Source organism: Saccopteryx leptura, chromosome 7 (genome assembly GCF_036850995.1).
Source record: "Saccopteryx leptura isolate mSacLep1 chromosome 7, mSacLep1_pri_phased_curated, whole genome shotgun sequence".
Taxonomy (NCBI): Eukaryota; Metazoa; Chordata; class Mammalia; order Chiroptera; family Emballonuridae; genus Saccopteryx; species Saccopteryx leptura.
This window is the reverse complement of record NC_089509.1, coordinates 52,313,859-52,458,037: the sequence shown is the minus strand read 5'-3', so window position 1 is coordinate 52,458,037 and position 144,179 is coordinate 52,313,859. Positions and strand designations below refer to the sequence as shown.

Here is a 144,179-nt window from a genome sequence, read left to right as displayed (position 1 = left end):
GGTACCAAACTGAACCTTCAGTACTTGGAGCCTTTGGCACTTGAAGTGAAAGACAGACGTATGAGGGACAGAAAGAGAACAGACCATATAGGGCAGTGTTTCCCAACCTTTTTTGTGCCATGCCCCACCTTAACCTTTCTAAAATTTTTATGTCCCCCCCCTATGTAACATACATAATTTTTAACATTAAAAAATTGATTTGTTCACTTAAAAAACATAAATCATAGGTTCTAGGAAGAAATCACTATGAAATTGTTAACAAAACACAGTAAGCAAAATTTTAAAACATATAATGAAAAACAGAAATTTAAATTCCAAATAATTTTAATACAGATTTTTCTATATTAATTTATTATTTTAATTTAGTGTGATCCTTGCGCTTGATGCTTGCTGCACAGAGATTTTATATTAGGTTCCAATTTGGTTAGCTTTAGTCTCAAGTCTCCACGTTGTGTTATATCCAGCTGATTTCTTTTTTTTTTTTACCAGTAAATCATTTACAGCACTAAATCCACATTCAGCTAAAAATGAAGATGGAAACAGTAGCAATAGTGTTCTTGCACATTTGGTTGAATTTGGGTATTTGATTTCTGTTTCCTCACAAAGCCATGCCATCGCTACTTTGATATTAAATAAAGCTTTAACTGACTCATCATTTTGCAATTTTGCGAGTTCTTCTTGATACTGCATATTTGATATATCAGACAAATCCACTAACATTGGCTGCATCATCCATGTTGGGAAATCAATTTGTTTTAAATCAGAAAATCTTTCTTTTAAATCAGCCAATAGAATATTCAAATGATTGACAATAACAAGTAAAGTGGTATCAGTTACTTCACCTTTTTGGAGCCAATGAAACTGTTTAAAGTTTTTGTTGTTAATATGTTTCTGACATAACTCAATATTGGTAATGAAACCAAATATCTTTGCTTTTGCATCGACAAGAGTTTTATTTGTTCCTTGAAGTTGCTTAATTAATATATTTAGTTTTTCAAAGATATCGGCTAAATAACTCACAAATGCTTTACCATCTATTGTTAACAGATACTTCATTTCAGGTTTGTCGCTTAAAAAATCACTAAGAGTGTCAAACAGTTCCATAAATCTTTTCAAACAGTTTCCTTTAGATAGCCATCTTACTTCAGTATGAAGTAAAAGTCTCACATGGTCTTCATTTTGTTCTTCACAAAATAGCTTGAAAAGACGCTCACATTTGGCACTAGCTTTAATAGCATTAACACACTTTATTACTGTATGTAATACTTCATTCAGAACAGGCGAGATGTTTTAAGCTACCAAGTTTTCCCTATGAATAACACAATACACAAGAATCATTTCTGGATTCGCATCTTTCATCAATTTTAAGCAGCCATTTTTCTTGCCCATCATATTGGGAGCACCATCTGCAGCACAAGATGTTATGTTTTTCATTGGTATATCATTGACATCTAAGTAGTTTTTTAGCTTATTATATATATATATTAGATATATATATATATCTTTGGAGGTAGTGGTGCTTTCTAATCTTTTACAGAACAACATTTCTTCAGCAAAATGTCCTTTATCAATATATCTTACGTAAGTTATCAATACTGCCTCACTGTCTCTCAAAGTTGATTCATCCATTTGCAAGGAGAATTTTCTTGTTTTCAGCTTTTCAATAAGTTGTTTTTCAATATCCTCACTCATTTCGTCTATTCTTCTGCTAACAGTATTGTCACTGAGTGGCATAGCTTTTACATCTTTGTCATCTTTTTCAAGAACCGTTTTAAGAAATGCTGATATTGACGGTTTTATTAAATTCTCTCCTATAGTGTGATTTTCTCCAGTTTTAGCGATGAATAAAGAAATTTGATAACTAGCCTCAAGAACACAATTATTAGTTGAAGTACGAGCAGTAAATAGAGACTTTAATGTTGTTCTTTTTTCAAAATTTTTCTTTAAAGTTTCAAAGTAACTCAAACCTGAATTAATATGAGCACTATGTTTCGCCTTCAAATGCGCCTTAAGACGACCTCGTTTCATTGATTCATTGGTCAAGCATTGCTGGCATAAAAGACAAAAAGGAATCTGCTCATCGTGAACAGCGGGTATGAACCCAAATTTTAAATATTCCTCTGAATATTGGTGAGTTTTTTTCTTGCTTGCACCACTCATTTTACTATGGGCTATAAGAAATAAAAATAAGATCAATTAAAAACTAATATTAAAATATGTGTTAAAATATATTCAATGTGACATAGAGTAAACATATACTAAAAATTCATATTTATTTAAATGTATATAACACATTTACTACACTACCACCGCAAATCAAAAGGTATCTATATTTTTTCCACTTGACAAAATTTTCTGGAAAGTTATGCTTCTAAAATTAAAATTGTCGTGCATGCACTATTGTAGCCCCAATAATATTTATAAAATATTAGTGCTTTCTAGCCCCGATGCAAGAAGTACTTAATAAAGAGTTTAATATTGATAAAAATAAAATCAAATACCAATTATATCTATGCAATATATATATATGTATTTTTATTAAATCAACGAGCTTTTACAACAGTTTTGACTGACACTTATTTCAAATTAACACCAACTGAATGATGTGAAACACTACAGAAGTTGCGATGGGCCAATTAGGTGAGAATAACTGCGTTGTTTAGCGAGTTTTTAAAACGTCCGGGGTTCCCCGCGGCAGACAGCATGCTCCGCATTTAACCCAGGACGAAGTTTACTTGACGACGCCAATCACCCAGTTGATATTTTGGTCTCGTCAAACGAAATTATACTTAATAATTATTTACTGCAATTATTTAAGAATTGCATTTTTTGTTAAATTTGGCACCGATATCTAACATTGCATTTAAATGGCCCAGGGCGAAAGAGTTAAAGTCGTGTCGAGTCCATTTTCAAATTGCCCCCCTTAACTATCGAATTGCCCCCCTGTGGGGCGTGGGCCCCACGTTGGGAAACACCGATATAGGGCAATGTGAGTCTTAGTGATTTTGCTCTTTGTCTTTAAGAGAAATGAGTTGATACAATAAATTTTGTATTGTGAAAATATTTTTCTTCCAAGAATACTTAGAATAGAAAAGAATATTTGGTTAGACCAGTAGGAATTCGTAGCATTAGTACTGGTGAGAGTTGATAGCAGCTAAGAACAGGGTAGTGATATTGTAAGTGTAGATGAGTATATGATTTGAACTGTTTAAGAGTAAATCAACTGGTTCTGTTAATAATGATGGAATGAATGTGAGTATCAAGGAGAAGAAAGTGCCACGGATGTCTCCTAAGTTTCTGGCTTGAGTATCTAGCTGAATAGATAGCAGCTATATTCCCGGGAATACTGGAGAGGTCTAGAAATTGGTGTGAAACTAGTTTTTAACTCTTTGGTAAATTTGTCCTCAAAATGAAAGCTGAGTTTATCTAGGATTGAAATGATCACTCTAGAGATGAGCCAAGAATACTGATTAACTCTGAACATATGATATTAAAATTTACTATTTCAAGGCATACAAGTTAACCAGACTGGAGTTGTGGTTTGGGGAAAAAGGTTGTTTATCAAGATAGAAGACAAAATATTCTGTGCAATATTCCTTTTTTAAATTTTTTATTTGTTTGTTTCCATTGTATAGTGAAAGGCAGAAAACTCCTCTATAAAATTGCAAACTAAACAGTATTTTCAACCCAATCAGCAAGGAAACTCAAATTCTAAATAAGTAAGAGATTTTCTTGACTAAAAAGAGATGGTCACTATTAAACATGGTTGAAAGAATTTAAAACCACATGCAACCCTGCTAGCTGAAGTTGGAGACTTAGCTGCTACTATATAATTTGAAGATAGGAAGGACTATTTTCTACAAGAGACTGAAGAAACTTGTAGGAAATTCCATGAAAGAAGAGGAGAAAAGAAATTTGGGTTAAAAGAACAATAAAACCATTGAAAATACACACAAAATAATACTGCTAATTGTGTGAAGGGCTACAGAATCAGTCATTGGTAGACAATATTTAATCAGTGGATGCCCTCAGTTTTCTACCTTCTTGTCTCTTGTCTCTCTCAGAAAAAAAAAGTGAAATTAAATAAGTTAAACATTTAGATGATTGGAAAAATTCTTTAAATTGTAATTGTCCTTGCATGAGGAGAAATGAAAAACATGAATAGTTCTATACCTATTTAAAAATTGAATAAGGCATTAAAACCAATATCACATAAGCAAATAGCTTTACTTCAGGTTCTGATTTCTATAAAAGAAGAGAGAACAGATAGGTAGGGTGGATTACTGAGGCAGCCACACCTTTGTAACAATAATGTGTTTTTCTGCCCAGCCAAGCGGGGGACCCACGTTTGAAACCCGGAGGTTGCCAGCTTGAGCACAGACTCTCCAGCTTGAGTACGGGTCACTGGCTTGAGCGTAGGATCATAAACATGACCCCATGGTCGCTGGCTTGAGCTCAAAGGCCACTGGTTTGAAGCCCAAGATTGCTGGCTTGAGCAAGGGATCACTCACTCTTCTGTAGCCCCCCCCCCCAGTCAAGGTATATATGAGAAATATATGAGAAATGAATCAATGAACAACTAAGGTACCACAACGAAGAACAGAGGCTTCTTATCTCCCTTCCTGTCTGTCTGTCCTAGTCTATCCCTCTCTCTGTCTGTCTCTCTCACAAAATAAAAAATAGTTTTGCTGGATACGTTTATAACATTCATAGAAAAAGTGGCCTGACCTGTGGTGGTAGGCCTGACCTGTGGTGGCGCAGTGGGTAAAGCGTCGACCTGGAAATGCTGAGGTCGCCGGTTTGAAACCCTGGGCTTGCCTGGTCAAGGCACATATGGGAGTTGATACTTCCAGCTCCTCCCCCCCTTCTCTCTCTCTGTCTCTCCTCTCTCTCTCTCTCTCTCTCTCTCTCTCTCTGTCTCTCTCTCTCCTCTCTAAAATGAATAAATAAAAAAAGAAAAAAAAAGAAAAAGTAAGGAACTACTACCTTATCTCAAATAATTCAATCTAGGAGGATGCTGACAGGTAAATTCTTCTGGTTCGCTCTGGTTCTTCCTCTTCTTCCTAGTTCTTCCTGTTCCACATTGGTCCAAGTTTCTCCCCCATGGAATATCAGTTTGGCTTCATTTTTAGGTTTCTCACCTGATTGTTTCAGTTATCACCAGGAAGCCCGATTCCTCTGCCTGCTGTGTGGTACTTCCTTTGAGTCAGAAGGGATGGGAGGAACAAACATCACAAAATTTCACCTTAGTTTGTTCTGCAACTGTAGGGACAGGTTCTATGTAAAGTTAGTCGGTCAACAACAATTGGGACCAAAGAATTGGTCTAGGAAACAAAATGAGTTCGAGAAGATCTGTAGTGATAATAAGCGGTACCAGTTGCACTCAGATAGCATGAGTCTGCCTGTTAAATTCTTAAAATGTATCTCATACTTTTAGTGTTACCTTTTTTTATTATTATTATTAAATTTAATGCAGTGACATTGATAAATCAGGGTACATATGTTGAGAGAAAACATCTCCAGATTATTTTGACATTTGATTGTGCTATATACCCCTCACCCAAAGTCAAATTGTCTTCTGTCACCTTCTATCTGGTTTTCTTTGTGCCCCTCCCCTCCCCCACCCCCTCTCTCCTTCCTCGCCCCATCCCCCCTCCCCCCACCTCCCACCCCTATTGCCATCACATTCTTGTTCATGTCTCTGAGTCTCATTTTTATGTCCCATCTATATATGGATTCATATAGTTCTTAATTTTTTCTGATTTACTTATTTCACTCCGTATAATGTTATCAAGGTCCATCCATGTTATTGTAAATAATCTGATGTCAACATTTCTTATGGCTGAGTAGTATTCCATAGTATATATGTACCAAAGCTTTTTAATCCACTTGTCCTCTGACGGACACTTGGGCTGTTACCTTTTTAATGAATAAAACTATTTGCTGGTTTTCTTTCTTCCTTCTTTTTCTTTTTTTTTTTAGAGAGAGAGACAGAGAGACAGATACGGACAGTCAGGAAGGGAGACAGATAAGGAGCAACAACTTGTTGTTGTAGTGCCTTAGTTGCTCATTGATTGCTTTCTCATATGTGCCTTGACTGGGAGGCTCTAGCAGAGTAAGTGACCCCTTTCTCAAGCCAGCGACCTTGGGCTCACGTCAGCAACCATTGAGCTCAAGACAGCAACCATGGGGTCATGTCTATGACCCCACACTCAAGCAGACAACCTCGCGCTCAAGCTGGTGAGCCCACACTCAAGCCTGTGACCTCGGAGTTTCTAACCTTAGTCCCCAGAATCCCAGGCCAATGTTCTATCTACTGTGCTGCTGCCTGGTCAGGCTTTGTAGGTTTTCAATGTCATATTCAAGAACACTGTTAGACTGACAACCAAACTTGTTTGTAAGATCAGAATTATTGCATTTTTAAGATCTGGGACACATGTCACATATCTTAGCAGAGCATACGAGGTTTATATAGCAAGCAATTTATCATTCAAAAAATATAAATTATACATTACATTGAAATTCAGAATATATTAATAAGACCTGCGCTAATAGCAAGTTTTATTAAAACCATTAATTCTACCCAAATGTATTTTTGTTTGTTATTTTATAGCACTTCTTAGAGTAAACGCAGTAATTGTGATAACATTTCTTGAGTGTCTAATGCACTTCTCAGACATCATAAAACTTGGCATGATGACAAAAATTGGATCCCTTTTAGATGGTTATAACAATATTCACAGTAAAATAAATTTAGAAATACATTTAGAAAACAGTGAACTGTATGGTCAGAAGTAGGAATAAAAATGGGCAATGCTAATGGGTTTTGAAAGTTAACAGTTTTCTTTTATATCCAAGTTATGATGAAACTGAAAATTATGTTATTACTATAAGAGATAGCTGCTTCTATCCTTCCATTTCTTTTACCATTAAATGGTGTGTAGAATATGGGTTTAAATTTAACTTGTCAATTATGGCTCTTAGTAAAGTCCCAGTGGGCTTGTGAGGAGTATTATGTTCTTCCAACTCTTGGCATTATATTCTAAGATGTCAATGCTTAGCCAAAGCAGTTACATTAGGAAAAATGAATATTTGGAGGAAGCCAATAGTTTCTTCCTGAGAGAACAGAGCAGAACTAATAGGGAATTTGGCTGGTGCTGGCTGTGCAGTGATGCATGGAGGGATGACAGAAATGAAGAAGCTGGCTCCTTCAATTAACAGAAAGCAAACACTGGACGTTTACATGTGCAAAATGATGTCATTATTGTAACATGATCATGGCCAAACCAGTATAGCACAATATTTTAGTATGTGTGATATAGACTGCCATTAAAATGTAGATCCTTGAACCCCATTCTTTTTTTTTTTATGTGAGTTTTTGTTGTTGTTGTTGTTGTTTTGTATTTTTCCGAAGCTGGAAACGGGGAGAGACAGTCAGACAGACTCCCGCATGCGCCCGACCGGTATCCACCCGGCACGCCCACCAGGGGCGACGCTCCGCCCCTCCGGGGCATCGCTCTGCCGCGACAAGAGCCACTCTAGCGCCCGGGGCAGAGGCCAAGGAGCCATCCCCAGCGCCCGGGCCATCCCCGCCCCAATGGAGCCCTGGCTGCAGGAGGGGAAGAGAGAGACAGAGAGGAAGGAGGGGGGTGGAGAAGCAAATGGGCGCCTCTCCTATGTGCCCCGGCCGGGAATCGAACCCAGGTCCCCCGCACGCCAGGCCGATGCTCCACTGCTGAGCCAACCGGCCAGGGCAGAACCCCATTCTTTATCTACTAGATTTGCAAAAAGTTTTACTAGCTATTTTTATGCAAACTGAAAATTGGGAATTATGAGTTGACTTAAAGTCAAGATTAAGAGTTTATCCACTAGGGGTTAAGAACATAGACCTTAAAATAAATTTACCAGGGCTGACTATTTATGTTGAGATGATCATTTTACTTCCCTTATGAGCCTTTAGTTTGTCATACATACATGCTCAATGAATGCTGGCTAAAATAATCATTGTCAAGGCAAAACTTTATATTTTAAATGCCTTTGCTCCTGACATGTTGCATTTAATGAATTCATTTCAGCTTTAAGAATTCTCTAACTAAATTTGAAAACCCGCATAATTTGGGATGTTTTTAATTGAAAAAGATGACATTCTGCATTTTTCTGGAGTCAGGGATCTATTTATTATGGTCTAGATACTGCTCGACATATTGGAAACCCTAGATTTACTTAAGTAGTAGCACCAATGTTCAGTTGTGTTAAATGTCAGAGAAAAATCAGCGGAGTTGTCCCCAAATAACTGTCACCAAGGTGAGCAATTCAGGATTATTTGAAGTTTCAAAGCAAGTGAAGGATAATTAAATCTTAGATGGATAGGGAATGAAATAACTGGGTGAGGAGTGAGAAACTCTACTAAAAAGAGATCTAGGCTATTTTCAAGCAAACAAATTACTGGAGAGTACAATATACAACATTATTCACATACTCCGTTATGCCTCTGATATCAATAAATAATCCTCCATAAAATAAATACTTACCGTAAGTGTAAGTTTGAGTTGAAATATGGATTGTATATAATGTTATCAATAACATTTTAAACTACAAATAATATTTTTAAGAGAACTGATTTTAAGTAAAATGAAGCCATCATGTTTCAGATACAACTGTGAGTTCTGAGACAATCACAGTCTTCTTAGTCTCAAGGTCTCGAAGAAAATTGCATAAGCAGTAATATATATTTTACATTATCTTCACTCTCTAACTGCATTTTCAGTTTTCTTCCCTGCGCTTGGACTATTGAAAATCATTACCATTGCAGCAAGACTAATTATTGTGCTATTATGAATACTGACATTTATTCTTAATGACTACTAGGCTGGAAGCCAAAAAGCAATTGCAATTGATTATATTCAGAAGGATCTTTTAGTTACAATTACAGTATTTGTGTAAATTTTAAAATGTGCTGTCCCAGGTATCTAAGAAAACAAATTCTCAATTGTCATTAAAATGTGAAATGTAATTTTCTAAAACAATATCTGTAACTTGTAACTAATTCTGACTTTGAAAATGTTTGTCTTTTTTCCTAGCTCCCAATATAAATGGTCCCTTTTCTTTCAACTACCCTCCCCCCCCCCGCAATGTAGCAACATTTTCCTTGCATTCTGAGTTCTTGAAACAAATTCTCTTAATTAAATAAAGCTTGAGAACTGTTTTCAAACAAATTCTCTATGGTCTACCTAGAATTTCAAACGTGATTTATGGCTTCTAGAAATGTAAGCTTCTTGCTCTTATATACTTCATGACCAAATTTCTTGTAACTACAACCAAACTGACTGTTATAGTGGGTGTTGAAGTTGTTGCATTGTTCAAAGTTTAACCATCTGATGAAAAGTTATTTTAATCTCTGCCATCTAGATCAGAATGATTTTTCTCGATCTTCTACAGTACCTTCTATTTATTCTTTTAATGACTTATAAAATTATACTGTAAAACCTATTTGCTTATCTGTATCCTCTATTAAACTATATTTTTCATGAGGAAAGAAGAGGTAGGTCTCCTGGTGCCTAACACAAAGTCTGGCACATAGTATCCCACAAATATTTTTATGTAAAATTAACAGTGAAAACTCCACATCAGCTTGTATGAGTGGTGGATAGGACATCTAACACTCTATCATTGATACTCTGTTACCTTAAACGTTCCTTATGAAATACATCTTAAATTCTAAAATGAGTAAGTTGAACTAAATGCTCTCTAGAGATCATTTCAAGCTCTGAATATCTAATAATATCTAATTTCTGATGTTCTTCAGAGTTATTCTGTACAAGAGGGGCAAAAGGCACATTAAATGAACGTGCATCCTAAAGCAAATTGTGCATAAATGTATATACAAAATGAGTAAATAATGAGAGGGAGACAGTAAAAAAAGAACAAGGAAGTAAGGAGAGTGAGATAAAGAGAGAGCAAACAGACTCTGAAATTTAAATTTTAGAGAGGAATTAAATCAAATATACCAATTCAATCAGCTAAAAAATATCAGGTATAATTTCTAATTTCACCAAAGTCACAGCTGGAATAAAAATAGATCTATTGGAATCAAAATTTTGCACAATATCTTATCTCCAAAGAAAAAGCTCACTAAAATGATGAGGATGTGGAATAAGGCTTAATTAGAACACCAGGGGGCAGTAAAGTATTTTCTTATTCAAAATAAAATGCCATCAAAACAGTTTGTGAAATATAAGGTTTCTTCTCTTTTTCTTTTTTCTTTCTTTTTTTTTTTTTAAGGTGAGTGGAGGGGAGATAATGAGACAGATTCCTGCATGTGCCCCGACTGCAACCCACCTGCCAACCTTGTCTTGGGTTGATGCTGGAGTGCCAAGCTTTTTTTTAGCACTTGAGGCTGAGGAACTGGGACCAACCAAGCTAACCTCAGCGTCCAAAGCCAACGCTCAAACTAATCAATCCACTGGCTGTTGGAAGGCAAGAGGGAAAGATGGGTAAGAGGGAGGTGGGGAGAAGCAGGTGGTTGATTCCTTTGTTTCCTGACTAGGAATCAAACCCAAGGCGTCCATAAGCCAGGCTGATGCTCTGTCCACTGAGCCACAAGCCAGAGCCATAAGGGGTTTTTTTTATTAATGTATTGTGTTTACATAGATTTTAGTGCCCCCCCAATACATCCTCCCCTCCCCAGTGTTCCCCAGTACATCACTCCCTGACCCTCTCCCAGTAACGCCATCCCCCATTCTCTCCAGGATTTGCTTTTCTGCTTTCATCCCATCCTATCAGCCTATCATTCCCTTTCCATCTGTCTGCTTTCCTTCTGGATCCTTTGATCCCGCCTCTCTCTCTATTTCACTCTTCAGTTCATATTGTTTGTCGTATTTCTCAGATGATTGAGGTCATACGATATTTTTCTTTCTCTACCTGTTTTTTTTCCCTTAACATAATAGTTTTCAGGTCCATCCATGTTGTCACAAAAAATAATATTTCCTTCTTTTTCATGGCCCAATAGTATTCCATTATGTATATGTACCACTGCTTTTTAATCCACTCGTCCACCAAGGGGCACTTGAGCTCTTTCAAGATCTTGGCTATTGTGAACAGTGCTGCTATAAACATGGGGGTGCATTTCTCTTTTTGACTCATTGATGTGGGGTTCTTGGGATATATTCCCAAAAGTGGGGTGGCTGGGTCAAAAGGCAGTTTCATTTTTAATTATTTGAGGAATCTCCATACTGTTTTCCACAGTGGCTGCACCAGTCTGCATTCCCACCAGCAGTGCAGGAGGGTTCCTTTTTCTTCACATCCTCGCCAGCACTTACTCTGTGTTGTTTTGTTGATGAGCACCATTCTTTCTGATGTGAGGTGATATCTTATTGTGGTTTTAATTTGCATTTCTCTAATGATTAGTGATGTTGAGCATTTTTTTCATATGTCTATTGGCCATCTGTATGTCCTCTTTGGAGAAGTGTCTATTCATTTCTTTTGTCCATTTTTTGATTGGACTGTTTATCTCCCTGGTGTTGAGTTTTACAAGTTCTTTATAAATTTTGATGATTAACCCCTTATCAGATGTATTGTCCAATATGTTCTCCCATTGTGTGTTTTGCCTTTCTATTTTGTTCATATTGTCTTTAACTGTGAAAAAGCTTTTTATATAGTTTGATATAGTCCCATTTGTTTATCCTGTCCTTTATTTCGCTTGTATGTGGAGATACATCAGCAAATATATTGCTGCAAGTGATGTCAGAGAGCTTATTGTCTATGTTTTTCTCTAGGATGCTTATGGTTTCATGATTTACAGTTAAGTCTTTTATCCATTTTGAGTTTCTTTTTGTGAATGGTGTAAGCTGGTGGTCTAGTTTTATTTTTTTGTAGGTAGCTGTCCAATTTTTCCAACACCATTTGTTAAAGACACTGTCTTTACTCCATTGTATGCTATTTCCACCCTTGTCAAATATCAGTTGTCCATAAAAGTGTGGGTTTATTTCTGGGTTCTCTGTTCTGTTCCATTGATCTATATGCCTATTCTTATGTCAGTACCAGGCTGTTTTGAGTACAATGGCCCTGTAGTATAACTTGACATTCAGAAGTGTGATACCAACCACTTTATTCTTCTTTTTCAAGATTGCTGAGGCTATTCGTGTTCTTTTTTGGTTCCATATGAATTTTTGGAATACTTGTTCTATATCTTTGAAGTATGTCATTGGTATTTTAATAGGAATTGCATTGAATTTATAAATTGGTTTGGGTAATATGAACATTTTAATGATGTTTATACTTCCTAACCATGAGCACGGTGTATGCTTCCCCTTGTTTGTATCTTCCTTGTTTTCTTTTATCAATGTTTTATAATTTTATGAGTACAAGTCTTTAACTTCCTTTGTTAAATTTACTCCTAGGTATTTTGTTGTTGTTGTTGCAATAGAGAAGGGGATTATTTTCTTAATTTCTCTTTCAGACAGATCATTGTTGGTGTATAAAAATGCCTCTGATTTCTGAGTATTAATTTTATATCCTGACACCTGCTGAATTCCTTTATCAGGTCCAGTAGGTTTTTGACTACGACTTTAGAGTTTTCTATGTACAGTATCATATCATCAGCAAATAATGATAGTTTTACTTCTTCTTTTCCAATATGGATGCCTTTTTTATTTCTTCTTCTTGTCTGATTGCTGTGGCTAGGAGTTCCAGAACTATATTGAATAAGAGTGGTAAAAGGGGGCACCCTTGTCTTGTTCCTGATCTTAAGAGGATTGTTTTTAACTTTAGCCCATTGAGTATGATGTTGTCTGTGGGCCTATCACAGATGGCCTTTATCATGTTGAGGTATGTTCTCTGTATTCCCACTTTGCTGAGAGTTTTGATCATAAATGGATGCTGGATTTTATCAAATGCTTTTTCTGCATCTGTTGATATTATCATTTGTTTTTTTCCCTTTCTTTTGTTTATGTGATGAATCACATTGATTGATTTGCGAATATTGTACCAGGTTTGCCTCCCCAGAATAAATCCCACTTGATCATGCTGTATGATTTTTTTCATAAAATCCTGGATCTGGTTTGCTAATATTTTGTTGAGGATTTTAGCATCTGAATTCACCAGGGATATTGGCCTATAGTTTTCTTTCTTTGTGTTGTCTTTGCCTGGTTTTGGAATCAGAATTATGTTCGCCTCATAAAAGGAGTTTGGAAGTCTTCCTTCCTCTTGAATTTTTTGAAATAGCTTGAGAAGGATAGGAGTTAGTTCTTCTTCTCATTTGTTGTAGTCGGTCTGTTTAGGTTTTCTGATTCTTCCAGATTAATTTTTGAAAGATGATATTTTTCAAGGAATTTGTCCATTTCACCTAGGTGGTCTAAATTTTTTGCATACAAGTTTTCATAGTATTTTTTTTACAATCCTTTGTATTTCTGTTGTGGCAGTTGTTATTTCTCTACTCTCATTTCTAATTTTATTTATTTGAGTCCGTTCTCTTTTTTCTTGGTGAGTCTGCCTAATGGTTCATCGATCTTGTTTACTTTTTCAAAGAACCAGCTCTTGCTTTCATTGATCTTCTGTATTTTTTTTTTTTAGTCTCTATGTTATTTATTTTCACTCTGATCTTTCTTATTTCCTTCTTTCTACTTTCTCTAGGCTTTATTTGCTGTTCTTTTTCTAGATTTTTTAGTTGCAGAATTAAGTTGTTTATTTAAGCTTTTTCTAGCTTCTTAAGGTATGCCTGTAATGCTATGAACTTCCCTCTCAGGACTGCTTTTGCTGTGTCTCACAGATTTTGCGTTGTATGCTTATTTTCATTTGTTTCAAAGAAAATATTTATTTCTTCCTTAATCTTATTGTTTACCCATTTGTTGTTTAATAACATGCTGTTTAGTTTCCAAGTGTTTTTGAGTGTTTTTCAGTTTTTCTATTGTAGTTGATTTCTAGTTTCATGCCATTGTGGTCAGAGAAGATGTTTGATATGATTTTAATCTTTTTAAATTTGTTAAGACTTGTTTTATGCCCTAATATGTGTCTATCTTAGAGACTGTACCATGCACACTTGAGAAGAATGTATAGTCTGCTGCTTTAGGGTGAAAGGTTCTGAAGATATCTATTAAATCCAGTTGATCTAGTGTGTCCCTTAATTCTGCTGTTTCTTCGTTAGTTTTCTTTCTTGAGAATCTATCCATTGATGTTAGTGGAGTAATGAAATCCCTACTATTATAATATTGCTGTTGATCTCTCCCTTTATGTCCATCACAATCTGCTTTATATATTTAGGTGTTTCTATATTAGGTGCATAGATATAAAAATGGTTATCTCTTCCTGTTGCATTGCCCCCTTTATCATTATGTAGTGACCTTCTTTATCCCTTACTATAAAGTCTTTGTTTTAAAGTCTATTTTGTCAGATATAAGTATTGCTACCCCATTTTTTTTCATTTCCATTTGCATAAAAAATTTTTCCACCCTTTTACTTCCAGTCTATGTTTATCTTTTGTTTTGAGGTGGGTCTCCTGTAGACAGTATATGTTTGGGTCCTGTTTTCTTATTTATTCAGCTACCCTATGTCTTTTTATTGGAGCATTTAATCCATTTACATTTAAGGTTAGTATTGATATGTAGTTGTTTATTGCCATTTTCTTTCAATTCATATTCCTCTTTTAGTGTGTGTGTGTGTATGTGTGTGTGTGTGTGTGTGTGTGTGTGTGTGTGTGTGTGTATACTGCTCTGTCTACAGGAGGCCCCTTAACATTTCTTGTAGCACTGGTTTGGTTGTGATGAATTCCTTGAGTTGTTTTTTTTGTTTTTGTTTTGTTGTGGGTTTTTTTTTTTTTTTTTGGTCTGGAAAGTCTTTTATTTCTCCCTTAATTTTAAACAAGAGTTTTGCTGGATAAAGAAGTCTTGGTTGTAGGTTCTTGTTCTGCTTTACTTTGAATATTTCTTGCCAATCCTTTCTGGCCTCAAGTGTTTCTGTTGAGAAGTCGGATGTCATCCTTATGGGTGTTCCTTTGTAGGTGATTGACTGTTTTTCTCTTACAGCTTTTAATATTCTTTCTTTATCTCTTAGCTTTGGTATTTTGATTGTGATACGTATTGGTGTGCATCTCTTTGGGTCCTTTTTTAATGAGGTTCTCTCTGCTTCTTGAACTTGTGTGACTCTTGCTGCATCAATTTAGCAAAATTTTCATCTATAATTTCTTCAAAGAGATTCTCTAGTCCTTGTTCTTTGTCTTCTCCTTCGGGAACCCCTATTATGTGAATATTGTTTCTCTTCATGTTGTCACAGAGCTCTCTTAGGGTTTCCTTGGATTTTTTGATCCTTCTTTCTTTTTGCTTTTCTGCTTCCATGTTTTTACTTATCTTGTCCTCTAAGTTACTGATTCGATCCTCTGCTTCATCCAGCCTGCTTTTAATTCCTTCTAGTGTAGTCTTCATTTCTGATATTGTGTTTGTCATTTCTGTCTGGTTCTTCTTTATGATTTCCGTGACCTTTCTGATGCTTACAGTGTCTTTATTGAGGTGTTCATTAAGTCCATCCATTGTAGCTTTGAGATCCTTAAGCATCCTAACAATCATTATTTTATACTCTGCATCTGGTAATTTGATTACTTCCAATTCATCCAGGACTTTTTCTGAGGACTTATCTTATTAAAGCATATGACTTATGCTTCTCTGCCTACCCATTATTCTCTATATGACTTATAGGCTTCTTCCAGTTGTGATCTCCTTACCTAGTAGAGCTCCTTTAAAGTCTTGATTTGTTTGTTTTCTTATCAATTTTTTTAACTCAGTGGTAATCTTGTTTACTGATCTCAGCAGGGGGCTGATTTGAACTGTATCCGGGAATGCAATGGGAGTAACCTGAGACTCTGAAGGCTTGCTCTGCCAGCTTCTCTCAGGAGGCAGGGTGCTTTCTCTTCTTCAGTAGGAGGAGGTGTATCTCAGATCTCCATGGAGACCTGAGTTATTGCCCCTCCTCCCCACTTCCTGTTTTCAGCTGTGATTTGTAGTGCTGATTGGAGCTGGAGAGCTTTCTGGAGATGGGTCACCTGGAGCCACTTTAGGCTTGTGCTGAGTGGAGGGATCAACCCCTCCCTCAGCTATAGCCGCCTCTGCATTGGATGAGTCAGCTTCTCAGGTCATCCCATGCATTCCTCTGCCCATCACCATCTATCTCTCTCTCCCCACTTTCCTTCTGGAAGACAAGTCAGCCCTCTCAGCCCACCTCATTTTCAGGTCCCCAAGGCAAGTGGCTGTGAGCAATATTTTCTGCTTTTCTCTTTGTAATGAGAGCCCTTCCTGGTCTCAGCCTCACCACCCCTTCTCTTCCGGAAGCAGAAGAGCTCCCACCATGCCCTGCACTCTCTATCAGGCTCAGTGTGTCTTCTTTTTTGCTCCTTGGTTTTTGAGACCTGTTCTTGTGGTCCAAAGTTGGTTTTTCACACTGATTGTTCCTAAATTAATTTGTAATTCAGTTTGGTGGTGTGAGCTGGAAGTCTGTGTGTCTGCCTACTCCACTGCCATTTTGTGTCTGCCACTATAAGGTTTCTTATAGCACCTAAAACCAAACTAAAATAAAATATAATGTAGTGTTTTAAAGTAATGTTCTTTCAGCTTTATGAAGAGACACCAAGTCCAATTGAACTTTTAAAGAGTTTTATTTAAAGTTGGAGATTTATTAATATGCTGGCCACATATAACTATCATGGGGTATTGCTGACCCAAATCATGCTGTCCAGACTATAGCCCTGAGGCAGGTTATATACCTGTGATGGCAAACCATTTTATAAAAACCACCCACTTTTGCAGTGCTGGTCAACCTGGTCCCTCCCTCCCACTAGTGGGCATTCCAGCTTTCATGGTGGGCCAATTGCAGTGCCATTTGGTTGCTCTGCTACCACCCATCATGAAAGCTGGAACACCCACTAGTGGGTGGGAGGGAGCAGGTTGACCAGCACTGCAAAAGTGGATGGTTTTTATAAAAAGGTTCGCTATAAGGTTATATACCTTTGATCACACACAGGTTGACGGGAAAAGGAGAAGAAGGAGGGAAAGATGACACAATTCATTAGCAAGCTTATAACATTTGTCTATAGGATTTATAAAAAATATTTCTATATATTAAAACTTATAAGGTAACACAATAGCAAAAATGTTGTTTTACATATTAAAAGACATTCCCAAATCTTTCAGTGTTCATCTGATATCCCTTTGTCTAGAGGTATATACATTAACTATATGCCTTGAAGATGGGAGGGGGAGCCTACATGGCACCAGGGGATAAGCATCTGTGAATGGCTCATTGAAAGAAGGAAAGAAAGAAAGAAAGAAAGGAAGAAAGAAAGAAAGAAAAAGGAAAGACTTCACTTAAACTCTCTTCCCTTTCCCCCATATCTAGCTAGGTGTTTATTCTCTTCCTCACAAGTGCGGGGGAAGGGAGAGAATTCAAGTTTTCTTTCTACTTCCATTCAAATCCTAGCACAAAATCTTTCTATTTACAATATAATGCTGTCGTCTATCCTGAGTTGGTACAAATCACACACAAGTATAAAAATCATATTTACACAATCTCTCTGTATCCTCAGCCCAAATTATAAAATGCCCTTTAAGCTTCCTAGTAAAGGATGTTTTCTACACAGTATGTCTCTGCAAGCCAGAAAAACTCCCTCATTCCTCTCCCCTCACTTCCTACAGAAAGGAGAGAGCAAAAAACCTGACTCTTTCTCCTAAGATATTAATATTAATTTTTCAATTTTTTAGTACCTTACCATAGTAGCTAAATGAAAAACTCAATTTTAAACATTTTTCACTCAACCCTATTTATTCAATGCCCATTGTGTGTAGACTCTCAAAAAATACAAGGTAGGGTAAAAGTAGTTTTACGGTTATAAGTATGGGAAGCAGGTTTTTTCTTGTACTACTATTTATTCCTTATTGTATTGTATTCCATATGAATAACTATAAACCTACTTTTGTTCCACCAGGTTGAGGAAATTCCTGAAGAAATAATATGCACAGCTCATATTTAAAGTGGATTAATTTTTAAATCCATTATCCTTCCAATGTTATGTTAGTCAATGCTTCCTAATTTAATTTAAACCAAAGTAACTAATATATGTGCCCTTTATAAAAGCAGACTATAATCATTTCTTTAAATTGAGATATAATTGACATATAACATTATGTTAGTTGCAGGTGTGTAACATAAATATATATATAAATGATCATCACAGTATTAACATCCATTATTATACATAGTTACATTTTTTTTCTTGTCATAAGAACTTTTAAGATTTACTTTCTTAGAAACTAAGCTATAAATTCTTGAGTGGTTTTCTACTTTGTGCAAATACTCTCTGAATCAATGCCAAAAACTAGCTGAGTGCAAATTTCCTTTCCCATTATTCAAACTGCTTCAAATCATAAAAAGGATAATCTTTGGGGCTTGTGTTTTTAAGAAATCTTTTTTGGTTAACAATTTATTTTATTTTATTTTATTTTATTTTATTTAGACAATTAATTTTAACAGAGTGACATTGATTAATTAGGGTACATAGATTCAGAGGAAACATCTCCAGGTCATTTTGACATTCGATTATGTTGTATACCCATCACCCAAAGTCAAATTGTCTTCTGACACCTTCTATTTGGTTTCCTTTATGCCTCTCTCCTTCCCCCACCCCTCCCTTTCCTCCATTCCCCTCCCTAAGAAATTTTTTTTGTATGTGAAGGAACATAATAAAAATTTTAGAGCTAGAAAGTACAAAGAATAATTGAAAATAACTGTTCTGGCCCCTTTGTTTTTATAGTTGAAGCAATTCTCCAACATCACACTTATTTTTCTAGCACTATACTGTCCAGTATTATAATCACTACCACATGTCACTATTTGAATTTAAATCAATTATAACAAATGAAAGTTTTACAATGCAGTTTCTAATTTCACTAGTTATATTTCAAATGCTCAATAGCTGCATCTAGCTAATGACTGCTGTATTGGACAGGCAGACATGGAACATTTCCATCACAGCAGAGGGTTCTTTTCTATCACACTGGACTAGAGGGAAAACTGGAATGAAACTAGATCTCTTGAGATGATGTGCCAAAGAAATTGAATCAGAAAAGTGTGGTGTCACCAGATACATAAAAAAAAAGATTGTTTCAAGAAGAAAATAGTAATACATCAGAAGTGTCAGGCAGATGGAAACTGAAAAGGGTCTATTGATTCTGGCATTTAGGGAATCTTTTCCATAACTTTATACACTGCCTCCCTGCTTCCCAGTATCCTAACATAACATCATGATTTTCCAGGAGAGAAAATAATTGCAACAAATGAAATTACTGAATTATAAAATGTATCAATTAATCAGTAGTGAAACATATCCACTTTTAATTTTTGTAGTGTAAACTTTGTAAAATGTTTGTAAAAATATACACTGAAGGACAGATGAACTAGTATGGCATCTTTTGGAGACATCAACCACTACCTGTATGCCCTCTGGAAACTTCTTCATTCATAGAAGATGCTCCTATTGGTGCATTTCAGCAGGAGAGAAAGGGCCTAAAGCCAAGTTCCAGAGTAGAATATAAAAAACCAATGGGAAGAAAGCAAAACAACATCGAATATAAACTGTTCTTCTAAAAAGATGACAGAGAAAAGAGAGGGTGGTAACATATGAAAGATCAGGAGTTTGTTTCACTGTACTATCTGCTTTAAGAATAATAAATGAGCTTCAGACTAGTTCGTGAATCTTGTGAAACAAAGTACAAAACTTCCTAGGTTTGTGCATTTGTGTCTTTTTCTGTAGGTAGAGTGTGCAGCATATCTATTATAGGTTGTCAGATGGGTGAATCTGAAAATAAAGAAAACTGAACAAGGTCCCAGAAGAAGCAGGCAAGAAAAGGAATCAGACAGAGAAGTAAATCTTAGAAAAGAGTACAAAAGTCTCACTTTTGGTCATCATTGTGAAGAAAGGCTGGTTAACCAAATTGAGAAGCCCTTCAACGCTGTCCCAGGAACTTCAAATTTCTTTTTGATTTCACTCTGGTTTTCTCCAAATATTTTTTTCCAAATAGGACCTCTCTGTAGAAAATTTTTTCTGTTAAACAACACATTGTATCTTGTAGAAAATAAGTAAGAACACAGATTATAAACTAATGCATCAACACATACTAATTAAGCATTTACTATAAGCTGATTCTGCTTAGTACTGTGTTTTAAAATTTTTCCATATGTTTACTTTTACCAAGACCTGTACTATGCAAAGAAACATCTAGTGCCATATAATTTTAATATTTTTCATGTATTTTGTACATTTTGGAATCTTTTATTTCATATTTATCATACCTAATTTATTTTCTGCCTTTATTTCAGCATATCCAAAATCTTCATTGTACTGTACATTAAGTAGTCACAATACCTAGGTAGCCTATCTAATTATAATGTGTTATTATTTCCATTAACTTGTTTATATTTATTTTACACTAAGTTGATGTTTGAAATTATATTGTTCTATTATTGTTCTGATTGTTCCTTAATAACCTGTAGTAAAAAGCCCAACATCAATATAACATTTATTAAGTAATGACTATGTTAAGGAGCCTTAAATTAATTGCACTGCTTAATTAGCCCAATGATTTCAGACATAAGTATGCTATTACCTTGTTTTATAGGCAATATATGCAACAATTCTTAAATCTTCAGAGTTCATACTAAAGCATACTTGTAAGAACAATAAATTCTCTGACTCCTTGAATGTTACATTTTGGGAAGAAGATATAAATTAAACAAATAATGATACAATAACTTAATTACAATGTGTAATATGAAAGGCCAAATTGGTGTAGATAACTCTGGTAGGAGAAACAGCAAAAATTTCCCTAAGGATTTAAAAAATGAACAAAAACGTTTATTTGCAAAGCTACTCTATATGCATCCCTATGTTCATTGCAACATTATTCATGGTGGCCAAGACATGGAAACAACTAAAGTGTCCTCCAATAGGTAATTGGATAAATATGTGGGGCATATATACTATGGAATACAACTCATTCATAAGAAAAGATGAAATACTACCATTTGTGACAACAAGGATGAACTTTGAGAATATCATGCTGAGCAAGATAAGTCAGACAGAAAAAGTTAAGAACCACATGATTCCACTCATATGTGCGATATAAAACTGAAAGCAACAAACAGATAAACAAGAAAAACAAACCAACAAAAACATATACACTGGCAAGAGTATGGTGGTTATCAGAGGAAAGGGGGTGGAGGAATAGTACAAGGTAGAGGCTCAAATATATGATGATGTTAGAAGATAATTTGCCCTTGAGTGGTGGGTACACAATGCAATATACAGGTTATGTAGCATAGAAATGTACACTTGAAACCTATATAATCTTATTAACCAATGTTACCCCAAGAAATTTAATTTAAAAAAATAAATGAAAAATTAAGGATAAACGGCAGAAGAGAAAATAAAGCAAGAGGCTAAATGGCTTGAGATACTGTTGGAGAAGAAGCAGACTCACAATGAGCTGATAGCTAATTCTTTGTTTTGTGTAACATGGTAAAGGAAAACAATCTACTTCACGATTTATAAGCATTGCAGAGGCTGGATTTAGATGTAGCAATGTACTTTAGCTGATATTTTTTGTCCAAACTGAGACAGTATTGACAGGATATAAACCCTCCTGGAGCATTTCATTCTAAATTCATTCAAGATTTGTTCCTTTCATCAGCTGTAATGTAGGCTAGGAGGTAATGAAGGGGTGGGGTTCTGAAATACAATTACATTATTTCTGCAAGGGATATGATAACTTCTGGGAGGAAGATGCCAACAGAAAGGAGGTTACAAGTTGGAGTCTGCAGATAGGCCTCAGGGAATGAGGGAATGGCATTTGGAAAGATGTAGGGGTGAATTTTGCTGGCTGTGGCTGCAATATCCACTTCATAAAAGAAGAACTAGTTTAAGATTTGGTGGTTTTTTGGAAATTCCGCTTGTTTCTGCTGAGGTGAAAAGATGAGATACCATCTCTTTGTAGAGTCATCTCTTAAATAGTTGTTTCGTGAAATCTATCACTCCAAATCTTTTTTTTTTTTTCTTCTGGTGGAATATAAGAGCCATCAAGGGCAGAGGTGGGGCATTGTTTAAATTTTCATGCTTTTATAACTTTCTGAAAAATTGTATATTAACTTAATTTTCAATGCATTTTGTGTCTCATTAAGGGAGAATATAAACATTGTTTAAAAACATAAATAGTCCTAAAAGGCTTAGATATAAAAACTCTCTCATCTTCTTGACTTTTCTTCTGAGTAGGCAACTGTTTAAATCATATTACCTGTTTTATCTGCAATCTACCAAATTTACAAATAACATTTGGATACTGCTCTTTTTTGATTCGTCAATTTAGATATTATGTACATATTACAATTCTACTATGGAAAAGGAGCATTTTTTTCTCTCTCTCTCTTTTTTGTTTTTACCTCCTCTCCATGCAAAAAAAATCCTGCCAATGTGGTTATATGACACTGATTAAACCCACATTGGTTGCTTTCATAATATGACTCTGGTAAGAAAGAAGAATGCAATAATTATATTTCCTTAAATATATGTTTTTGTTTGTTTGTTTGGGTTTTTTTCTTTTTTTATTTTTCCGAAGCTGGAAACGGGGAGGCAGTCAGACAGACTCCTGCATGCGCCCGACAGGGATCCATCCGGCATGCCCACCAGGGGGCGATGCTTTGCCCCTCTGGGGCATCGCTCTGTTGTGTCCAGAGCCATTCTAGCGCCTGAGGCAGAGGCCACAGAGCCTTCCCCAGCACCCGGGCCATCTTTGCTCCAATGGAGCCTCGCTAAGGGAGGGGAAGAGAGAGACAGAGAGGAAGGAGAGGGGGAGGGGTGGAGAAGCAAATGGGCACTTCTCCTGTGTGCCCTGGCCGGGAATCGAACCTGGGACTCCTGCACGCCAGGCCGACGCTCTACCGCTGAGCCAACCGGCCAGGGCCTGTTTTTGTTTTTTATAGAGTTATTACATAAATAACATTTTAATTTTTTAAAATTTTCTTATTTGTTGACTAAGTTTCCTCACACTCTTCAAACTTTCTGTAAAATACTGCATGTACCTTCACCTCCAGTCTAGACTGGATGCTCTGGGGACCTGACATGCAGCTCTCATTCTGGCACTTTCATTTTATCATTATGAAACATCTCTTTGCCTTTTTCATGTGTTGAAATCCTGTTTATTGGATGCCAGAAACATTTTTGAATTGCTCTGTCCTTGGCTAAATCACATTTCCCAATCTTTTTTTTTTTCTTTTGTATTTTTCTGAAATGAGAAGCAAGGAGACAGAGAGACTGACTCTTGCATGCGTCCAACCGGGATATACCTGGCATGCTCACTAGGGGGCAATGCTCTGTCCATCTGGGGCATTGCTTCATTGCAACTGGAACCATTCCATTGTCTGAGGCAGAGGCCATGAAGCCATCTTCAGCGACCGGGCCAACTTTGCTCCAATGGAGCCTTGGCTGCGGGAGGGGAAGAGAGAGATAAGAGAGGAAGGAGAGGGGGAGGGGTGCAGAAGCAGATGGGCACTTCTCCTTTGTACCCTTGCTGGGAATCGAACTCAGGACTTCCACACGCCAGGCAGACGCTCTACCGCTGGGCCAACTGGCCAGGACTAACTTCTTTTTTTCTTTTCTTTTGTTTTAATTTTGTCATTGATGAAAGAGAGAGAGAGAAAGGAAGGAAGAGAGAGAAAGAATCATCAATTTGTTGTTCTCTCAGCTGTTCTATTTTGTTATGTACTCATTAATTGCTTCTCATGTTTGCGTTGTGTCCTGGTTTGAAATTAAACCCATGACTTCGAAGCTCTAGGATGATGCTCTATCCACTGAGAACCCAGGTAAGGTCCCCAGCAACTTTTTATGTAAAATTGACTTTGTGTGATGGGCATACCCCACAATCAACAGTTCAAATACTGTAGGAATGTTTACCTAAAACCTACCTGTACTTCCCCATGTATAAGATTCACCTTTTTTTGGAAAATTAGGGGTCTAAAAACTGGGTGCATCTTATACAGTGGTTGTAGATTTTTTTACTTGCATTTCCCACTTTTTCATGCTTGTTATCTTTGAGCTCATTGTTGATTACAATGATTCATCATCAGACACAGTTGAGGACAAACCAATGGATGGTAGTTTTGACAGTGATGAGGAGCTGTATGAATTTTATGATGAATAAAACTTGAGTTCAATAACTTTATGTAATATACTTTTTATTTCAAATTTCAGGCCCCAAAATTAAGGTGCAGCTTATATACATGGGAGTGTGTTATACATGGGAAAATATGGTATGTACTCTTATTGATCAGTGTAACCCCATTAAATTTAATTTCTAAATAAAATTTTCAAAATAATACATAGGAGTTGGAAAAGAGCATGGAAAATAAATTTTTGAGAATCTCCATGCCTAAAAATTATTTATATTTTTCTCTTTTATTGACTGATGGCTTGGCTGTGTAAAAAATACTAGATTGGAGATTATTTCTTTCTAGAAATTTGAGCATACCACTGCATTGCCTTCTGGATTCCAATGATGTTACTGCCAATTCTTATACCATTATAGCCCAGTCCCTTTTGTTGCAGTTTTTTATCTACAGACTTTATTATAATTTCACTAGTTTTTCCACCAATGTTATTTTGTTGGTTCAGGATCTAATATCATACAAAATTCCACATTTTATCCACTTGTCATGTCTCCTTAGTCTCCTATAATCTATGACAGTTCCTGAGTCTTTCTTTAGCTCTAATGACTAACACCTCTGAAGGGACATTATCTTATAGAATATTCCAGAATATCCCTCAATTTGGGTTGTCTTGTGAGTTCAATTGATTGTTAGTTTATGCATATTTGGTGAAATAACCACAGAAGTAATATTGGTATCTCCTCAGTATATTATATCAGAAGAATCATGATGTTTGCATGTCTTTATTATTAGTGATGTTAACTATGATTATTTTATTATATTGGCCTTTGCCTAGATACTCTACTGTAAAATTGCTATTTCTCCCTTTATAATTATTATATATTTTGTGACTGGATTCTTTGAGACTATAGAAATATTTTGTTTCTCATCATAATTTTAACCCAAACAAAAAAACTTTATTTTTTAGAGTAGTTTTAGATTTACTCAAAAAAAATTGAGACAATAATAGAATTACCATATCACCCATGTTCACCCACACACACAAACACATAGTTCCTCCTAGTCTATCATCTTATTTTAGTACGGTACATTTGTTATAATTAATGAGCCAGTATTCATACATAATTATTAACAAAATTACATAATTCATTCAGATTTTTTTTTGTTTTTTAACCTAACGACCTTTCTCCATTTCTAGTATCCCATCTAACTTACCAAATTTATCTTTAGTTATGTTACCCTTAGGATCATTCTGGATATAAGTTTCTTGGATTTCTTTTTGTTTTGATGTCCTTAACAGTTTTGTGGAGTACTGGTCAAGTATACTGTAGGTTCGTTCCCTATTGGAATTTTTCTGGTGTTTTTCTCTTATCCTGGGGATTTGGTTATTAGGAGGAAGTTCAGAGATGTAAGCACCATTTCCATCTAATCTCATCAAGATTACATACTGTCAACATGATTTATGGGTGTGGAAGTCAACCTTGATCAGCAGGCTAAGGTAATAATGTTTGTCAGATTTCCACACACGAAAATTTCTCTTTCCTCCCATTTCTATGTTGTACCCTTTGGAAGTAAGTCTCTATTTGCAGCCCACACTTAAGGAGAAATTATGCTCCCTTTTCTTTAGTGTGGAGTATCTACATCAATAATTTAGAAATCTGCATGAAAGATTTGTCTCTTCTTCCACAGTTATTAATTTATTCAATCATTTATTTATAGCAGTATGAACTCATGGATATTTTATAGTTTGGGTTATAATCCAACAATACTTTATTTATTTTGTAGCTCAAATTGTTCCAGCTTTGTTCATTAGTAGCTTTTTTCAGCTGGCTCTCATGTCCCTTTGCTTTGATATACTTCCATTAATGTGAGGTTGTTTTTGAGCTCTTCCTTACTTTCTGGAACTATAAGATGCTCCAGACTTACCTTATAAATTTCTTACACCAGTCCTAACAGCAGCCATTTCTAAAGGAATACTGGTTAATTTTAATTGAAGAATCATATTAGACCCCAAATTTGAGAAACAGGTATCCTCTCCTTCCCCTTTTTAAACTCTTTTTTTTTTCTGTATGGGAACTTTAAAATGTTATCTTCATCCAAAGAGTCTAATATTTCAAGATGATTTTATTCAGTTGGGGAGCTTTTTCATTTAATTTGATAGGCCCCCACCCTTTGGGCTCATTCACTTGGGAGACTTAGATCCTTCGATTCTGAGAAATTTTCTTGCATTATTTATTTGAGGATTTCCTCTCCCTGTTCTCTGTTCTTTGTTCTCTCTTTCTGGACTTCCTATAGGCTGAAGATTAAACCTTTGGAATTTATTCTATATTTTTATCTTTAATACCCTATTGTCCATCTCTTAATACATTCTAATTGATTTTCACAATTACTTATTTATTTATTTATTTTGTGATAGAGACAGAGAGAGGGAAAGACAGGGACAGACAGACAGGAAGGGAGAGAGATGAGAAGCATCAATTTTGTGTTGCATCACCTTAGTTGTTCATTGACTGCTTTTTCATATGTGCCTTGACAAGGAGGCTACAGCAGACTCGGTGACCTCTTGCTTAAGCCAGCGACCTTAGGGCTCAAGCTGGTGAGCCTTGCTTAAACCCGATAGCCCGTGCTCAAGCTGCCTACCTTGGGGTCTAGAACCTGGGTTCATGTGAACCTGAGTCCTCCGAGTCCCATTCCAACACTCTATCCACTGTACCACTGCCTTGTCAGGCCACAAATTTATTTTTTAAACTCTTCTTCCCCTTTGCTCCCCTCCCTCTTCCTCCTTCTCTCTTTCCTCCCCTTTTCCTTCTGCTCTCCTTCCCTTCCCCTTCCTATCTCCTTCTTTCCCACTTCTCCTCCTCCTCCTTCTTTTTCATCTTTTTCTTTCTTCTTATTCCTTTCTCCTCCTCTGCTGTCTTCTCCTTCCTCTTTCTCCTTCTCTTTCTTCCTCTACTTCTTCATGGATTAAGACTCGAAGGGCTATTTCACATTTTGTTCCTTTAAAATAAAGCATCTTACCTTTGTTTCATGGATGTATCCCTCCTATTTCTCATATTAATTACATTGCCTTTGAACTGTTTTTGCTTTGCTCAGCCTCTGACTCCGTGGAGTTACTTCTCTCAATTGATTTGTTTTAGTTTTTCTCTGCCACTCTGAAGGCATTCCTCAAATATCCAGTGATTCTTGTTTAGTGATCACTAACCAAGCGATTGAATAGACTATGCATTTGTGCATGTGTTTGAGAGTTGGGGAAATAAATTCTGTAGACTAGAAAGCTTCATTCAAGGATGATCTAGTAATCTGTTATTTTCTTATTGTTGAAGACATTAAAATCTCAGTTTTGAAGCTTATATCCTGTGAGATAGGTCAGGTTTTTCCTAGAAATATCCTAGAATCTCCCTCCTGATATATAAAATGTGACTACTACAATTCTGGGTGCTGATTAAAAAAAAAGAACCTGGAGTAAAAAAACAAACAAACAAAAAAAAACAACGGAAGAGAGTGTCACCATTTAGAATATAAACTTTTATTAATGTTTCTCTTTTCAGTATGGTTCTATTTTTAGCCCAGTACCTTTCTTTATCCTCTTTTGTGTTATTATTCCAGATTTCAAGCTCCTGTGATCCATATTGCCTAGAAGACACTTCCCGATATCAGGTAAAAAAGAAGGTAGTTAGCAAGGTGAGCTAGGTTTGGGCCTCTGGTGGCCTAAAATTTTTTCAAACAACTTTCTGTTTTTAGCATAGAAACTTGCTCACTTGCAAGGTAACCAGGTATCATCAGTTCCTGAGATTTTCCAGCTCTCTGCAGTGGATTGACTTTCACCAGTATCATTATTCTTGATAGGCAATTAGATTAGATTTTCCTTGCTTCACTTTACCAAATTATTTTGGTATATTCACTTCTTATGTTGTGTTTTAATGTTACAAATGCTTCATAGTTTTACTGAATGTAGTTAGCAATTTCTTTTCTATATACTACTTTCTACAAAATTTTGGAAGAAAAAAAAAGGAATGAGAAAAATTTTTGAGTTGGCATCTTATTATTAAACCAAAAACAAAGTGGTTGAAATAAGTGAAGTAATATAAATGTGAAACCTAATGCATTTGAGGAAATAAACTAGAATCTATTAATGTAACTGTTTGATTGATTATCTTCCAATATAAATTTTTTACCTGGTAATTGTAATTTAAGTGGGAAGAAATGTTTACTAATAAATTTTGTTATGCTTGTATAAGTTCTTAAATTTTTAGAAGTTACAACATTTTGTGTTTGTCAAGGTATCCCATCTAAATAGAATGCCAGTTATAGGTGCAGACATGACAGGCAGAAATTGCTAGTCAGTCTCCAGTATTTATTTTTACCATTTCTTCATTAGTAGAATGTTGCAGTAATGTAATGTTATAGTAATTAAATATATAGAAATATAGAAAATATGGAAGATATATAAAAATAATTAGGGTATAATATTAAAAGCAATTAAGGAAATTAAAAAAAGTTATGCCATCTGGATACGAATTAATATAGTGTGTACAGACAGGATAAACAGACTCTGTCTTTTGTGAAGGGCCCAGTAAGTGGGTGTGATATTATATACATAAGAAGTGGCTTGATGTCATAACTCTGTAGATTAACATAAAGAAGCTTCCCTAGGAACACCTTAAAAGTGTTTTGATGTAACATTTCAGTAGATTAACATAAAAAGGACTCCCTGCAAGGAACTCCCAAAAAGGTTGTTTGAGGTGATAATCCTTAGATTGACACCTGTGCCAGAAAAAGGTTCTAAAGCTAAGCGCCCCCCCTCCCCGCAGTAGTCGCCCAGACTCCAACGTTGAACATGGACTGTCTCCATGCTGCTTTGACCAAAGACAGCTGAGAGGAGCATGCTGACGGGGCCCCCTTGAGCTGTACCCAGGCACACCAAAAGGATTTGTGAGTAATAAACTGCCTGTGTGATTCTTGCAACTAACTTGTGTGTGGTCGTGTCTTTCCTCCGGTGGCAGTTGGTCTCAGCACTGATAAGTAGAATCCTCATAGCCGCCTCAAGAGTAGTAGTCTCAAAGAGGCTGCCAGACCCGCAGTTAAGCGGGAGTGTTCCACTTTGCAGAGAAGTCGAATTGAAGACGCCTGATCTATGAAGAGCTTGGGTTCTACTGGGACAATGAAACATCAGTTTTTGGCTCAGTAAATGGACACTAGAGTAAATATGATATTCTTCACCTTCCTGGAAACCAGTTGTGGCTATGGATTTAAGTTCTGGCCAACATGATATAAACTAAAGAATGTATAAAATAAAACTTTTTGATTATAACTTTTACTGAAATGGGCATGAATTCTATTTTGTCTATTTTCTTTTCCCCCTGGTTGGGATACAAATGTTTTGCTGAGCCACCTTTTATCATTCAAACAAAGAGATAGTACACTAGCAATGAAAAGTTAAAAAAATTGAAAGAACCTGGTTTCATGATATTTGGTAGCTCTAGGTTGCTTATACTTGGATTATTGGGTTTGAGAGAAAAAATGCCTGCATGTTAAAGACAAAATTATTTTAGGTTTTATTACAGCAGTTAAAGCTGACTTTTGCATATGGCATGAATATGTGCAACTGCTTCACATATATGCACACAGATAATGGGACGTTCAGATAAATGACAGCATTTAAAAATTTTGTGATTATCTTTGTTTTATTTTGTTTTTGTTTTACTTGATAATATGCTGGGTTTCTGCTAAGCCTAAGGGTTACTTTATAGATGATTATTGGATATAAAATTGCAAAATGGAATGTACTTTGTACAGAAATATTTTCAACAAACTATAGATGTGAATGTGATTTTTGTAATCTGTTTCTTAGAACTAAGAGGAACTATGAAATAAATAGTCATTAAATGGTCCACCTTATATGTACTATATGAGTGTGTGTTTTTTCCAAATAAAATGCTTGACATATTTTTATCTTTTGATCTCCAATATTTAATTTGGCTTTTTGCTGACGTTCTTTATGACTGTGACTATCTTTGGAAGATTTTTGGAAAGAATCAAACTGGAGTAATGTATATATATATAAATAGGTGTGTGTGTGTGTATGTGTGTGTGTGTGTATAGATGCATATACCCGAGGAGCTCTGAAAAATTAGAACCATTTTAGAAATGTATCAACTGATAATTAATGCTCTAGAAGGATTTTTATTCACTTTTCTGTAGAGGAGCTTAATTTGCTCTTTCCATTTATGGTCTGTTCTTTTCTGAGAATCCTTAAGAAGCAAGCCATTTGCTTTATTTTTTTGTGACTGCTAACTACCATATTTCCCCATGTATAAATAAGACTCTCCCATGTATGGGACACACCTTCATTTTGACTCTCAAAATTTGAAAAAAAATGTATTACATAAAATTATTGAACTCAAGTTTTATTCATCATAAAATTCATACAACTTCTCATCACTGTCAAAACCCCCATCCATTAGTTTGTCCTCTTCTGTGTCTGATGATGAATCACTGATTTCATATATTGCTTCGTCCTCACTTCCATCTATATCATTTGAAACTCCACAATCACTGTATAAGATGAACTCAGTTTTAGACCCCAAATTTTTCAAAAAAAGGTGTATCTTATACATAGGGAAATATGGTAACTCCACAGTTTTATTCCCTGATTATAGAAAAATTCTTACAGTTGTGGAAGTTGGGACACAGTTGAAGATTTTGTTGTGCACATAAAAACAATGATAAGAAAGTGATTCTGTCTTTGCAGCACTGTCTCTATGTAGGTATGTGAGGAGGTATAAACTTCACATCTTGAAACCTTATTTCCCAATGTGATAGTATTAAAGATGGGAGCCTTTCAAAAATGATTAGGATTAAATAAAGTCATAAAGTTAGAGCTTTCATAAATCAAATTACTGCCTTTATAAGGATCACCAAGAGAGCTTGCTTTCTCCCTCTGTTTTCTACCATGTGAGAATGCAATGAGAAGTCAGCAGTCTGCAACTCAAAGACAGCTTTCACCAGAGCCTGACTGTGCTGGACCCTGATCTCAGACTTACAACCTCCAGAATTATGAGAAATAAATTTCTGTTGTTTATAAGCCATCACATTTATGGTATTAAACTTGTTATAGCAACCCAAATTGACTAAGACAAAAAGGATTATAAGTATTAACCGGTGATATTTATTAACCAGTGATATTTTACATGAAGCTTAGAGAGTTAACTGGCATTTGCTAAAGAAAAAATGAAGTCTTAAGAACATAACATTTAAATAATTCAGAGAGACATGATTTTTTATAATATAACTTATATTGTACTTATACTAAAAAATATATTTAGGCCTGGATTTTGACAACAATACAAAATTATTTACTACCCTTATTCTAGAATAAGGGTAAGGGAAATGTCTTTTGTGATGCTGAGAGCTTTATTTCTTTGAGAGTCTTGGCATTCCCCATAAACAAAACTGTACTTTCTTAGTTTGCCATTTCATTGCAGAAAGACCTGTGCTTTGTGTCAAGATGTATGATGACATATATTAGCTAGACTTATTGTAGTAATTATTTTTTAATATGTACAAAATATTGAATTATTGTGTTACACACTTAAGACTAATACAACATTGTATTTTAATTATACTGCAATTTAAAAATAGAAATATAGTGACATGGGAATTTTGAATAGCCATACTTGGAATGGCAGTGGTCCTGCCCACTCACAGGCCACTAGCCACACCTGACTTCCAGGAAATAGGCAAATAAGAGCCCCTTTGTGGCACAGTATTGTATAACATGTCTTCTTAACCAGAATATGCCATCTTACTAAATATCCAGGAAAAAATAGAAGGGTTTGTTAAAAGATAGCTGGACTGTGTCATGCAAAATTTGTCTCTTTCTAAAGTCTTCCCAAAGACTCAGTTTCCTTAGGTGTAGAGAATTTTACGATGGAGAAGGCGAGTGTATAGAGGGAAACTGAGAGGAGAGAAAAAAAAAGAGAGCGATGATGAAAACTTACCAATATCGAAACAACAGCATTATGCTGGAATCCTTTCACAAATCAAACTTGCCGTTTAAATTGTACATTGAGTAAAAACCATCATATAACAGAAAAAAATGGGTGGTCCATTACTGCCTAGAAAATATAAGAATATAGTATATTTATTTGGAAGAGAAACCTGTAGATTTAACGATAGCCATTTGTCTCTTTACCTATGAAATCATCTTAAAATATCTCTTTCTGAAGTCAAAAAGAAAAAAATAGTATCTCCTCTCTTTTTTTAATAGAGACTATCATAAAAAGTTATACAAAATATTATCCCTAAGTAAACACTAGAAAATTAAATATCTAACTCTTGTCAGAGGCACATGAAATATTCTAAATAACCTCTGACTTTTAAGGAAGCTTTCTTTTTTTTCTTTATATTTATTTATTGGGGTGACAATGGTTAAAAGATTATATAGGTTTCAAGTGTGCAATTCTATAATACGTGGTCTTCATATAGCATTGTGTGCCCACCCCCCAAGGTCAAATCTTCTTCTACTATATATATTATATTTGACCCCTTTACTCTTTCCTATCTCCTCCCCCCTTCCCTCTGGGAACCGCCATGCCATTGTCTGTATCTATGAGTTTTTGGTTGTTTTTCTTGTTTGCTCATTGGTTGCTTTTAGGTTTAAGTCCATATATGAGTGAAATTATAACCAGGAACAAATATGTTATATTACTGATTTACTGGTATTAGTTTGATTAGTCATAAAATAGAGCTAAATCAGAATGTACTAACAAAGTAAGTTTATAAAAGGACTCCTGTGAAATGTTAAATCCAGGCTGTTGATCTTATAACGATGATTTACTATTACTGGTTTAGTAATTACAATTATATAGTCTGTAAGAAATCAAAGTATATAATCAATCCTGTGCTTTCACCTCTGGCCAAGGTCTCATTGCAGTTAAAAGACCTCAAGTGTGAACAGTGGAGCAAGAATAACTGCTTCCCATCACTCGCACCATGCTGAATCTTGCAATTCTGATTCTTCTTCAAGATCAAAAACACAACCTGACTGTGGGTATCTGTGGACACTTGGTACATGAAACAGGAATCATAATTTTTAAGTTCCCTGATAGCTTCAATTTCTGTAACAGCCAAGGGTGGGAACAGACTAACTTTCAGATATGCAGGCTCTGGAAGACATATGGCCTTCACTCTGTTATCTGGACACTCCGAGATAGTCTCCCCCTCCCTTCAGCAAAGAACTCTCAACCTCCATTTTTTATTCCTTTGTTCTATTTTTCTTCATTCCCCCTCCTTCTCCCTCCGTATAAAACCCCCTGTCTGCAGCAGAAGAGGAAGTTGGGTGTTTGAGGACAGGAGTCTCTCCATCCTCTCAGGTGGCCGGCACTTAAATAAACCTTTTTTCTTTGCACCAGCACCTGTGTCATATAATTGGTTTCATGGCAAGAAGTAGCTGGACCTGAGGGTCATTTTTCCAGTTTCAGTTTTGGTAAGCCAGCCAGAAGAAAGGAGAATACTCTCCCCACCAAGTCTCTGGACTTCGAAGGGAGTTCCCCAGGCTTACTGCTGCTGACCAACCCCTGGAAAGATCCTAGGAATCCTTAGCAGTGATTTTATTGTCTTTTACTCTCTCTTGGCACTGGTTGCCTGCTGTACCCAGCTGGTAAAAGGAAACAGGCCTTTGGGGGAGTCATACCAGTGTGCATGCCAGGGTCCTCTATTACTACCATTTGGACTTTTTAGTCATCTGACTCAGCTACAAATCATCTGCTGGTGATAAGACTCTACGACTTTGATCCCAGTACCTCTGTAGGAGGAGTTGGTTGCTTGTCCACCTGTTTGTATAGTAGTAGCTCCACAGAGGAGTTAAGTATTTGTCTGTCTGTCTGTCACTACTAACTCATGGGCTCTACTGGGTGGGTCCCTGGCATGCAGGACCAGAACCCTTCTGTCCCTCCATCTGGGTCCTTTCTGAACCACCTGGGATTCCACAGAAGTCCCTTAGTGCTGTCCAGCGGATAGCAAGTCTTTATGATGAAAAATTCCAGCTCCTTGAAAAGGGATCTGCAAGCAATCAATCTGGGGGTTGGTTTTGGTCAACTTCTGAATGTTGGTTTTAAAGTTGATGGTTTCTAAATTGCTCTGGCCCAAATGGTAAGTTCTGTTCTGTTTGTTGTTCTGTAAGTTCTGTTCTGTTTACTTTGTTAGTACATTCAATAAATATATTCTGTAAGGCATACTATTCTGATTGTATATACTCTGTAGACTAATTTCAATCCTATGTTTAGATACTTGGGTCATTGCTTTAAAATTTGAATGCTTGAATGCTTGAGGAACAGTCATTTAAATTTAAGTGGAATGGAATTTTGGATTATGAACTTGTTTCTTTATTTTTATACTCTGTATGGTCTTTCCATGCTAATTGTTGTACTCTGTGTTTATTCTCTTTAGAGTTGGGGGCCAAATAGCAACTCTGCTAATTGGCTTGATTAGGTTTTATTTATATGTCATGCTTATGTCTCTGTATTATATTTATCCTGTTTGTTGGCAGAAAACCAAAGCACTGAGTGACTTTCTGTTCCCATCCTGAGGAAGTGAAGGTCGAAGCCAAGCACTCATGACTGAAAGCAGGTATGTCCAGGGAAGTCCTATGGACTGAGTGTTTAGCCCAACCGGAGCTTTCTGCAGGTCAGGAATCAAACAGCAGATGGTGTTATGTCTCAGAAAGGGCAAGAGAAGTCTAATCAGTTTTGCAAAACTAAATAATAAAATTGTACACTGTATTCTGCTTGTTATTTTCTTATGCAAGATGACATACTTCTGCATAATAAATTGGATAACTGATCTCTCCAAAGCACCTCAATCCTGGAGGGGTTGGGGTCCTCCACTGGTAGAATTGTTGTTGCCTCATTCCTTTGTGGCTCTTCTTCATGAAACCCTTAATATTAATAACAGTATGTAAAACTGTGCTCAGGTTTGTGAAATAGAGGCGGTCAGTTTCAGTTTGAGAGCTCTTATCAGTCTATCTGTCTGTCTAAAATTCTTGCCATTCTATGCATATGGGGAATCCTCGGTCTCCTCCTCCTCCTTGGTCTTTGTGTCATCTGGACATTGTAAAGCTCATTTGCAGTACAGGTTGGTGTGGGATAAGAAACTAAGACTAGTGTCTCAGTCCATCCTTCCAGAGGATCTGGTTTATAAATAGTAGTTTGTTTTAACTTTGTCTTTGTTTTGGATTTTGTTTGTTTTAAAATCGGCAGCTCAGTCTCAGTTTCACCAGAGTTCATTAGTCTGCGTTCTAGCTGACAGGTCAGCTTACAGCTGTAAGTCAGTGGCTAATCAAAATTGTGTTATGCACCAGCTTTCTTGTTATTTCAAAATGAGGGTTCTACCCAGAACGGAAATAAATTGATGGTTCAAAGTGGTGAAAAGGATCTTGCTCTCATCCCAGACAGTAAAATGCAAGAAGAAGGGGGAAAAAAGGAAGGGAAAGGGAGTCTTTTAAACATCTTAAAGACTCTTTCTGGAGGTCCAGGAGTTGCCGTGGTCCCAGGAACAATAGGGGCATTAATATCACCCCGAACCTTGTGCAGGCTGTGAGGAGTAGGAGGGGTGAGAGCACAACCTCCAATTGAAGGGAAAGTATGTTGCTTTTAAAAACTCAAGCAGCTCCCTGTCGCCATTGCCCAGTTTCTCCCCTCCCTCTTCTCTAGCCTCTTTGAAAAGTTATCAAGGACAAATGAAAAATCTTGTGTTCTCTCCAACTAGTAACAATACTGTTTAACTGTATGATAAAAATATAAATTATTCCAAATGTTGTTTTAGAATCAAGTGTTCTGGGAAATTATTTGATGTTCCCACTGATTTAAGTTTAGTTAATGTCTTGTAAAGTCATTAACAGAAAATACGTGTTTTGTTTTGCCCGGGTTTACGAAAGGTTTCTGTTATCTCTGTTACGTCTTTTGAAATATGAGTGAAAAAACCTGTTTCTAAAAGCTATAAAATGTGTTCTTAAAAGTATCAATCTAAAGAATGCTGATTGCTCACTTTAATTGTCATGGAAGGTTAAGGCTTCTAAATGTTAAGAATTTTAGAAAGGAACTCTATAGTTCTAGTAATAAAATAATAAAAAGTATACAGATACACTTTTGAAGGGCAAGAATTAAAAATATGTTCTAAAATAGCTATTTCTGAATGAGTTAAAGAAAGTGTATGTAAGTTACCGAAGGTTTGTGTAAGTCACGGCAGTTTTGTGTAAGTTGCAGAAAGTCTTTGAGGGGGAAGAAGCAAAAAAAGTAAGAATTAAGAATATGGAAAAAAATATGGGAAAGGGGTATAAAGGAAGAGGACATACATATTACAGGAAGGAAAGACATTAGAAGAAGAACTGTCCTAAAAAGAAAATAAAAAGGAGAAAAAAGAAATGACAAAAAGGAAAGGCGCATAAACAAGTCATAAAACTGAATAGTGACTTTAACTACAACTGGAAAGTCCCAGGAACTCTCTTTGCTTCTTAAAACTGTTAATTTCCCACAGAAACTCCCCAGATTTAATTGACAGTGGAGAGCAAATTGATTAATTTCTTAGTCAATACTGAAGCCATTTATTCTGTTCTAGATACAAAATTGGTCAAAAGGAGTCAGGCAACCCTCTCAGTAATAGGAGTTGCCGAATAGATGCAACAAAAAGCCTTTATCCAATCTTCCCAGTGTTTCAATTTTGAGAGACAGAAGTGACTTTGGGTTACTCCAGAATGCCCTTGGAATACCTCACGGACTTGTTCTCTCTCTTAATAAGAGAAATATTTTGCCTATTTTGGCCTATTTGATATGCTTGAAATGATAAAATATGGAAAACTTTACAAAGTTATCATAATAATAAATAATAAAGATTTTATTTGTAGACATATATTACTATTGAAGTAGATGTTCTGAAGATTTTGTGAAAATCTCCAAGAGTCTACAAATTTCTGATATACTTTTGTTTGTAATTCTGATTGTTATCCTACTGTTGTTAAAATAAACAAATTCCTTTGTCAACTGCATTAGAATTAGGTCTAAAATCATGTCATTTTAAGTGTGTCTTTTGGTCATCTGGAGAAAGCTATTGTTTTGGTCTAATGCTTCTGCAGATATATTACATCTTCAGGAAGATCCATGGAAAGGACTCAGACTACTCTAACATATGGATTTCCAAGAATAAAAATTTAGATCATACTGTTGGACTGGGTGAAGATTTATAGTTATCTGAACAATAACTGAATTTATGGAAATACTGGTAATTAACCAGTATAAACAAGAATTAATTATGGAACTGAAAGAAGTAAAAATAGTTATTATTTTTCTGATTTTAAAACATTGTTGATTTTTAATTTTTTGTTTTTGAGATATAAGTAAACTTTTCTTTTTCTTTTGGCTTAAAGTAATTTGATGAATTATACCTTTATAAGCAATATTGGGGCATTTATATTTTTCTCCCTACACGATCCCTTCAGAATTTGGCAACTCTTAATAAGTATTATTTTATGGTAATATATTTGTTTGCATAAATCCAATAAGAATCTGTACTTTTTATAATAGGACACATAAAACCAGTTTTCAATTGTGGTTTTATTAACCAAGGCTTTGACTAGAATGTTACCTCTGAAAAGAAAATGCCTGGGCTCTGGAAAGCACCAGAAAGCCTTGAGGAATTGAGATTGACTTCTGAAGTGAATGAAAATAGCCTGGTCTCTTGCTTGTTCATGTGCTTCAAAGAGATCTTTCTAGGTAAGGGATGAAGGTTACTTTCCTGGAAGTTGGCAAAGAAGGAATCTAAGACATCTTTAGGGACCTCAAGGACTTGAGGACATATAGGGGCTTCAGGCAAAGCCTGATGACAATGGGAGGGAGCTTCTTCACCCAGAAAAGCTAATTAGGGTTCAAACTAAAGATTCCTTATGAAATTCCAGCAAAGAAGATTTGAAAAAGCCTATATGATTAAATGCCATTTTTGTTGTATTTATGCAAATAATCAGGCAAAATTGAAACTGGACTTAATGCAGTAGGTAGTCCTAATTTGACTATATTTGATATAAATGAGGGTAATTTTAAGGGGAAATTATGTTTCAGAAAAATCTATAGCACAGTTATGAATGTCAGATTCTTGACTGGATCCTGATTTTTCTGGTTCTCTTGTATATTTTGATTGCAAGTCTCTAAACTACTGTTTCATTTTTCTTTCATTCTTTGACATGAAATTATTGAAAATTAATATTCTTTTTTACTCCTGAGGTTTGCAATTGCAAACTGCAGCTAAAAAACATGACATAAACTTGAACAATCTCAGTGACTAATGTTATATAATCCATACAGAGGTTACCTAAGCACCTGATGACATCACCAAATCACCAAAGACATTCAAACTTTAAGTAAGAAGGATGCATCATATTGCCACTGCTTGCTTTTCTTCCAGTAAAAAAAACAAAAAAACAAAAAAAACAACAACAATAAGCCTCTCCATCCATTCCAACCAGAACATAAGATTCTATTAAGAGCAGGAGGACACAGGGAGTGGAGACTAGTTCACACATTTATTCTCATGAATACCACAGAGATCCTGGTCCATACCTGAAAAGATTTTTCACTGGGACTAACTCTCCTATTCTAATTTTTCTTGTTTTTATTTGCCTAAATCTTTTTACTTTTATAATCAGTACATATATATGTGTGTGTGTGTAAATATATATTATATTATATAATTGTATATATATCAATATTATATATAATTGTAATGTATATAATAATATATATGTAAATATATATTATATATTATATAACTAAATATATATTATATAATATATATTTACACACACACACACACACATATATGTAAATGCATTTCTGTCTCACAATGTGCCTTTGGAAAATAAGCCTACATTTAACTCACAAGATTATGCTGTACAACAGGCCTAATTTTTCCACTTCCCTAGAAGATTTGGTAAACACTATTAGCTCCATAGAAATGAAGCCAGAATTGTCAGTAGGAGTTGTAGTCAGGAATAAATATGTTATATTACTGATTTACCAATATTAGTCTGAGTAGTCATAAAATAGAGGTAAACAAAAATGAATTAAGTTTATAAAAGGATTCCTGTAAAATGCTAAATCCAGTTTGTTGCTCTTATAACCACAATTCAGTATTGCTGGTTTAATAATGAAAGTTAGGTATTCTGCAAGAAATTAAAGTATATAATCAGTCCTGTGCTTTCACCTCTGGCCAAGCTCTCATTACAGTGAAAAGGCATGTTTCCCTCTGACTAAAGCACATCAAAGGTGAACATTGGGACAAGAATAACTGCTTCTCCTCACTCTCACTAAGCTGAGGCTTGTAATTCTGATTCTCCCTTAACACCAAAAAGACAACCTGATTGTGGGAATCTGTGGACACTTGGCACATAAAACAGAAATCTTAATTTTTAAGTTACCTGATAGCTTCAATTTCTGTAACAGCCAAGGATGGGAACACATTCTAACTCTCAGATATGCAGGCTCTAGAAGACATGTGGCCTTCACTCTGTTATCTGGACACTCCGAGCTGGCTTGCACTAGTCTCCCCTTCCACCCTTCAGCAAAAAAATCTCAACCCCCCTTTTTTTATTTCTTTGTTTTATTTTTGTTCATTCCCCCTCCTTCTCCCTCCATATAAAACCCCCTGTCTGCAGCAGAAGAGGAAGTTGGATTTTTGAGGACAGGAGTCTCCCCATCTTTTCAGGTGGCCGGCACTTGAATAAACCTCTTTCCTTTGCATCAGCACCTGTGTGATGTAATTGGTTTTCATGGCAAGAGTGAGCTGGATCTGAGAGTCATTTTCCTGGTTTCAAAATCACATGGCTCTTAACTTGTTGTCTTACTTATTTCACTTAGCATGATAGTCTCAAGGTCTAACATGTTATAATTTTTGACAAAAAAGCTAAAAACATACAATGGAGAAAAAAAATCCTCTTCAATAAATGGTGCTGGGAAATTTGGAAAGCCACATGCAGATGGCAGTTCCCTCACCATTTGTGAAGATGAGTCACGTCTGAAAGCAACTGAATGCTTTGGCAATTGGAGGGCTTACTATCGTCATTACTACCTATTTATGCCTAAGCCTAAAAGTTCAAATATAAGTAAACTTACTCAAATTTAGTGGTTTTAAGTTTATCATTTTCTAGACAGAGCTTAGAAATTAATAAAGTAGATGAATAATAAACTTAGACTAATACAAGTATCCCCAGGATACTTTTCCATCACCCCTGCCTTACTTTCACACTTGCTGGAAATCAGGGCTTTATTTCCTCTTCATGTAAGGTTTCCTGCTGATTTTGAGGAAAATAAAGGCTCTAAGAGTAAAACAAAAGAGATTCCGAAAATTAGTACATACATTTTTATTTACTGAAAATAATTTATGTGTCAGCATGAGGTCAATAGACTTAATAGAAACTTTTGTGGTATAAATAATAATAAAATGTACTAATTATGAAAATTCCAGCAAACCCCAGAGCATACTGAATTATAAAAGGCTTGTTTCCAGATATTGTGACTATAGCTTTATCCTTTCTTTTATTACCTAAACAATTGAGATAACAGTAAAATAGAATACAAAAACTAAAAGTAAAAAAACAACCACATTCAAAGGAAATTTTCAACCTATTCACTACAGACACACACAAGTGTGTAAGTACCAGACATTAAGCAGAATGAAGGTAGATCAACAACTAATTCTCAGGTTCTTCATATTACCTGTGCTTAATGGTCTGTTCTTATAGTGAATCAGCATATCTTCTGGGAAGCACATAATGGATTGTGCACAGCTTGGTATTCATTCCTTTAACAAATTTACTGGGTACCTACTGTGTTACAATCTCTGGTCCAAACACTTCCCCATAAGTAGGGGGTAAAAAAGTTCCTGGTGCCATGTACCATATATTCAAATGGAAACAGCCAGAATATAAACAAATAAGCAACTGATATTTAGCATAAGCACTCACTTGCTAGCTATGACAAGAATCAAAGAGTAAGTGTGGAAGTTAATAGGTGAGGTTAAGTGAAGAAAAAGGTCATCCATTAGGGAGGAAAGCAAAACCTAGGTTCTGGGATGCTTCATCCAAATCGTTATTAGCATTCAAAAGGATGAGAAATTTTTTAATGGTCATAGTAAGAATTCAAATGAAAGAGAAGATTGTTAATCAGAAAATAAATCCTTAATAAAAATATCCATGAAATATTGCTCTAGTGAAAGAAGGAAAGGGTGATATAAATAGAGGTCATATCTTCGTCTTGAATTGTTTGTATTTTGGGATAATTGTTTATTTGTCATTTTTAACACAAGGTTTTATCAACAGTAAATATAGTGATGTGGAGTGGAAAAAAACACCAGGCCCACCCACACTCCTGACACTGAATCTTTAACATTAGAATGAACAGCCCTCACTTAAGCAGACTGCAAGAAAACTAATCCCCCCAAGAGCTTATTTAGTTCAATTCTAATGTGATAGAACAGGTTTCTTTTGACAAGGTAGAACATGTAGGTCTATCTTCCACCTTCTGAACACAGACTTAGAAAACAGCATAGAACAAGGGATTATAAAGGTTTTAAGGCAGAAGGGTGGAAAACAAATTGCATCTGACCCCTCCCACCACACACCACATCCCGCCCATCTCACCCACTACTGAGCAAATCAAAAGAATTTCATCAGCTCATTATTAGGAGCACAATAATTGCTAAAATTAATCAGATCCAACCTAGCAACATTACCAAACAGTGGTGGCAAAATAACTTGCGCTGGCACAAAAACAAAAATGATGTCCAACTCAGAAGATACATCCAGTATCATTGGTTTTACTTCTATTTGCCTCTTGTTTCTATTAATATTATTGCTCTGAAAAATGTCTTGAGATTAGTTGCCTGTTGTTGGGCAGATAAAATATATTATGCTCACTTTGTTAAAGATGGAGCTACCTACGTGGAAGCCCATTGCCCAGGTGATATTAATGTGTGTTGGGGGCAGGCTGTGGGCAGGCAGGAGGATCCTTGTAGCCTGGGGCTTGGTTTTAGGACTCAGCCTTTCCCACTCTTTTTGATGTGGGGTGACGCAATCCCATTATGCCTCAGATAAGTGACTTTGTATCAGAGACTTCCTTATTTGTATATTGGATTAAAGGTTTTTATTTCTACACTATAAAATGGGGGCAAACAGATAGCTTGCTCTCTGTCGGTTTCTGAGATTAGGGCTAGAGAGGAGAGCAGAGAAAGGCCACGTGGAAGAGGAGGGGAAAAGCAATCAAGATGGTGGAGTGCTGAGTGAGAAGCCAGTTTGTGCAGAGTTTGTGCAGGGAGAAGGAAGGAGATGGGGAACAGAGGTGAATAAGTCTGTTGAGCTAGAAACCTTTGATTCTAGGAATCTCGGAAAAGTCAGTAGCTTTGTGAACACTGAATGAATGGGTTTTGGAGCCCAGTGTGTGTTTTTACTTGCCCGCTGAGTGCAAGCTAGGATTAAAGATGATGGTTCACCAGTTCTTGGCTCCATTGTTTCATTACCGCCTGTCGGGAACCTAACGTGAACCTGCATGTGAATGGCCACGATGGTGTCTACTGGCTTTACACCTGTTCATTACACATTATACAGAGCTGTACAGTAATCTTCCCTTATCTATGGTTATACATTCCAAGACCCCCAGTAGATGACTTTAAACCACAGATATTATTGAACCCTGTATATACCATATTTTTCTTATACAAGCAAACATATGTAAATTTTTAATTTTTACATTAGGCATAGTAATAGATTAACAAAAATAAGTAATACAATTGAACAATTATAATAATATACTGTAATAAAGTTATGTGAATGTAGTCTCTCTACCCACTCAAGATATTTTATTGTAGTGTACTCACTTTTCTTGCAATGATGTGAGACGATAAAATACAAAAATTATTCCTGAATCTGTGTAACCATACATTACTTTCAGTAAATGGTTTGGTATCACTTGTTCCAGGGTATCCCTTGCTCAAGTCTTCAGATAAACTCAGTATTTTTGGCATTACACATTGCCCTCAATCAGAACAAGTTCCTATTCATGTCCTCCACTCATGAATTTAATGCCTTTCTCATTTTAACTAAGCACGTATTACACACTGTGACCACAATCTATGCAGTTTGAGGTTCAACAGCAAAGCTAGCACACATTTTTTTTTCTTCTTTACAATTTCATGGGTAGAAAATTTGTTCTTACTATAAATATTAGCGACCTCAGCATATGATATTTGTTCCCTATTAAGTAGAGAATTTTCACCTTTTCACTCACAAGTATATGGTTTGTCTTTGGAGTATACAAATTGCCAGCATAACTACTCTTGTGCTTTGGAGCCATTATTAAGTAAGATAGTGTTAGGGGAATGCAAGTCTTGCAATACCATGACAATTGTTCTGCTAAGCAAGATGGCTACTAAGCAATTAACAGTGGAGAAGCCTATACAGTATGGATACACTGGGCAAAGAGAGGATTCACATCTTGTGAGACAGAGAGGGACTCTCGAGATTTCCTCACACTACTCAGAATGGCATGCAATTTAAAACTAAAAAATTGTCTTTTTTCTGGAATTTTTCATGTAATATTTTCAGATTGTATTTGACCAAAAGTAAGTAAAACCACAGAATTAGAAACCACAGGTAAGGGGGTCTGCTCTGCTTCTCTTTATTGATGTCAGATATCTTTTTTCAGCTATCAAATATTTAATATTATTAAGTTAAGTTTATATTATGTTTAAATGTTAAAGATGCACAGAATTTGACTGAGTGAGAGGGATGTATAAGTCAGATTGCTCCAAGGAAAAGTTATATGGACTAGAAAATTCACTTGTATTGTCACCACAAATATGGGGAAGAGAAGCTGGTAATGCATATATTGTCTATTAAAAAGAAATCAAGTGCATATTTGATATTACAGAATAATTATTTTAGTTATGTAATGGTCTTGGGTTATATTTTTTAAAGGACTATCCAGAGACATATGCTGTTGCATTTTTGGATAAAAAATATGATGTCTGAACTCCTTTTAAGTTAACTTAAGGTGGAAAGGAGGGTATAAATAAAATAAGATTGTCTATATGTTCACAATAGTTGAGGCTGGGTACATAAGAGTTTATTATACTTTCTTTGCATTATTGTATATGTTTCAACATTTTTATAACAAATGTATAATTTAAACAAACAAAATATACTCAACAGACCCTTTCTCACAATTACAGATGGAACATGTTTTCCCTAAGCTGGTTTGCACATAACCAGTATTAGCTCACTTCCACTTTACTCTTCTGTTCTATAACTTGCAATATAAAGTTTAAATCTCATATGAATATACATGATTTCCCTCTTCCTCATTTTTATTATATTTTCTTGCTGTGTTGCAGAAATCTTTCTTTTTATTTTTTTAAAGGAAACTTTACCCATTTCAAACATATTGGAATTATAGAATTAAAGTTCTATAGCAATGTTTTTTAAATGCTGGTCCAAGGACCAGAATGCCAGAAATTTCATGCCGGTTTGCTAGAGTTAGGCACCTTGAAGTTGCATGAAGATTATGGACCTAATGGTTTAAGCAAATTCTGCCTTTAGTGGCCCCCAAAAGAATTCTCCAATTTTCACCAGTCCCCAATTGTAAAACGGTTGAAAACTACTGTTCTATGGTGTGGCAAAATTTTTCAAAACCCCTTTGGAAAAGAAGGTTCAACAGTTCTTCTCTTCAACGTCAAATTTTTGGTTGTCCATCAGTTTCCAAAAATTATCAAAATGCATAATTTTCCCTCTGACCCTTTTTTTTTTCAAATCCCGAAAGCCGGAAAAAAAAATCTAGAGTGAGGAGGTCGCAGCTCTAGCCCATTCTTTCCCACATACACCTACACGCACGTACACGCACTCACACCACCTTGTCTAGAGCTGAATGCTGCAGGCTCCAGTGGGGCAGCTAAGCGACGGGAGAGAGCAAGCAACTGGAGGTAACCTGTTTGCTGCCTTCCTCTCTTACTCTTCCCCTCCTCTTTCTCAACATCTTTCCCTTACCCTCCCACCCGTACCTTAACTGCGTCCCTGCTCTAATTCGCCTCTCCATTTCCTCACGCCCACGTCTTCTCCCCGCTCCACCTCCCACAGATCCTGCTCCTCTCGCCCCCTCCCGTTCCAAGACAGCTGGTGGACAAGACACAGCAGCTGCTGCGGTTCTTAAGGATGCAGATGCTGCCGCTGGTTTCGGTCAACATCACCCCGCCCACGCCTGGGGCTGGAGTCCCATACGGGCCAGGAGGTGAGGGAGTGGTGGGGGTGGGGAAGGAAGTGTGGTAAGGTTGAAAAAGGGGAGGGAGAAGTGGGAAGGGCACAAGAACAGCTTTCAGGCGGCGGCCCGCCTCCACTGCGCATCTGGCGAGAAGGGGTTCTCTGGGTCACTGGCTGGGCGGCCGCCCCAGTGACAGGTTTCTAGCTGGTAAATCAGTGGGGCTATTTATTACCGAGACGTCGTAGTCTGGGTGGCATCAGCTGGTGAGGGCAGATGCCAACCTGACAAAACCTTCTAAGCAATCAGAGCCCGGGAAACCAGAGAGATCAGAAAGAGAACCCCAGGAGGAGAAAAGGGCTCCAAGGAGGCCAGAAGCTAGTGGAGCCCGTTCGCACAGCAGCAAGTAAGTGTCTTTTTCTTGCTGTGGGTGCCCAGTCCCGGGACTGTGATAGCCGCCATCTGCTGCCAGTCTCTGCCACCCAACCCCCACCTGCCCCACCCCATACACACCCCTAGGTCCCCAGCAGGAGATTAAGATTCTGGATACAAATTAAGAAAGCTACTTTCAGGAGCAGCAGTGGCTGTGGTTCTTGGCTCTGCGCAGTGTGTGTCTCAGTTTTCTCATCCCACCAGGTAAGCTTCTGAAAGGAAGATGCCCTGTTAGTGTAACATTTCTAGAAACCCTTTATGTCAAAGATTTTTAGGTCACATGACACAATAATGGAAGAGAAGGAATAAAACCTTATGCAGGATGGAGTATACTTGTCTTAAAAAAAATCTCATCTCTTATTTTAAGTAATTTAGTGATTTCAAGATTGATACTCTTCATGTAAGAATTGACAGTGCAAAATGAGAAGCATAGCTGTAATGAGAAATGGTGTGCCCAGTTTAAACCACTAGGCATTTTGGTATTGTTTGAATCAACAGGTTTTGGGTCCCTTTTTTTTTTTTTTTCCTCTCTCTCATCGTTTAGCTGTGTAAAATGCATACGTTCTGATAATATTCATTGTGACTCCGGTTATATGTTGCCTCCAGTGTTTAGGATATCCATCAAAGCAGGACAAACAGTGAATACAAGTGGAATGACACAGTGAGGGGCTCCCTGTTTTAATGGAAATGATGGAGGCAAATTTGGATATTGGTTAGAAAAATTTCTTGAAATGGCAAATGGTTTGCCTTTTTTTTTCTGTGGTTTCTGTGGTTATACCTGGCTATTGTTCAGGAAAACAGCTTATAGCAAAATAGACGGAAGCTGGTCCCTATAATAAACAGAGTCCTGGATAGCGTACCTCCTATAAGAAGCCCTGATTAAAACTACAAGTCAAGAAATTAAGGCCTATAAGGAGTAATTAGCTAGTATACATAATTATATATTAGCTAATCAATGATGAGTTGAAGTTCAATGAAGAAGACTTTGAGATTGAGAATAGTAAAACTTGATTTTCATTTTTCTGAAAATAAAGCAAATATTTAACTTTTGATTACACTTTATTTTTCTTATTTGTAAAGCACACATCAAAAACATACATATCCTGGTAAAGACTAAATACAGAGATTACATGAAGGGTTTTGTGAAGGTAATGTCCTGTGTTACTGTTGCTTGCATAAAGAATTGTTCAATGTTTTTATCCATTTCATTATTCTAGCTCTCATTTTAGGTCAAGTTCAGTATATGAATAAAAGGGGCTTTGACAGTCCTCACTAGAATGCGCTAGAGGAAGTGAAATTTAAATGTAGGTCATTATCTCTTGCTACCTGTACAGTTTTAAGTATATCCTAACCTGTGAGCCTCCATCGTTGCAAAATTGTGTGCTTTATCTAACTAACATTTCATATTTAAATAACTTTGAATGCTCTCAAAGTATGCTTTACCTCTCTCTATTTGTAGTTTTAAATTTTGTTTTAGGTATGTGATATTTCCTTGGGATAAAATCATAAAATATTGGATATTGTTGAATATATTTTGGTCTATTAATTAATATAGGGAAAATCAAAGTTTAGGCATAAATACTTGACTTTTGACTGCTGGGATTCGTTAAAATCCTTCACACTGGAAATGAAAACAACAGTATTTTGCTCAATACTTTCCTAAGGAAGAAGTATCCTACTACACCTCAGCCCTAGATCTCATTATGACAGTATCTGTACCGTCAGTGACCCATAATCTTATCTCTGCCACCATAGACTCTTTATTGAAACTATGGTCGGGGCATATGAATAAAAAGGACATTCTTGATTTCTGGGAGCCTGGTCTCAATATTTTCACTATCCAATATCAACCTGAGTCAGTTGTGAGAGACGTGTAAACCCTCCCCTCCCCGACGAGCTATCAACAATGCACAGTCACCCACCCTCCTGTGTCACTAGCTTGTACAGATAGATCAAATTTTCCCCTAAATTGGTCCCCTTCTCTCCTATTAATTGGTGTGAGCTAAAAAAAAAAGAAAAACCCTGGTAAACAAGGTCTCATCTATAGAGCACTGAAAGAGTGAACCTTTAAGGCTAAAGATAAAGTCCCATCTGATGGCTTCTAGGGATGTTTTTCAGCTGGTCCATGTCTCTTGGCCTGGCTGGGGTTATGATTTCCAAGTATTTGTTCAAACATTGTTATTTATAAGCCAGGCTTATTCTGGTTTCCCTTCATGTATGCAGGGACTTCAGTTTGTCTGGCCAACTGATTTTTTTCGGATACATAGTATTTCTGACTGAATGGACTTGGCCTGTTGCTGGCTGAGGATAACCTGCTCTGTGGGGCCAGCCAACAGCCCAACTGACAGTATTAACATGAGACAAGAGCTTGATGGAGCTATGGCCTTGCCCAGGGAAATTCTGTTTCTAAATGCCTGAAATAGGTGAAAGCATTTGGTTTTAAACTAAAATATCAGAGGATGTTAAATTGGGGGCATAGTCCTTGTTTGAATATATGGTATTAAATGGAATATTTCTTCCTTTCTGCTTCAGATGCTAGAGTAAAGCTCCCACTCTACCAGCCTCTCACTCTCCTAGTTCTTCCAGAAGCTGCATGGTCTCAGTGCCTCATTACAGACTATAACTTTGGCTTTGGTTCATATCTAGTTTTTCCTTAATATGTTTTAAGGCTCCTCTGTAGTTTTTCTCAAATTTAAGAAGTGGATTCATTTCTATGTGTTTGGTTCCTCATTTGAGAAGCTAGAGTAGTTTCAGGAAGTGGGAGTAGATCCTGGAAAAGCAGACCAACTCTTTGAGAGTGTTCAGGAGTAAAGGGAACAACCAGCTTGAGGAGGCTTCAGGGTTCCAGTGAATATGCCTTTCTGGAATTAAAAAAAAACATTGTGATCCACAGATCCAGTGGCACCTAAAACCCTAAGTCAGAAGGTCTCAAGCTTGCTGATGAGTATAGAAGTAAGACGCATAACAGGCTCTTCTTTGTATTAATCTAGCAGGGGAAACAATGCATTCTTCCCTCTTGAGCTCTTATATGGTCTCTGGCCAGATTTTTTTTTGTCAAGGGTCTAACTAACTAGGGTCACAGAACAGTTAGTTCTGGAAAGATTCTGGCCTTTCCCCAACATGCTTGTTTTTGTGGGCTGGACAGACACAGCTTGGAAATTGTCATATTAATGGAAACAAGGGATCCTGCTAGTGAACCATGAGGTTGCCATAGAGAAGCTCAAGAGGACACACTTAAAACCAAGGCAGCTTTTCTTCATGTTCCTGGAACCTCTTCCTGTCTTCATTGCCTCACCAGTCATAATAGTTCACCTTGTGAGACTGCATTCCCCGCAGAGACTCACTTGTCCAGCACCCTCTCAAGACATTGCAACCTCCACTGAGCTTTCCTTGGGTTCATTCTTGTATGTGAATTTGAGACTGGGTGCTGAGACTCTGTCATATGACCCTGTGATCCCGATTTCTTCTCTACAGTATAAGCTCTACCATGTTCAATGTGTGTGATCTGTACTCCTCCTCCCTGGAAAGAAGACATTTGCAAAGACCTCAGTTCCTGATGATTTCAATAAACCATCTCTTGAATCTAAGTTTACCAGATTTTGAGGGGGGTTCAGTTCTCAAAAGAGATCTTTCTATTTGGGGAAAGATGGGACCTGTTCCTCTGAACTTTTGCTGATGCTCTTTTGTATACAAAACTGTTTTCTTAGTTTTTGAATCCAGGAGACTGCCTGAACTAATATTCTTAAGAAATATAAAGAAGACAAAGTGGCCACGCGTCTTTATGTTTTTGAGCAAGTTATTTATAATTATCTTCTGCAAGATGAGATATTCTAGAAATGTGTTGGCTGAAATTGTCAGGGTGAGGAAGCTGGGGCCAGAATTAAGTGGGTTAAGTGGGTATGTTGAAGCCAAAATGAACTGACTTGGGAGCAGAAACAGCTGCAGGCAGAATGCAGGTCCAGAGACAAAGGAGAAAAAGTCAATTAAGGCAGGCGAGATAAACTGTTACAGAAGGAATTAAAGATTGGGAGTCAGACAATGTAAATTAAACAGGAAGTAAGCAGTTCAAGTAGAAAAATAATCCCAAAGCAGAAAACCAAGTATGTTGAAATCAAGGGGAACAGACAGCTGCAAAATTCCAGGCAGATGGATGCCATTTTGGTCAAGCTGTCCTTTATTCCCAGGCCATCATGTGCATGCATTCCATTTCTGGATTTCAGTAATTCAGATGTAGTAAATTATATTCAAGTAGTACAGAAATATTAACCAGACATATCTTATTTTTCATGATTACTAAATAGTGTCTCATGATAACAACCTAATAATCTTTATGATATTATCTCCTAAGTGTGGACACTTTGATTGTTTCCAGTCTTTGAAATTAAAAGCCTAACTTCTCTGTAAACATGACTTCTCAAATTTCACCAAGAATATTCATAGGGTAGTTTAATTTGGGGGCCAAAGAGTAAATGAAACTATTACCAAACAGTCTATCAGATAAAAATGCCCTTATTGACACTCTCACCTGAAAACTGTGTGAAGATGCCCATTTTTTTCATATCCCAGGCAGTCAAAGGTCATATCCACTAAGAAGAGTCTCAGTTATATTTCTAAAGCTATACTGCTAAAGTTGTTGATTATTTTCATCTTATCCATATCTTTCAGAATGTTTCATTTACCTCTCATCATGTTTTTCTGCTTCTTAAAAAACAATGATAGTATTTTGTATTCTTCATAAGGAAAAAGGCAATGGATCTCATATCATTTGAGTTCTAAACCCTAGAGAGAAAAAAAGATGCTAACTCTAAGGGAGATGACTCTGCATCAGAGAATTTAGTTGTGAGTCATCACAGAATGTGGGAAAGATGAAATATAAGCCATAGTATTCCTAGGAAGTATAGTCAAGTAGCCCCCCAAACCAAAAATGTTGATCTCAATTGGTCTCTTCACTAAACCCGGTGTGATTTCTACATTCTCAATGATATAGATTCCATTTACTGATCACATTAGCTGTCTCCTTCACTTGTGTACGCAATACCTTTGAGTCTCAAGTTTACTTGTTTATCAGCATTGTCATTATGGCATTACCTTTTTGTAGTACAATTATCTGAACTTTCACTGGTACAGTAGGCTTGATGCATTGTCCTTGCTGGTAGAAAGCATAATTGTTTCAAAATAGTTTGTAAAGTGTGAGAAGTCATTTTACCTTTTCTTTCCTATTCCATGTTAGAGTGCAATTGGCATTTGGAATACCGTTCTTATCCTATGGATCCATTGTCCTGGTTTTTGTTACTTTGTTTGTTTGTTTTGGGGGGATGCTTAATTTTTCCTAATTTACATTATGTTGCACTATGGCTCACACCCTGTAAGCTACCCTAAATCTTTTGGTTAATTAATTGGGAGTTTACATGATTATATATCATCCGGTGTGAAATGAAACATTTTATAATTCTTTTTGACAAAGCTTATCTAGCATTTGTTTTTCATCCCTAGGGTCAAATCCAGCTTCGCAGAAAGCATAGAGTTTGATTATTTAGATGTTGTAGTTTCATTCCCTAAGATGAGAAAAATTAAAAGTGAGGAGGCTGTGACTTCCCTAAGTAGTCACTCCCTACATGTGGAGAATCTGTCTTCATAATCTGACTGCATTACTGGCAGGCTGGTCTCTGGGAATCAAACTGAGACAGGAAAAGAAATAGGGAGTGGGAGGAGAGCGGAAAAACACTGACTCCTGACATCCCCTTTCTTGGCTGTCCTTTATTGTCTCTCAGAAGATACAGCTGCAATTGTTGATATAGCATGCTATGAACCCTCCTCTTTCCTGGGAACTAAGCTACACAGAGGCCAAGCATTGGTGCACTGATTGGGTGGCCATGTTATTCATCCTCCAACTCAGGATGTTTTTGAAAAGGAAGGAGAATGCCATTAATCATTAGTTCTTAACAACAGCGTAAACTCAAACTATCTCCCGAACCCATGACTTCTAATCACACCAGTTAAATATGAGATTGAGTGTGTTAGAAACAGAGGAAAGAGTGGAAGGAAAAAGAGGATTGTTATCTCTGAGAGAACAACAGGAAAAGGTGGATGTCCCAGTAGCATTTCTTTGATTTCAAACTTTAGAGCTCTTCTGCACCAGGATCTCTGTAGCAGAATGGTAGTATCTGGTAAGGTCATTGTTAAGCAAGCCCCCAGAGAATGAGGAAATTCTCAAGCTACAGTAGAGAATGTACCAAAGAGGTGAAAAGAACGTGGATCTTCTGGAGCAGTGATGTTCTAAAGCAGGTATTTGCCTCAGCAATTCCAGCATGTGATTCATCTCTCATACTTAGGGTATCAGACGAGAAAAAACAATTAAAGAAAATATAACAGTGTCTCTACTTGCTTTTTAAAGGTGGTAGGATAAAGCTTGGCTATTATCCAAAGGAATATTTCTGTCTAACAGGCTGCATTACATTCATCTCAAGGGGCCTCAGCCCAACATATTCTAAAATTGTTTGGGTTGGGCTGCTTGCTTCTAGATTTTCAATATTAACACCAGGGGATTTCTAATAGGTAGTCAAGGGCTGGAATAATTCAAATCAGCTGCAATGAGAGGATTTTCTTTCCCTACAACTCAATGACAAGGTTTGGACCAGGGGCCATCAGTCTCTCACCTTTGTCCTTTGAAATGCCCCCAGGTTTGTGAAGTGCAGATTGGACACTATGACACTTTGTCAGCCTTCCAGAGTCTGATATATTGTTGAAGATTTTGTTTGTTTGTTTATTTATTTATTTATTTTTGTATTTTTCTGAAGTTGGAAACGGGGATAGACAGACAGACTCCCCCATGTGCCCAACCAGGATCCACCCGGCACGCCCACCAGGGGGTGATGCTCTGCCTCTGTCTCGACCAGAGCCACTCTAGCGCCTGGGGCAGAGGCCAAGGAGCCATCCTCAATGCCCGGGCCATCTTTGCTCCAATGGAGCCTTGGCTGCGGGAGGGGAAGAGAGAGACAGAGAGGAAGGAGAGGGGGAGGGGTGGAGAAACAGATGGGTGCTTCTCCTGTGTGCCCTGGCCGGGATTCGAACCCGGGACTTCTGCACGTCAGGCTGATGCTCTACCACTGAGCCAACCAGCCAGGGCCTATTGTTGAAGATTTTGTACATATCTCAAGCTAACCCAGAGCCAGACTAGGTGCTAGAAGATTATAGTTTGCCTTGTATGAAAACTGGTTCAGAACTCTTTCATTTGGTCACAGATTTAGTGCATGGTTTGTGAATCTGTGAGTTTATCTCCACTACTCAGAAGCTGGGCAACAGTGAAGGTTAAGAGAAATTCAAGAGTCTTGCTGCAGATTACGAATATGCTCAGGGAGGTCAGCTGGTTGTGAATGGTCTTCAAGACCTCAAGTTAAGTTCCAGTTATGGATTTTATTGAACAGAAATTGAGATCAAGTCTTGCATCTTCGAAGAGCCAGTTTTATCAAGGGCTTCAGGATTGAAGACAAGTTGTAGAATCTGGTAGAATGACAAAACTTCCATGCAATCCATTGGGAAGTGACAAATGTTACTTTTTTTTCACTTGTTGATCCCTGATGTGGCTTCTGGCCAGGAATTTTTGGTCAAGGATCTGATATACTGGGTTCACCAGAAATACAATTCTAGGAAGATCTTGGCTCCTCTACAGCTTGTTTGCTTTGTTGGAGTAACAAGGGGTAATTCAAAACCCTAGAGGCCAATTTTCCAAAGAGGAGGTCTGAGGAACATCTGGAGAAACGAGACATTGAGTGGTTTAGAATCTGGAGATAGATCACTTTCCCAGACTCACTGGTAAGGAACAAAACCCTTTATTGCCCTGGAAGATTCAAGTACAAATATTTAAGGCAGAATCAGCTTTACTTTTGTGTCCCTAGTAGCCTTTCTTTCTACCGTCTTTATCACTGTCAGGGTGGCATTTGTTAGTGAGTCAGGAGATCCTCTTTGGGATTTTATCCCCAGTGGTCTGTGTCCATTCCTGGTGTTTTAACTGCCACTAGGAGTTGCTTCTGTTCACAATATTTAACAAATTTGCATTCAGATGCAGAAAGGGAGACTTTGTTATCTGACACGGGGTAGGGGCTTCTAATCCTGCTGTGTATATAGACTGTGTCATTCTGAAGCTTAGTGTCCTAGATTGCTCCCTACTGCAAGAAGAGAGGCATTAAGTATTATCAGATTATTAGAAAATTTGACACACTCTGTAGAATCCATAGGTCCACCATTGTTGAAGATGATTTTAATTTCAGTCAATGTTGCTCTTAAAATAATTTTAGAGATGACCAAGATGACCTGGTTATTAGTTGTTTATAAGTCCTCCCATCGTCCCTAAATTCAGTGATTATATTTTGTTAATATTTTTAGGACTTCTGCCTGGTATAGTGCACAGCACTTAAGAAGTATATGTTTCATAAATGTCAAATAAATTAATGTCAAAAGCAAACACCATGGTTCAACATATTGCTCTACATGACATATCAAATGGCAAGAACAATCTTTTGAGGAGAACTAGAGCTCACTTTTTAAAATAAACCTGACATTAAAATGTTAAAATATAGAATTAAATTAAGTATTGATGATCATATATGTATGTATGTAAATACATATGTTTTCTGAGAGACTTATTTGTTCACAACTTCTTTCTGCAAGAAAGTATATTTCAATAATGTGTGCTAAGGTAACCGAGTGGAGTTAGGACAAGGGGACTAAGGAAGGGTAGAGTTGAGCAGTCAGGAAATCCAAAGGCACAAAGAAGCTCAGAACATCAATCAAGGGTGAGTCAGTCCTAGGTCAGGCACACATGTTAAGGAGCCTTAGCCAAAACTGGCTGAACTGCAGACAGAACATAATTGCAAAGAATATAAAAACAAGAGCTATAAACCAAAAGTCATTTTAGTCAGGAAAGAGCAAAGCAAACTCAGGGGCAAAAAGAAGAATTGAAATAAAAAAAGTGATAAATGTACTAGAGTAAGGAGATGCAAATATGGGGAGAATCTAAGCGTATACATTAATTATGTAATAAATAAAATGAAATCTGAGCCAGTTTTGGAGACTAGACATTGCATAATCACAGAAGTGCCTGGCTATTTGCTACTAGATGTTAGGTCACTCCAGCTGGTTGCCTGTCATTCAGTCTTTCCATCTAGAAATAATTCTGCCTTTGGGACTTTAAATCATCAGGTAATAGTTGCAATGTTTTGGATTATACTTATACTAAAAAGAAATATCATCAATTTATTCTTGATGTGACTGGAATCTTGGAAGCTAAATAAACATAAGCTCTGCCCTATTTATCAACTCTTTGGGCTATATCTCAGGACAAGAAAATAATGGGACTTGGAGTTAGGGAAAAGGGAGAAGATTTATTAAGATTTAAAACTTTTATAGTGTGTTTGATATTTTTTTTCCAACAGAAGCAAGCAACTCTAATAAAACACCTAAAAGTCTGGTGATAAAAGAGAGACAAATAAATACAGCAGGAGAAAAATGTAAAAACCAGAACTCTTTTAAAAATTATTTAGCGATGGCACAGTATTGTAGTTGGTTGTAATTGAGTTTTATTACTTTGATTTATTAGGAAGAAATTATATTAAGTGTATGTATTCTCTTTATAAATTCTGGAAAATAAAGCAGTAATTTTCATTTAAAAGATGGTTAAATATAAAAATACTGTGCTTTAAAATAGTAACAGTTAGTATTCAGTGAGCACATCTTACCTAACAGCCACCTTCTAGATGATGTATACTTAACTCATTCTGTGCTCACGGCTCACACTATGAGGTAAGTCCTCTCATCGTTCCCTATTTCACAGCTGAGGAATCTGAGCCATGGAGAGGTTAGGGGCCTTGCTTATGGTCATAGTTAAAAAGTCCTAATGTCCAGATTTGAATCCAGATAATTCAAGTCAAATATATTGGTTATGGCACTAGATTTTTTCAAATATGTATTATAAACTGTTTCAAACATATGCAGAAGCACACAAAACTGCACAGGAAACACCCAAACAACACTTAGACTCTTCAAGTGTCATTTTATAGTATTTACTTTATCACATTTATAGGTATGTATTTCTCAAACCATTCATTAATTCTTTTTATTTTTGATGTCTTTCAAAATAAGTCGTGAACATTAGTAGACCTCACCTATAAATACGTTGTGAATCAATAGTGAACTAGAATTCAATATTTGCTTATGGGCTTTTTGAAAGGTAAAACAAAGTAAAATGCATAAACCTTAAGGGTATCATTTTTTATAAACGTATAAGATTTTACAAATCTATACCCCTGTGTGCTCCAAACCTCTAGCAAACTGAACATTACCACTACCCCAGAGAATTCCATCACCCCTCCCAGTTAGTGCCCAGTGCACTCCTGGATGTTCTCTCTGTGTTCTAGCATTTCACAAAGAGCAAAGCATGTAGTCTGTGATCTTTGGGTTAAGGCTCCTTTCACTCAGCATAATGCTTTTGAGCTCAGTCATTTTTATGTGTATCAGTAGTTTGTTTATTGCTATTGCTGAATTGAATTTTGTTATATAAATAAATCACAGTTTTTATTTTTCTGTCTATTCTCTTGATGGTTACCTGGGCTGCTTCCAGTTTTTGGTAATTATGCTTTATATTTTCCCATATATTTCTTGTTTCTCTTTCACTTTATTTCTTCTTGAAGATCTAAATTTATATCTGAAAATATCATTATTCAGTCTTCATTCTTGAAAGATACTTTTGCTGTATGTGAAATTCTAGCTTCACATTTTTTTCTTTAAAGATATTATTACACCATCTTCTGGTATTTGTTTCATTGTGATGAGAAGCCAGTAACTATTCTTATCATTGTTTCTTAATATACAATATGCCATTTTTCTTTAAGTACTTTCAGTATTTTAACAGTAATATTTTTATTACTATTTGACTCATGTGGCTTAATACATTTATTAGCAATGATATATAAAACGACTTGCTTTCTAAACTTTTTTCATTATAAATATTAAATGATATGTAGATTTTTTTAGTGAGTGTCCTTAAAATCATCCTATAAAAAATTTCACACATTTTTCAAATATACATCTTTTGTGCTCCGTTGGTTTCACTTATTTATATATTCATTTAATTATATAATATACTATATGACATATACATACATATATACACAATACTTATATATGTGTATAGACAAATACAGTTTAATTATATTTACTAAGCTCCACATTCGTATGTCCAATTAATATATGAGGTTTTAGTTTTGAATATTATAGATGTATGTCAAACCCCCAAAATATGAAACATTATCTCTCCCTCTTCAAATCTCTAAACTGATACTTCTTTCATAGTCCATATTCTCTATATCAGGGGTCTCCAAACTTTTTACAGAGGGGGCCAGTTCACTGTCCCTCAGACCGTTGGAGGGCCGGACTATAAAAAAACTATGAACAAATCCCTATGCACACTGCACATATCTTATTTTAAAGTAAAAAAACAAAATGGGAACAAATACAGTATTTAAAATAAAGAACAAGTAAATTTAAATCAACAAACTGACCAGTATTTCAATGGGAACTATGCTCCCCTCACTGACCACCAATGAAAGAAGTGCCCCTTCTGGAAGTGCGACGGGGGCTGGATAAATGGCCTCAGGAGGCCGCATGTGGCCCGTGGGCCGTAGTTTGGGGACCCCTGCTCTATATGGTATGCAAGTACTATAATCGAGATCTCAGAGACCTCACTGTCAAAACCTGTGGTTAATGTACATAGTTAAGAACCAACTATTAGGTTATGTATTAATTTGTAAAGATGTTAAGAAGCACATCATTTTTAAAGTTAATACCTGATTCTATTCTTTAAATAATTCCATACACATATACTTTTAAAAATCCATAAGGTTACAGAAGCATAAAAATTAATATTATTCCCTTATAAGAATATACTTCATAATATATTTTTAGTAGTTGCCCCTGAGAAACATGGTCACTGTTTCTGTTCTTAGCCATTAAAATACAACTCTGGGAGGGAGGATAGTAAAGAGTAAAGGGAGTCCAATCTACGGTTATGGAAGAAGATTTGACTTTGGGTGTTGCACACACAATACAATATACAAGTGATGTACCAAAGGATTGTACACTTAAAACCTATGTAATTTTATTAATCAGTGTCACCCCAATAGATTAAATAAAAATACAATTCTGAATATTGTGCACATTAATTGCTTTGAGGTGTACTCATTGGAAAAGTTTGTATAGCTCAAATTGCTAGTGTAAGGTGTTGTGTTTTATTTTGGAGAACTAGTGCCAGATTTCCTTCTGAAAAAGATGGACCAATTCATATTGCCAGAAAAGTTTATATTAGACTACAGTGGTACCTTGACACATGAACACTTTAAATCACAAGCAATTTGAGAGACAAGCAGTCACTTGTGGGATTTTTTGCTTTAAGTCACAAGTGGATATTTGAACCACGAGCTTCTGCCACCCTCCACTAGAAAGCCTGATGAAATGAAGATTCTGAAAGGGAGGAAAAAAAACTTCCATGGAAAAGTTTTTGTTGAAATCGCCTCTAAGTGAAAGCAAGGAAAGTGTGGCAAAAAAGCCTAAAGTCAGTGAAGAAAATGATGATTGTTGGGCAAATGAATTTGTAAAATTTGTATTTTCTGAGTTTGCTCACTTTTATTGTTAAAAATGGCACTGGGCAGCTGTCTGTGAAATTGAGAATTACCTTTCTGCTTGGGAAGGGCTATTATTATGCTAATGTTGCTGGAGGAGGGGTTTTTATGACAAAAAGTTTTGAAAAGAGCAGAAAAGAACAAGGGGAAGGAGAAGGAGAAGGAAGCCATACAGTGATGATTAAGCAAAGTAAAAATATAGCCATTAAGTTTAGCAATAAAGGTTGATATCATACATAGTGTGTAAGTTAAATTTTGAAATTAAATGTAGTGTATAGAGTAAGTATGTTAAGCGATAGCGCACAAAATGATAACCTTCTCCTCCAGTCTCCTCCCCCTCCACCAGCATCTTCGCCTTACCTGGAAGGTAAATACACTTCATAAACCAGTTTATTTCTTTACATTTTCTCTTAATATGTGTGTGTGTGTGTGTATATATATATATATATGTATGTATTTGTTATTTATAAAGTACATTTTCAAAGTACATTTTCTTCCTTAAAAGCTTATAAAACAAAAAAATTTGTGTAGTTTTTGGGGGCCAGAATGGATTAATTGCATTCCTATTAATTTAAATGGGGAAATTTGATTTGACACAGGAGCAAATTGAGTCATGAGCTTGGCCATGGAACGAATTAAACTCATGTGTCAAGGTGCCACTGTACTCATTTCCTCACATGTAAGCCATCATTTTGCTTCATTCAACTAAGACTTCCATTTTAAATAATACGAAGTCATTTATTTAAGTTTTATGAATTTTATTTGAGTTTTTACATTTAAATTCTGTTTTGCATTTAAATCATTCAGTCATCAAAATTTTATTTGGTATTAGAAGTGCATGGAGTGGGCCATGGCTGGTTGGCTGCTCAGTGGTAGAGCATTGGTCCGCCATGTAGAAATCCCGGGTTCAATTCCTGTTCAAGGCACACAAGAGAGGCAGCCATCTGCTTCTCCACCCTTTCCCCTCCTCCTTCTCTCTTTCTCTCTCTTTCTCTCTCTCTCTCTCACCCCCTCCAGCTGGCTCATTTGAGCAAGTCGACACCAGGCACTGAGGATGGCACCATGGTCTTGGCTCAGGCACTAAAATACCTCGGTTGCTGAGCAATGGAGCAATGGCCCCAGACAGGCAGAGCATCTCCCTAAGGGAGCTTGCCAGGTGGATCCCGGTTGGCATACATTCAGGAGCCAGTCTCTCTGCCTCCTCGCTTCTCACTTAAAAATTAAAAAAAGTAAAACATGCATGAAGCTAAGAATAATGGGAACTGCCCAATTTTGAACCTCCCTACATATGCTTCACACACAATACAATACAAAAACAAACAAACAAAACAAAACTACACAAAACCCACATTATCAGCATAACTAGAAGTCTGAAAATGCCCAAACTTCAAGTTGCCTGTAAAGAAAAAGTAAAACCAAATCCATTTGTGCTCTCTCTTGTGCTCCAATGGCTTTATAGAAAATGAGGTCTACATTTAAGGTAAAATGACAGAATACTCACACTAATGGTGAAAATACTGAGGAGGGGGGAGGCATTTTCCACTTACTTCTTTGTATCAATTATTGTATAACCTCTATTTTGCCACTCTGATTTGAAATAAACTTAAGTTTTTTATGTAGATTCTATATCCTACCAATGCTTCAAATTATGCTTAATGACAGTAACAAATTAGCCTGGGAGAAATGAAACCATTGATAGATTTAAACTCAGCTCTCAATAATCCTAAACTTGGGCATCTATAGAAGACAATGAGGGGAGGAAGGACTAGGTCAAAGCCAAGATTACAACCAGTTTCATTTGACAGAAACAGTCCAATGAGCATAAATAATACTTCAGCTCAAACTGCCAAAAATATAGCACCAGATATTGTTGCTGAAGCTTCTGCCTTCCTTGTAAAAGTGGATTCTCCACTGCCCTTCTTATTTTTGTCATTAAATCTAAATTAGAAATCTTGAGCTGATACATTTGATTGGTTTGGGGAAGTTCATGCGGTCACTTCTTAGATCCCAGGAGACCCTTGAAAAGTCATTATCTGCATTACCCCAATGTTTCACTTCTGTTGCAGGTGGTCTCCCACCATAATTCATAGAATAGCAATTTCCCTGAATCTATGTAGAGGATCATCATGCTAGGCAGCACCTGTTCTACTCCAAATTAATGCTCACTATTCTTGCTTCTCTTCAATTTTACAAAATTGTACAACATATTTGACTTTGACAACATTTTACAGACAATCCTGCCTGATGAATTTGTCAGCCACGCAGAGATGCAAGTTGGTGGCTAAATTATCCCATTAAACCCATTAGTTTTTGGATGTCTCTAAAGTAGCCATACTGAGGTATCAATTATTTGCACTTGTCTAAAAATTTACAGCTTTTAAGCAATTTGTGGTATACTTTAAAGGTACCCAAATTTAGATTTAGACACACCTGGATTAGCATATATCTTCACCACTCAACTAGCTATACAATGATGGAAAAGACACGAAACTCATCAGTCTTTGTTTCCTCCATTTATAAATGGTAATCACAACAATGATATGTGAGAACACGAAGTAATAAAAACCTCTAGTCCAGTGCCTCACACATGGTATTTACTCAGTAAATGTGACCAAAATTATAATTATGTTAATTATTACAAATATTGGCTCATTCTCAAATGCTTGAAAATTGTTTTAAGAAGATTTTTTTTTATAATAATGCATCTCTTTTCCCTATACTGATGCTGGTGCTACTTTCAACTGATATACAAGATATATGGCTTGCACTTTCATCAACAATATAAAATATTAGTGCAACTATAACTTGTTAGAGTCCAAGCCTGAGTTGAATTTGATACAATTCTTGCCAAAACTTACTTTAGCTTTCGATTTTTCAGAAAGGCAGTCTAATGGATAGATTAACTATTAATCGTTCTATATTTTTCAGGCTTTAGTGTGCTGTATTGAGATCACTCACCGGAAAGCATAGTGACTAGATCTTATTTTACAAATTCCCCACAGAAATGCTTTTACCTAATTATGACATAATGATGAATAATTTACGATCTTTTTTTAGCCATCTGGAAGTCAGATGCAAGCCAGTACCATTTGATAAGTATTTGCATTTCTTTGTCATACTATAGAAGACAGTGCTCACTATCAATTCATTTACGTGGTCACCAACCTAGAGTAGTTTTATTCAACATTAAAATCATCACTTAGGAAATCTTCTGGGATAAATGAGTTGGGGGAGAGAATTAGCCCTGACAGAGTTAATACTGTCATGCAGCATTTCTGTATATGCTTTGTTTAACCTTTATGACCTTGTGCAACACATTGGGGATTCCAGTGTTTACATGTGAGGATATATAACTCAGGCTATGATATGATACTTGGGAAAAATTAATGTTTTACTTCTGTCTTTTCTACTTTAATATATACTTTATTTTTAAGTGGTCTATAGATGCTATGATTTATTGATATCTAATCAATATTCTGATTCTATTTGTAGACCTTCCAGTTTACTTACATGTCTTTTGGGTGTGGTCATGAATTACAGTAGAATAGAGAAGTGCTGCCTTCTCCATCTTCTGTCTATGCAGATAAAGGTTATATAGCTTTCTTGGCAGATACATATCAGTATTGATTTACATTGCAATTACTGTTAAGTAGAATCCCTTGGAAGTTTTCTCTGCTTCAAAAACATTTTTACTGTACTTGTGCTAATGGAAAGTTTGGGTCCAAATTTCCTAACCATACATATATTCCCAGTATATATTATTACATTAGGTTTGGCCCATCATTCAAAAATATAAAATTCTTATCACAAAAAAATCTTATCACAAATAAAAATTTATATTTACTTCCATTTATTAGGTGCCAGTCACTGTACTAGCATTTTCACCCATATTATTTTATTTTATCCTTACTTAACCTAAAGGAAAATACCAATTTTATGACTGAAGATTCAAGAATATTAAGTAACTTGACTAGGACTTTTGATTAATAAAAATTTAGCATTTATTTTTTTTTTATTTTTTTTTTAAATAAATTTTTATTAATGGTAATGGGATGACATCAATAAATCAGGGTACATATATTCAAAGAAAACATGTCTAGGTTATTTTGTCATTAAATTATGTTGCATACCCCTCGCCCAAAGTCAGATTGTCCTTCGCCACCCTCTATCTAGTTCTCTGTGCCCCTCCCCCTCCCCCTAACTCTCCCCCTGTTCTCCCTCCCCCCACCCCTGGTAACCACCACACTCTTGTCCATGTCTCTTAGTCTCAAAAAATTTAGCATTTAAATGCAGGTCTAATTCCAAAATTCATGATTTTGTTTATACTAGCCTATAATCATGAGCCATTAAGAAACTATTTAATATATATTCAAGGAACTCCATGTCAAAAGTTCAAATGTGAAAGCACATTTAATATTTTAAAGGAATATTTTACATGTAAGAACAAATCAGTGTTTTTAGCCTATGTTTATACACTGTATTTATGCAAAGAATTTTGACTCCTCTCAGTAAAGTTTGATAAATGAGGTGTTGCTATAGATATGCTTGTATGTACATTCGGTATATACAAATGATTCTTGACCAGCTTTTAATGTCTTAGTTGTGTGCATAATATTAAGCAAGATATTTGGAAAATAAGTAAATATTAAGAAGCACAATTGTTAGCTTTTGTATCATTAATATGGAAAGAGAGCTTCAGGTAGATATATGTCAATAGTCATACTCCATATTTCTCTCTTTAAAATTGCTTCACACCCTGTCCTTATAAAATTTCTTGAAGGAAGTAAGCATAAAAAGCTATTGCTATTGTGAAAATATTCCTCTCTCTGGTCACAAGTGACTGAACTTAAGGGGAAATAAATTTATAGGTTGAACTAGACCAATTAAGAGTATCGTTTTATTACCATCTTTTTAGATAGAGGTTGTAGGCATATGGTGGGAACTTAAACTGAAAAGTCTAACAAACTTGAAGCTGAGATGGCATTGTTTAATGTGCATTCTTAGCAGTGGTTACCAGGGGAAGGGGAAGGGAGGAGACAGTGGGGTGTGAGGGGAAGGGGAAAAGCATAAAGAGAAACAAATATAAGGTTTTGACTTTGGGTGATGGGTATAAAACATAATCAAATTTCCAAATGATGTGAAGATGTTTTCTCTAAATCTATGTACTCTAGTTGACCAATGTCACCCCGTTAAAATTGTCTAAATAAAAAAAAAAAAAAGAATAAGCAAAGGAAGCCATACTTTAGATAGAATTAAAAGAAAACAAGAGCCCATAACTCTTAACCCATGAAAAGTATTGAACTGTCTGCCACACTCCATTTATTTAAGCTAACAGTAAGAGTCTGATATTTACAATGGCTGGTACTCCATTATGATTAACTAAATATCTTTTCTTACTTTCTATTCATAGGTAAGTAATGGACTAAACTATGAAACTCAGTTTCACCAAGCAGTGTGGAATTCTAGTGCAGAATATATGTGTGTACAAATGTGTGATTTCTGCTTTAGGAAAGCCTTATGGAAAGAGTTCAGCAAAGGCCAGCCCTATAAGAGACAAAATATACATGTGTAAAATGCCCCCATATCAAGTACAAAATTTCTTATTCTTTTTTTTTTTTTCTATTGAAGCTGGAAACGGGGAGAGACAGTCAGACAGACTCCCTCATGTGCCCGACCCGACCGGGATCCACCCAGCACGCCCACCAGGGGCGATGCTCTGCCCACCAGGGGGCGATGCTCTGCCCCTCCAGGGCGTCGCTCTGCTGCGACCAGAGCCACTCTAGCGCCTGGGGCAGAGGCCAAGGAGCCATCCCCAGCGCCCGGGCCATCTTTGCTCCAATGGAGCCTCGGCTGCGGGAGGAGAAGAGAGAGACAGAGAGGAAGGGGGGGGGGTGGAGAAGCAAATGGGCGCCTCTCCTATGTGCCCTGGCCGGGAATCGAACCTGGGTCCCCCGCACGCCAGGCCGACGCTCTACCGCTGAGCCAACCGGCAGGGCCTAAATTTCTTATTCTTAATTGCAACAATAAAATTTAAAAAGGGGTTAAGGAGAATGAATAAAGAATAATCAGTCAGTTGCCACTAAATAAGCTCACTTGAGTAGACTTTGGGAAGAATTGGGCTGGAAAAATATCAGCAGAAGAACATATTTTTTTTGTGAATGGGTAACTGATGCAAAAAATATATACTTAATGAAGACAAATTAAGTGGCCTTAAGATGATTTGAAATAGATAGAGACTAGAATTCAAGGGAACCTGTAAAGACTTCTACTGCAACCCAGATACACATTTACAAAGATGACTTGTTTTGATGAAGATATATATAAGCAATTGATCATATTTAATACATAATAAAAATAATCGAAAGAACATTACTTTCTTCAGAAAAATAGATGACAAAGAAACATTCATGATTAATTTTCAAGATGATTAGTTGTATTTGTTTTTACAATGGATAGAGGGAATAGAATGATTCTAGTCATGGGGAAAAAACAAATTTTGTTTTTACTTAAGTTTCTGTCATTGGTGAAATTACTACATAGATAATGGAGGAAAGATGATGTTTTGAGAAATGTACTTCGTAAGTATCCTTGTACAATAATTAAAACCATGTGTTTGCCAATGCAGTTATACAGTCACCAGAAAGAAAGATATACCAGAAGGGAAAAGGTTAATTTTAAGGTATATCAGATTTAAAATTTGGAAGTGATAACTGAGCCAAGAGAAGTATTCAGAGCTATTAAAAAAAGAGTAAATAATACTACCAGGAACGTGAGGGTGCATACAAATAAATGTTTTCAATTTTTTCATGTAGATACAACCGAAACAATAGAAACTTATAAAGACAACAGCATGGTGATTACATAAAGGAAAGGAAAGTGGGGGAGGTAGAGATGGTAAAAGGGAAATCAATGGTGATGGAAGGTGATGTGACCTGGGGTTCTAAATTTTCAAAATGCAGTGTGCAGATGATGTGTTGTAGAGTTGTGTACCTGAAACCGATCTAATTTTCCTAACTATTGTCACCCCTATAAATTTAATTTTAAAAAAAGTGAAAGAAGAGTAGGATCAAGAGACAATGAAGACTGCCTTTAGGGAAGACAAGTCTAGTCAATGGTTAAATGCAGCTGCGAGTGAACCGATTGGATTTTCCTCAGTCCCCACTTTCCACAGCTAAATATCTAGCAACACTTGAGCTGTTTCATTACAAGGAAAAAGTAAAAAAAAGATTTCAGTAAAAGAAAAAAATTCAATAGATAAATAAATGGAATAGAATGAATTACTCATGAAAATACAAAATAAGTCTAATATTAAGTATCATATAACAAAATCTAATTTAACAACTCAGACTTCTACAAAACTCAGGAATTTTTTCTGGACCCATGTATTCAGTTTACTGTTATCTTTTATTTATAGCCTAAACATTTGTAATTTAAAATTTTTATTTATACAGTATTACCAAATTTTATATAGAACTAAAGCAAATACATTTCTTGCAGGTGCAAAATTGAAAATGACTTCCCCAGTACCTAAGGGCCTTGTTCCCTTCACCAGACAATCTCTTAAACTTATAGAACAGTATATTGCTAAAAAACACAAGGAGGAACATGAAGAAGACGAAGATTTAAAGCCAGACACTGACTTGGAAGTTGGAAAAGAGCTTCCATTTGTTTATGGAAATATTCCTCAAGGATTGGTGTCAGAGCCCTTGGAAGATATGGACCCGTACTACCAGGATCAAAATGTAAGGATTAATTGAATTTATTGTGACTACATTTTTATTATTTTATTTTTCAGATATACGAAAAATATAATTGAAATAGGATGATAAAAGGAAAATGAAGAATAAATTAACAAGTAAATTTAAGTTACATAAAACTATGTGAGAAATCTCATACATATTTGATATTTTTATCAAAATTTACTTTTTATCTGGCTGGTTAGTTTATTGGGGGTCACTTTACATTGTAATAGGTTATACTGTTATGTCTTAATATAGTGATTTGTTTTATGAGAATATGACGGTTGGCTACTAAAGATTCAATTTTAAAATAACTATAATATGAAATTTCTATATTATGTACACTTTTTCACATGTTTAGCTTGATGATCTAGCCCAGTAGTTAGGAAGCCAACCTATATTTTACTTATCCTTTTTATTCATTCATACAATCACATTCTACCTTATCTCCAGTATAAGTTTTGGAATCTGGTAACTATTTGAACAATCAAAGAACAAGCACAAAAATGGTAAAAATAAGAACAGTTATGTTTAGAAAAGGCTGAGAATCTGTGTGGACTAACAGCTGGAAGAATTTTTGTTAAAGAGATAGAATATGAGTTATAGTTTACAGGCCATTTCAAATTTTAACAGGTCAAAGGGAAAATCTACAAACAAGAAAGATCAGAGATTAATTCTGCAATAGGGAGGAAACAGGGAGGTGATAGAACTGGAACCATGGCAACTGTTCTGCAAATTCTGGGAAATAGATAAAATAAGGGTGATAGTAACATGAATTTAATGTGGCAGCCAAAAGCCAGATATGATAAATGCAATAGTTAAGTAAAGTTAATATGAAGATTTATAAATTACTATTGCATGGAAGAGATTGAGTCAGAAAAAATGAGAAAAATGAAATAAGAGAGAAAGAGTAATCCAGGCCTGATGTTCCATGGCCTGAATTGTAGGAGTGCGTCAGAGGAAAGGGAGAGGTAAAAACTGGAGAAATATCAGCAGGATTTAAAGACTGAATAATAAGGCCAAGGTTTTTGGTGTGAAAGAATGGCGGTGCTGAGAAAAATGCAACAACTATAAAAAACAGTCAAGTTTGGGGGAGATGAGGATTAACCCCATTGTGGACCAATGTAATTTGATATTCTTGTAGAGCATTCATAGATATTAACAACTGGGCAAAATAGAATTGAATCAAAACTCTGAATGGAAGGCAAAATGGTCATTTTGCATGATCACAACTCTTTTGAATCTTTGCCTGGTGAAAGAATGTTGATATTTTACAGTATAAGTATAGATAGTAACAAAAGACTCCGGTATTTGTGTTAACCTCCATGGACATTATACATTTTTTTTTTATTTGTGACAGAGAAATACAGAGACAGGGACAAATAGGGACAGAGAGACAGGAAGAAAGAAAGATGAGAAGCATCAATTTTTTCGTTGTGGCACCTTAGTTGTTCATTGATTACTTTCTCATATGCGCCTTGACTGGGGGGTGCTATAGCAGAGTGAGTGACCCCTTGTTCAAGCCAGCGACCTTGGACTCAAGCTGGTGAGCCTTGCTCAAACCAGATGAGCCTGCGCTCAAGCTGGCGACCTCAGGGTTTCAAACCTGAGTCCTCCATGTTCCAGTCTGATGCTCTATTTACTGCGCCACCACTTGGTCAGGCTATATAATCTTAATAATAAACACCTGTACAATCTTGAGACTATTTAGTGAAAATGTAAGCTCTCAATTATCTCTGCTTTGAGCTTTTGCTATACTTAAATATAAAAATTACCTTAGAGGTAACTCTAACATAGCAGAGATCTGAATACTTTGTAGCATATAGAGAAGTGGTAAACAAATCAAGTTTGTTACTTGAAGAAAAAACCAAGGATTTTGATAAATAAAACAAGTCAAAACTGCAACATAGTTTAGTATAAAAAATAGTTATTAATGACACAGTTATTAAAATTTTTATTTATGTTAACTTTATTCTATTAATGATGGTATTTAAGTTAATGATTCTAAAATTAAATAAGCAATTTGAGCACTTAAACATTAACTGGAAAATATAACTGGAATTGCTCATTGCTTCACAGTGACACATAAGCTGGGTGCACATCCATCTTCTGTGAAGTTTGAGATTGTTCTGGAAAATACATAGAAAGCACATTTTAAATAATCCGATTTAGTTTGGGGGGGCTTTTAAAATTTCCTTGTTGCATTTAAAATGGAAATAGTGAAAATATCTAGAATACAGGCCAAATGTCCACAGATTGTATGTTGGAAAAGGTTTCCATTCAGAAATGCTTTCATAAACAGTGACAAGTATATATTTATACAAATATAAATATCAATGTATAGTCACCATATGTACCTCTGTATAATTATATATTATAAAATATAAAATATAATACTATAATATATAGGGTTTGGCCAAAGTAAGTTTACAGTTGTATACAAAATGGTTTATTTGTATATTATTATTTCTTAACTATTGTTTTATTTTCCATACAAATAACTGTAAACCTACTTTTGCCCAACCCTGTAAGAGAGTATTATTATTAATTTTTAAAGATTTTATTTATTCATTTTAGAGAGGAGAGAGAGAGAGAGATGGGGTTGGGGCAGGGAGCAGGAAGCATCAACTCCCATATGTTCCTTGACCAGGCAAGCCCAGGGTTTTGAACCAACGACCTTAGCATTCCAGGTTGATGCTTTAGCCACTGTGCCACCACAAGTCAGGCAAGAGATTATTTTAATATATGTCATATTAGTATATTATAGTACATTGTATTATATACCATATGTTACCAACTATTATAATATATATAATATTCAGTATATATAATATATTTATACACACCACAATAAATGAATTTTCCAAATTGGTATGTATTATTGTAAAAGTGTATATACAGAAGTGTACACACTTGCACACTTTCACTGTTTATATGTATATATTGTAGATTCACACACATATATACATATATAAATGTATATATGTATATGACTCATAAAATTTTTTATCTTTAATTACTTTTGGTTTTAATACTTTTGTATATCAACATATTATTATTACATGACATAAATGTGTATTATGACAATGATAAACAAGTGGGGTTTTATGCCTTATATAATTTCTAATGATAATATTTCAGTGCATTTAGGTCATTTTTACCATTATAATTCCACATCTCATTTGCTTTGAAATAAAATTAGCTATTTTTTTTGTATTCATTGAATTTTGGTATGTTTAAATGCATCTCCATGAGCCATTAATATATACCTCTCTTCCTATTTTAGTTACAGGGGAAGACCCGAGGGTTGGTGTGTGGCAAATGGCTTTCTCAGGTAGAACACTAGCAAAAAAACAAAACAAACAAAATGCTAGTGATAGATAAGCCTAAATATCAATGAAAAGAGGTTTAGAAAAAATCTTACCATTGAGTTTGTCTGCAAACGAATATCACAAGATAAAAATATAACTGTTAGAGTTCATGACTGAAATTACCATTGTCAGTATATTGCATATCTAGTTAGATTAGAGTTCATAGTTCTAATTTCACTCGATGTTTTTTTCTTCCTTACAGACTTTTGTGGTATTAAATAAAAAGAGAACAATTTTCAGATTTCATGCCACCTGGTGTACACTGTCTCCTTTCAATGTATTTAGAAAAACAACTATTAAGGTTTTGGTACATCCATATCCTTTTCTAGTGGCTTTAGTATATACGAATATCAATGTAACTATTTTATTCAAGTAATATTGCTGCAGTCTTTTTCTCTTTTGAATTGATATCTTATTTTAAGTCATATTAAAGTCTGGATTATACCTGTACTAAGTGTTCCATATCTGAAAATATATTAAAATATATTTTTAAGTACACACAACAGTAATAAAGGTTAATAAATCTTAATCTTCATTGTCTTTTGATATGAATAATATATATATTTTGATAATTTAAGAAACTATTTTATCTTATATGCATATATACTATATAAACAATTTTAGAAACATGTATTTCCAGTATTAATTATTATTTATTATTCCTTGACTATAACCTACCCTTTTTCAACTATTAATTTTAATTACCGTCCTGACTGATTGTACATTTATGTGCCTGCATAATTTGCCAAAATGGTGGCCAGAATTACAGTAAGTTATATAATTTCAATATATATAATTTTATATAAGATTATATTTTATATTTAACATGAGGCAGTACAGTAAATTATAAACTAAATACTATATCATTGTACAATGTAATATTTATCTTATGTATAATATTCATTGTACATAATATAATACTTGTACAGATACTATGATTAATGAATTTTCCAAATAGAAACAAATATACATGTATGTCAATTAATCACTTTAATGTTTTTCTACGCTTTCTTTTTTCCTTAACCTATTAGGTTAAAATTATGTAAATGTTTGAGTATTTAGCTATATGTTTGTGCCTATGGTATCACACAAATGTCATTTTATTTTAAAGTTAATTACTAATGATTAATATAATATTTCAGTGCCTCAGATTTTCTTTACTATTGCAATCCCACACCTGATTTGCTTCAAACTCAAGTAACTTGATTTTTTTTTTCATTATTTAAGAAAATTTTTTTCTTACTATTCTATGTCTTTCCTCTTACTTGGAGGTGTGAGTAGTTTGATTTGTGTTAGCTCATAATGATGGAAAGGCCCATTAAATTTTCTAGAGATGAAGGCTTTCTTGATGTTACCTCTCAAGTTTAATTCTGTTTTAAAACTAGATCACTTTGGAAGGTAAATATAATACTGATTCATCATTAAAATATTTATATATACATATAATTCAGTTTGTTCTTTAAGCTCCTTTACAATTCATTTAAATATTGTGAAATAATTTTGATATTTGATATTTTCACTATTTATCTAAATATATATAAAGACTATAACCCTGGGCTAGGACTTGTTGAAAAACTGGTAGTCAAAATTTATGGTTAATGCCAGGAGACCTAGGTCTCCCTAGGATCCTTATCTAAAAGCTCTGTCCTTTGGTTCTAAACGCAAATACTTTTTTGATTGTTGTCTGGTTGATTGATTGGCTCTCTGGTTGATTGATTGCCAGATAGTTATCATAAACATTGTATTTCATAACTGACAATTATTTTCACTTTTAATATATATATTATATATTTTTTTTTCTGCAGGATCTCTTTGCTTGGAGTTTACACATTTGAACTATTTGTAAAACTGATTGCAAAAGGCATCTGGACAGGACCTTTTTATTTCTTTGGTGATCTGTGGAACTGTCTTGATTTCACTGTAACTTTGATTGAGTGAGTATTTAAGTTGTGAACATCATAATACCTTGCTAAACAAAGGCTTTTCATTAAAAAATTGAAGATGATAAACCTTTCTGCCTGAACAAATTTTGTGAATAAAGAACATTTCATAAATTATATTGATAGTTGTAGTTGAGTTCACTCAGAAAGCTCAAACTGAACTAGGTCTCAGAATATTCAGTTCAGATGAAAGGAATGGGATATTATCTATGTTTATAAAGTAAAGACAATAGAGGTTTGTATTTTGCTTTTAAAGGCTGTTTTTGTTTGTTTTGTGTTTTTATGAGCAGAAAGTTCTCTGGATACTTAGAAGAGGATCTTAGCATATTTGGTTCAGTCTCAAATCTATTTAGCTATATTTCTTAAGACAAGTAAATATATTAGATTTCTAAATAAGATATTTTAAAAAGACTCACACATACATTTTTTACATTTCTTAGTGTATTATACTGGATTATAATGATCTACATATGTATTTAGTTTTTCAGTGTATCTGTTTCAGTGTATCAGCTTTGTGGCTGAGTAAATGATCACTGATGTTAAACCCGTTAAAGAAATTTAAAATACTGGCTGACCAGGTGGTGGCACAGTGGATAGGCATCAGACTGGGATCCAGAGGATTCAGGTTGAAAACTCCAAGGTCTCCAGCTTGTGGGCAGGCTCATCCAGTTTGAGTATGGGCTCACCAGCTTGAACGCAGGGTTGCTGGCTTGATTGTGGATCATAGACATGACCCCATGGTAATTGGCTTGAAGCCCAAGGTTGCTGGCTTGATCCCAAGGTTGCCAGCTTGAGCAAGGAGTCACTGGCTCAGTTGTAGCCCCTGGTCAAGGCAAGATGAGAAAGCAATCACTGAACAACTCAGGTGACACAACAAAAAATTGATACTTCTCATCTCTCTGCCTTCTTGTCTGTCCGTCCCTCTCTCTGTCTCTCTGTCTCATAGTCTCTCTCTATCTCACTAAAAAAATTTTTTAAATACTATTCCATTTATAGATTTGGGGTAAAAAAAATTTTTTAATCTTTTTAAAGCTGGATAATTACTGTCTGCTATATTGTAAGCAGTCAAAAAATGGCAGCTAAAAACATTGCAATTATTATCACTACTACTTCTACTATTACTATCATTACTTTTGCTGTTGCTGTCAGCAAACACTTAGCTAACACAGCTAATACTTAGATATCCCTTAGCATGTGCTAGGTGCTGTTCTATGCACTTGACATATATTACCTCATTTAATCTGCACAGAAAAGCCTCAGAATAAGGAAGTATTATTATCTCCACTTTATTTCTTAGGAAAGTAAGGTAAGAAAGATTAAGTAATATTTCCATGTCACCCAGCCAGTACATAGTGGAGCCTGGGTTTCTACACAGACATTCTGGCTGCAAGTTCTGTGCCCTTCACCACTATGCACGATGCCTTCTTCTTCCATCACCATTACCATTGTCATCGTGAAAATCACCACTATCACATCGTCATTGTTACCATCATTAAAATCACCATAAATGTTTAAATCATTAAACTGAAACTCATTCCTTTAAAAAAAAATATGATTTTATTTTTTTAAACTATTCCTCATTTTTTATTTTTAGTTTTTTTGTTTGTTTTTGCAAGAGAGAGACAGGGGGATAGACAGGGATAGACAGACAGGAAGAGAGATGAGAAGCATCAATTCTTTGTTGGGGCACCTCAGTTGTTAATTGATTGCTTTCTCAAATGTGCCTTGACTGAGGAGCTCCAGCTGAGCCAGTGACCCTTTGCTCAAGCCAATGACCATGGGGTCATGCTTTTAATACCACGCTCAAGCCAGTGACCCCACTCTCAAGCTGGTTAGCCCCCACTCAAGCTGGATGAGCTTGTGTTCAAGCTGGTGATCTCAGGGTTTTAAACCTGTGACCTCAGCATCCCAGGCCGACACTCTATCCACTGTGTCACCACCCGGTCAAGCTGGTTTTTAGTTTTAATTATATTTTTATTTGTTTGGTAACAAGATATTTTTGAACATGATATATGTAATTAAGAGTATTCACAGTGTCAAAATTTTATAAAGTCTCATACTTTGTGGATTAATATTTACCTGACTACTTTGCATGTTGTGGCAATCTTTATCTTCTAATCAATAATAAAACTATTTTTCAAAATGGAGTAATGAGAGTAAGAAAAATGTTTGGATATTTGGTTTTAAAAATGTTTCAAAGACTCTAAAAAGCCAAAGATAAGTAGCATAATCTCAATATGACCTCTAAATAACTAACTTATTTCCACAGGTATCTAACACTGTATGTACCTCTAAACTACATTCCAATATTTAGAATTATAAGAAATTTGAGAATTTTGAAAATTATTCCTTTAAACCAAGGTAAGAAATGGCATTGAGTTCTTTTTCTATATTTTGTTTTATGTGTTCCCATATATTCATTTGAATTTCTCTGGTATTTTTTGGAAAAATATAAAATTGAATACTATTTCAGCTCTGAAATCAATGAATTATCTGATCTTTAAATTCATTTCAATCACTACAGAAAAGGCAAGAAAAAATATCAAATTTGACTTATTTATTTGAAATGTGTTCATTAATTAAAAAATTTAGGGATCAATCAAAAATATTTTTATTTTTGTATTATTTTTTGTTTTTATATCTTAAATATGAACTTATAAAATTGTCTTTAGACTTTTGAAAGAGTTAGAAGTCTAGACAGATATCTAATCTGCCTTCTTTTTCTTATTGCATCTAAAAATCAGATGAAATGAATAAAGTAATATGAAATAAGATAAATTCCCTTTTTCTGAGTACTTGGATAGGGTGCATTCCATATGCCACAAAGTTTAAGGAGGTTCTAATAAAAAGAATTATAATAGCATTGTTGGAAGATGCTGAGGACTAATTTATAACTCTCATTCCTGAAGATATTCTAAAGGAGACCACCAACAGTTTTTAATTTGTTATTTGGAATAAATTAAAGCAATCAGATAAGAACAACTCCACTCAAAGATTTTTTTGGCTGCTATGAGTTAGAATATTGTGAAATAGATCAGTAAGCCCAAGGACATGTGTAATAATACAAGAGTAAGATCTAGAGGCAACTTTTGTCCACTAAGACACTGTGAAGAATGCCAAACATATGCATAATATGCACTTGGAATCCAGGCTGGCAAAAGAGCAAAAAATTGTGTGGAGTATAGTGAAGAATGCGTAAGTGTCTGGATATACTAAGACATTAAATTGTACTCATTAAATGGGTGAATTGTGTGGTTTGTCAATTATATCTCAAAAAAGCTGTTTAATAAATATGGTTGTGGCATGGCAATTTTCCCCAAACCCAGTGAAAAAAACAGTGAGAGTTGCCCTAGTAAGAATTGTCACAGTCTTAGCTCCTCTATTGGTCTCTGCAAGTTACTAGAATACAAAATTGCATCAGCTGCATCTTCATCTTAGGATCAGAGGCAAGGATCATAGAGGAAACCAAGTGAATCCAAGTTATTACAAGAGGAATACACATAATTGAGTTGAGAATACACTGGCTGCTAGGATCTATTCTATTTCTCAAAGGAGAAAATAATTAAGGCATAAGCAGCAATATAAAATGTATAAAAATATTTTGCAACATAGAAAGAGAAACATACTATTTAAGATAATAAAAATAATTCTTTTTTTTCCTTTAAAAAAGCGTTCTAAGAAATAGGAGCAAGCATAAGAAATCATATGTTTTGTAATCCCAGTAGAAGAAAGCCTAGACTCTTTCCAGCAGAGGATGAAAATGGGATTATAAACTGACAAATAAAAATACTGTTAAAACTAAAAAATAATAAAATTATAATGACATTGGTAAATATTTGTTGGCAATAGAAGCAGCAAAATATAGTGTTATCTGTAATAGCATTATGGTAGAGTATAAAAAACCACTTTTGTAAAGAAAAACTAGAGAAGTTTTATGTTAATACAGGAAAAGCAAAACTTGAGTGGATTAATAAAGAAAAGAAACTAAGTTTCATTTTATGGAAAATTGGTAATCCTAAAAAAGAGAGCAGAATAAATAGAAAAGACACATAATTCAAAAGGAGACTAGAATTTTTTTAATTGCTTAAATTGAGAAAGACCTTAATCACAAATGGAAAAGATTCATCTATGCCAGGCAAAAAATTAAAAGCTAGACTTATAAAAGAATTATAAAACCCCTGCAAGCAAAAAGAAGCAAAGAAAAAGCCTGTGGAAGGGGTATCTTTAGACCTCTTATGAGGACAGTGGAGTTTCAGATCTAGAGCAGAATGTAAGCAAGGCCATTATGACAAGAATCCTGTCTGTCATTCATGTGTGAACTCAAAGGAAAGATATTAACCACACATGAGTTCTGAAATTTTACATGTGTGTCTTTCCTGAATATCTGCTGAAAAACAAAAGTATAAAAATAAAATAGTCAACACAATGACAATTTACCACCACAAGTAATCACAATAAACTCTGAAATCATTTCAATAGAGAATAAATGCCAAATTATTGTTGTTAGTAGGTTGCAAAACAGAATATGAAATATATAAATTAGAAATTGTGGCATGGATGTATGTGGATCACTTTTAAACTAGAAACATACTTTGTTTGTGGTTTGAAAAACTTTGAAATAGATACCAACCTTAGAAAAATCCGGTGATCTTAAAATTAAAATCTAAATTAATTTGGATAAATTGTCAGCATGAATCCAATCAAATTTCTTCATGGCAACTACCAGCTGTAGTTTAGGAGCAGCTGAAGCCTTACAATGCACATATTTATCCAAGTATCCTCTGCTCCCAATTTGCATTCATTTATGTTTTCTAATAAGCCCTTATAAGATTTTGAGTGTCATCTTTTCTATAAATTATGACAGATAATAAATATACAGTGGAAAATACATAAATTTAACAATTATAGTTGTCAAAGATTCTAAAATATATCATATTACCAAAAACTGAGAAGTGGAAATTGAGAAATGTAAGAAAGAAAATATGGTTATGTTCCTTTTTTTAATGAGAGAGAGAGAGAGAGAGAGAGAGAGAGACAAAGAGAGAAAGAGGGACAGACAGGGACAGACAAGAAGGGAGAGAGATGAGAGGCATCAGTTCTTCATTGTGGCACCTTAATTGTTCATTGATTGCTTTCTCATATGTTCCTTGACCTGGGTCTCCATACAAGCCAGTGATCCTTTGCTCAAGCCAACTACCTTGGACTTCAAGCTGACGACCTTTGGGCTCAAGCCAGCAACTGTGGGATCATGTCTATGATCCCATTCTCAACTAGTGACCCCGTACTTAAGATGGTGACTCAGCACTTAAGCTGGCAACCTTGGGGTTTTGAACCTGGCTCTTCTGCATCCAAGTCTGATGCTCTATCCACTGCGCCACTGCCTGATCAGGATAGTTGTGTTCTTACCTTACATGGTAAGGCTATTTTAGATACAGTTTTGTTTATGATATAGGCGCAGTAGTCCCCAACCTTTTTTGGGCCACGGACCGGTTTAATGTCAGAAAATATTTTCACGTTCCGGCCTTTAGGGTGGATGGATAAATGTATCATGTGACCAAGACAAGCGTCAAGAGTGAGTCTTAGACGGATGTAACAGAGGGAATCTGGTCATTTTAAAAAAATAAAACATCGTTCAGACTTAAATATAAATAAAATGGAAATAATGTAAGTTATTTATTCTTTCTCTGCGGACCAGCACCAAATGGCCCACAGACTGGTACCGGTCCGCAACACGGGGGTTGAGGACCACTGATATAGAGAGCATGTTTGTTCAAAATAAGAACTTAAGTGTGATACAGGTTCTCAAAATAGATATAGTTTATCTAAAATACTAGAAAAAAGATAGAACACAGCCTGACCAGGCGGTGGCGCAGTGGATAGAGCGTCGGACTGGGATGCGGAGGACCCAGGTTCGAGACCCTGAGATCGCCAGCTTGAGTGCGGGCTCATCTGGCTTGAGCAAAAAGCTCACCAGCTTGGACCTGAGGTCGCTGGCTCAAGCAAAGGGTTACTTGGTCTGCTGAAGGCCCGCTGTCAAGGCACATATGAGAAAGCAATCAATGAACAACTAAGGTGTCGCAATGAAAAACTGATGATTGATGCTTCTGATATCTCTCTGTTCCTGTCTGTCTGTCCCTATCTATCCCTCTTTCTCTCTCTCTGTCCCTGAAAAAAAAAAAAAGAACACATAGTAAATCCTAAAAGGATTATAAAAATAAAATACAAGATGGTAAAGGCCAATCCAAAATAAAGTGAATTTATGAAAATAAAAATAATTGGGTTGCATTTTTCTGGCAAGAATGTATAGACTCTAATATTAAATTATAAATACACTGGACTCTACCAGAGATACTTAAACTAAAACAAAATAAAAGTTTAAAAGTAAAATAAAGGGGACAGTTATATAAGGAGATCAAAATTGGCATATGATACAGAACTTTAACTGGCAGTTAATAATCAAAGATAGATAGATAACAATGAGAATTACAGTATTATAAATTTGATTCTATAAAAAATGGATGGTGATGTTTTACCTTCCAGCAAAAATGTTACCAATAAATTAAAGTTCACAAAAAAAATTTAGTTTTTATATAGGTATATACATGCACACATACATACATACATATATATGCACACACATATATTCTTACTTAAAACTATTCTTAAAAATAATTCCTAAAAAGTATATGAAAAAAGTTTCAATGGAATAACATACAGAAGACTCAGGGCAGTTACCAAAGAAAAATACGATGCAAATGTACATATTTTTAAAGTTTATTACAGTAATAACAGAAATTACACTAAAGTAAAATTATCCCATTTTTTTCTAACAAATTAGAAATAATTTTTAATGTTTCATTTTTAATGAAAGCTTGGCTATATACATATATAGCCCTTAGTTTAACATCTCTTAAAAGCAATTTGAACGTGTACATCAATACTTAAGTGAACTTATATATGTGTTGGAACAGAAATTCCATTTCTAACATTTAAAAAAGACTTGCATATAGCAAAAAATTCTAATAGTATAATTTCAAGTGGCAAATTAGGCTATACACATGTGTTTTAATACACCAGCAATTGAAATTGTATATTTAATCTAGATATCACATTTCTTTACCCACAGGATAACTTTATTTCATTTCAACCTTATTCTTTATTTTTTTATTAAGTGAGAGATGGGGAGGCAGAGAGACAGACTTCCACATGCACTCCAATCAGAATCCACCCAGCATGCCCATTAACAAGCAATGCTCTGCCCATCTGGAGCTGCTGCTCCATTGTTCAGCAACTGAGCTATTTTAGCACCTGAGGTAGGGCCATGGAGCCATCCTCAATATCTGGGGCTAACTTACTCAAAACATTTGAGCCATCGCTGGGGAAGAGGAAAAAAGAGAGAGAGGAATGTCAGGAGTGGAGAAGCAGATTGTCACTTCTCCTCTGTGTCCTGACCAGGAATCAAACCTGGGACTTCCACATGCTAGGCTGATGCTCTACCGCTGAGCCAACTAGCCAGGGCCAACTCTATTCTATTGCTAATCATCTGAGTAGGTAATTTAAAAAATAAAATTTTTAATTCTCATAATCATATATGAAATATTATTTTCATTTTAAAGATAAAATGTAGTCATAGAAATACTGATTAACTTGCTCAGCATCACAGAGCTACTAAATAATATATTCTTATCCATTCATGAACTGAATAGTTATTAGTAATCTAAATATAAACAGACCAACAAATAAGAGACCAAAAGAAAAAGAGAGGAAGGAAAATAGGAAAGAAGGAAAGAATGAATAAAAGAAGAAAGGAGGGAAGGAAGGAAGGGAGGGAGGGAGGAAGGGAGGGAGGGAGGGAGAGAGGAAGTGAGAGAAGGAGGGAATAAGGAAGGTTGTAATTTCACCTATGAAGTTCTATGTGTTATTTTTTTTCTTGTATTCTGTGTTTTCAGAATTAAGTGTGTATTACTTTATAACTAGAAAAAGAAATGTCAGCCCTGGCCAGGTGGATCAGTGATAGAGTATCAGCCTGGAATGGAAATGTCCCCGGTTCGATTCCTGGTCAGGGCACACACCACCTGCTTCTCCACTCCTCCCCCTTCCTTTCGCTCTCTCTCTCTCTCTCTCTCTCTCTCTCTCTCTCTCTGTTCACCCACATGACTTTACTGGTTTGAGTAAATTGACCTCAGGCTCTGAGGATGGCTGCATGGATACCTCCACCTCAGGCACTAAAAATAGCTCCTTTGGAAGCATGGGCCCAAGACAGGTTGCTGGGTGAATCCCATTTGGGGCACATGTGAGAGTGTGTTTAGCTCTTTTCCTCTCATGTGGAAAAGAAAAAGAAAGTAAAAGAAAAACAACTGTCCTTAAATAAAACCAACTTTAAGTTGAATTCTCAATTAGTAAATATTCTGATATAAATATAGCCTGCATATATCACAGTTGTGTGTTATTTTCATTCATAATCATTAAAATTTTTTACTTTTTATTTAATCAGCTCCAAAACTTGAATACTTAAAAATTAATGAAAGAATAGTATAGCATACTGCTATTTCAAACTATTTTTTGTTTCAGCATTTGCAACCCATTTTGATTAATAACTATAACTTTACTCATGCTTATAAACCATAGTGATTAGAATGAAAACCAGTAACAGAGAGAAAGCTTATTCTTTATGTAGTAAAGAGAAATAAACAAATGACTAATTTTAAAATATATTTATGTCTGCATTATTTTGTTAAGTGTAATAAATTAGTAATAATACAGAAACTTCAAGGATTTGGTTTTTATTTATTTTATTTATTAGACCTAGATAATAATAAATTAGATTGTGAAACACAAAGTTACCTATTTTGATGAAGTATATATATATTTGCCTTGGGAGAAGTTTGTTGGTGCTGCTTTACTAAGATACTGTATTTTATTGAAAACAAACCTGTCTTTTCAGGCCTGAAGTCCTATGTAAGGATTCTGCTCCATTGCCTGAAGAAACTTGTTGGTGCCATTATCTTTACTCTATTTTTTCTAAATGCATTTTCTCTAATTGGGATGGGGCTGTTCATGGGCAACCTGAAGCATAAATGTTTCCGAATGCCCCAAGGAAATGAAACAGAAATCCTGCACAACATAACCAAACACCCATGTGATATTCGAGGTGAGAATATTAAAAAAAAAAAACAACTTTCTTTAATAGAAGAAAAGTTTTCACAGAAATATTGAACCCTCAAGTTCAGAACAAATTCAACTTCAGAACAAACTTCATGCAAATGCTGTAACTATGCTCAAGTACTAATTCGGATCAGTTTCATGGGTAGTCATGTTCCAGTCTTCAGAAAGTTAAATCAGGGAAACCTAAGTTTGAAATTGCTAAATTAATTTTTTAAATAAATAAATATGACCAAAATCTTATTTGCAATTTCATCAGCTTAGAGTCCTCATAATATTACCTTTCTTCACTAGTTTACTTAAAATATAAATGTAAGTTTACTCAGAAACTTTGAGATGACCTTACGGATGAAGAAATGGTCTACAATATAGAAATTCTTACCTTTGTTGGAATACAATTACTGCTGCTTAGGTTAAATGCTTGGAGTTATACTTTAGTAAATAACGAGACTATTTAAGGCAAATATAAATAATGCCTCATAGGTGTTGCGTAATTCACATGCCTGGTCACAGATCTTCATCATAATGTTGCAGAGAAGACATGAACAAGAAAATGAAGTTCATAGAAATTCAGTGAGTGCTCAGACTACTGTGACTACTTGGTGATAAAACCAGGATTCTAACCAACACACCTGCCTTTAATACTATTTCCTTTTCACCAGGCTGTACTCTTATTGGATTTTTCCCTTATATTAAAATTATCTGGCACTTTCTGACAGTATTTGTGGGGTGGAGGGCTATTTTTCAACTAATAAAACCCAAATGTTGATAAATTTTATGTAGTCCTTCTACATTAATTTTATTTAATAAGTTCTAAAACAAATCTTAATAATATTCTTATAATGCAAGTAATACAAAACTATTAGTCTATAAATATGTGAAATGTTTCCTTATTATATGTACCTATTTCAAGGTCCTAAGTTTAGTTGTGAGGACAATGGGAGACAGATATTAATCTTTAGATTTCAACTAAAATACCCACTGGTTTCTTTGACATTGTAACTAAAATACTCAAATTATTTAAAAAATAAACGTTTTTTGCTACCTCACTGGTTATTGCTAAGAAAACAGGTTTTTTTCATCTTTGTGAAAGCATATTATAGAGAAATCACTTTGTAAAGATTAACACTTTAAAATTTGATAATCCATTTCTTCAAATAACATGTTAGGAATTGCTGAAAATATTACATTATTAACCTAATTGCCATGTCATAGTTCTTGTACTTAAAATAGTATTTGGAAATGCCTCATTCTACTAATGTCAAATTTCATTTGGTTTTTTACTGCCATTCAAAACGTTTGATCAATGATTTCTATTTATGATTTAAAATTCTTCTAAAATTATTTTAGGTAACAAAGTGATATTTGAGATTTGAGTAATTTAACTTTTTATATAGTATATATTAAATTTTCTGTACCTATATATGTTTCTATGCACACACACACACACACACACTCAGATTGCTCTCATGGGTTTGATCTTTATGATTTGAATTTAGAACCTAAAAACCAATGCTCAGAAACATGCATGTTCCCAACTCTGGTAACAACATTTATAAACATACAGTTTACATTCTAACTGACAGACAGGGATACCTGGATCAATTTAATGAGTTATGATTTAAATAAACTTGGGTTGTGGTCGAAATTCAGTGACATCAGGAAAGTAATTAACACTGGATACTCAATGTAGAAAAATAAGCTTCAAAGTGGGAAGAGAATGAAAATTCAACCCGAAGACAGAAACATCTGGTTTGCTCGGGAAAAGCTTCAGGAACAAATGTTGGAAATAAAGATCCTCAGCTTTCAAACATAGTCGTGGGAATTTCCTTCAGGAGCCCGTCATACCTGGTCGGTTATATTCATTTCACTGAACTCTGATTTTAAAAGGGATTCTCCTCTTTCTTTACTGAGTATTTTACTTTCCGGTCATGAAGTAGGTGGTTTGCCAGATGTTTTAGCCTTTGTGTTAGCTTCCTAGATGTAAAAAAAAAAGTCAACTGTATGTTCATTCCTTCTCACTATAAATATTTAAATGGATTTTAGATATGCCATTCACTCAAGATTAGATATAAAATGTAAATTCTTTCCTATTTTCAGATACAGAGAACTTTTATTACTTAGAAGGAAATAGAGATGCTCTCCTTTGTGGCAACAGAACAGATGCAAGGTAAGTGATGTTAATGTGTTTTTCTATCAAGTCAATATCACCAATCAATAGTACTTATTGAATTATTATTGCTTTTATTGATGGCTCCCATTTAATTAGATGATCTCATTTTATCATCAAAACATGCTATGAAGTGAACACTACGGAATACTATTAAACCAATTTTTAAAAATAAACAAACAAAAAAACTAGCTAAATGTTTTATTCAAAGTCAAGAAGTTATTAAACATCAGAGCTGGGACTTAAACAAGATCTGATTTGTTTGTTTTCAGTGTGTCTCAGAGCTAGGGGAAATTACCAAAAAAAGGCCATACAATCTTTTCTTTGGCTAGAAGCGTTTGAAGACAGAAATATTAAAGTTATGCTGTTATTGCACTTGTTTTATGGTTTATGTATCTTTTATGACTATAATTTGCATTAATACAAAACTTACTCTTCTTCAAAACAGTATTTATAAGTAATTCTTCATTGTGAGCACAATTTTCATGTCTCTTTGTCCTGTAACTTCAGAGGAAAGATAAGGAAGTAGAAATAGAGTGTTTCTCAGCAGTGCTATGACTTATATTGTTCTTTAGGTCAGCTTCCTCAGCGGGATGACTTGATACCTATCTGTAGACTAACTGGTTCTAAGGCTCTGGGGCCTAGATTGACAAAAGGCACATACTGGGGAAAGGAACCTTGGTTATGTATTTTAGTTATGTTCAGCTGATTTAGATATTTTCTTGTTTGCTCAACTGTTTTTGCCTAGCTACTTTTGGGCTTATACTCTATTCTCAAATCCAAATTTTAAACTCATCCCATTGTCTCTGTACTATACAATTTCAGCTAACCCTTCTTGTGAACATTCCAAATTCGTATTGAAAATATCTGGTCATGGATATTCAGAATCACAAGGATATATTTTAAGGCCAGAAGAGAAAGTCATGCAATGTTTTACCTGCAGTCATCATACTTTGCTGCAGGGTAAATGATCCCAAAAGTCAGTGCCTTAAGACAAAAACAAAAATTCAATTGCTCAGATTATGTAGATGAGCAATTTAGCAAGCCTCAATGCACAAATACTTTTTAAATCTCTGTTGGTATCACGTTTATTAACCTTTAACAAATGTCCAAAACAAATCACATGGTTAAAGCAAAATAATGTGGGAAGAAACTAGGCAAGCAGGTAGATGGAGGGAAGCATGATTTATTGGGCCTCTACTGTAGGAACTGACTACAGCACTCAAACCCCCAGTAGATAAAAGTATAAAGGCTCTATGGAAGGAAATGAGATAAATATTTTATTTTTCCACAGTGATGCAAGTACTGCTAACAGTTATTGATGTGATAAATGTTTTCTCAACTTTAAATAATGGGATCTAAGAATTTTAGATGAGATCATTTGAAAATTGAACCCCCAACTATTACAATTTTATGTTTACCTGTGGTGTATTTCATCAGCTCTACTTTCGCTTCGGTACTGGGTGGTAAAAATCCTTTAACAAAGGCTTGGCAGAAAACATTTGTCACACCTCCTTTTTTTTTTTTTTTTTTTTTTTTAGATTAATTAACACTGTTTGCTTATAACAACTTAAAATCTAACTCCTTTGGAGCTTTTTCACTGGAAATTGTCGGGGAGAAGAATGCTTCCTGTGGAAGCGGAAGCCCTTCATTACTTAGGGGCAAATGTCTTACATTTATTATTTGGCCATAATCTGAACCTAAAAGTAAGCAGTTTTTTCTTTGGTTTGTCGTTTTAGTCAGTGTCCTGAAGGCTATGTGTGTATAAAAGCTGGTGGAAATCCTGATAATGGCTACACAAATTTTGACAATTTCCTCTGGGCCTTCTTAGCCCTCTGCCGGTTAATGACACAGGATTACCCTGAAGCACTGTATCACCAGGTAAGAATGGAGACTATCCGCTGCATTCATGAGAATGGTACCATGCTCCATGCTTCTTTCTTTGAAAATAATGGTCGAATGTAACATGGTTTATTACATTTTTATGTGGAGAAGAATTTAAAGACAGAAGGAAAGAGAATCAAGATTATTTAATATCAAACTATATCTTAACACTGTGCCAAAGTTTGTGTTCTTATGCATGATATCTTATTTGATCTTTAAAACAATCCTACATGGTCAGTATATGTATATGTGTATCTGCTTTTTATATGAAGACACTAAGATCAGAGTGGTTGAGGAACCTCCCAAAAGTTACAACACATGGATGTGCCAGGAATCACTGTCCTGCTCTGTGATGTTAACTAAGTTAATAATATTTCTAGGTACCAAATGCTTTAGTCACAGATTTGAACCTGTATGAGTACAGAGTATTATGTAATTATTTATTAAAAACCTACAATGTGCTATTTCTTTTCAACTTTTCTATTTATTTTTATTACTCTTCACTATTCAATCATGCTTTAGTTGTAATAGAAGGCTTGCTCTTACGAGACTTGAGATCTAAATTCTGAAAATCTTTCTTCAATAACCAATGATTTATGTGCCATAGTTCCTCAGAATGATACAATGCTCATTAAAACAAAGAAAACAAAGATTTAATTTTTATTTTAAGAGTTTTACCACCCTACAATATGCAATGCTATTTTAGCAGCATACTTAATATCAAAGAATATTAAATAAAATAAATAAATTACTTAAAATTTCAAAAGATTTCAAAGGTATTTACAGTTGAAGGAGAACATATTTTTTAAGCATACACATACCCACGCACCATATTTTCATGACTGAATAGATAATTTATGGTGTGTGTGTGTGTACAGACCATTAATAAAGATAGAATAGTGTAATATATTTTTGGAACAGTGGTTCATGCTATATTATTAAGTAAAAATCAAGTAAACTAAACATAGTTGTAGTATAATTATATTCCTAAAGAAGCACATAAAAATATTGCAAGTGACATTATTTTCTTTATGCAAACTATACTTTCTAATTTTATAAGATTAGTATTTATATTGTTATTTCCCATACTTTTTGACAAATATCATTGTCTCCTCCACAACACTAGGTATTTCTTATTTCTAAAATAATATTATCATGTTATCCTTCTGCTAAAAATCATTCAATGGTTCCTGGATTCTTATGGGATGAAGTTCAAAGTCTATCTGCATGCTACGTAGTACCCTTTACTAGCAGGCATCCCCAAACTACGGCCCGCGGGCCGCATGCAGCCCCCTGAGGCCATTTATCCGGCCCCCCACTGCACTTATGGAAGGGCCACCTCTTTCATTGGTGGTCAGTGAGAGGAGCACTGTATGTGGCGGCCCTCCATTGGTCTGAGGGACAGTGAACTGGCCCTCTGTGTAAAAAGTTTGGGGACCCCTGCTAGTAAGGTCTAGTCTCTGCATACTGCTGCAGATCTATTTCTTAACAATATTCCAATATATACTTTTGTTTTATCTGAGTATAAAATAGACTTTGCTATTACAAGACCTTTTCCATAATTTCTTTTTTAAATCTATGTTTTAGTTTGCAAAAAGTTCAAGTTTCTGTCTTCAGTTTCATGCCCTTAATTTATGACTTGAGGCCAAATTTTTTCTTTGAGCTTTTCTGTAAGCTCATGTCATATCCTATACTGGAAGTTCATGGTACTTGATAATTGCCTCTAATAGTGTTCATTTTAATTGTTTGTTCAGTTTTTCCTTTCACTAGGAGATATACTACCAAGAAAAAGTATTTCTTATATTAATTTTTGTGTTCTCAACCACTAACACATAGAAATGCTTAATGAAATTTTAATAAACAAAAAATAAGCATTTTGGATTGTGTCACTTTATGTAATAATAAATGTCATCTTTTTTTTAAAGCCCTTAAAATGTGTTAGCTAATTTTCTTATTAGCATTGATTTAAAGAAAATTCTTTCCCACTACCATTGAAATGATAAATCAGTCTGGGAATGCCCTAATGTTGGAATCTATGCAGTATCCGATCACTATTACATGCTAAGTTTTATTGACTAATGTAGACATAGTTTTCTTTGATTTGGACTGGATTGGCATTCTATCATTGCCCTAACTAAACTGACTATGACTAGGGAAATGGAGCAATTATTCCCAAAGATGACAGCTTATGTTTTGGAGAATATTATTCTCTATTCATTTAACAAATGTTTATTTTATTCACAAACTTTTGATACACTACAGGTACAGAAATGAACAAAATAAATTGTCAATGCTCATAGAAAAGATTCTTGTTTATCAATAGTTAATAATTATTGTGTACCTGCCAGTGGCTAAGATCTTTGCATTCATAGTTTTATTTGATTTTCATAATAGAACTATAAGATGAGTCTAAAATTAGTGCCAGTCTCATGCTAACATATAATAGAACTAGAATTTGTACAGTTTTTCAACCTAATTATAATATAATCTTTTATCCTTCACCAATTTTGTATAATGAAAAGAGGAAAAATATCAGATTCAAGCATCTCTCACAATTGTGAGATCTTTGGCAATTTATTTTGCCTATCTAATTTACATCTCTCTTCTGCATTTTGGAAATAATAATAAATATAATATAAATGGGTTGCACAGAATTAATGAGATAATAAACATGGCCTGCAGTATACTCTATAAAATCTATTACTAACTCCTGAATATAGTACAATAAATGACAGCTAGTTTAGTCGGAAAAATATGTTAATCAAATCCTAAATAGCTGATTCACTAAGATATGGGGTTTATTAAAATACTTTTAAAGACAACATATTGTAGATTAATAAATTATTTCTGATTGAATGTTAGAAATTTCTTTTAACCTGTAAACATTCTTAACTTTATATCAACACAATATTTTGTGGAAATAATGCTTATTTATTAATTCAAGTGAATACTTAAAATTTAACTATTTAATTTTTTTGAAATTTGTTCATACACTTTTAATTAAGGAGAATGATAAATTAGTGGGCTATATTTTGGATTTGTAATATCTACTTATAATCTAAACTTTAACACTTTTTAATTTATCTTAGGTAATTATTATAAAATAAAAGCTAGTAAATGCTCAGTTTGGAAATAAAAAAATTTGTATTTTTTTTATCTATGAATGAACTCATATAAGTGAATTATATGACTTTCTCTTCTGATTCACGCAAAGGTTCTTTACCATACAGATTCTAACAAATACAGAAATATTTTTCTTTCCTACTTCTTTGAATATCTTATTTTGTATCTTGCTATGATAGTTCCATAAAGTAAATATTAAAAAAATAATCTCTGAACATTAATTCTCTAACTTTATTAAATTTCATATATTTAAAGATTCTATTGCAAAGAAAATAATTTTCGTATTTAGATATTCCACTTTTTTTACTGGAAAGTAATTATTTTTCTTTTAATCTGTTTTCTTTATTAATGAAGACATAAAAGTCAAGTGAAATTACTAGTTTTTTTTTTGTTTTGTATCATATGTCCTATACCTTAGATATTTGTAGAGTGAAGAGCTTTTTTTATTATTTCTTTACATAGAACTAATACTTACACTGTCTTGTGATGATACTCTACTAATTACTAAATTGTTTTCATAAACAATTTTATTTTTTATTTTAAAACAAAATTACAGGAAGATAAATAACAACTTCCTCTTTCGTCTTGTTTTCCACCTCTTTTTAGATCCTTTATGCTTCTGGAAAGGTCTACACAGTATTTTTTATTGTAATAAGTTTCTGGTTTGCCTTTTATATGGCAAGTTTGTTCTTGGGCATACTTGCTCTGTCTTATGAAGAAGAAAAGCTGACAGTTGCTGAAAAAGCTAAGAAAAGGGAATCAAAATCTCAGCACACTTTAAATGAACCTCAAGAAGGAAATGAAGCAGCCGAGGTATAATTCTTAAAAATGTTTCTTAGAATCACAGAGTTTGAGTTATTGTCTCAAGGTATTAGAGTATATGGCTAGATGCTCAGTATGTGTGTGATACATGGTGAGAGTGTCAAAAGTTATTTTATAAGAGCACTTGCTTTTGCTGTTAATATTCCTTTCTGAGTGCATTATAGTAAGAAGAGCCAACACCTTTAGAGATTTTATTAATAAAACATTTTTTATTCCCAAATTTGTTCTACTGCTGATAAACTATGGATATATTCTATATTTTTGAACTTGACTTCTCATAATACAGGTATAGTATTAGATTTTTTTTTTAATTTTTACATTTTTATTTATTTACATATTTATTGAATTTATTGAGTGACACTGGCTAATAAAATTATACAGGTTTCAGGTGCACAATTCTACAATACATCATCTGTATTAGACAAGCCCATCAGAATTAACTATGAAAAATTTTGATGTTCAACTCAAAGGGTTAATGCCTTTCATAATTTGGAAATCACAAAAATTCATTAAAAGCATGGATGAAAGTACAGTACTGAAGTTGTAAAAAGATAAAAAAAATTACTTTATTGGTTATCTAGCTCTTTTAAGAGAAAATGGAGTTTGCATCATGATATAGGGAATTGTGTTATTCATGGAATCATTAAACCCATGATTAATAAAACTTAACAAGTGTTTACTGTAATTTTCAATTATGTTAGTATTTTTAATACATTTTCAGATTTTTATCTTTCTAGCAAATGATTTAACTTATGAGTCTAAGAGAATTGACAAGCAACGTTAAAGAAATTGTAGGAAATTCTTTTAAAATATAAATGGTGCTGTAAAGTGTGCTACGTGGACAAACAGGACCCAGGAAAACAACCAGAAGTGGCTTGCTTATATTCCACAAGACCTGACAGTCTCACACCTCTTCCTTGGTTTGGAGAGGGGTAGTTTTAGCGCAGTCTCCTAACCCCCTATCTGGAGTGGAGCTGTGCAGTGAGCAGAAGCCGAGCAGCCTGTGATGGTACACAGCCCATGCCTCTTCCAGCGTGTTGCTCCTTTTTCTCTGGGATCTTGTTTGAGGCATACTGCGTCCAAAGTGGCGACAGCCAAGTGCTCTTGTCCAACTGGCCTGGTTACAGGTCCTCAGCTGTGGAAAGGGAGTCATGTCTTGACTCCTTTGGGTCCCTCTGGATTTGTTACTAATTTGCACCCTTTATAACTGCTAATAAAGATTGTTTATATACGGGAGGGGGAAGCTCCACCTACATTTTTTGATAGATGGAAAAAGGACATATTGAGGGAGCTGACAAATGATAGAAAGGAGCTGTACCAGGGACTGTCTCATATAGAAGAGTTAAGGGAAAGTAAAGTTCCAAGATACACTCTAGCATTAATTGGGATGTATAGTAAGGCTGGCTGAGAAGTTCCTGAATACTGAAGGTTTCTTCTGAATCACAAAAGAGAAAATGTTTTAACTTGCTTTCATGTATAACTCTATTTATTAAGCCATTGTTAATAAGGAAGCTCTAGGAAATTTATTCTTCCAAAAACTGGAGCCTGAATGACATGATGTGGGATCATACCAAATGACAATTTATTGATAGATAACTTGTGTGTGTGGTTCACAATACCCATACCTTCGAAACAAGAAGCAATTATAGACCATATGAAGAAAACATGTATAAAAAGAGGCTATTGAGTATAGCCATTATATCACCCATGAGAAAGTCACAGAAAAACAAATTACAAAAGCTTTCTGTTTCTAGAAATGAGTCTGGGGTCCTTAAGATTGAATGATTACAGTCTGAATGATATGTTGAATGTGTAATTTGTTTTGAAGTGACATTTCAAATGTCAAGGGCTACACACAAATATATCCAAGAACACAATGCTGCTTTTATCCCAGGATAAGATGCCCTATTAACTCTGCTTAAGAACTTGAATTATTTCCTAATTTCCCATTATCCTTTTTCATTTGGTTGCTCTGGATCACACAAGGCCTTTCTGATTTTAATTAGAATATTTCAGTTGTAAAGAATTTCATTTCTTGGAATAGTACTAGAACATTTTGTCATGCAAAGGTTTTCCAGGAAATGAGAGTAAAAAACATCTTCACAGGATTTCTTTTTTTATTATTTATTTATACATAAGAAAACACTGGAGAGAGAAGAAGTTAAAATGGAACATTCTGAGAACACTTTAGGTGACTAGTCTAAATAAAAACTAGTCAGATTCTAATTCCAATATTGGTATGCTCGAGAGAGTGTTTAAATGTTTCATATTCATACATTATAGGAAAGCAGTAGATAATATCAGCTAAAACCAGTTTTGCAGGCAGATAAATATACATTTTAGTACATTTTAGTCAATTAATGAATGTATAATATTTGTGAATTCTGTAAATTTTTCTAAACTTCATCTTCTTCATATGTAATGTGGAAATAGGTATAGTATCTGTATCATAGGTTGTTGTAAGATTCAAATTAAATAATTTCATGTTAAGCACTTCACACTTCTTACAATATGCTAAGTAACTGATAAATGTTAATGGCTACTTATAGGGAACACAGGAAAACAAGCCCAAAAAAGCATATCTATCCATATGGAGAATATTTCATTAACTTAAAATGTGTGTGTGTGTGTGTGTGTGTGTGCACGCGCGCACGCGTTTGTGTGTGTGACAGAGACAGAGAGAGGGACAGATAGGGATGACAGATAGGAAGGGAGAGAGATGAGAAGTATCAATTCTTCACAGCAACTCCTTAGTTGTTCATTGATTGCTTTCTCATATTTAGCCCCCAGGGGGCTACAGCAGAGCAAGGGACCCCTTGCTCAAGCCAGCAACCTTGGGCTCAAGCCAGCGACCTTGGGCTGCAAGCTAGCAACCTTTGGGCTCAAGCCAGCCACCATGGGGTCATGTCTATGATACCACCCTCAAGCTAGATGAGCCTGCACTCAAGTCAGCGACATCGGTGTTTCAAACCTGGGTCCTCTGTGTCCCAGTCCAACACTCTATCCACTTTACCACTGCCTGGTCAAGCTCAACCTAATATTCTTTAGTCTTTTACTATATTCTGTTTTAGGGAAATTTAAAATAATAATAATAAGAAGAAGAACATGCTTATTGAGTGTCACATATGTATGTACCAGACACATGAGGATCTTCATGAATTCTCAAATTTAATCCTCATTTGAGGACTTCCAGTCACAAAGTTGATTTTATTTACTGGTATTTGATTTCTCAACCAGAAGAAGAGAACCTAGTGTTCACCACTTTACTGCATTGTTTCAACGCTGAAACAATATTATACCATCAGTTACACAATTTGCAAGTGAAACTTTTCTATAAATTGTCAGTTATGGCAAAACTTCAGGAAGAGAGTTATATATAACTACAGGATAATAAGTATTTTCAAAATATTTACCCATCTAAACACATTTTTAGGCTCTGGCTGGTTGGCTCAGTGGATAGAACATCTACCTAGAGTGGAGATGACCCAGTTTGATCCCATGTCAGAAAACAAGAAAAGCAAACATCTACTTCTCTTCCCCTCCCTGTCCTGCTGCTTTCTCTCCTCCCCTCTCACAGCCAGTGGCTTGACTGGTTCAAGGGTTGACACCAGGTGCTGAGAATCACTCAATTGATTTGAACATTGGCCCCAGACAGGGGTTGCTGGGTGGATTCCGGCTGGGGCACATGCGGGAGTCTGTCTCTCTAGCTTACTTACTCTCACTTTAAAAAAAAAAAAAAGATAAATTAACATTTCTAGAACTCAGCTAGCCAGTTTAATAAAACATTATTGTCAGTCTGCTCTATGCTCTGTACTAAGTACAAGCTTTGTACTAAACACTGAAGATTAATAAAAAATACTTTAATAAATACAAATATAGTATCTAGCTTCATGAAGCTACTGACTTAGAAAAGAAATAAGCAATAAAATTATTAATTGTATCTTTAGGAATACCAGATATTATGTGTTTCCCACTGTTATGAAATAGGTACATAAAACACCACATACAATATATTCTTTTCCAAAATCTGAGCTAAGTCTAAGCCTCTAGATCAGGGGTAGTCAACCTTTTTATCCCTACCGCCCACTTTTGTATCTCTGTTAGTAGTAAAATTTTCTAACCACCTACCAGTTCCACAGTAATGGTGATTTATAAAGTAGGAAAGTAACTTTACTTTATAAAATTTATAAAGCAGAGTTACAGCATGTTAAAGCATATAATAATAATTACTTACCAAGTACTATATGTTGGATTTTCACTGTTTAGCAGAATAAATCTTTATAAAACAACTTACTATAGTTAAATCTATCTTTTTATTTATACTTTGGTTGCTCCGCTACCGCCCACCATGAAAGCTGGAACGCCCACTAGTGGGTGGTAGGAACCAGGTTGACTACTACTGCTCTAGATCAATCTTTTTCCAGAGACCATAAGAGAGAGAAGAACACATTAAATTACACCTAATAGACATATTCTGTCAAAGAGTGTGAAAAATTCTACAGTATAATTAACTCAGAATCTTCAACAAATAAATCACTTGGGGGAAAAAATTTAAATCACAAGATAATCAATTGAGCCATCAACTAAGCACATTATGTAGATCTTATTTGTATTTTTATTGGAAGAAATCAGTTAACAAGAGAATGTTTCTGAGCAATGAAAGAAAATTGAGCATATTCTGGGTATTGGATAATATTAAGGAATTACTGAGTTTGTTGATTGTGATAATATTGTGATTATATTTCTTAAGCTTATTCTGTCAGAGTCAGAAAGACAGATACTACAGGATTTCACTTATATGTGAAATCTAAAGAACAAAAGAGATGAACAAACAAAACAGAAACAGACTCAGCTATAGCTAGCAAACTGATGGTTGCCAAATGGGAGGGGTAGGGGGACTGAGTGAAAAGGTAAAGGGATTAAGTACAGATGAGTTACAAAATAGTCATGGGGATATAAAGTATAGTATAAGGAGTATAGTCAATCATGCTGTAATAACTATGTAAGATGTTAGGTGAGTACTAGATTTAAGGGAGTATCACTCTGTAAATTATGTCTAACCACTATGCTATACACCTGAAACTAATATAAAATAATACTGCATGTAAACAGTAATTGAAAAATAAGAAAAAAAGCTTATTCTAATAATTATATGATGTCTAAAATTTGATTTAAAATCTTTTTGTTTTTTTCTCTTTTGTAAGTGATAGGTGGGGAGATAGACAGATTCCTGCATGCACCCTGACCGGGATCCACCCGGCAACACCCATCTGGGGCAGATGCTCTGCCCATCTTGGGCTATGCTCAAAAACAAGTTATTTTTAGTGCCTGAGATGAAGCCATCTGTAGCTCCTGGACCTATGTGCTTGAACCAACTGAGCCATGGCAGGGGGAGAAGAGAGAGCGAGAAGGGGAGGGGGAGGAGTCCAGAAGCAGAGGGTCACTTCTCTTCTATGCCCTGACCAGGAATCAAGACGAGACATCTACACACCAGATCTATGCTCTACAACTGAGCCAAACAGCCAGGGCCAACTGAAAATCTTTCAGAGAGGAAGATAAATGAGTAATACATGAAAAATGAAGAATATAATGTTATTATTTATTGCAGCTGAATATTGGGTTCCTGGTGGTTCACTGTATTACTCTCTACCAAAACAAAACAATACAAGAAAACTGTAGCAAGTGCTATAAATGAGAGATATATGGTGCATCAAGAGACGATAAAGGATTTTTCTGAGTCAGAAAGGTTTTTCTGAGGAACTGACACTAGAGATGAAATCTGAGAACTGAGTTTACACTCAGGAATTTAAACCTGTTAGGAGGAAAAGCCTAGTCCCCTTTCCCGGTCTAATTTTAATATTCAATTGTCTGAAACACAGGCATATGCCCTTGTTAGCACTTAAACTACCGAAAAAGTAGTTACTGAGTTACGATTCTCTTAATTTGCATTATAAATAGTTGTATCCTCAAGATTTGGCCCACTTGTGGGCATTCATTTACTATTTCTGAGAAGCTCAATTGAGATGTGAAATTTGTTCATTTTGTATTCTAAAACATAGCCACAGTTTTACCAAAATTAGTAGAAAATTTTCATTGACTATTATAAAAATAATATTATTTTTCTCCCCCCGCCTCCCTCTACTCCCTGAACAGAAGACTGTCTTTACTGAATTCCTCTTTGGTGTGATTCCATCAAACACTGTCACTATCAGAAACAGCTCTATGGGAAATAATTTCTCTCTATTAAGAATATAGTGGAGGACATTATTCCCATGTCCCTGAGTATCACCTTTATGAAGATATTGATACATCTGGGAAATTCTTGTCAAATCTTAATAACAGAAAAATTATACTTATGTTTTATATCTCATGGAAATTTGAAATTGTATAATGTATAACATATTTTATATGAATTGATGTCAGCTAAAATAGTCTCTTTTTTGTGGCAGAGACAGAGAGTCAGGACCGATAGGGACAGACAGACAGGAAGGGAGAGAGATGAGAAACATCAATTCTTTGTTGAGGTTCCTTAGTTGTCCATTGGTTGATTTCTCATATGTGCCTTGACTGAGGAGGCTACTGCAGACCGAGTAACCCCTTGCTTGCGCCAGCGACCTTGGGTCCAAGCTGGTGAGCCTTGCTCAAATCTGAGGAGCCCACGCTCAAGCTGGCGACCTCGGGATCTCAAACCCGGGTCCTCTGCATCCCAGTCCGACACTCTACCCACTGAGCCACTTCCTGGTCAGGCTAAAATAGTGACTTAAATAAGCCTGGTTTAAATAAATTAAATTTATATCTGCAGCTTACTTTTTGAATTAAAGGGGGGGGGGACAGGATCAGTAGACCTACAAAATCTGCTAATGGAATTCAGTCTGTAATGCAATTGGTTTTTACCTCTCTAGCTACACTATTTGTAAAATCAAAGGGGATTTGGCTGCAACTGAGTGAGATTCCGGTAGACCCCAGTAAAACTTGCCAACCTGGGTGTAATGTATATATATGGGTTACTGTGAGCTTCAACTACTAAGTCCCTCAGTGTTGAGGTGGCAGCATCCACTAAGCCAGTTACCTCTAACCAAGAGTAGCTTCATCTATTTACCCCTATTTAACAAAGATATACATATTATTATTTTGTGTGTGTGTGTGTCAAATGTAAAAACTCTTGGAAACTATAGTGTAGTATCATCTACCCATTGTCAATGTCTTACAGTTTATATCCAATCACAAATTTGATGCATGGTCACTAGAAACATCTCAGGCTATATCTGTAATACTTATGAATGTAACCTTCACATCAAAGCCTACAAGTTTTGAGTGCCTTTTCGATGCAAGGATTCTTTGTGACTGCATCAGCAAACTAGAGGGCATCTTAAACCCATTACTCGAGACATCAGAGAAAGAAAGAAGTGATTCTTTTATGTAATTATCATATATGTTCTAATCCAAAGCATTTTTTTATAATCCATTCTCTTACCTGATATTCTTCAAGAATTACTTCATTACAAAGGCAAATCATTTTGATTTTATCAAAGTATTTGTCAAGTTATAATGTTAACGTATTTTGAAGGAAAAAACATAAGGTGGTAGAGGATTGTTGTTATTCATTAGCATGTTTGCCAACTGCATAGTTCACAATAATTCTATACTATACATTGAATTCTTTGTCAAATATAGGTAATACCACTATTATTCTCTGATATATTCCTTTTATAGTTGACCTCATAATATAAAATTATTTTGTTGAGTTGCAAGTTATGCACATTTTTTAAAACAAAAATGCTTCTGGAGGTAAAAATCAGCATTTTAAGGTTATAAAAGTTCTTATAGTTATAGTCTTGGATCTACAAAGGGAAAAAGCCAAGATTAGACTCATCATATTTCTTTTTTAGACCCAGACCACACAAATAGAAATGAGGACAAGATCACCAACTTCTATGATTACTTCTTTGAATATGTCGGATGAGGCGACAACCAGACATGAAGAAGGTAAAGTAAAAAATATTTAGACACTATGAAAGATACTTTTCATAGCAGCCAATTTTAATGAAATTCTATAATTTCTTTAGAATTTTATATGATAACTAAAACTTAAGAAATAACTAGAATATTAGGATTAAAAATTTGTAAAAATTTTATAAACAAAGTGTTCTAAACATTGGAAAGGGTTACCAAAGAATGCCAAACACTTTTTGTTTTAGCATTGAAAGTAAGATAGAAGTAGCAACTTGTAACTAAAAATAAAGCTTGTCATACATATATTATTTATAATCAGCATATATATAATACATAAAATAATATATTAAGGTCCTTTCTATATTCACTTTGCTTTTTTAACATATAACTGGTAACTTATTATCATGGCCAATGTTGAAAGACATCATTTTGTAAAGCATATAAATCTAGAAACTATAAATTATAATACTCTCAACTATATTTCATATTTCTTTTTTTGACATATAGTCCCATGTTTTGCTTCCAATACATAGTTTGTCTCTTTTTCATTTGTCTAAATTCAGCTAGAATGAAAAAAATAGAGGAAATTTACTTTGCTCTGCTTATTAGTATAAAATATTTTTCTTTGCTAATTCTACATCAGAAGTATAGTTTCAAACCTCTTTTGACATGCAGAAGTCAAAATTTTCTATTAAACAATTTGCTAATGTTTAACTTTTCTATTCCTCTATTGCAGAAGATAAAACATGTCAGAAGAGATGTCTGTTGTGTTGGCGTAAATTTGCTAAAATGTTCTTGATCTGGAATTGTTCTCCTTGTTGGTTAAAATTGAGAGAGTTTGTCCATGTGATTATGATGCACCCATTTACTGATCTTTTTCTCACTATCTGCATAATTCTAAACATATATTTTTTGGCCATGACATCTTATCCAATGAGTGATGAAACCATCAATGTTCTCACCATTGCAAACCAGGTAAGGCTCTTATTCTTCCTAATTTTTACTTGCAATTTGGATTGTTTTTAAAGTCTTTTTGTTTGTTTGTTTGTTTTTTAGTATCTATTTTCATTAGCCTATCTATATATCTGAAATATAAAAGGCTTTCATATTTATAATTATATTATATAATTGGACTTTATAAAGCAGAGGTAGTTTTTTTAGACCACTGTACAAGTGCTTAAATGGCTGGGCTCTAATCTGCCTCTGGCAACAGTCAGCCACCTATCTTGGACAAATCAATTCACTTTATTTATTTATTTATTTATTTTATTTACTTGATTGTGTTTACATAGATTCTAGGGTGCCCCGAATACATTCCTTCTCCCCCGTATTTCTCTCAACATCTCCTTTTTCCCCCTCCCTAGGGTACCCTCCCCCCTTCCCTTCAGGTTTATCTCATCCTATCATCCCCTTCCCCTCTGTCCTCTTTTCCTCAGGTCCCTTTGATCCCTCCTCTGTCTCAATTCTGTTCCTCAGTTCTCATTGTTCCTTGGATTTCTCAAAGGAGTGAGGTCATATGATACTTTTTTTTTCTCTGCCTGGCTTATATCACTTAACATAATAGTTTCCAGGTCCATTCATGTTGTTACAAAAGGTAATATTTCCTTCTTTTTCATGGCCCCATAGTATTCCATTGTATATGTACCACTGCTTTTTAATCCACTTGTCTACTGATGGACTCTTGGCTGTTTCCAGATCTTTGCTATTGTGAAAAATGCTGCCATAAACATGGAATGCTTTTCTTTTTTTCAGTTGGGGTTATGATGTTCTTGAGATATATTTCCAAAAGTGGGATGGCTGGGTCAAAAGGCAGATCCATTTTTAATTTTTTGAGGAATCTCCATACTGTTTTTCACAGTGGCTGCACCAGTCTGCATTTCCACCAGCAGGAGGGTTCCCTTTTCTCCACATCCTCGCCAGCACTTATTCTGTGTTGTTTTGTTGATGAGCGCCATTCTGACTGATGTGAGGTGGTATATCATTGTGGTTTTAATTTGCATTTCTCTAATGATTAGTCATGTTGAACATGTTTTCATCTGACTATTGGCCATCTGTATGTCCTCTTTGGAGAATTGTCTATTCATTTCTTTTTCCCATTTTTTTATTGGATTGTTTGTTTTCCTGGTGTTGAGTTTTACAAGTTCTTGATGAATTTTGGTATTAACCCCTTATCAGACGTATTGTCGAATACATTCTCCCACTGTGTGCTTTGTCTTTTTATTCTGTTCATATTGTCTTAGCTGTACAAAAGCTTTTAGTTTGATACAGTCCCATTTGTTTATCCTGTCTTTTATTTCACTTGCCCATGGAGATAAATCAGCAAATATATTGCTGTGAGAGATGTAGGTGAGCTTACTGCCTATGTCTTCTTCTAAGATACTTATGGTTTCAAGGCTTACATTTAAGTCTTATCCATTTTGAGTTTATTTTTGTGAGTGGTGTAAGTTGGTGGTCTAGTTTCATTTTTTTGCAGGTAGCTGTCCAATTTTCCCAATATCATTTGTTAAAGATGCTGTCTTTACTCCATTGTATGCTCTTACTTCCTTTGTCAAGTATCAATTATCTACATAGGTGTGGGTTTATTTCTGGGTTCTCTGTTCTGTTCAATTGATCTATATGCCTGTTCTTATGCCAGAACCAAGCTGTTTTGAGTACGATGGCCTTGTAGTATAATTTGATATCAAGAAGTGTGATACCTCCCACTTTATTCTTCTTATTCAACATTGCTAAGGCTATTTGTGCTCTTTTTTGGTTCCTTCTAAATTTTTGGAATATGTGTTCTATGTCTTTGAAATATGTCATTGTCATTTTAATAGATATTGCATTGAATTTATAAATTGCTTTGGGTAATATAGACATTTTAATGATGTTTATTCTTCCTAACCATAAACATGGTATATGCTTCCACTTGATTGTATCTTCCTTCATTTCTTTTATTAATGTTTTATAATTTTCCAAGTGCAAGTCTTTAACATTCTTGGTTAAATTTACTCCTGGGTACTTTATGTTTTTGTTGCAATAGTGAAGGGAATTGTTTCTTTAATTTCTCTTTCTGACAGTTCATTGTTGGTGTATAAAAGTGCCTCTGATTTCTGTGTATTTATTTTATACCCTGCCACTTTGCTGCCATTTATCAGGTCAAGTAGTTTTAGACTGAGACTTTAGGGTTTTCTACATACAGTATTACATCTTCTGCAAATAATGATAATTTTACTTCTTCTTTTCCAATTTGGATGCCTTTTATTTCATCTTCTTGTCTTATTGCTGTAGCTAGGACTTCCAGTACTATGTTGAATAAGAGTAGTGAAAGGAGGCACCCCTCTCTTGTTCCTGCTCTTAAGGAGATTGCTTTTAATTTTTGCCCATTGAGTATTATGTTGGCTGTGGGTTTCTCATAGATGGCCTTTATCATGTTGAGGTATGTTCCCTGTATTTTCACTTTGCTGAGAGTTTTGATCATGAATGGATGCTGGATTTTATTCAGATGCTTTTTCTGCATCTATTGAAATTATCATGTGGTTTTTCTCCTTCCTTTTGTTTATGTGATGAACCACATTGATTGATTTATGAATATTGAACCATCTTTGCCTCCCCAGAATGAATCACACTTGATCATGATGTATGATTTTTTTTTCATATATTGTTGGATCTGGATTGCTGAAATTTTTGTTGAGGATTTTAGCATCTAAGTTCATCAGGGATACTGGCCTATAATTTTCTTTCTTTGTGTTGCCTTTGCCTGGTTTTGGAATCAGAATTATGCTCGCCTCATAAAAGGAGTTTGGAAGTCTTCATTCCTCTTGAATGTTTTGAAATAGCTTGAGAAGGATAGGAGTTAGTTCTTCTTTGAATATTTGGTAGAATTCACTTGTGAAGCCATCTGGCCCAGGGCTTTTGTTTGTTGGGAGTTTTTTTTATAACTGTTTCAATTTCATTTGTTGTAATCAGTCTGTTTAGGTTTTCTGATTCTTCCAGATTGATTTTGAAAGATTATATGTTTCAAGGAATTTGTCCATTTCACTTAGGTTGTCTAATTTTTGGCATACAGTTCTTATGTATTTTCTTACAATATCTTGTATTTCTGTTGTGTCAGTTGTTATTTCTCCACTCTGATTTCTAATTTTATTTATTTGAGTCCTCTCTCTTTTTCTCTTGGTGAGTCTGGTTAAGGGTTCATTGATCTTGTTTAACCATTCAAAGAACCAGCTCTTGGTTTCATTGATCTTCTGTATTGGTTCTTTGGCCTCTTTGTCATTTATTTCCACTCTAATCTTTATTATTTCCTTCCTTCTACTACCTCTGGGCTTTACTTGCTATTCTTTTTCTAGTTCTTTTAGATGAAGAGTTAAGTTGTTTATGTAGTGACCTTCTTTATCTCTTACTATAGCCGTTGTTTTAAAGTCCATTTTGTCTGATATAAGTATTGCTATCCAGCTTTTGTTTCATTTTCATTTTCATGAAATATTTTTTTCCATCCTTTTACTTTCAGTCTGTGTATCTTTTGTTTTGAGATGTGTCTCTTGTAGACAACATATGAATGGGTCCTGTTTTCTTATCCATGCAGCTACCCTATGTCTTTTGATTGGATCACTTAATCCATTTACCTTTAAGGTTATTATTGATATGTAGTTGTTTATTGCCATTTTATTCTTTAAAGCTTTATTCCTCTTTTACTATATTTTTCCCCTTTTGTTCTGTTTACAACAGGCCCCCTTAACATTTCTTGCATCATTGGTTTGGTTGTAATGAATTCCTTGAGTTTTTCTTTGTTTGTTTGTTTGTTTGTCTGGGAAGATTTTTATTTCTCCTTTAATTTTAAATGATAGCTTTGCTGGATAAAGAAGTCTTGGTTATAGGCTCTTGTTCTGCATTTATTTGAATATTTCTTGCCATTCCATTCTGGCCTCAAGTGTTTCTATTGAGAAGTTGGATGTCATCCTTATGAGGGCTCCTTTGTAGGTGAGAACCTTTTTTTCTTTAGCAGCTTTTACTATTTTCTCTTTATCTCTTAGCTTTGGTATTTTAATTATGATGTGTCTTGGTGTAGATTTCTTTGGGTTTCTCTTTAATGGAGTTCTCTGTGCTTCTTGAACTTGTTTGACTTTTTCCTGCATCAATTTAAGGAAGTTTTCAGCTATGATTTCATTGAAGAAGGTCTCTCTCCCGTGTTCTTTCTCTTCTTCTTCAGGAACCCCTATGATGTGAATGTTGTTTCTCTTTAGGTTGTCACAGAGCTCTCTTAGAGTTTCTTCAGATTTTTTCAGCCTCTTTTCATTTTGCTGCTCCACTTCTGTGTTTTCGTTTATCTTGACTTCTAAATCGCTGATTCGATCCTCTGCTTCATCCAGTGTGCTATAATTGTTTCTAGTGTAGTCTTCATTTCTGAAATTGTATTTGTCATTTCTGACTGGTTCTTCTTTATTATTTCAATGTCCTTTTTGATGCTTGTAATCTCTTTATTTGTGTGCTCATTGTGTCCATCTATTATTGTTCTAAGATCTTTTAGCATTCTAATAATTCTAATTTTAAACTCTGCATTTAGTAGTTTGGTTATTTCTATATCACTCAGTTCATTTTCTGGAGGTTTCTTTTGTTGATTCATTTGGATTGCACTTCTCTGTCTTCCCATTATGTCTATGTGTTTGGGTGTATTGTTTGTAGAGCTGGTTGAGTCTAGGGTTGTTGTTTTCTGTCTCAAATTTTCAATTGTGTTATTTCTAGGTCTTCTTGGATTGACATCAGCTGTTGTTTGTAACCCACTGTAAGATTTGGCTTTTCTAATAGAGCCGCTTTGAAGTCTTGATTTCTTTGTTTTCTTTTCAGTTTTCTTAACTCGGTGGTAGTCTTGCTTACTGATCTCAGCAGGGGGCTTATTTGAAACTGTATCCAAGAAATAGAATATGGTGGTGTAACCTGAAACTCTGAAGGCCTGATCTGCCAGCTATTCTCTTTGTGTGGGGTGCTTTCTCTACTTCAGTAGGGGGAGGTGTATCTCAGATCTCCATGGATACCTGAGTTACTGCCCCTCCTCCCCACATCCTGTTTTCAGCTGTGTTTTGTGCAGATTGGAGCCAAATAGATTTCTGTTTTTTAAAGTCTTGAGTAACATGTTACTTTATTTGATAACCCCAATATGTTTTTAATGCATTATATAAGCACTTGATGAACTTTTTTTTTGGTTTTATCTATCTTCTCCACTTCACGGTGCCAAGACCTACTTTGTAAATGTTCTTATCACTGAAGAAGTTTATAACTAGAGTTTAAAATTCTACCATTTTAAATTTGGGATTCCTCGCTAGTTGCTTGACAGGTTGCTGGAAATTATTTCTTTCCTCTCTCTTCCCTCTGTTGGTACCATAGCCCCATAAATCAGAATAGGGCAAGAGTCAAATAACAGACACAGTTTTTCATTGACACCTGATTCAAATTCTGACTACAACTGTGCCTGACCCTGTCTGCTCTTTACCACCTTAAGATTGGAGCATATTCTGTGCAATGTTTTCTTGGGATTCACCTATCCTTTTCATTCCATACAATGCAAAAGGCAAAACTAATTTCTATGAATTTAAAAACAAGTCACATTCAAGCAAACATATATAGTGTTTCAACTTTTTTGTTTTTATTACTGTTTATTATTTTGCTTAGTTGCTTAGTACTCATATAAACAGCCAAACTGCTACCACTATTGAAGTACACATTATTTGATACCAAAAAAGTAATTTAGTTATTTCTGCCAGTATAGTTTTTAAAACGCAGTTTCCATAAGTTTATTCTGTTGGGTTTTTTGTTGTTGTTGTTGTTGTTATTCTGGACCATATATGTACTTCTTTTATTTTTTACAAATTGAAAATAAATATCTTTTTTTAAAACAGTTTTTTATTGATTGCTTTTCTTTTCACAGAGACAGAGAGTTGGAGAGAGGAACAGATAGGGACAGACAGGAAGGGAGAGAGATGAGAAGGATCAATTCTTTGTTTAGGCACCTTATTTATTCACTGACTGCTTTCTCATATGTGCCTTGACTGGGGGTGGGGGGTGAGGGGCTACAGCCGATTGAATGACCCCTGGCTCAAACCAGTGACCTTGGGTACAAGCCAGCAACCTTGAGCTTCAACCCAGTGACCTTTGGGCTCAAAATAGAGACCATGGGGTCAGCTCTAAGATCCTACACTCAAGGCAGCGACCTCATGCTTAAGCTGGCGAGCCCACACTCAAGCTAATGATCTTGGGGTTTCAGACTTGGGTCCTTCACATCCCAGTCTAATGCTCGATCCACAGTGCCACTGCCTTGTCAGGCTATTGATTGATTTTTAAAGAAAAGAGAAAGAGAGAGTAAGAAAGAGAGAGAGAGGCCCTGGCCGGTTGGCTCAGCGGTAGAGCGTCGGCCTGGCATGCAGGGGACCCAGGTTCGATTCCTGGCCAGGGCACTTAGGAGAAGTGCTCATTTGCTTCTCCACCCCCCCTCCTTCCTCTCTGTCTCTCTCTTCTCCTCCCGCAGCCAAGGCTCCATTGGAGCAAAAGATGGCCCGGACGCTGGGGATGGCTCCTTGGCCTCTGCCCCAGGCACTAGAGTGGCTCTGGTCATGGCAGAGTGATGCCCCAGAAGGGCAGAGCATCACCCCCTGGTGGGCAGAGAGTTGCCCCTGGTGGGCGTGCCGGGTGGATCTCGGTCGGTCGCATGCGGGAGTCTGTCTGACTGTCTCTCCCCATTTCCAGCTTCAGAAAAAAAAATTTTTTTTCTATAAAAAAAAAAATTATAAGAAAGAGAGAGAGAGAGAAAAGGGGCTGGAGGGAACATACAACTCATATTAGTTGTATGTGCCTTGATCAGGCAACCCCAGGGTTTTGAACTGGTGACCTCAACATTCCAGCTCAAATGCTTTACCCCTTGTGTCATTATAGGTTAGGTGAAAAATTAAGCATCTTATCAAATACTCCATATACCAAAAGAGACTATTCAAAATTAAAAGGGCCCTTGCTTGTTGGCTCAGTAGATAGAACATCAACCCTGCCTTCAGAGGTCCCAGTTCAATCCCCAGTCAGGGAATACATGAGAAGTGACTATTTGCTTCTCTATCCCTCCCTGTCTCTCTTCTCTCTTTCTTCCCCTCTCCCAGCCAGTGACTCAATTGGTTCAGTCATCAGTCCCTGGTGCTGAGAATAGCTCAGTTGATTAAAGCATCAGCCCCAGATGAGAGTTTCTAGGTACATCCCTGTCGGGGTGCATGCAGGAGTTTGCCTATCTCTCCTTCTCTCACTTAAAAAGATTAAAAGATGTTTTTACTCTCAAATATTCTTTTATTTTCTCCCAGACTGACTTCCTAAAATGATTAAAGATTTTGTATAAATTGTTTGACTTTAGATTATTAAATAAAATGTATAAGTCTATTATAATACACACTCCAAAACTAATCAGATATTGACAGAGGGACTGTGGGGAATGTGATACTGAAAACTTAGACTTTCTGTGCATGAGGGTTCTGATAGAGCTATTGCAAACACATCCTCATTCCTGTGTTTTGTTTTTATTTAGGTTTTCATTGGAATTTTTACAACAGAAATGATTTTTAAAATAATTGCCATGCATCCATATGGGTATTTCCAAGTTGGTTGGAACATTTTTGATAGCTTAATTGTGTTCCATGGTTTAGCAGAAATTTATCTAGCAAATGTCCATGGACTGGGCTTTCTTCAACCATTCAGGGTGGTAAGTAGAATCCAAAACTAGTATCTTATTTTATAAAAATTTATCTCAGTTTTCTCAAACATAAAATGGGAAGAATAGTAATATCTATACCATTGGGATATTGGAAATATTAAGTGAGTTCATTCTGCCCCAGAAAAGAGGAAGTGGTCTCCAATACCATTATTTAACCAATGCCTTAACGGAAATAAGTCATATATATAACAAATTTGAGATGTAGTTCTAGGAAGCCAGGCCAGAGGTACTAGACCAGTTTTGAGAAACAAAGTAATGAAGAGCCCCAGGAGATGAATGTCAATGTGTAACTAAGAAACTGGAATCAGATATTTCTAAATTTAAGATAGAAAACTTTATATATAATACCAGTCAGGCCAGGAGACAGTTATTATAAAAACTAAGCCAGAATCAGTATATATCTGCAATGAAGCGTGGTGGTAAGACTCATAAAACTAAGCGAGGAAATAATATTTAAGAAAATGTTAAGTATTTGATAAGTAATATATTGTCCCATGCTGGTAAACAATTGAAAAAATGTAGCAGGAATCAAGAACAATCTGTCTTAAATCCTCAAACATTAACTTTTCTAATGAGTGAGAAAAATATATACAAGATGTAGTTTTGAAATTTATGAATGAGACAAGTCCAGGAAATACAGAAAATGGGATCAAAGATAAGATCAAAATATCTGAAAGACTAGTAACAGACTGAATATTAGATGTTTTACATGGATTAATGTAAAGTCATACTCTTCAGTAGAGAAAGCCAAATGTATACTAGAAAAAGTTAAGGAATGTATACCACATATGTAAATGATGTGTGGGTTTTGGATGACTAAGTTCATTGTGATATGGTGGCTAAAACAGTAACGTAATTTGTAGTATATCAATAGAAATAAAAAAAAAGTGAAAAGAAAGAGAGTATACTAAACCTAGATTGTAGAATGTTGCGTTTGGTCTTCAAAGTGTTCTTTTAAAAAGGAAATACACAATGGAAACTTCAATGGAATTCAGTGGAAACTGACAGTTATTTTTTAATATTATCTATTTGTCAAAATGTGAGAAAATATCCAATGTGTTGTGAAAAGCAAACTAGAATGGATAGCTGCCCTACCAGATATGAAAACTTATAGCTTGTGTAATTGTAGTAGTATAATATTAAATGGGCATTGACAGATCAATAGAAGAGGATACATATGGATTTTGTGTAAAAGGTTATAGAATTTGTATAATGCATTAAGAATTGTACACAAAATGAATTTTCAGTGGTTAGTTAACAATGCTCAAAACAGAATATTACATTATGGACTATATATGTGAGTGTGTATAATGCTGATAAAAAATTTTTGAATACCATAGTAAGTAGTAACCAAGTCTTTTTTAATCTTTCTTTTCTATTCTTGCTTTCTTTTTACGTTACTCTATTAGTTGCGAATTTTCAAGTTGGGGAAATACTGGCCAACGTTTAAGATTCTGATGCTTACTCTTAATAACTCATTAGCGACCCTGAAAGACTTGATCCTGCTGTTTTTCATATTCGTATTTTTTTCTGCTGTGGTTGGCATGAAGCTATTAGATTGGCATAACCAAGTAAATGTCTGCCAGTTATACTATCAAGACCCACACTGGCACATGGCTGACTTCTTCCATTCCTTTCTGAATGTGTTCCGGATTCTCTGTGGAGAGTGGATAGAGACTTTATGGGATTGCTTTAACACAGCAGGAAAATTCAGTTGTATTCCGTTTTACATGATGGTCATTTTAATTGGAAACTTATTGGTAAGTCATATATGCTTCTAAATTTTCCTTGAGAATCTGATGTAATATAGTCTAATATTTTCATGGTGTGGCTTATGGGGTCTAGCGATCTATAACTGTACTGTTCAACATGGTGGTACCCAGCCTGTTGTGGCTATTGATCAGCTGACATTTAAATGGTGTAATTTAAAATGTGTAAAACCATCCACTGGATCTAAAGTTTTAATCAAAAAATTAATTTAAATTATTTCATTAATGATTTTTATATTGAATTACCTTTTTAAGTGATAATCCTTTTACATATTTAGTTAAATAAAATGTTAGCAAATTAATTTCACCTGTTTGCTTATGCTTTGAATGTGGGTACTAAAAAATTGCATATGTGAAATATGCACATCATATTTCTGTTCGATAACACTGGTTTATAATCTTGCTACTCAAAGTAGCACCAGCATCATGTAGAATATAATTATCAGTGAAGACTCTCAGACCTTATCCCAGACCTATGGAAGCAGAATCAAGATTTTAACAACATCCTCAAGTGATTTGTATGCACATTAAATTTTGAGAAGCATTTAAACATAACACTAATTGTCAAACTTGAACACACATTGGAATTACCTGGGGAATTCATAAAAATATACTAATGTCTTGCATCCATTCCCCAAAATTCTGATTTTATTGGTATATGGACATAACCTGGTCATCAGAATTTTTAGGAATTCTTATTTGATTAAATTGTGCTGCAGAATTTGAAAACCACTGGTCTATAATGCTGTTATTCATTAAGTAAGAGAGAAAGCTTTCATTTTTAAATTTCCAACAATTAATTTGGTGCTACATGAATTTAGTCCATAACTTTTATTTCTAAGAAAGAAGCTGGCTTAGAAAAGAAAACTGTTCTTACAGAATAAAAAGAAAAACAGGACTCAGTATTTGCTTTTTACTCATAAATTATAGAGATTAAATACATTTCCAGGAAACTAGATTACATTGTGTTGGGAGTCTTCCTGGTTACTTCTCTGTTGCCCTGGTCATAACCCCTGTCACATTATTTGGTTTTAGGTTTCATTGTTGATGTACTTGTTTACTTTTCTTATTAAACTGCTCCTTAAAGGAAGGGATCATTACTCTTTTTTGCATCATCAAGGCCCAGAACAGTGCCTAATATGTAAAAATACTTAAATATCTTCTGCCTTTGTAGCTATTAGAACATTTTCAACCGCAAGTGGCATAAAACACTATTGTAACTGGCTAAAAAAATATTTACATATATATTAATGTATATAAAAATAATGTATATAACATATATTATATATTACTCAAAATAACAGATATTTCACTTTAGTTGACACATATATACAAACAAGATCTTAAGAGACAGTTTTTTGAGAATCTCCTATCTGTCTTTTCTATGCCCCTTACTCTCTGGTGGCCTCTGTTTTAGCAAGATGGCTGCTTCAGTCTAAGCTTCAAGTCTAATAGAAGAGAAAATTTCTGTCTTTCCCAGAAGTCACAGCAAATTTCTCCTATTAGCTCATTAGCTCTGAATCACAGGTTCATTTCTAAAGGGATCTCTCTTGCTCAAGGTGTGGAGTACATTTATTATTTATTTCCCAGGATGTGGAATATATTAATATATATTACTACGTTAAGCCACTCAGAATCTCCTTGAAGCTGAAAATGACGTCAATACAGACTCAAATCATATGATTAATAACAGGATAAAATTGGTTGACCAAATGAAATGTAGGTTTTTATTCCCAAAGTAAGGGCTATGGTTGATGGCTGTTGAGATAAAAAACAACTCACACACATATATACACTCCACTTTATTTCTAAGGTGTCTTTTAATAGTGTTGAGTTATAGAAAAATAAAGAATTCAGATCCAAGCAAACACAGGTTCAAATTTCAGTCTATAATACTAACAGTTAAGCTATTTTGTGCATATTATACAGTCTTTTATACCCTGACAATATCTACCAGGAGAATAAACATAATAATTTAATACATGTCTTATAGGGATATTGTAATTTAAATAAAATCAGTTAGCACTCTATAAATATTCAGAAATATTTTACTTTTTTTTTTTTTACAGAGAGAGAGAGTCAGAGAGAGGGATAAATAGGGACAGACAGACAGGAATGGAGAGAGATGAGAAATATCAATCATCAGTTTTTCATTGTGACACCTTAGTTGTTCATTGATTGCTTTCTCATATGTGCCTTGACCGTGGGCCTTCAGCAGACTGAGTGACCTCTTGCTTGAGCCAGCAACCTTGGGTCCAAGCTGGTGAGCTTTGCTCAAACCAGATGAGCCCACACTCAAGCTGGTGACCTCAAGGTCTCAAACCTGGGTCCTCCGCATCTCACTCCAATGCTCTATCCACTATGCCACTGCCTGGTCAGGCTTACTTTCTTTAAAATTTAAAATGTTATATCTCCCACATCTACAGAATTTTATTAATTTCTTAACATTTTTTAGAAGTTTCAGTTAAGCACTTTACAGATGTTTTGCCTGCAATTTAAGTAGTTGCCACCAGTTGAATTGTGACAAGGTCACATAAACTAAAGAAGGATAAAAAATGAAAGAAATAAAAAGCTGAATATAAAATCCAGTTGCTTTTTATTTTTTAATAAATGTACGGGGTGACATTGGTTAACAAAATTATATAGGTTTCAAGTGTAAAATTTTATATCATATGTGCACTGCATTGTGTGTTTTCCACCCAAAGTCAATTTAGTTGCATTTTAAAAATTAAAAAAAAATTGATCATAAATATGTTATTCCATATATACTTATATATTCCCAAATTAAATATGTTGATATAATTATAACAATATGAAAATAGAAGAGCCATTAAGTTCTTTGATTACTAATCAGAAAAATAATTTCTTAAGTCAATCTTGAATTTCCTTACTCTTCCACACTATTTTATTTTGTCATGAATTGCTCAGTTCTCACACAATAGATAGATAGCTTTCAAAGAGCAAATTTCAGGGAAAACTTTAGGATGTTTTGTTTTATATATATTATTTTACCTTTTATCTCAACACAGAAGCAATATGTGTGTTGAATTTCTATGAAACTGTGACTGAAAGTTATATAATATAATTTGTGTTTCCCCTCTGTCTTTATTAATCCTCAAATTAGAAGAGGTAATCAAACCTCTATAGATTTGGTCATTTACACATCTTTTTTTCCATTTTAAACCTTTAAGAGATCAGGCCATTTTTAACTCAAACCACACTTGAACAAAGCAGAAGCACTTCTTCATTTGTACCATACTTCCAGAATATTGTGAACTTTATTTCCAGCCCTTTAACATCCTTATTACATATATAGGTATGCTTGTATATGAGTGTGTGAGTATGAGTTGGGTGTATGTGTGTGTGTGTGTGTGTGTGTGTGTGTGTGTGTGTGTAGCTAGGTCTTAAAAATACAATATTTGTAGCATAATTTTTCCTTGTCCAAATTATGACACACAATCTATTCTTTCATTTATTTTACAATTAATTTATTTTCCGCCTGACCAGGCGGTGGCGCAGTGGATAGAGTGTTCGAAACCCCAAGGTCATCAGCTTGAGCATGGGCTCATCTAGTTTGAGCAAAACTCAACAGCTTGGACCCAAGGTCACTGGCTTGAGCAAGGGGATACTTGGTCTGCTGTAGCCCCATGGTCAAGGCACATATAAGAAAGCAATCAATGAACAACTAAAGTGCCACAATGAAAAACTGATGATTAATGTTTCTCATTTCTCTTCGTTCCTGTCTGTCTGTCCCTATCTATCCCTCTCTCTAACTCTCTTTCTCTGTCACTGTAAAAAATAAAATAAAATAAATAGTTTTCCAACAAATATTTACCACTAACATGCCTAGCACTGTGCTAGTTGTCTACTTAAGAGAAAATGTGGTCCTACTCATTAGGAACCACATTTTCATGTTTATAGTCATGAAATTCTTACCTAACATCCTTCTCTTATTTGTCACCATGCCTAATACTTAAAACAAAGGTGGGAAAAGAAACAACCAACACCTTAAATTATATTTGGTCTTGCCCTTTTACATCCTGAACTCATTGTCTTTTGTAAATGATAGAGATGCTAATAGTGTATGTAGTTCCTACAAAAGTCATGGAGTCCCTGCCCAGATTATTTGTAAGTAAGCCTTTTTGTCAAAAAGAGACACTCATGTGAGACCAATCATACAACTCTCTGAGGGTATTGGCGTTTGATCATTGTATTTTCAGGTTTTTGTTTTTTTGTTTTTTTAGTTTGCCTTCTGAGACTTTGTCATTGTAGGTTATAGAAAATATGTCAGTGTTCAGATTATCTCACCAGTAAGAAATTCCCAATTTCGAGCCATCTTGTACTCTACATTTTATTGCTACACCAAAATATGGTTGAAATTAAGATTACTGGATGCCAGTAATATCTGTGCAATAATATTTTGATTTTCCCATAAGAATCTTATTTGCAATTTATCTATTCATATATATTAAAATATAGGTAGAGAGAATTAAAAGCAGCTCATTGTGATTGACACTAAATAATGGGCAGTTCATATTTTCTCAGGTGTGTGTGTGTACATGAGAAGAGACAGTAATTTTCAGAGTATCTGAGACCATCTCATCACATAAATCCAGAATTCTTAAAGAAGTGTTAAAAAAAATGGGTGTTTGGAGATCTTTATATACTTTTTATGTACATGTTAATTGTCAATATACTTATTTCAACAGTATATCTTAATGGGTGAAGAAATTAGAAATGGAGGAAGGAAAAAGATATATAACTTGTATATACAGCAGTTCCTCCAATAACATCATTTTACTTAGTGTCATTTTTGTCACCCACCTGTGACCTTGAAGTAGAATAAATGGGTTGAAAAATAATTGTGATTCTTTTTCTATTATATTTCTTAAATGTATGTATAGCTGACATTATTTCTTTGTTTAAAATGTTTTGAATCTTTATTTATAAGTTTAGTGATGTTTTGTGACCAGAAATATGCTGTTAGAACTTAGTTCTTATTTATATCAAGCCTATGGTAAACTTGGCTTTTTTATATGTTGTTTCAGTAGAGGTCACAGTTTCCAAGAACCTATGGACAATGCTAAATGAAGACTTACTGTATATTTATTTTTAAACATAATGTGTGCCATTTAACTTTGCCCTCTAAAAATAATATGCAAAGCATAAAATTAACTAAACCTTAAGCTGAAATATCTAAAGAGAGGAGAGGAAATAGCTATGATAAGCAAAATGCTCAAATTATTACTTTAAATCTAAGAGAATAATCAATATTAATCTTCAACACTAAATTCAAAAATACCATTTACGTCCTACTATTAGAAACAAGATAAGAATCTGATTCTCTAGAAACAAACATGCCTTGATCATATTTCTCAGTGATGGTAAAGGTCAAAATATACACTATTGCTGAGTTTGTATATCTTGCAGTATTAGTAATAGTTCTTCTATCACTTGTCTCTTTCTTGTTAAACCAAATTCACTGCCACAAATAATGATAACCTGCCCAATCTTTGTGCTTGCATGTCTTAAGAAAATTTAGATGTGGGCCTCAGAACCAGGAATAGCTCTCTCCTGGTGAAATTCTTTAAGGGTTTTCAGAACCCATAAAGTGAAATCAGCCACCTGGAGTAGCAATTTATTCTCTCATCTTGAGAGAGGCAGTTTGACTTAGTGACAGAAAACAAGCTTTGGAATAAGACTTGAGTTCAATCTGTGTGACTTTTGAAATTTAACGTCTATAAACCTTTTTCCTCTATAAAAGAGAAACAAATACTTCTTAGAATATTGTGACTTTAAATTGAGTTCTGACTATAACTGTATAAACCTCTGACATGGTGTGTGACCCACTGTAGATGAGTAAAACCTGAATAGAATTGCAGTTCATATATTGTTTTCAAATCTCAGTTCAGACTTTTTTTTAAAGAATTTTTGGTTTGTTTGTTTTAAAAGAAAACAAAAAAGGAGATGCACTTAACCTCATTTACTTCTTCATTTAGATACTTTACCTGTTTCTGGCCTTGGTGAGCTCCTTTAGTTCATACAATGCTGCAACAACTGAAGAGAATGATGAAGCAAAAAATCTCCAGCGTGCAATGGCGAGGATTAAGAAAGGAATAAACTATGCGCTTTCTAAAATATTACGTAAAAAGCAAAATGTTCCCAAGGACACAGTGGACAATGTAAATGATACATATGTTAAAGAAAATATTTCTGACCATACCCTCTCTGTACTGAGCACCACCCAAGACTTCCTCAAGGACAATAACAGCAGTGGCACAGAGAAAAACATGACTGAAAATGAGAGCCAATCGCTTATCCTCAGTCCTAGTGTCTCTGAAACTGTACCAATCGCTTCAGGAGAATCTGATACAGAAAATCTGGATAATAAGGAGATTCAGAGCAAGTCGGGTTATGGAAGCAGCAAAGAGGTAAGATGTTTCAATATCCTGATTTCTTATTATTGATTTATGGCATTCTTGATAAGAAGTTGAATCAACACTGAATTTCCAGAGTGAGATCACCTGTTCAATCCTAGCAATTACACTCCTTGCTCCTTATTTTATGTTCTGAATCAAGTTACTCAAACTTTCTATACTTAAATGAGGATAAAATTATGTCTATTTCTGAGGAAAGCTAGAAGGATTAAAAATAATAATTCTGTAGTGCATATAACTATGCCCAGTATATTGTAAGCACTTAATAAACATTAGATAATACAATTTAAAAATCATATAAATTAATAATCAGACAGTGTGGGGTGATGAAAAGCATGCTGGAAAAAAAATTTTTTTAAATCAATTTGTATATCTGAAGAAATCATTAAATTCTCCTGAGCATCTTTAAAATGTGAGATTGGACTACAATAGTACAAAATACTTATTTTCTTGCTGGCTAAGTCTAAAATGCTTTTTTATAGTGCAACATATATTATAACATATATAATTGAGTTGAACTAAAAGAATGGAAAGAAATCAAAAATTTGACTTGCAAATATTTTGTAGCTTTATAAACTCCTGGACAAAATAAAAGGGGTGATACATTCAAAGAAGGGTAGATATTGCAGTTAACTTGCTATTCACATGTATACAGGTATACTCCACTGGAGACAGTTTTGTTATCCTCATTTGCAAGCAGCATATTGTCTTAGTAAGAGATGTACTGTAATAGAAAGCTACATCTGGCTTTCCCTGTCAAGGCACATATGACAAGCAGTCAATGAACAACTAAGTGAAAGCTACCTCTACAAAGATCACAAAGGCACTATGGGCTTCTTGCATTGGATCTCACTAAGGACTGATCTCAGATCACTAATAGATACTGGAGTGGAAGGGGCAAAGAACAGTTCTTTCCAAGTCCTCAAAGTCCTTGGCACAATCTTTTATTTTCTAGGTGAGCGGAGGGGAAATGTGAGGAAGACTCCCACATGTGCCCTGACCGGGATCTATACGGCAACCCCATCTGGGGTTGATGCTCAAGTATCTAGCTATTTTTAGTGCCTGAGGCTGATGCGCTACAATGGAGCTATCCTTAGTGCCCAATGCCATGCTGGGACCAGTCAAGCCACTGGCTGTGGGAGGGGAAGAGGAAAAAAAGTGGGAGAGAGGAGAGAAGCAGATAGTCAGTTCTTCTGTGTGTCCTTACCGGGGATTCAACCCTGGACATCCATACACCAGACCTATGCTCTACCCACTGAGCCAATGGCCAGGAGCCAAAGCTCTGGCACAGTCTTCATCTCCAGACCTCTTTAGGCGTGGCAGCTTCTCTGAAACTGACCGTATCGTAAGAGTTGAGTCTCGATTATTCCAAGTATTTCCAGCTCTTAGTGAAGGAATTTTTATTTTAGAGAAACTTTTACTCCTTAGCATACCCAGTATTCTGAGGTTCACTTTCCTTTAATTAATATCTTTATGACAAAACAAAGAAAATGCCTCTCCAGCATAATTGTGTGCTTTACTTAAAACTTTGACTACCATCCATCTCTGGGTAAAATTGCTATTTATCACAGCACATCATGTCGAGATATTCTGGGAACCTTTTCTCAAAATACCACTAAAAAGTGTGGGATATGAAATTATAAAGAAAAAAAAAGAATTAAATATAATCATTAATGTTGAGGTTGCAGAAGTTGTAATTCATGCTGCCTAATTATTGGTCCTATTGATTGGTTATTCATAAATTTGTACATTTATTTGTATGTTTAGTATATATTTAATTTAATTAAACACTTTCCAGATAATGTAGCCCATGAGTACTGGATGTTGATCTACCAAAAGCCAAGAATAAAATATGAAAGTCATATGTGATTTGATAATTCAGAAATATATATTCTTATTTCTTTGATATCTAAACTTTCATCCTTTTTAATTACAAATATGTAACTATATAAATTTTATAAAAATACCATTGTGCCCTGGCCGGTTGGCTCAGCGATAGAGCGTTGGCCTGGTGTGCGGGGGACCTGGGTTCGATTCCCGGCCAGGGCACATAGGAGAAGCGCCCATTTGCTTCTCCACCCCCTCCCCCTCCTTCCTCTCTGTCTCTCTCTTCCCCTCCCGCAGCCGAGGCTCCATTGGAGCAAAGATGGCCCGGGCGCTGGGGATGGCTCCTTGGCCTCTGCCCCAGGCTCTAGAGTGGCTCTGGTCGCGGCAGAGCGACACCCCAGAGGGGCAGAGCATCGCCCCCTGGTGGGCAGAGTGTCGCCCCATGGTGGGTGTGCCGGGTGGATCCTGGTTGGGCGCATGCGGGAGTCTGTCTGACTGTCTCTCCCTGTTTCCAGCTTCAGAAAGAAAAAAAAAAAAACATTGAACTTTACATTGGGTTTTATAACTTTTCACAATGTAGTAATATATCATGGTCATTTTCTCATGACATTAACTATATACTTTTATATTAAAATAAGTTATTTATAATTTTGAATCTTAATTGATTTACTTGTAATTGTAAAATTATACCATACATACTAAAAGTATTTTGGGAAAAAAGTCACATCAAAGAATTTAATTGCAATGGTTTTAAGAACTCAAAAAAAAAAAAAAAAACCAAACATATAAGCTTCAAATTTTTCAATTATTGAATGCCCAAACATTATATAATATTTGTTTATTTACTATTTTAAATCAGTGCATTGTTGTATTTTTTAGTTTGTCAGAAATAAAAAAATCAAAAAGAAATAAAGTAATAAAAATGATTTATTTATATGACTAATATTTTGCTCTCTATTTTTTAATTGAGCACCATAACATCTTACTGACAATTACCATTAAGTTATAAGTAAACAAAGCTTCTTAATTACATTGACACTTACTGTGCATGATACCAAGGAGTAGGACAAATATTTCTTTTTTATATATATACTCTACCTAAAGCTTTCTTTTATTTTTAAGGACTAAGACTGTTTTTCTTCAAATATTTTAAACACTTATCTTAATTTTAAAATTAAAAAAATAATTATGTATGCTACTAACTTTAGGATCTTGGTCATTTTAAAAGATAATATATTGTATATTCACTTTTAAATAAGGTAAAATAAAGCATTGTGAGAAAATCATTTCAATTAGAGGCTAAGCACGTCACTCGCATTATAACCACATGTACAAAGTCATGACTGCCTTATCCTAGCCAGTCTTAAACTTTGGTCAAGAAATGAGTGGGGAAAATGTCACTCTCTGCAACTAACCTCTTTCCATAGGGCTGGTATCACTTTGTACATTTCTATATTTTACTTCAAGATAACTTCACATAAATCTTGGCCTATGACAACATACATAAAAATATCTGGACTGGAATTTACAATAAACACTAAGTACACTCTTGTCTACCCATTTTTAGCATCAAGGGGTGATTTATTCTGATGCTACTCATGTAATTGAAACAGCATACTGTGAACCTTGTGAATAACTTCAGGAAAACTTTGAAACTCAAATCCTTTTGGAGATTGGAGATAGACTATACAACATTTTGGAGAATGGTGTTATTAATTAAATGTTAATTTTAATCTAAAAAATACATTATCTTAAACTAATTAAAAAATTTTTTTAATCTGTCAACTCACAGAGATATATATGCATTTTAATATCAATCATGAACTTGGCCTAAAGTCTTTTAAACTTGATAATGGTCTTTGTGTGCATAATTTTTCTTATTTCTAAAAATGAAGTAAATTTTAACTATAGTGAGTAAATAAAACTTTATTCACATTTATTTGTGGAACTTTTCAGAAGGTAAAGCCATCTAGCTCATCTGAATGCAGTACAGTTGATATTGCTGTCTCTGAAGAAGAAATAATCTATGAACATGAAAAACCAAAGCATCTTAAAAACGGTAAGGAAAAGTTTCTTTGATTATTGTATTAAAATTTGACAAATTTCTTTTACCCTAAATAATACCATTGGATATGCTTTTAATTTTAGATAATTTATGAATTTGACTAAAGAATGAACACACATGCATACATGCTCCCATGAAGCCTGATAGAAAATTAAAATAGGCCCTGGCCCGTTGGCTCAGTGGTAGAGCGTCGGCCTGGTGTGCAGGAGTCCCAGGTTTGATTCCTGGCCAGGGCACACAGGAGAAACACCCATCTGCTTCTCCACCCCTCCCCCTCTCCTTCCTCTCTGTCTCTCTCTTCCCCTCCCGCAGCCAAGACTCCATTGGAGCAAAGTTGGCCCGGGTGCTGAGGATGGCTCTATGCCCTCTGCCTCAGGTGCTAGAATGGCTCTGGATGCAACAGAGCAATGCCCCAGATGGGCAGAGCATAGCCCCCTGGTGGACATGCCGGGTGGATCCTGGTCAGGCGCATGCAGGAGTCTGTCTGACTGCCTCCCTGTTTCCAACTTCAGAAAAATACCAATAAAATAAAATAAAATAAATAAATAAATAAAATTAAATGTCAAGAAACAAGTCAACATTGGAAAAAAGAAGAGGTCTATTTTGTAGGGAGTCTAGTGCAGTAGACTGTGGGCTCTGGAATCAGCCTAGTTCAAATCCCAGTCCTCTACTTTTACTCACTGTCTCTTTGACTCACTTCCTAATATGAAAAATGAAGATAATAATAAATTTTACTTTACAAGATTGCTGAAAAGATTAAATTAAGATTATATGTGTATTTTTAGATCTGAACAATGGAGTAAACATTTAAATACTCAGGAAAACATCCTATGACTTTCATAGAAAAAAAATCGTAATACTGATATAATTTTATATTTGTCGTTAATATTAAGATATGTATAAGGCTTTAGTTGGTTGACTCACTAGATATGTAACAAACATCTCTTGATAACTTATAATTAATATTATTAAGAAGATTAACAAAAGACTACAGGTTCTAGACACTTTAAGTCACTGGAAATCATTAAAATGGAACTACTAAATGCTCAAATTCCTATATTCAGAATAAGAATATGCTCTCAGTAGCTTCAGTTCTAGAATTTGTATCATCCAAAACAAGGGAAGAAAAATTTCATATATATATATAATGTTTTTTAACCAAAGATTTATAAATTGACATTAGGTAAAATTCTAAAATAAAAAGTGCTGACATTAAACTCTACACACTTCTATTTTCTCATCAGTTTACAGGTTAATCACTTCCTTCTCCTTAGACTTTCTTATGCTAACTCTCTTAAGCAGAAAGTAGAGTTAAAAACCCATGAACATGAACCCTACTCACAAAGTACTCCATAATCCAGGTTAGCTCCTAGATAGACTCAAATAAAATTCCCATTCTCACACCATCTAAGAACTGAAATCAGTTTAACTGACTTAACTGATATTAAATCTCTTAATATTTCATAAATATTTGTGAATTTAAATGGGAATGCTTGTTATGCTATGTGAATCTTCAGCTAATGAATTTTCAGGCATTATACCAAACTGTGACATTTAGAAGATGTTGTATATGTGTGTATATTTTTGTTTTGTAGTAATAGTAAGGAATAAATTTAATTCTCAGATTCTGTCCCAATATATAAAGAATGTGCTGAGTCATCTCTGCTTTTCACAATTTCTTATAATTACCAAACTCACAAATTAATTTTTTTTTCTCTGTGAGTGCAGTATTCAGTAGAGCAAGGGTAAAAATCAAATGTATATGAGAAACCACCTATATTGGCTTCTGTAAATAAATAATTGAAAGCATATAGTCGAAACTTTGAGATGTTTATTTTTTTCATGAATTTTCAAGATTCTTTTATGACTAGTTTTATTCATGACAGATTATGAAGGAGGATCTTCACCAGGTCAAATCAATAGAGAACCCAAAAGAAGAAAAATTTTGCCAAACATAAGGAAAACCTGCTGCAAGATAGTAGAAAACAGTTTTTTTGTATGTTTCATTGGCCTTGTCACTTTGCTCAGCACAGGTGCCCTGGTAAGTGAAAGTATGTGATATTTTTATGGAAAAAGTATATTAGAAGATTGTTCATTTGTAAAATCACCATACCAAATTAGTTCCCTTCAGAATACTTACCATACCACCAAAGTTCATAGTCTGTGATTTTAGTTTGAAAAGACATACATCATAGTTTCTTTAAAATCTGTATAGTCCTCCCCTGAAATTAAATAAACAACACAATTTCAAAATATATGAATGACAGTGGGGAAAAAAGGAACATTAAAAAGTACTTAATTTTTCTTATTTTAATAAAGTTTCATAAAAGAAACAAAGTTTAGGCTTCTGGTCAAGTTGGCAGCTTAGGTAAACATGATGTGCCCACGTTTACACGATCACATCAAAAGTATAACTAAACTATAAACAACCATCATTCAAAACCATCTGAAATCTAGCTAAACAGAAGTCCTACAACTTAAGGATATAAAGAAGCCACATCAAGACTTGTAGGAGGGGCAGAGACACTGAACATGCTTGCCCCACACCCACCTGTGGCAGATAAAACTTGGGAGGGATCTCTGCTGTGGAGTTCCTCCCAGAGGAGCCAGGGATCCCAGCCCCACACCGGTCCCCCCGCCTAAGACTTCAGTGTCATAACTTCTGGCTGTAAAACCCAGTGGGGATCATAATTATGTGAGACAAGCTGTTGGAGTCCCAGATGTTCCTCTTAAAAGGCACATGCCGCTCTTACTCAGACTTACTCTTTCTGAACTCCAGCAGCAGGGCAGCAGCTCAAAAGGCACCAACAGCTTACAGGGAGGAACTGAATTGTCTGGCACCAAAGTGTGGCTGGAGTGGCAGCTTTCTTTCAGACAGAAATACTATCAGAAACCATCCATCCTTTTCAGAGCCCTCCACAACAGAGCCAACAGTTGTCAGTCAGGCATATCTGAGCTTCTATCAACCTGGCTATCACTTTTTCCCTGCCCTAGAGATTCCCTGAAACCCTGCCTCATCCAACTCTTGGACCCACCCAAACTGCTTCTAGTGGCTTTTCTGTATGAATGGCCTGTCTTGGTTCATGCTTCAGACTGTCCTAAAATCACTCAAACAAGCAGCCTTTGGTGTCTGTGTGCCCTATACCCCTTTTTAAGTGGCTCCAGGTCCAGGACTAGGAACAGCCAGTCTTGGTTCTCAGCTTGGTCTTTCCTGGGCATCTCCAAGCTCAGCATAAGTAGCAGCCATCTGCAGATTGCTTTGTAGCTCATGCTGGGTGGCCCCAGGCAGAACACAGGTGGCGGCTGACTTAACCTACACCTCCTGGGCGGTCCCAGAGCCAGTTCACTGTTGGACAGCTTCCAAAGACACTGAAACACTGTCAACCACCTCTATATGTGACACACACAAGAGGAGATCCAATGGGCACCAAAGCCCTGTTGAAATAAGTCCTGTTCCCAGGGGTCAGCTTCTACACAGCTAGTCCTCCATGGTAATCCCAGCCATCCTTGCAGTTAATTGGTCTGGGGTAGAGCCATCCCATTGATGTGCCAACAGCAGTCAATGCTTCACTCTAACAGGAAGGTGTACCCAGCCCACTCGGGGTGGAAGCACACCTGGACTGCCCAGTTTGGGTGAACAGAGACGCTGCGCCACTGGACCTTGTAGATCACCTACTATATAAGCCTGGGAGATGTAGCAGCTCTGCTTAATGTACTTAATACATAGAAACAAACACAGGAAAGCTGCCAAAATGAGGAGACAAAGAAACATGTCTCAAATGAAATAATAAAACAAAACTCCTTGATAACATTATACTGAGCAAAATAAGTAAATCAGAAAAAACTAAGAACTATATATTCCATACATAGGTGGGACATAAAAATGAGACTCAGAGACATGGACAAGAGTGTGGGGGTTACGGGGTGGGGGGGAGGAGAGGGAGGGGGAGGGAGGAGGGGAGGGGCACAAAGAAAACCAGTTAGAAGGTGACAGAAGACAGTTGGACTCTGGTGATGGAAATGCAGCATAATCAAATGTCAAAATAACCTAGAGATGTTTTCTCTGAACATATGTACCCTGATTTATCAGTGTCACCCAATTAAAATTAATAAAAAAAATATAGAAAAAAAATAACTCCAGAAAAAAAATAAACAAAATGGAAACAAGCAATCTACTAGATGCAGAGTTCAAAACGCTGGTTATAAGTGTGCCCAGTGAACTTAGGGGAAGAGTAGATGAAATTAGTGAAAACTTCAACATAAAGACAGTACTAGAAAATAAAAACAACAGTGAGAAAGAAGAATACATTAACTAAAAAAGACTACATTAATCAACAATGATAAAACATAGGATCAAATCAGAGATTTAGAAGATAAGGAGGCAGGAAACATCCAGGCCGAACAGCAAAAGGAAAAAACAATTAAAAAAAATGAAGATAGTGTAAGGAGACTGTGGGACACTTTAGTCATATCAACATCCATATAATGGGGTTTCCTGAAAGAGGAAAGAGAGAACAAAGGTTTGAAAATTTATTTGAAAAAAATAATGATGGAAAACTTCCATAACCTGGTGAAGGAAATAGACATACAAGTCCAGGAAATGCAGAGTCCCAAACAAGACGGGCCCAAAGAGGCCCACCCCAAGACACATCATAATTAAAATGCCAAAGCTTAAAGACAGAGAGAATCTTAAAAGCAGCAAAAGACAATCAGTTACCTAAAAATAGCTCTATAAGACTGTCAGCTGATTTCTCAGTAGAAACTTTCTAGGCTAAAGGGATTGGCAAGAAATATTCAAAGTGATGAAAAGCAAAGACCTACAACTAAAATAACTATCCAACGAAGCTATCATTTAGAATCAAAGGATATACTAAGAGATTCCCAGATAAGAAAAAGCTAAAGGAATTTATCACACTAAACCAGTATAACATAAAGTGTTAAAGGGTCTTCTTTAAAAAGAAGAAAAAGATGAAAAAGATGAATAATAAAATAACAGTAAATACACATCTATCAACAACTAAATCTAAAAACAAACAAAATAAACCAACAAGAAGAACAGAAAGACTTATAGATAAAGAGAACATTTTGATGGTTGCCAGATGGCAAAGGGTTGGGAGCATGAGTGAAAACCGTGAAGGGATTAAGAAGTATACATATTGGTGATTACAGAATGGTCATGGGAATGTAAAGTATAGCATAAGAAATGTAGTCAATAATATTTTAATAACTATGTATAGGCCAGATAATCATGAGATGTATTGGGATTGTCAGTAAGTTATATAACGTCTAATCACTGGGTTATGAACCTGAAACCAATATAATATTGTATGTCAACTGTATCTGAAAAATAATTTTAAAAAATAAAAATGTCAAATTCAAGAATAAGAAACAAATTTTTAATAATGTCCACATACAAAACTATTGTGCTACCATTTTGGTATCCATTCAGTAAGAAAGAGAAGTGTTGTATACATTTAAGGACCTTGGAATTATGAATATATTTACCCATTGACACAACAATTTTAATTCTGAGAAATTATCCTAGAAATATCTGAACATGTATTAATCACTTACAAGACTATTCTCTGGAGAATTTTTTATAATAACAAAAGATTAAAAATTAAAAACAGTTCATAATAGGTGTTTATGAGACAATCATCTTGTGGGATACTGTGCAGCTATTTAAGAAAATGCAGGAGTTATATGCATACTGATATTATAAGATTTGGTAGACAGTGAAAAAAATAATCTAAAATAAAATGTATGGCATGTTACATTTTCTATAGAAAAAGAAGGTAAAGGGTAAAGAGAATATGTATTATGTGATTGTGTTTGATTTAAAGATCAGGGAAGGATACACAAGAAATAGTTAACTGTGAAATGCACAGAACAGAGAAGGTGACATCATGGTTGCGAACCAGACTTTGTAGTTTAGTACATATATTTTTTAAGTAGACTTTATGTTGATATTTATTACACATTCTGAAAAACATACAAATTATAAGTGTAAGGTATAAAAGATTTTCACAAAGTGAATGTACCTGTGTAACTGTCACTCGGCTTGGGAAATAGAACTTTACTAAGAACTCAGAAGCATATTCTAACCCTTCAGTAATTTCCCCACTCTGTGGGTAGCCAGTATGTGCGATTCAACTGCCATAAATTAGCTATACCTATTTTTAATTATTTTTAATTGAAGTGTATATCTTTTCATATTATTCTGTGTTATGTACCTACTCAAAAAATAAATACATGTAATAAAATAAAGTTCTTCAACTTTAGATGATACTTATAATTTGCTTTTATAGACACTTTTACTCCATAATTGGTTCAGTTAAGTCAGTATCTCGATTGTTATTTTATATTTACTTTTGATTAATAGTAGGTTTTTTAAAAAATTCAACATTTTTTGCATAAGATTATTTTAATCCTTTTTTATTTTTGTAACTTTAGATGTACTTTGATAGAAGTCTAACTCAGATTATTGATACTGTTTACTTTTTCTTCAGTGCTAAGATAAAAACACTATGAAATTGCTTTGAATTGTACTACAAACTTTGTATCCTCCAGAGTAAAATTAAGGCTAACTTATTAAAACTGAGAAGCTTTGGAGAAGCTAGTATAGTTTTATTTCATATTCATGTGTTTCCATTCATGCTCCTGATTATTTCTGCAGTGAAATAAACTTTGGAGCATTTTCTCATAATAACAATATGGATTTCTAAAAACAATTTTTAAAAATATCTCTACCCCATTATTAGCAAGTGACATATATCTGTGAGTTGGCTACATGAAATTAGAGGTAAAAGCCATGTCAAATGTGACTGAAGTTTCTGCTCCTTGTATTAAGTCTGATTAACTGATATGGATCACTATTTAGAGCAATTATGAGACCAAGTTCAATCTCTTTAAGAAGTGGTTCTAGGATCAATTAATAATGTCTGTTACAGGCATGGGATCAGAAGATAATACAGTCATCCCTCGCCATATCGTGGTTCACTTTTCGTGGTCTCACTGTATCGCGGATTTTTAAATTGTATATATCTAATTTTGCACTGTGGACTTTTTGCTATATTGCAGGGTTTTATGGTATATAGGTGTTTTCATATATTTATTATTTTAATTATTTTTGTGGTAAAATAAACATAATAAGTGTGGTAAAGGTTAATAACCAGTGTGGAAAAGATTTATAAGAGTGTGGGGAGGGTTTATAAAGCCTTAAAATATATATAAGCAATAAAATAAACATAAGGTTGCTACTTCACTGATTTTCGCCTGTGGTGGGGGGTTCTGGAACCTAACCCCTGTGATAAATGAGGGACCACTGTACTTACAGATTATGTGAAGAAATCAAAGCAAAGTGAACCAGCCCTTGAGACTGCTACTTATAACTTTGCTCTCCATCTGCTTACTAGAGATGGCATTCTATTCCCCCTCATGCCAAAAGACACTTTTTAAGATTATATGTAATCCTTCCATTTTCCTCCACAGGCTTTTGAAGACATATATATCGATCAAAGAAAGACGATTAAAATATTATTAGAATATGCTGACATGATCTTCACTTATATCTTCATTATGGAAATGCTTCTTAAGTGGATGGCATATGGTTTTAAAGCCTATTTCACTAATGGCTGGTACAGGCTAGACTTCATGGTTGTTATTGTACGTATTTAAAAAAAATTTTAAGCTATTTGATTTGCTCTTCCTTCTTTACTCTTTTTTACTACTCCATTTACTTGTATCTTCCTTTTTCCTCTCTGTACATTTTTAGGCAACAACATCCCATATTTCTTTATTGTACTGTTTAATAATTATCCTTTTCTGATCATTCTACTATTTTAAATTCAGCACTTCATTTCCGGATTATTCTAACAGTCACCTATGTACTACTGCTACTACTAATAATAATAATAAGCAAAGTATTTAAATTCTGTTTACTCAATTTTTAAATTATATATTCAGAATTAGACTACTTATTGTTTTCTTCACCAGTACCACGCTGATCCACACAACCCAAAATTCTCATTTGGATCACTACAGTGGATCCAAACTGATACTCTTGCGTCCACCACTGCACACTTTCATTGTGTTCTCCAGATAGCAGCCCCATATAGTTTACTGTTATAAATAGAAGTCACCTTAAATCACTTCTTTTCTTTTTTGAAATCCTCCAGTCAACACTCCTTCTCATTCAGGTAAAAGCTATATAGTCTCTGCAATCAATGGACTACAGTCTACATAATCCAGTGTTATCTGCAGTCACTCTCCCTTTCCCCCATCCTGGTCTACGTCCTGTGCCGCCAGCACTGGCCTTCATGACTTGCCTCATATAAGCCAGGCTTGCTTTCATCTTAGTGCCTTTGCACTTACTCTTCCATCCTCCTGAAGGTTTCGCTGGCTCAGCTCATTTATGTCTGCTTAAATGAAACTTTGAAGTTAGGTTTTCCTCCACTACTTTATTTAAAACTGCAGCCATTCGAAAACTTTTTTTTTCCCTCTGCTTTCTTTATCTCCAAAGCACCAAAATTAATTGATTTTGGTTATTCCCAGTCTTCCCCCAAAGAAAGATAAGCCCCATTAGGGCAGAGTTTTGTTTTTGTTTTTTTTTTTCTCAATTTAGTTCTCTCATCTTCTTTTCCTAGAATAATTCATGTCACAGGGTGGGTGTTCAATAATTTCTGCTGAATGAACAAATGGCTCCCTAGTCTATAAGCAATGATTAAGACTTCAAAGTCTATAAATAATAACTTGAAATACCTGATCTGTATCTTCTAAATTATTTCTTGCAAATTAACCTTCTATTTCAACAAAATCAGACTAAACTCACCTTCCTTTTTCTTGTGTCCATATTTCTTTATGCTTATGTAAATAATGCCCTTACTTCAAAGCCTGCTTTAAGACTACCTCTTTAGTGCAGGGTTAAAAAAAACCAAAATTTTCATTTATGTAGCCTTGTAAATACAGAAAATATAAAGATACAATAAAAGTTAACCAAAACTTGCCTGAGCAGGCATTGGTGCAGTGAATAGAGCTTTGGACTAGGAGGCAGAAGACCTAGGTTCGAAACCCTGACGTCGCCGGCTTGAGCAGGGGCTCACCACTTTGAGCACGAGATCACCCCAGCTTGAGTATGGGGTCTCAAGCTCGTTCGTGAGATCATAGACATGATCCCATGGTCACTGGCTTTAAGTCCAAAGGTCATTGGCTTCAGCAAGGGGTCACTCACTCTGCTGGAGCTGCCCCTATCAAGGCACATATGAGAAAGCAATCAATAACAACTAAGGTGTCACAATGAAAAATTGATGCTTCTCATCTCTCTCCCTTCCTGCCTGTCTATTCCTATCTGTCCCTCTCTCTGTCTCTCTCACACATACAAAAAGAAAGTTAATCATAACTCTACCACCTTGTGCTCAACCTCTATTAACATTTATTAACCTTGAATCATTTTTGTGCATACATATTTACTTTAAAAAATTACTTTACTACCTTTCTATATTTTGTATTTGGACTAAACAGTATACCTCTTCTCTAAAATCGAATTCTTTATATTGTCTGAACTATATTTATATATCAATGCATATGTAAATACATTCCAAATTTTGTTTTGATGAATATACATTGTATACTATTACTATATTGAAAATAATGATGAGCCCTGGCCGGTTGGCTCAGCGGTAGAGCGTCGGCCTAGCGTGCGGAGGACCCGGGTTCGATTCCCGGCCTGGGCACACAGGAGAAGCGCCCATTTGCTTCTCCACCCCTCCGCCGCGCTTTCCTCTCTGTCTCTCTCTTCCCCTCCCGCAGCCAAGGCTCCATTGGAGCAAAGATGGCCCGGGCGCTGGGGATGGCTCCTCGGCCTCTGCCCCAGGCGCTAGAGTGGCTCTGGTCGCAATATGGCGACGCCCAGGATGGGCAGAGCATCGCCCCCTGGTGGGCAGAGCGCCGCCCCATGGTGGGCGTGCCGGGTGGATCCCGGTCGGGCGCATGCGGGAGTCTGTCTGACTGTCTCTCCCTGTTTCCAGCTTCAGAAAAATGAAAAAAAAAAAAAAAAAAAAAAAAAAAGAAAATAATGATGAAACTTTTTAATCTAATTTCAAACTAATAAAAGATATAAATATTAATCCATCATAAAGAATGTCAAATATATGTTTTATTTATTTCAATAACATGTCATTTTAGTACAATAAAATATTTATATTTTTCAAGTGATTTTAACACAAAATTATTTTCTTATACTTTTCTGTAAGTCATTGTTAAGATGTGTTGAAATATATATTAAATCTTTTGTATATTTTTAGTAGGGTTTGCCTATGTCTCCTTTTGTAATAAATACAAAGCTAATTTTATAGATTGTTTTGGTGAAAGTTAAAACTAAACTTTATTAATTCATTATTTTTCATATATCTAGGTGTTTTGTCTTTGCTTAATAGGCAAATCGCAGGAAGAACTAGCACCACTTGTTTCCATTAAATTTCTTCGGGCACTTAGAGTTCTATCTCAGTTTGAAAGAATGAAGGTAAGAGAAATATTTCTAAACTAATCTGTAGTTTTTAATTAAAGATTAATAAATTTCTACAGATGTAAAACTTTGTAATCTCATTTATATACCTAACAATGATAATATAAAAACCTTTTATTCTACTAAAGTATAAAAGAAACATTATGCCTATTAGGACTCGAGGTCTTTATTGCTCATAAGATATAAAAACTAACAAAAATAAACAAAAAAAATTACTAATAATTAAAAGAAAATATTTTCAAAAGTAATACCATTCTGTCCTTGGCTGGTTGGCTCAGCAGTCGAGCATATAGGCCCGGCGTATAGAAGTCCTGGGTTCAATTCCCAGTTGGGGCACACAGGAAAAGCGCCCACCTGCTTCTCCACCCCTCCCCCTCTCCTTCCTCTCTGTCTCTCTCTTCCCCTCCCACAGCCAAGGCTCCATTGGAGCAAAGTTGGCCCAGGCGCTGAGGACGGCTCCACGCCCTCCACCTCAGGCACTAGAATGGCTCCAGCCACAACAGAACAATGCCCCTGATGGGCAGAGCATCGCTCCCTGGTGGGCATGCCCGGTGGATCCTAGTTGGTTTCATGCGGGGGTCTGTCTGACTGCCTTCCCTCTTCTAACTTCAGAAAAATACAAAAAAAAAAAAGTAATACCATTCTAACCCCATAGATATGTATGCATATTAATGAAATTATCTTAAATTAAAAATATGTGTCAGAAAATGGAACTTTGATCAGTTAGCTAACTGCAAAATGATAAGAACATTGTATACACTAAGTAGTTATTTATTAAATGAAAAAAAAGATTCTATTTAAAAAAAATTTTTTTTTAAGTCACATTATCACAAATTATGAATTCTTACCAGTTGTCACGCCTTCACTTTTGTGTCAAAACCTCTTCTGAACAACGTGAAGACACTAATAGGTTGAACTAAATACAATGGCCAATGTTCAGTGTTTAGGGCCTATATTGAAAATCCCCTATGACTCCACCTAATAGAAAAAACAGACTATGACCACCACAAATAGTATAATTATGTAGACATACAGAGATCTATTATGTACAGAAATGGCAGAAAAAGTATAATTTTACCTCTTATTTCATAATTATACATTTGTTTTCTTATATTTTTATTTCCACATATTATTTAAAATTAGCCTGTCAATTTGATTAAAATTTCAGAAAACTAAATATTCAATGTAGGTAGGATGCAATAAGAAAATTATTTATATTTAAACTGTATTATATTTATAGTTCCTACATTACATGTTTCATTTAAGCCATCATTCATTAAGAAACCAAAACACTTTTTCTACTTGTTTTTAATCTCAAAATTTGATTATTATAAATCCAAAAAGAAACATAAATAATGTAAAATATGAATTTTACCAAAACCATATTGAAAAAAAATTAATGCTATCACCTTTATATCATATGTGTGCATACATATATAAACTTCATTTATTAAGAACATTAATTACATTTTAATATATATGCAAGAACATTATTGATAATATTTTTGTAGTTAATATGAATCTGATTGACTCATTATATAGTATTTAATTCGGATTAACCTATTTCCCAAATGCTTTTGATTTGTGGTGTTGTGGAAAAAAATATTTTGATTATGAGTCAAATATAACAAAATATCAATTATTCACCTAAAAAACCAAATATCTAAAATATTCATTATTACTTATAACTTATGAAACATTTTATTAACAACATTATGGAGGTTCACAAGGTAGTATATCTCCACCAGTTTGCTTTTAAACTAAAATAAGGAGGAAAATAAGCTGCAAAGTAAAATGTGGTTAAAGAAGTCAGTAAGATTGAGGTTAAAATGACAAGACAAATTTCCAGCATAAATACAGTTTAACAAGAGAAAATTCTCATAGAATATTCTAGGGTTATAAACTACGCATAACCTATTAACAGAAAATACAGGGGTAACAGATGGGGAGATGCTGGTCAAAGGGTACAGACTTTCACTGATAATATGAATGAGCTCTAGGGATTTCATGTACAGCATGGCGACTATGTATGGTTAATATTATATTGTACACTTGAAATTTTCCAAGAGTAGATCTTAAGTGTTTTCACCACCACTAAAAAAAGAAAAAAAAAAAGAACTATGTGAGGTGAGGTGATAGATGTTAATTAGCTTGATTGTGGTAATCATTTTATAATGTATGCATTTACCAAATCATAACTTCGTATGCCTTAAATATATACAATTCTTACTTGTCTTATACCTCCATGAAGCTGGAAAACAAACATACACACCCACACACACAGATATTGACTGTAACTAAAATAAGTTCTTTGTAACTGTAAAATATTTTATGGGATAATACCAGGGTCCCCCACCCCACTAATAAATTCAGATACACAGGGAAGATGGAAAAAGTAACCCTATTAACAAATTATCTACGCCCAGTTTAAAGAAAAGCAAGGAGATATCTTCCAGGTAAGCTGCCTGTTTATCATAAATGAAGCACTCTTCTATTTGATGCCAAACATTCATTAGAATGGCAGTGAGATAGTAGCCATGAACACTTCAAGGACAGGGAGATAGCAGTCATCCTTAGTTCAAGGTCAGATCTAGATCTGAACCTCTTTAAGTTCTGTAGCTGAACGATATCTGAAGACATGTCATTGAGTATATAGGATGCTACATGATTATAAAATTATGTATTTAACAAACTTCAGGTCTTGCTACTTTCACTATTGAAATATCTGTGTCAGACATACCTGGGGTTTTATTCTCACAAATGTGCAATTACCAATAGGCATCACATTTCTTCATCAGAGGCATCAGTAGAACTCTCAAAGTATCTAAAGTGTCAACAAAAGATCTGTTATTCAGTTTTAGAAATAAAATAAATCTTACAGAAAACAATTAAAAGTCAAAATATTAATTCAAGGTCAGAAAAACTAAGGAATATAAGCAAGAAAGTATAGGCAAAAGTATAAGCATTCAGTCATGGCTGAGAGAAGGAAAGTTTAGACTGGTAGAAGAGAAAATCAGTGGTGTCTCAGGAAAAAAAGAAAGAAGTGATTTGGGGGTAAGGGAGTCAAAAGTGTAAATGCTAAATGAAAGATGAAGCAATAGCAGAGATTGAAAATATTCTATTGGCTATAACAACTGGTTTACATTTGCTATAAGAGTATCAGTGGAGGGATAAGAATAAATTTTTGTATGTTTGTTTGTTTGTTTTTGAGAAGGTCAGGGAGAGAAAAACAGGAACATTGAGCTGCTCCTGAATGTGCCCTGATGGGAGAATCAAATCAGCTACCTCCGCAATCCGGGATGATGTTCCAACCAACTGAGCTATTAGGCCAGGGCTTAATTTTTTTTTTTTTTTTCCTTGAGAGACAGGAAGGGGACTGGAGAGAGAGGGGAAGGGAAGCATTCATTTGTTGTCCCACTCAGTCATGCATTCTTTGGTTGCTTCCTGTGTGTCTCCTAACCTGGGATCAAACCTCGTAGCCTTGTCATTTGGGGATGACGCTCTTAACCAACTAAGCTAACTGGCCAGGGCCAAGAATAAAATTTTTATTTTAATATTAAAGAGAAAATGGAGTTGAGGAAATAGAGGCAGGGATTATAGGCTAATGCTATTATTCAACTTTAAGGAGTGAATTCACTTTCCAAACTTTCCACTCTAGAATGTCTCACCTGTGACACAGAGAGGTGCAGTGAGTGCTTTGTGATTTTGCGAAGTCTAACTGCCTATTTAATGCTTCTTTGAACAATCTCTTGACTTGACTTTATTGATCTATAATCTCTTGGTCTTCTCTTATTTCCCTGGTCAATTCTTTACTTTCTCCTTTGTAGACTATTCCTCCTAAAGGTTAGAAAACATAAGAATTACTATGCCCGGGCCTATTTTGCTCTCACTTTATATCCTTTCTAGACAATCTTATACATATAAACAGGTTCACTTATTTTGCCCATTTCTCACACCATAGTTTATAAATATTAAATCAGTGAAAGAACTTTTTTAATCTTTTTAGCAAGAGAGAGAGAGAGAGAAAGTGTCAACTTATAGTTGTGTCACTTAAGTTGTTCATTGATTTCTTTACATACATGCCTTGACAGGGGCTCAAACCAAACCACTGACCCCTTGCTCAAGTCAGCAACCTTGAGCTGAAGCCAGTAACCATAGGATCATGTCTTTTATCCCACGCTCAAGTCTGAGACCTGCACTTAAACTGGTGAGCCCAGACTCAAGCTGGCAACCTTCAGGTTTCAGACCTGGGACCTCAGCATCCCAAGTCAACACTCTATCCACTGTGCCGCCACCAGTCTGGCTGAAGTAATTCTTTACTTTAGTGTTTATACTAAACAGCTCTGTTGTTGTTTTAGTGGGTTTTTTTATTTATTTATTTTTTTTTTTTTACCAAAATCATTTTGAGACTACCTGAATTTTTCATGTATATTTTTAATTGCAATTTGTTCTTTAGGTTATTCAAATATTGGCATGTGGCTTATTAAATATCTAGAGATAGCCCTTTTTATTATTTTTATATGACATTATATTAACTAGTATTTCCAATTTAATCAAAATAATTTTACATTTCTTACCTAAAGTTTACATGTTTATTTTTTATATGACAGGTTGTTGTTAGAGCTTTAATAAAAACAACTTTACCTGCTTTCAACGTGTTTTTGGTCTGCCTTATGATCTGGCTGGCTTATAGCATCATGGGAGTATACTTATTTGCTGGCAAGTTCTATGAATGTATTGACCCAATAAGCGGAGAAAGGTTTCCTGTAGATGAGGTCTGGAATAAGAGCCAATGTGAAAGTCTTGTATTTAATGAATCCATGCCATGGGAGAATGCAAAACTGAACTTTGATAATGTTGGAAATGGTTTCCTTTCATTGCTTCAAGTAGTAAGTATGCTTTTGATTTTATTATCTATTATATGCTCCTCCATGTTGTAGGTCGATATGGATGTAGGTTGATAAAGATAAAATGTAGATGATTATTAGTAGAATTGGTTATAAGTTATTTTAGTTATTATTTGTTAGTAGATACATGTTATGAACAAGTAAGTCCATTTGGAGAAACAGAAGTGAAACAGTTTCTGCTCTTTTGGGTGAAGGCAGTGGAGACGAAGGTAAGACTGACTGAGGAAATGGCAGGTACTGGTTACATTTGTTTCCATCACTGACCATGTAACAGGGTCAAAATTTTTGGTCCAACTCAGGTTACTACTCTTGTTTCTACTTACTGCTTTGAGGAGCGGCTACTCAGTCACCCAACATCTAGCAGACATGAGGAGATGAACCATTCCTGTCTTAGTTTCCCCATAGAACAGCGAATATATAGCAGTTACAAGTACGACACTTGGGCAGCATGTATTTGTTAACTATTTACCTTTTGCTCTACCTGTATCTCCCTCTATTTATACTACATTAAAATATTTTAAGTTATTAATTACAGTTATACTAAGTAGTTTTAAATAATTTTGAACAGACAACAAAAGGTAATAACATATAGAGTAATCTCAATTACACAATATATTGAAATGTGGTCAACCTTACTATATTAATAACATTAATATTTTACTATATTAAAAACATTAAGTTTTTACTATATTAATAACATTAAGTTTTATATTTTCCATAGAGCATATGATTTCCATAATTAAATACATGTTATTTTTGTAGGCAACATTTAATGGATGGCTCGATATTATGTATTCAGCTGTTGATTCTGCTGATGTAAGTACAATATAATCTTAAAGCCATTGTTAAAGTTCAAGCAAAGTCATTTTTGTAATTTAAGAATAGGGCACCAGCAGTAACGGTAATTAACAGTGTGAAAGCAAATGCTTATGCTAGACAAAAATTAAATACACCTCGGATTGAGTATTTCATAGATGATGGAATCCTTTCAGGATTATATATCTATAATGGTCGAGGCCCAATAAGTTCATTTGAAGGTTTATAAAATTTCATTGCAATTATTAAACTAATACAATAAACTTTAAAATCTAATAAGCAAAACAATAATAGCTTTTCATCAATGAGCAAAGAGGAAACTTACCTCAAGTAGCATTGTTGGATTTTTTTGTCCAAAATTGTTTTATAAATTTTACATTTTAAAAAGTCAGTATCAGTATTTTTCTTAGTTTTTTCACTTTTTATTTTTATTTTTAAAAAATTTATTTTTAGTGCAGTGTCAGGTTTACAACACAACTGAGAGCGAGGTACGGATATTTCCCATATACTCCCTTCCTCCACATATGCATAGTCTTCCTATAATTACCATCATGCACTAGAATCGTGGGGGTTTTTGTTTTGTTTTACCAAAAATGAATTTACATTGACACATTTTAATCACTCAACATTTATGGTTTACCTTGGGGTTCACACAGTGTAGAATGTTCTATGGGTTTGGATAAATGTACGATGGCATGTATCCATCATTACAATGTCATACAGAGTATTTTTACTGCCCTAAAAATCCTTTATGCTCTTCCTTATTTTGTTTATTTTTTCACTTCATTTTCAGGTAAATATGCAGCCTATGTTTGAAAACAACATCTACATGTATAGTTACTTTATTGGATTTACTATCCTTGGATTATTTCTTCCTCTGACTATGCTGGTCGGTGTTATTATTGCTAACTTCAACAAACACAAAACAAAGATAAGTATAAATATTATGTTTTTACCAATGTTTGAGAAAATCAAACACATTTATAAAAATATCTTGCTTCAAATAATTGATTTTGGATTCAGCTTAATGTCATTTTATTTGGTACTTAACAAAAGATTGATGTTCTTTAGCAACACTGATAAATATTGCTAAAATCTTTATCTGTACATTATTTTCTATATTCAAATATACACAAATTTAAAAGGTAAAAATTACAAGTGTTTCTGTATATGTTTATAAATAAGGAAATGCTAAAAAATAAAAAAAAAATTGTGCATTTACACAACTATGCAAAGTTCAAGAAAAATAAACCACATTTTTATCTCTTCTGAAATTTTCAAAACCTTCAGAGTCATAACCAGCATAGACATCTTCTAAATTAGATTAGCTTTTTTATGATAGAAGTAGAAAGAGTTATAAATCCTAATTGTGTGGGCTAAATAAGAGTGCTTGAAATAAACAAGAGGCAATTCAGAGGCAGAACTGAACCGCCCATTTGGTGCCATCTCCACACAAATACTCCCTCCAGGGCTTCTACAAATTTTAAAGACCTCAAATATCATAAAATATTGCTTATTCAAACCATAGGGACCTGCGTTTGTTGGTATAGAAAAACCTAACAAATTGAAAAAAAGAATAGTTTAATTTTAACTTTAGCCATGTATCAGAGTTTAGCCATGTGAAGAATCTGGTAAACAGACCACTCTGAGTCTTTACTAATCAGAAAGATTAGAGAGGTCAGTGGTCAAATGTCTTTCTAGATATCTCATTTCTGTCTTGTCTCAGTCTAACAAGAGGTAGGCCTCAGTAGACAGAAAAGTTAAAATAGGGTTGAACACCCACAAGAAAGTGCACCAAAATATAACTGAATATCAGTCACTACCAGTATATACTGTATATGTGTTTATATGGATTTTTGTGCAGAAAGACAGATGTGTTTAAACATGATTTACTTCATTGCAGTGAAGCCTTTTTAAAAAGATTAAATCAATAGTTGCCAAGGTTTCCAAAATGCATATTAATATGAAGTGAAATTTGTATTAAATGTAATTTTAATATGTTTTTCTTTTATTTCTTTACCAGGGAGGCTTAAATATTTTTATAACACCAAAACAGAAGAAACAACACCATGCACTGAAGAAGCTGATGTGTGAGGACTCTCAAAAAACAATACGTCGCCCAAGAGTAAGAAAATATCTAGATATTTTTGAAGATTCTAAAAAAGTTTCCTTAATATGTTCATCTTTAAAAATAAATGTGTGTTTTAAAGATTCTTAACAACAGCCTGACCAGGCAGTGGCGCAGCAGATAGAGAGTTGTACTGGGATGCTGAAGACCCAGGTTTAAGACCCGAGGTCACCAGCTTGAGCGCAGGCTCATCTGGTTTGAACAAGGCTCACCAGGTTGAGCCCAAAGTCGGTGACTCGAGCAAGGGATCACTCCATTTGCTGTAGCCCCCCAGTCAAGGCACATGTGAGAAAGCAATCAATGAAAAACTAAGGAGCCACAACAAAGAATTGATGTTTCTCATCTCTCTCCCTTCCTGTCTGTCCCTATCTGTCCCTCTCTCTCTGACTTTGTCTCTGTCAAAAAAAAAAAAAAAAAAGAATTCTTAACAATAAATGCTTTTGACAAGATTTTAAAATATATGTTTCTTGACCAAGTCTTTGTTGGTCTTTAGGTCTTTATGTTTGTTTTGACTGTATGCTGTGACTCTAGTCTTATTCTCCTATCCATGAAAGAGTTGTAAATCCAAAGCTTATGTGTGTGTATAGGTACCCTATTAATAAGACTATTATAATTTTTTTCTTTACCAACAGAACAAGTTCCAAAGATTCATCTTTGACTTGGTAACAAGTCAAAATTTTAATATCATCATTATGGTTCTTATCTGTTTGCAAGCACTAACCATTATGATACAAAGTGATGACCAGAGTCCACAAATGGACGCTGCTCTCTACTGGGTTGACTTTGTTTTCGTTATACTATACACTGGAGAGTGTGTGCTGAAGCTCATCTCCTTCCGCTGTAACTATTTCACCATTGGATGGAACATCTTTGATTTTATGGTGGTCTTTTTCTCTATTACAGGTAGGAATTTGTTTATTAGATTTCATTTGTAGTAATATTAATTCAGGCAAGTTTTTATAGTAAATGTCTCCTGAAATATAGCCTCCTAACCAGCAAAACGGGTAGAGACTCTTATTTCCAACAGAAATGTTTTACATTTTTTCATTCATATATGTACATATACCTAACAGATAAAAGATATTCAGAAATACTGTTTGAATTAATACATAGACCCTATTTCACAGACCACCTGATAAATAATTACCCCTTTAGTATAACATCCATGTTATTTTTTAAAGATGACACTAAGTATCTATATTTTAGCATGATATAACCTTTCAGGCTCACTATTTTTCCTTTTCTCTAATTACTAAATTTATTTACAACTTTCACAACAATAGATTTAATAAATTGATCACTAGTTTTATTCCTGGAGATACCAGTTTTTATTTAACCAATATAAAAATTGATGACCCTTTTTGTGAATGGATATTATACTACATGCAAAGAATTTACTAGTAAACAAGTTAGGCATAATTCTTGTATGCCAAGTTTATAATCTATTATAATCTATTAAAGGATATAGATAACTAACAACACATTTAAGTGGGCTTCTAAAGATATAATAAGGTTATGTAAGGGATGTTACAGCAGCACATCAGTGAGGAACAACACCTAATCAGTTAAGTAGAGGTCAGAGAAAATTTCATGGAGAAAGCAAAAATCTAAATAGTTATTAGATAAAGAGGTAGCCAAGAAATAATCTAGGATAAAAGTATTTTAGGCAGAAAAAAGTTTGTTTATTGTCTGCTTTCTATAAGATACATACTAGAATGAGAGCTCCATGAGAATAGAGACAATATTTAATGTTTATGGTCAAGTATTATTACATGTAGTCAGTAGTAAAAAATGTAGATAAACTGTCTGCCTAGTTGTGCTTCCAGAAAATTCACTCATTCACCTGGTAGTGGAAGCAGTGCAACTAGCTGTTGACAGACATGTACAAGAAGCTTGACTGAAAGTCTATAAAGACAGGAAAGAGTGAATAGGAAGGTACCAGATGAATATGGAATTAAAGAGCCATGTGAGACTGAACTGAGAGTTAATGAATCAGAGACCTGGAAAGTGAAAATTATAGTCAGAGAGAAAGCTGTTTGATTTTGAGATCTCAGAAGACAGGTATCCTGCCTGGGCCCAGAATGTGCCTATAGATGTGTATGACTAAAGTGAAATGGAGATTATTAAAATTAAGAATGCCAAAACTGAGAGACTGGCCCTTGAATTGTTGTTGATGATAGTTGTTGGGATGAAAAGGGCAACATGAGCCAAGTACTAAAGGCTCCAGTTAAATATAAATGAAGAGGAATGAATAAATCATAGAGCCAGGGAATGGCAGGATATGGTATTGTGAAACGATATGCCCCATAAAGTGTCAAAAATTTTTTCTTTATAAAAATGATTGGGAGAAATGTTGTCTGGAAATCACATTGGAAAGAGAAAAAAGAAGATGCCTACTTATTTCATTTTTCTGGCTTAAGAAATATGGAGTGGGGAAGAATGAGCTATCTACACTTTAAAGCATATAAAAATATGTTTATAATTAAAGGGGGATACCTGCTCCATAATAAAAGAGTTTGGAAGACTGAGGAGAAATTAAAATGTGAACCAGAGTAGAAGGTTCATTAAAACACTGTGTAGATGAGGATATGGAGAAAATAAAACTTCAGAGAGAATGCCAACATTAACGGTGACAAAGTTCAACAGAAATGGGAGACACAATCCTTACAGATTCCATCTCATTTAGAAGCTTCATATGATTCTCCCCTCCCCCACCTTCTCAACTCAAAATGAACCAAAGTCTTTCTAGTACTTCCAGAGAACATCTTTATGCTTTTGGTAATAATTATAATTTCACCTGGTTTTATAGTTCAATCTCTCACTGTCATAGTTCGCTCATTCACCCACCACTACCAGAAAAAATTCTAGGCAAAGACTCATTTATTCAATTTACATTTAAAGCACCTAAGGGCCCAAATATTATTTATAATGAAGTAACTAAATTATTATAAAAATAAATAAATATTATTTATTATGAAGTAACTAAATTAACTTATAATCTGTGATTCACTGAATGCCAGACAATTTTGTAATTATATTTATCAACCATGTTTTTCTGCCCTGCATTATAATTAGTTTAAGTGTCTACCTCTATAGATTACAAAGTATTTGAGGACAGAAGTCACATCATTCATCTTTGCATATTTGTATGACACCTTTATTAAGTGTCCAGTAAAGGTTGCAGTGAACTAAATCTCTTGATTCAACGGCAATTAGAAAAAATATGACTACTGTCTTGTACTACAGATTCATACTGTCTGTGATTGCAGAAGTACTTGATACATAATATTCTTAAGATGATGACACAAAGAATTATTTTCCAAATTTTTCTAGATACACTGAGCATTGCCACAATTAGTATTTGGCTAACCCAAATTTCAATACATATGTGCTAAATGCTATATAGGAAGTATAAATAAAATGATCTTATCATATAGAAAAAAATAAATGTAAAATAATTCATATTCTTCAAAATACCTTCAAATTTGAATAATATTATTGCCTGTTTTCTCTTTCCTCACACTAAGGGCTTTTTCTGCCTATGATGGTAGGATACTACCTTGTACATCCTTACCTTGTGCAATTGATACTACTCTCTCGGATCATCCACTTCCTGCGTCCTGGGAAAGGGCCCAAGTTGTTCCATGACCTGCTGCTTCCTTTGATACTCTCCTTCCCAGCATTGTTGAACATCAGTCTTCTCATCTTTCTGGTCATGTTTATCTATGCCATCTTTGGAATGTATCAGTTTGCCTATGTTAAAAAGGAAGCTGGAATTAATGATGTGTCCAATTTTGAAACCTTTGGCAGCAGTATGCTCTGTCTTTTCCAGGTTACAATATTTGCTGGTTGGGATGGGATGCTTAATGCAATTTTCAACAGTAAGTGGTCTGACTGTGATCCTGATAAAATTAACCCTGGGACTCAAGTTAAAGGAGACTGTGGTAACCCCGTAGTTGGAATTGTTTATTTTGTCAGTTACATTCTCCTAGCATGGCTGATTATTGTAAATATGTACATTGTTATTGTTACGGAGTTTTTAAATATTACTTCTAAAAAAGAAGCCAAGACATTGAGTGAAGATGATTTTAGGAAATTCTTTCAGGTGTGGAAGAGTTTTGATCCTGATGGGACCCAGTACATAGATTCGGGCAAGCTATCAGATTTTGCAGCTGCCCTGGATCCTCCTCTGTTCATGGCAAAACCAAACAAGGGCCAGCTTGTTGCCATGGATCTTCCAATGGCTGTTGGAGACAGAATTCATTGCCTTGACATCTTACTTGCTTTTACAAGGAGAGTTATGGGTAATGATGTGAAGATGGAGAAAATCCTTTCAGAGATAGAATCAGGGTTTACGTTGGCCAACCCTTTTAAGATTATATATGAGCCAATTACAACTACTCTGAAACGAAAACAAGAGGCAGTCTCAGCAACCATCATTCAGCGTGCTTATAAAAGTTACCGTTTGAGGCAAAATGACAAAAATACATCAGATATTCACATGATAGATGATGACAAGGAAGTTTAAGCTACCAAAGAAGATACCCGTTTTGATAAAGCTTAGCAAATGTCAACTATTCAAAGCCAGATCTAAGTCCAGTTACCACCTTTTCACCTTCTTCACATATCTCAAAAATGGTAAAACCTCAAGTTAGATATAAAAGCAGAAATTAGAGAAAGTAAATATTTCAGTTACTAATCAGTGGTTTACATCTCACAGAAGTTAAACTTTTTTTCAGAAGACTCCATGTTAAATTCATTTTTTACGCCCTTATATCTAGTGTAACCAAAACCACCCATTAAATCACTGCAGTGAGTTAAAGTGGATTAAAATTTGATAATGCAGTGCTTATTTTCTTTATATGACTTATATCATGTGTGCTTCTTTTGAAGAGTGGGGAGTTGGTGGTAGAGATTAGTAGCAAAAAAGGCCTTCTTGTAAACTTTATGTCTACTTTAATTTGATGGGATTCAAGTCTTTTCTTTCTAATGTAGGATAGTGGCCTGTACAGTACAACAGTACAGGCCATTAAGTCATGAACTTGCCTGCACAGATGCCAATTGGCAGAAGAAGAAGGCAGTTCTTAAAAAGTGCCTTTGAGATCAATGATAGAGACCTTGGGCAGAATCAAACCACATTTAAAAAAAATTAATAGGAACCCTGTTTTTATTTTAGTTTTCTTTTATTTTTGGTGTGGGGAATTAATGTTTCATTGTTCTTGGATTCCTGGTTTCTTATCTTTGGCTAGTTCCACCTAAGCTCCAGCTCTTCAGCAGAATAAATTCTTAGAACAAGAAGAATAAAGGGATCATAGTTATGACCTGTATTTTCCTTATTTACATTTTTAAATATATATATATATATATATATATATATATACATTTACTAAAATGACATAATAGAGAACATGTTAGTAAACTCAAGTCTTACCTTATCATTAAACTGATATTTTTTTGCCATTTGTCCATAATGTAACATTAAGTATATAAGATCTGGCAAATGCATATCATAATACAAATTAGAAGACTCAAGGGCTATCATGTGTCTAAAGATTTTCAATGTCTTGATCCTTAATTAAGAAACTGACCAATTTAAAGTCCTTTTTGATGTATTTTATAGTTCTTTATAACAATAAAAAAAATTATCATTGAAGCTGTGAGAACTCTGAATTAGAAGATCAAAGTATAAGTATTTGTGGAGTTTTGTAATATTAATGTATGTAAGTTAGTTTTCACTTACTCATTTATCTTTCCAAATATTTTTGTTGTTTTTATCTCATTACATATATAATTACTCTGTAAAATATTTTATGTCTGACAAACTTTAGAATACTAAACATAATTTTCACTATTGATATTATTTTTAAAATATAGGCACAAAGTTCTTTTTTTGACATATTCATAAAAGTGCAGTTACGTTCATGTAATTTGAGGTTCTGAAAGTTGTTTCTTTTGTATTAAGATTGCTTTCATGTGCCCACAAAAATCATATAGTTTTCAAAAAATATATATGTATACTGTTGACTTAAATTACAAGCTTTCAATATGTTGTATAACATTCAATGCCATTCATGTATCAGTTATTGTATTTTATTAGGAATGCATGGTCTTGAGCCTTAACTGTTGTAATCTGTGTCTGCTCCTCAGAAATGCATAACCTGACCGAGATGCCTTTGGGGTATCCCCTAAGCAAATGTAATTTCAGGGTTCTGTTTCTTTCTGTGTTCCTTTCCTTTCTCCTCGCGTTCTCCGACTGTGATGGGGGCCCTGAGGAATCAGTGTTCACTTGGTACTGTGGCGGCAGCTGGTGCTTTATCTATGCTTATCAGTTTTCTATTTCTTGGAAATGCTTTAATGTGGCAATGGCTTCAGCAATTTAAACGGAATCTTAACTTGCTTCTGTAAATCCCATAAAGACTACAGACTGATTTTAGTTTGAAAATTACATCTTTTATTTGTAAATTGTGTTTGCCACTAACCTACCAAAATTGTGTAAAGAATTATTTCTAACAAAGTCATACAGTATATTCTACTTTTTAGATACTATAGAAAATAATAAATACAACCTGTTAACCACACTAAGTTTTGTTTCTTTTCTTTGGTAAGTCAGGTTGGCAACTTTCTACAATAAAAACTTTTGAAAATGAGCCTTACATTAAAGCTTATTTATTCAAGCTCAAAATTCAAAACTGAAAAAATTTATGCTTCCTTTGGATTTGCTCAATTTGGTAAATTAATGTTAGTGAGCTTACCAGAGACTCCTAAATATCAACAAAATATAAAAAGCATTTTTTTAATGAAATTGTAATAGTAAGTTTACTAGATATATCTTAGTATTATTAGAACTTACTTATAGAAGATAATGCTGAAATTAAATTTATTGGTATGCTGCTATTTTTTAATATCTGCTTCTTTAAAATTTGTTTCTGATCTTCTAATAAATATAGTGTTCTCCAATTGGTTTTAAAGATATTGGAAATAGCTACCATTTAGCGAGCAGACTGTTAACCACAGCCTAATGTTATATATTTGTGATGCATGAGCTCATCATTCACAACACTCATGAAGCAATGATAATTCTTGTTTCATAAATGTAAAATATTAAGTGTAGCAAGGTTATAAAAGCTTTTATCTAGCACGGAACTTGTAAAGGACAGGCCAGGACTCTATGTTTAGTGTCACAGCCTTATTATTCAACCACTTTGTACAATTATTGTCTAGTAATAAGTAACCTGGATAGAGACAAGAAATTTAAGATTAATTATATTGTTGTACAAAAATAAGGCATATCTCTTTATTTATATTTCTATCTGTATATTTCTATATCTCCATATCTCCTTTTGTGGAAGAAAATTTAAAAGTGAAGACAACCCCTAGAAAAAAGAAAGACATAGGGAGTGTAACTATAGATTTTCATTCAACATTTATTGAACACTGATAGTATACAAGTAAACCCAGAGCCTGGATAAGTATACATACATACGTACGTACAAAGACAAATCTGAGACAAAAGAACTTACTGACTACTGGGGGGAAACATAACTATACAGCTGATTATACTAGATGGTAATTTTTTTTTACCACCAGTATAAATTATAATATGTATACAGGAAAGAACACTGGGTTCTGATCAGAAGTTACAGGTGAAGTTAGTAAAGCTGGCCTCTGAAGAAAAAGAAAGATTTTTCTTAATTAGAAAGAAGAATACTATATTCAACACAGAGACACTTTTAAGGAGAGGGGTCTATCACAGAAATGAGACCTAAGGTTCCAGCTTACAGTTCTTCAGGCTTGACAATAAGAGAGAGGAAACAGATGGGACAAAACTTCCGCTAAAGAGACTGGATAGAAAATTGGAGCAGAATTACTCTTGGTTTCCTGAATCCTTTCTCATACATGCTTTATTTTACCCTTTGATTGTTGAGCCCCTTCTTCCCTTCACTGTTTCCTTCTACAGATTCTAGGTCCACACTCACAGCTGTACTGTCAGTAAAGAGCTCCTGTGAATGTCAGTCTTCACTGGGGATTTCCATCTTTTATTAAGTAACCTAAAACTGTCAGTGTCAGACACTAACTCATCTATCTCCTTATCTGCAAGTGAACCTCTTACCTTCATTGACTTTAAATATTCACACATTAGCTCAGAAGTTTTTCTCTCAATTCCAGCTCATCTATCTAACTATCCAGGTGGCACTACACCCCTATTTCTGGATTCTAGCTTCGACCATATGAAAGGAACATCTTCA

The 144,179-nt window shown here is 34.9% G+C and overlaps 1 protein-coding gene and 1 non-coding gene across 2 annotated transcripts; one reads left to right on the top strand and one right to left on the bottom strand.

Moving 5' to 3' along the window:
* Positions 1 to 45,390: 45,390 nt before the first annotated feature.
* On the top strand, positions 45,391 to 142,511 carry SCN7A (sodium voltage-gated channel alpha subunit 7). Its single transcript, XM_066346662.1, has 25 exons — positions 45,391 to 45,509; positions 66,077 to 66,321; positions 69,892 to 70,004; positions 70,368 to 70,457; positions 71,495 to 71,623; positions 73,899 to 73,990; positions 80,574 to 80,780; positions 82,892 to 82,961; positions 84,701 to 84,842; positions 88,575 to 88,781; positions 96,680 to 96,776; positions 97,480 to 97,718; positions 105,277 to 105,450; positions 106,872 to 107,222; positions 113,231 to 113,662; positions 117,452 to 117,554; positions 119,447 to 119,601; positions 125,052 to 125,225; positions 127,972 to 128,079; positions 132,693 to 132,971; positions 133,752 to 133,805; positions 134,599 to 134,736; positions 135,826 to 135,930; positions 136,566 to 136,836; positions 139,461 to 142,511. Exons 1-25 carry the CDS (start codon positions 45,434 to 45,436, stop codon positions 140,459 to 140,461), a joined length of 5,052 nt encoding a protein of 1,683 aa, XP_066202759.1. The 5' UTR covers positions 45,391 to 45,433; the 3' UTR covers positions 140,462 to 142,511.
* Positions 52,959 to 53,034, bottom strand: TRNAV-GAC (transfer RNA valine (anticodon GAC)). Its single transcript has one exon. It is a non-coding gene; the product is annotated as a tRNA-Val (tRNA).
* Positions 142,512 to 144,179: the final 1,668 nt, after the last annotated feature.

Coding starts and splice junctions, on each gene's coding strand:
- SCN7A (XM_066346662.1), top strand. CDS start 45,434: ATGCAGATGCTGCCGCTGGTTTCGGTCAACATCACCCCGCCCACGCCT. Junction 105,451..106,871: donor TTCTTCAACCATTCAGGGTG/GTAAGTAGAATC, acceptor TTACTCTATTAG/TTGCGAATTTTCAAGTTGGG. Junction 107,223..113,230: donor TTTTAATTGGAAACTTATTG/GTAAGTCATATA, acceptor TTCTTCATTTAG/ATACTTTACCTGTTTCTGGC.